We start from the raw sequence: 144,179 nt of genomic DNA, 5'->3' as shown, positions 1-144,179 counted from the left end.
AGATTCAACAGTGGGCTGTTGCTACCTCCTGGAATTGAAAGAAGTCAGAGTCAGAAACATCAACTTAGTATCTTACACCATATCTCAATACACTTGGTTTTAACCATTTTTTTGTCTCTTTTTGAGACCAAGAAAAATTACATTGCCTGGGCTGCAAAGAGATTGATAAGAGAGTCTCAATGAAAAAGTATGAAGTCAAGATAAAATTATTATGTATAAATTGAAAGAACTGGGGTAATACAGGCAAATTACTGTTTTAACACATAAAACCTGTTCTGGAAAATGTTGACCAGATTACTGCTTACTGAAAATAGTCTTATGGGTATCTAGTACTAAAAGTAGCAGCAATGTAAGGTTGAAATATTTCTGCAAATCACTTAAATATCCATACTATAACATATTCACAAACTTCAGCCTTAGAAAAGATTGCCTTAAAATGTATAATAATTGAAATAAACAAACTGTTTAACATAATGGAGCTACCTTTGGAAACACAAGCTTGAGAAGTGAATTTTCCAACCCTTTTGCCTCTCCCTTGCACCCAAATCTTTAAAAAAACTGCAGTAGCTTTATCTGTATCCAACATATTGGACAATCTTCATCTGAGATGTTAAAGTATGCTTTTTTCTTTCAGTATAATAGGCATTTGAAGAAAAAGAGAAATTTTAGTTCATCTTTTATCAATTCCACATCTGTTGCATGAAGTGTAATCGTTCTGCTGAAATCAGCAATTATTTTCAACTTTCTAGCACAGTAGAGAAAACCTATGCTGGGTTTTTTCATTGATGTACTTACATATTTTCATCCTCCTTCCTTTGATTGATAGTGAGGGTGATCTTTGGTATGGGTCACCCAAGATGATTTGATATATAGGCCATCTTTTTTCTCCTTTTGGTATGTTTAAATTTAATTTATTTGATTGCTAGTCACAATTGCTTCAATGATCTCATCGTCCCTTAGGTGAGCTCCCATTCTTTTTTCCCCTAAGTAAACATTCAGTACCTGGAATGACAGGAAACAATGGACTGGAACAAGGGAATTAGCTGGAGATTTATTCTACTGGTCACAGTTTGTCCTACTCTAGTGAGCTGATTGTGCAGCAGCATTTTCTGAAGTGTAAGCCTAAATTTATTGTCTGTAATGATTACGAAAGATAAATTTTACTTCTGCTAAATATTTTATCAAGACCAGTACCTGTGCTCTTTTTGTAGCATTCTGCCCAATCTACTGCACCTTTCACTTCGTTCAACTCCTGGATTTCCCAGCTTGTCTCCCGCCAGCTTGCTCAGTAGCTGGATTTCACAACGCTGTATGCTTCTTTGTTGTCCCCAGATTTAATGAGAACAACCCTTATGTCCCTACTTTCTGAAGTTCCATAAAAGGTTTCGCTTCCCTGTACTCATGACCATAGCACAGTTTACTCTTCCAGAGGCGAAGAGCAAAAGGAAGAAAGACAGCAGCTGGTACCAGTAAGTAGATATTGCTGAACTTCAGTTATGTGAACTCAAGAAGCAGATTAGTCTTGTCCAAAAAAAAAAAAAAACTGTTAGGCCTTAAATGTTACAGAAGTAATCGATTATTAGATTGCTGATTACCTTAGCAAGTAGATAGTGACCATCAGAGAGAAACTCCCCTAACTTCTCAGGACCGAGAAAATTAAGCTCTTGACATACTTTTATCACACTATATATCCAAGTTTACTGCCTGTCCCAGCGACTAAATGGATGGTCTACTCTAATCCATATATTAGAAAGGAATGTGGGCATTAACAGGAAAAAAATTGTTTAGAGATAACTGCAGTGCCTGTATGAGCTTCCTTGAATAGCGACATTTTGTATTATATTGTTCCTCTTCCATACCAAACCAATTTGCAGTAGTAGATAATTGTTTGTTGATATAATCAGCGATTTGAGGCAGAGTTTAGTACATCAGTACTCTTTGACCATAGACTTAATTCTTCCTTTTGCTTCTTTCAACCAGTGCATGAACATCAAATCCTTGGTAACGCATTAGGTACCGGAGATTGTTTGGTTTTAGTTCTTTGGGATCACAGTTACATTGCATGTACCGCTGGCGTTTAAATATCAGACAGATGTTGTTGTGATTTTAGTTTTAATTCCACTAGCCAGATTGTATGAGTCACCCCTTGCTGATCAGGATCATGCAACTTCCTGGAAGAACCTTTCAGGCAAAAATTACCATGCTATTACAATCTTCTTTCTACCTCTCCCCAGTGATTCTATTTAAATGCTTTCTGCTATACAAAGGAAATCAAAGTTGCTAATTCTGATTAATTGTAGAGTCACAAATTCTGCAATAAGCTTATATATACTGAAGCAAGAATTTGTTCTCCAGTCTTGTAAATACTAAAAACTTCAAATGGATTCTGTCCCCATTTATTTTGAATATTTTCACATAGCATTCAGAATCCTCATTCTGAGGATATCTTTTCATAGCGGGTGTCATCTATACCTTTTCTTGTGTCTGTGTATAACTTTACAAAAGTTTGTGTAATAGTTCTGTCTCATAAGTTCTAAAAAAATTTATTGTATTCCCAGTTATCAGGGTCAGAGCAAAGTATTTTGCAGTCACTGAAAGTGAAGTTTAAAACCAGCTACAGAGCAACTAAAGTATTTAAAAATGGGAAACTGTTCTAATAATATATATAATTTCTTTGTTTCTTTAGTTTATATATCCATTACATTTTTAGCCTTAATGACATGATCACTCTGTATTTTATTCTTTGAGATTATTCATCATTCAAGTTATAGAGGAAAGGTGGAGACTTTTAGTCCCTTTTCCAATTTAGCTCCATGATGCTGAGACCAACTGCATTTACAAATGTTAGAAAATGAGTGCAAACCCATTCCTTCAATGTAAAAGACAGAGAGGTGCCTTCTAGGGATCTCCTCCAATGCTGCTTTTAGATCCACATGCTGTTCTCCTTTTCTTACCCCTGTATCACACACAGGCTGATCCTGGTATCTTGGTTTTTTCGTGTTTGTTTTTTTTTGTTGTTGTTGTTGTTGTTTTGGGTTTTTTTGTTGTTGTTTTTTTGTTGTTGTTTTTTTTTTTTTTTTAATCTTCTCCCCTTTCCCAGCCACCAGAGAGCACAGAGTTAGATTCTTGCCTGAAGAAAGCCCCAATGTCCTTTTTGAGAACACTTGCTCTACTTGGAGCCCCCTAAAATGTGATTAATCCCACTAGCCCATGCTGAGATTTCCAGAGCTGCTGCCAGGCCTCCTCCTGTTACTGTGCTGAAGTCCAGCTGAGCCAGTGTCACCCATTTGCCTGTTAGAAAATCAGTCTTTTTCTCACCTGCCTGGGTATCCTCAGTTTCAGCACTGCAAAGAACCTGAGCAGCATGCTGACCCCAACTAGATTGATACCAGAATGTCAAAGAACTTATGCAGTGCCAAGGTTTTACCCCAGCTGTGAAATGAATAGGATTTGGAGATTAGGTAAATGAGAAAGGGAAATCTTGTAGCTTTCTTCATCACTTGTAAATGGATTCACACCACATATGTGATTAAAATGGCTCCTCATCAATTTTCAGTTTGAAATGATCAGGCTGATACAAGTGCTCAAAGACTGCTGTTTTTCAAGGTGAGGTAAATAGTCTTTTGCAAACCAGGCTGTGTCTATCTGAAAAAAAAAAAAAAAAAAAAAAAAAAAAAAAAAAAAAAAAAAAAAAAAAAAAGCAAACAACAACCCAAAATAAACCCCACCAAATTTTATTGTTATATAAAATCTTCTCATTTCACAATGTGGTATGATTTAGAGAAATTTCATTCATATATTGTACATGCAGTTTAAAAATATGCTTCAGGGTGATGAAGAGTATGTTTTTGGGCCTTCATTTATTAGTGAACTTAGTCTCTATGAAGAGCAGGTGAAATATAACTGTACAGGGTGATCAGTAACTCCTGCCTACATTGGACAGGCCAAAACTTCTTTACCTCTACCTCACAGCACTGAGTTAACTGAGGTAGTTTGTTGTATTCCTCCTCTCCTGCTGCAGATGAATGATGAATTTCTATGTATGTTTCTGAAGAATTAAAATTCCTCTATTTAATATCTGGTTTTCTTTTTTAATGAGTGGTCATCCAAAAAGAATTTAAAAGCTTCAACCTTATGGGGAACTTCTGAAGTGGGAGTGTCTAGGCAAAAAAAAAGAAAAGCAGTACCTTGGTATACCTTAATCTTCAAGACATAATAGTAATCATCTTGGACCTTTATGCTGTCTGTGAGAGAGAGGGAGGCTCTGGCCAAATGAGTCTTCTCCTGTACCTACTACCATATGGAAGTGCTTTTCAAGAAACTGTTCCTTGAGGGTTTAGAAAGCAGAGGAAATTATTTTCGTGATTGTTTTAGGCCTTCATAAGGATGGGGATAAATTCTTTGCCTCGCCCACAACTGACAGCTAGTGCAAGAAACCATGCCAACCGGAAATTCAAATTTTCTGCTGGATATCAACGTCATCCCTACTTAACTCTGGAAAGTGGGGTTAAAGGACGGGCTGTGGTTAAAGTCTATGGCAACTAAAACTGTTATTGCCTGAGATGCTATTGTGAAGAGCTGAGGGTTTCTAGGCACAAAGCCAGCATTTCTTCCCCCTTATTTAACAAACTGGACTCCAGAGATGTTAATAATTTCAAGTGGCAGATTATAGTATGCAGTAGTGGTGAGGATATTAGGTGGGTTTATTTTAAGTAGTTGTGGAGGGTGTTTTTTTCATTGTAACATTTTTCAGGCTTAGATTTAAATTCCCAGAGTTTTAACCCAAAAGGGACTATTATATCAATTTGACTGAACTCCTGTTTTCCACAGGCCATTACACTTAACACAGTTAACTGTGTGTTGAGCCTAGTAACTTGTGTTGGCATAATGCATAATTTCTAAAAAGGTAAAAACCTGTGACTTGAGGTTATTGCAGTGTGTGCCTCAGTGGTGTGTCCTAGTGGTTGACCTGATTTTGATTATGCTGATCTTGTCATTATTTATTTTAATGGAAATAATTTTAGTTGCACCTATTGTCTCTATTGTGACTTTGTTAACTGGATTGAACAGTTCTTAATGTTAAATTTCTTTAATAATGTCCTTTTAAGTTTTTTTTCAGAGATAACTAAGTAGACATCTTTAAATGTCTTGGTGTATGGCATGGCCAACAGGTCCCATATTCTAAGATTTTAACATATTTTAAGCCCTTTGTTTTTCTTCAAAGGATTTTATCAGGAATGCAGATCATCACTTGTTTTATCAGCTACAACAGTGTTATCAGCAAAGGTCACATTTAAATCAGTTCATTGATAGAAGAGTTGACTAGATAGTTGCCTAGAAGTGATCTCTAAAAATTCCCAATAAAACAAGCAATTCAGAAGTGATTCATTGCTGACCTTTCTGGGACTTGAGAAGTAGGCAGGTCTGAAGAATCCATTTAACATTTGCTTTGTTATTATGCACCATTAGGTGGGAGGTCTGCAGAGCAAGGTCAAAAATCTCACAAAAGTATATTTTTAACATATCGGTTACTTTTATTGACCAAACTTGTTACCTTATTAAAAATGACATTGTGGTTATTGGACACCACTTGTCTTTCATAGAACTATATTTCTTAAAAGCATGACTTGTTCCTCAGTTCAAATCCCTATTAAATTCTTCATTGTTTTTTCTCACATTGATTTATCTGCCTTACCATTACCTGTATTATCTTGTGAGACTTTCTTATGAGCACCTTACAAATGCTCCCTCTCCTTTCATTTGAAATATCCTTGATTTTGCGATTTTTATAAATAATATCAAGCCAGAGATCTCTTCAGAGAAAGCTTCTAAGATTTTAAGTGAAACTTATCATCACTCCTGGTGTTAAACTTCTTTTAATGCTTAATTCCTTAGTGGATATTTTCTAATGGCATCATTCTGAGTTACTAATAGACTGGAAAGTACTTCATTGCCTTCAAAGGATATGATTACGTCACCTGTCACCTTAGTTCCTTCTAAATAGAGAACTCGTATCTCTTAAATGTCTCTGCCTTAGTGCTTATTGGAACTAAACGGATGTTGTACAAGATGGAGCTGATCTGCCTGTTTTGAGCTAATTCTGCACTTTGCTAATTTTAGGTGCCTCACAGTCTAGACTTTCCATTAATGAGTGGGTTTACAAGACCCATTTGACCTGTGTTGCATTTGTTCATTTTAAGCATGTATTTCTCTCATTACCTTTGACATCTTATAAGCAAACCAACCATTTCCCCTGCCACAAAATCATGGACATGTTCTTTTTAGATGAGTTCTTTTGCCAAAGAATTTTCAATGCTGCTAAAGCATTATGTGGAAGAGGCAAATTCTTAGAAGTTTTATTTGGTCACTGGAAGAATGACATAACTTCTTTGCTGATTTCTCTGCATTCCCTCAGCACCGTGTCCCTGCTTGCGGGTTGTACAATAGCACACTACCATGTAGGTGGAGGAGCCATATGCAGATGAGCAGTTTTTCTGTCTCAGAGGAATGATTTGTTAGCTTGTGCGATGAGCCTGCACTTTACGCAAGTGCCATGAAGGGAATAATTCTAACATTGCAAAGTCAAGGAAACACATTTGCCTCTCATTTTCAGACTAAAGCAAAGAGCTGAGATTATTCAATTATCTATGCTGATTTATTACCCACCTGTTTCAAAAGGAAAATGGTGGTTGAAAATTCAGGGTGTGCAGCTCTTCTTCTATTAAAGTGTCCCCAGAGCGGAATCAGTTTTTGGGGTCTGCCACCACTGGTGCTTAATCCATGCAGACCTCCTGTGAGTGGCTGAGCATGGTGGCACCCGCACAGCCAAATGCACATCCACAGGCAGAAGTCACAGGGAGAGACTTGCAGTTACTGAGTTTCTGAAAATTAGCTGAGCGCTCTCTGTCTGTGAAACATCTGCTTTGAGTGATATTACAGCAGCTGTAATGATCTAATAGCAAACGAAGCACTTCAGAATTCAGTTGTACAAAAGGGTCTTTGAGGAGAATGATAAATGACCTAAATTAAGCCACAATTTTTAAATACCTAATTTGAGCCTTGCCCATAATGAATACTTTCCTCAAGACTTCTTGCACCTGTCACTGTTGGAAAACAACTAGCATTTGCCTGTCTGTTGTTTAAGGTTGTGTTCTCAACACTTTATTTGTCAAATGACACCTGAAGTATTGGCATAAGAAATTAGCATGTTGGCTTTTAAGTTCCCTTTTGGCATGCCACTTCTTTGTATGCACCTGGCAGTAACTCAGAGAATAACTTGTGCTTGGGGGTGGGGGGGAATTTTTACCTTGGTCCAGAGCTCCTTTGATAAAAAGTGTTTTCTATATTAACATCTCTCAAATTATTTTTGGGTTGTCCATATCTCAAGATAGCAAGGAATAGTTTACCACCTTGCCAAGATGATGAATATGGAAGATAGTAGATTTTTAAAGTAAATTATATAAATGTAGTTTCCTGAATGTTAGCACTTTTAACCACTGGATTAGTCTGACATGTTTTGTGCACAAGAAAGGAGTAAGAATCTTGAACAATACACTGCATTGTGTTATATCACATGTGATTTTAAGAGGAATGGGGCTCTGGTATATGTATGCTACTGTGTCTTGAACAAAAATACCTCTCCCCCTACCCCACCCCCCCGTCTTCCCCAAAAAATTATTTTCTAAGTTCTTTGTGCACTGTTAAAAAGCATCTATAGTGTGGTGCTTAGAGGTTTAGAAAGGTAGATAGAAGCAACAACAGAGCCTGAGAACTCTTAGATGGGTTTTGTCAGATACTTCAAAGGATTTTCTATCATCATGGTTAACTTGGTTAAAGAGATTTTTCCAAAGGTTTACTATGATTGTAATGAATCATATGGCACAGAGGAGAACTTCCTTAATTTGAAACTCTCTATTTGTTTCATGTTTTGAATGTACCTGATTTTTAGTAAATATTGTACAACACTACAAGCCTAGTATAAGAGGCACCTTGGTGTATGTGTGAAAGATCATCACCCTGTAAAACTAAGGGCAACATTTCTGCTGAAGGCTTTCCTTTGTTTCGGGCTGAAAAATAATCCCGTGCTGAAATAATTTCTAGGATATTTTGGCATTTCCTGTTTCACTGATAAGACTCAGTTTATCAATACATGTATTCGTGTGTCCAAGTCCCATGGAAGCCAACTGGGACTTACGTTCTGAAATGAGGCTATGCTTCAGTGACTGGTGAGTCGTTAGGAGTTGGCGATTCCCACTTGCAAGGGTTTCAGGGTAAAATTTTCTCATTTACAGATAAGGACAGTATGATTTAGTCTGCTCCCTTGATGATGTCAGTGCTTGCTTATTCAACATACAGTGGCAGGGTACCAAATTCTCAGATTTGAGAGCACACAGCAGCACTGATATCTGACTCACACCTTGTTTTCCATCTAAAAATCTCAAGGTGTTTTCAGTAGGGACTCCTGTGTCCTACCATCTTCCAACAAAAGACGAAGGTGAGCAGAGGGGAGGTGAAAATACTTGCCCACAGTCACCCAAAAGCCATTGGCAAATAAAATATGTGAGAAGTGGACTCAAGTTTGTTTCCAGCCACTGGGAGTAGTTACGTGCAGTTTTTATGGCTAGTTTGGCTGCTCTGTGAGGTCTTGTTCGGTGCAGTGGGACAATTCCTGTATTGTGTATGTAGGATAGTAATTTATGCATTTTTGGCAATCTGAAGAGAGAATTGCCTGTTTCCCCCCCTCCACCACAACAGAATACCTTTGGCAAGATCAGTGTGGGGGGTGGCTCCTACTGCCACCAGCCCCTGACTGGTGCATGCCAGAGGTTTTGGCATTCAGGGCTGATGATCTATCTCCTCACATAAGGATGTAGCTGCCTGGGCAGCGCTCTCTGTTGTGTTAGGCCTGGATCAAGTAGAGCTCAAGAAAGAATCTCTCTCACATCTCAGAGTAAACTTCAGTCTCATCTTTACAGCTCTAGGCTGCAACTCTCACAAGGTTTAGAGGAAAAGACCAGCCTAGACCAGGCTGGGGAACAGGACTAGGATTAAAATTGACTTGGCAAAAAATTAGACATTTTTAAGCCACCTCAGGTGATCAGTCCATGCTATCAGATCCTGCAGAAACATGTCACCAAAGATGAGATTGTGCTAGTTGTCAAAAATAAGCAGCAGAGGAAGGTGGTGGTGGTAAGACAATACTTTTTTCAGGGGCAGTGCTGGATTTAACTAAAGTGTACATGAAAGTGTCATTTGCTCCATCATCCTGTATTTCCCACTTTGCTCCTTGGTAAACATTATTGTCTAACCAATTACTTGAATCCTTTTCAGGCCTTAAATAGGTCAGGTTTGCAGCCATCAGGTTTGAAGACTGGCAGTCCTCTGGGCTCTGGAGATGTGTTATTACTTGATAAACTATTTTGGGGGGTTGTTTTTTGGTTGAGTGGAGGTTGGTAAAGTGCTAGTCCATAGGCTGTGCTTCAGCTGAGCTTGAAAATGTAGCTACTAAAGATTTAAGCCCAAGCAAAAGTGAGGAGCTAGAACTATAACTTTTGAAAATCAATTTTGTTAGAATTATTTTTAAGTAATATCTTCCATTACCTCATTAATGTCTGTATCTTCCCCTACTCTTTTTCCTGCATACCATTTCAGTGAAGTAAATGATTATGGTTATGGGCAATAAAATAAAAAAATGGAGTTATGAAATGAATTTAATTTTTCAGGCTCTTGCTTTACTGAATGACACTGTGAGGGCAGACTGGCACACTGCTCAGAGTGCACCACACTCCCCAAGCTCTGGGGTTGCTTGCAGACATCCCACCATTGGGATGACTGCAATGTTGGGTCCATAAAAATGACTAAAAGGTGAAGATTAAAATCAAGCACCAGATTACTTTTTGCTTTCTCCTGAGGTTCTAAATCTCATAGAGTTTTTCAGTGGCTCTTAAGTTCCATCCTGAAACAGGGAAATAAAATAACAATTGTAAAACAAACCACAAAATCTCCCTTCATCATTTTGATTCCAGGAGATAAAATGTTAAATGTTGTGATCTCATTACACTGACTTTGATTTTTGCCAGAGGTCCAACAAAATCATACCGTTTTGAAAAATCAAAGTGATTGGGAGCATGATGTATGTTTGTGTAAAGCAAATGCCAAATCTGTGTGCTGGAGTAGTCATGATCTGCATTTCTGGATCCATAAACAGTTATTTGAGCCAAAAGTCCTTAAGTATCAGCCTGATGGAGATCAGAAACACTGCTATTTACCTATCTAGTTAATGTGAACAAATCAATACACCTCTAAGAGTGAATATTTGAAGAAAGTAATTCATGATTTGTCTGCAAAGGTGAAGGAATTAATTGAGCAATTTTTGATAATAAAAACATTATAGGAAATTGCAGTCTAATTACAGAGAAGAAAAAGAAGCAAAATGCACTGATTACTTTTTCCTTCATGAATTAGTTCCTCTGTTGCAGTAAATTCTATTGCAAGGTGTCAGATACGTGTAGCGTATAACACAGAATTGTCATTAACTCTCATGCATGACACCTATATAATACCCTTCTGCTGTTGAGAGGTATTTAGAGGATATGAATCAGTTGCCAATAGTCAAAATTCCCTAATTAATTTGTCCAGTGCTTTCCTTTTAACATTACAAATGTATTGCTTTCCAAACTGAACTCTGAAAAGTTCCAGATTTTGGGGGATTTGATTTATATATAGAAATAGTCCCATTGCCCTTTTCCCTTCCTTCATCTCCCCCTGCCTTCACCTTCTTAATATCTGTTAACCACTGTAAGCAGACACAAGTCCATGCAAAACATCATAGGTGCTTGAAGAGCTTTCCTAAGACTTTCTAGCAAGGCAGACACAATAAAGACAAAACAATTTATTGGGAAAGACTGCCAGCATGGGACCACAAGTCTGAAGTCTCCCCTATTACCCCTTTAATGGTTCCCTCTCTATAGAAAACATCACCAGTTCTACCTTTTTTTCCATTTTCATATGGCCTCTTTTAGTTTGGTTCCCAAAAGAAGATGAAGGTATAAGTAAAGTTCTGAGTGTAGCTATTCAGTCCTACTCAAGGAATGATCTGCCAAATTTCTAACCAGTGCCTACTATGTTTTAAAAGAAATAGCTAAAGGTGTTAACATACTCATGCACTTTGATACCTCGGAAAAAATAGCTGGATAGCTCCATGTAAGAGGTTTGATTTTGCATGGGGCTTGTTTTGTTTGCTAAGATTATTGGTGTTTGTTTGTACTACAAATTGTTAAGGACAAATTGACACAATCCATTTTTGACTTAACAGAAATAATGCATATCTCACTTTTTGCATGGAAAAACCTTCCAGAAACAACTTCCTTTGGGAGACTCTCCCAAACAAGAGAGTTCCCTCTTTGCAGGGTTCATTGTAAATTATTCTCATTCACTGGCACATGGATTCTTGAAGGAATCTTTGTAGTTTTCCTGGTTCCCATCCAGGAACTTCTTATCTCTTGTTAAGGTGGAAGCAGTCCCAGGAGAAGTGACTGGAAAAGTACATATAGCTTGCATTATATATAACACTGTTAATTATAAGCCTTCAAAGCTCATAAATCAACTTTAGTGGTCAATAGTTTTTAAATGGGCATTTGATTTTACTTCCTATCTGGATTGGAGTAATTTACATTAACTTTTCTTAGTTTTCCTCAAGCACCAGCAAAGCTGGAGACCCCTAGTTAGAGCTGGTACCAGGGATGTTCCCGTGGGCTCTGGCATTGTGGGAGCCTTTTCTGTGGCCAGAGGAATTGGAGGTCTGTGACATATCCTGGGTTCTACATTTCACTTCAGAACACTGGAAACTCTAAAAATTAACCAGAACATGTCTACAGAGGCAGGTATTTTCTGTCCTCAGTCTCCAACACAGACATTTTCCATTGATTTATTTTTCCTCAGAACATATTAGAGATGATCCTAAAAAGAAAGGGGAGGTGATGTTCTGAATGTATCTACATGTTCCTGCTTAAAATACAGATGAGAACCCTTCCAAATGAAGAATATATCCAGATCCCCATAACATACATAATTAGAACTTCTCTGAAAAATTATTTCATATGGTTAATTTTAACATTAAATGACAAAAGTGATCACGTTATTGTTACAGACCTTACTGGATAGGCAGAAAACACTGCATCTTTGTCTTACTTTTATAGATGACTGCAGACAGCAGAATCCAGTAGTGCTGCTGCTATTACATTTTGTGAATTCTACACATCCTCTAAGGTTGTTAATGTTGTTCATACAGTAATAAATTAAACACAGTTTATACAGAAATAGGATTTCTCTATAATTTGTACTGTAGGAAATTTTAGTAGTTTACCGTTTAAAAATAATGCAACTTCTATTGTCTCAGTTTTGCATATTTTTATTTCATTCATCATGCAAAATGTATTATTTCTGTATAGGACTCCCATTATAACACTAGCTTTAATTATGTTAATTATCTTCAGTTATATTTTAAGTATGCTATTTGTTTCACTGATAAAAGTGACTAAAATATTTTAAAAATTTAGCTGCAGATACTACTTCTCTGGCTTTTTATTTTGCTGTAATTTTTCAAAACCTGCCAGAAACTGAAATCAGGGAGAAGCCTGATGCAAGCTCACCATTTTAGAATTTAGTGAAATTCTGCTCCTTCTGAAAAGAAGTCCTCACTCACATTTTGAAGTGAATATTATATACCCATCTTTAAAGCAAGGTAACTCTTCTGGCTCTCATTTCAACTGTAGTGCATGGGTAGAAAATATATGCAGCAATTTTATAACCAGAAACCTTTCTGTACTACCACTAACCTCCTTGTGTACCATGTAAGATCAATACTTTACACTTAGCCTAGATTTCATATCTGCCTTGCCAGTTGGAGTAATTTGCAAATTGTGGCTAAAAGTGCTGAACCGCTCATGTACTGGTAGCAGCTGCACAAGCTCCATGTATTTTGTTGCGTACAGAAAGTGTTGTTTGGTTGTTAAAATGAGCACACGATATTTGCATGATCATTTTCTACCATTTTTGGGTAAAAGACAGTAGGTTATATAGAAGTGTCCTGGAGGTCATATTCTGGTTTTGCTTGTTTGTTATAAATGTTAAAATTGATAAAATATCTTTTTATTTTAAAAAGAAAGTGGAAAAATCAGCTTAACGGTAGATCACATGTTTTGTGCCAACTGTGTGGTGCCAGAATACACAAAGAGTAACACCAGAGAGCTAAGCACAGGTAGTTTTTAAAACCAAGGAAAAGTAGTCTTATGTTTCAGAGGAATTCAAGCCACTTTTACTTCCTCTGATTTAAGAATAAAAATAAAAAAAAAAAAATAGAAAAAAACAAACCAAACCAAATCCTGTAAGCTCTAGGCAATAACAAATTAAGTCTTCTGCAGACCAATGAATATGGTGCAGCCAGCGATACCTCTCTGATGCCTCTTAACCTGTTGTTGATATATATGGTTACCAGATGAGCGATATGCAATATTATTTTTTTATAAATCTATATGAAAAGTAGTCTTGTATAAAGAAGTATTTTCCTGTAACTACTTCCCATATGAATATGCTTAACCTGGGCTAAGTTGTTCATGCCAAATATCTAAATTAAAATGGTTACCACCAATTAAACGCTTTTACTCAGAACACATCTGCGTCCTATAACTCTTCAGACTAGTGTGCTGGCCCATATTAAAAAGGATTTACTCTTGGTAGCTTTCCCAAGCAGACTTGGAGTTTGAAAAAACAATTTAAAAAAAAAGAAACCAGAAAGGCCAGAAGTGCTTTACTTCAATGTTTATTTCCAGTGAATTTATATACAGGAGATTAAGGAAGACTCTTCTACAATACACTATTTAGAAGATGTAGAAGTATCAGGATAGTGTTCTAGTGCTGAGGAAAACACTACTTCCCTCCACAGATGCTCATCCAGAAATTGACTGGTATTCAGCAAATTGGAAGTTCACCTCTGTAGTATCTGTGGTGAACCCAGATTCATTTGGCCTTTAGAGCAACTGGAGGCAAACATTTTGAATAAAATATTTTAATTTAAATCAGATTGCCATTAACTCTAGTTTTCTTATGTTCCTGTACTGCCACCTCTCTACGGGCAAAAAAATCAGTGTGAAATCTCACTTGTGTGCTCACAGGGCTCTGTAGATGAGCTGCCATATTCACCTAGCCGCAAGCAGATGACTGGCAATTTCTCTCTCATTTCTACACCACTTGTACTTGTTCAGATGTCTGGCTTGGCCTGGGATAGAGATAAAGGACCTGAGGCACCAAGCTAGCTCTAGTAGGCAGCTCTTTCACTCATGTTAGTGTGGTTGGGTAGAGGAGAAAGAGCACCTAAGTACCCTAATTAAGGGGAAATGGCACATCAAGCCCATGGTAAAGAACAAACCTTAATAACAGGAAAGACATGAGCTGAAACTTTACTTTTTTGGATATTTTAGCCAGATGACCACAAATCCCAAACACTTATAAGTGCAGCCTACATGGGGCCCTAGGGACTGTTAATATAGGAAGTTCCCAAATATTTAATGGGGAAAACCTGCATGTACAGATGAAGGTTCCTTCCAAGTGGCTTTCCTCCTTTGGGAGCTGTGTGTCATATATCAGGCTGTAAAAGAGGTTCCTAGCTGAAGCATAGAGGTTGTGATGTATTGGTGATTTGTATACACACAAAAAATGTAACATAACCACATTTGTACTGATTGGGTATACTATCTAGCCACTATCATGTCAAGCCATCAAAAGGAGAGTAAAGTGTAACATGCCCTCTGAAGCTTGTCTATCTGTCTTCCTTTGGATGACTCTTGCTTTCAGTCAGGTAAGGGAGTAGACATGTCCTAAAACAAAGTGAGGCTGCTCTTGACTCTTACTTACAGAAGATTCCAACAGAAGTTATTCAGACTATAAAATATTCATGAAAAGGGATTTAAAGTATCATCCACTTCATATTATTTTAGCAGTAAATTAAAGCTAGTGACTTCTAACAAAATTATAAAGATGGCTAGATTACCAGGGAAGAAATTCTGCTCTATTTCAGCACACTGAAGCTACAAAATAGCTCTCTCTGGCTCCATTAAGAGGTTCAAGAATTGTAACAGGGGTCTCCAGATTTCTATTAAAATAGCATATACAGTATGATTACAATACATTATATCTCTATATAATATTTATTCATTTCCCCCTAGTCTTTTGAACTTCATGATCCTTTGGTCAATTATTTTCAGAGAATGAAATTGAAACTTCTTACATGGCAACTTTGACAAATGTGCAGCATATATATTGTATAGCATTCTCATGGGAGAACTTCAGAAGTAAAATTAGTTCCGTCAACATGCCATGAGTTCATCAGCTTGGGCCTTCCTGAACCCTTTGTCATGGCAAATATGCAAAGGACTCTTTCATCTCTATCCCTGCTTAGAAGCATCATCTAAGATCACTCTTATTACTCTTCCTAGTTACCTTTCCTATCATCTAGCCTTCCTGTCTGAATATGGGTTTAATAAAAATGTATCATTTCCCTATGGAAAAATAGGAGAGGAAATATATATGTGTGTAAATGTATATAAGTGTGTGTACATACACACACATATATATACATAAATTAGAGAAAGAACTACTATCTCAGCAGGCAATATATTTCTTCCATTTAGCAGCAGGCCAAAGATGATGATAAAATCATTAATTCTGTCAATATAAATGCTAAATAGAAATGGGAAATTGGATCTCTGCCTTGTGTCACATTTTCTCCAGTAGGAAATTACAGCAGAGAAATTGAATCTGACAAACCTTCTGTGTTTATAGTCCCTCATCAAAGGTACAGCACGTGATATACAATAAATAGCATGACACCTCTTAATTAAACAGTACTATTGTTTAGCCCAGAATAAATGCATTTTTTGCTTGGACAACGAGCAAGCTACAAGCTCCCATAGGGATCATATAATAAAGAGGCCATAAAGTTAGCCAAAGTCAAATTGACAAGCCTGCACTAATTATCTCTGGTATTATAGCACTGCAAAGGTGGCTATCGGAAGATAATAGAAATGAGCTCATTAGTAAAGCACTGAATGTTTTAATGTTTACAGAGAGCGGTTTTTACCTTTAGTCTAGGTATTGTATGCATTGGGCAATTTTCTAAATTACCATCTTAGATATGTTTGTAAGTTGAATTTATAAAAGGATCATTTCTAGTAGAAAATGGCTACATCATAGCTGGGGAAACCTGTTTTAGACAAATGTAAGCTGTTTGACTTTCACACTGGATGATTGCAGGGGCTTGCAAAAAGTGTGATGAAGAGAAGGAAAAGGAAAGAGTGCACATGAAATAAATGAGTCTGATATTACAATGCGAGAATATTCAAAATCTTCCTTGTATATCTGTGATTTAAAAGTACTGCTTTTCCAAACACACAGAATTCTTCTTATTAGCTGTGAATGTGATTCAGCTTTGACAAAATATTGTACAAGTGAAACCTCTTTCAATTACTCCGGTGTTTTCTTTAGTTAGTTTAATTCATTTATCTTCCTAGTAGGAAGGAAAATATTAAAACCACCACCTAATCGGAGGCTAGAGTATTAACATGGATTTCTGAATGCAATCAATTGCTTGTTTTGAACAAATAATTTTCTGACAAGCTGAATTCTTTCATCCGTGTTCTATTTGTAAATTATTTTCCTAAAATCTCAGTCAAGAACTGCAAGAAAGATAAGTGCTGCTCTTTGACATAAGATAGTCGACCCATGAGGGACTTTATTTTCTTTAGGCCTAATCACTGTGTTTTACAATGAACAACTCAGTAATGTGAATTATTCTTTCCACTCTCACTGGTGAAATAAGTAAATAAAATCAAAACTCAGTGAAGGGGGAGGGAACTTCACAGCACCTTGTTGTTGGGTTATAGAAAGAAAAGCCAATGTCCTTCCTCACTTTCAAAAGAAAAAAAAATCTAATCTTGATTAGCAGCCTTTCAGAGAGCCCCCACCATAAGGCAGCGAGTTCCCCTTGCTTTTTTTTAAAAATAAGTTCTTCTCAGTGTGTTTTGTTTGCATCTGAGGGTCCAATCTTCCAAGTCCTGTGACCTGGCTGTGCACACATGAGGCTCTTCAGCGCTGCTTAACCTTTTCTCCAGTGCTAAATGCCTACAAGTCCCTTCCCAACATGAGCTGCTGCAGCCACTGGCTACTCCACGGAGCTGGAGGTCCTCTGGCTAATGCAGCGTTGGCCTCACCATCCAGGCCCACATGGCAAGAAGCATTCCTGGTACAGGGAAGGAAATGTCCCTGGGGACACGGGGATATATGTGACCTGCTGATGGCATCCAGGGCAGGAATCATCATTGCCAGTGGAAACGGAGTCATAAGGCAAACCTAGGGATTTAGTATTCCACTCCATTCAAGCACTGGAGAGAGTCCATACTGAAGACTCCAGACGATCTTGGTAAAATACCAATCTTGGTATTTACTTAACTTTGAACAGATATATGTGCTGTTACTTCATGTCCAAGTTGTCTTCCAAGTCTTCATATGAAAAGACACCCGGTACTCAAAAATTTGCTTTACAAGCAAGATGTTTGGATTAAAAATCATCCTTAAAGTAGTTGCCTCTTTTAACTCCTAAGTAACAGTAAAACGTATTGTTGAACTCCCAGATGCACAGAGACATTTTAAATGATGCATGTTTCTTTTACTAGCTAACCTTTACTGATCTTTCAAGTCATGTTATCTCTAAGAATCAATAATCTACCAGCAAAAAAACCTAAGAAACCATGGAAATTGCTCAAAGACCTGTCTATGACTATGAGTGCATACGATCGAAAACTCTCAACTCAAATTGCTGTTTGAAATATCATTATTCATAAGGGCAAACAACCCTTTTGCTGTGCCCATTAACCTGAATATGGACAACATTAAAAAGCACCACAGCTGAACTATGAGACCCATTGAAAATGAAGTGTTTGTTATAGTTGTGTTCATATGCAGCATTCTTGAGTGCACTGTAGCTATGTGGTTGGAATACAGAGCAAGTCTGATCACTACCAGAAAAACAGATTCAGTAACCAACCTACTGTCAAAGATGTATTTTACTGTGCTTTCAAAACTGAAGGGTTGTTCCAAAACCCAGTGTGCTGCATGGAATGTAAATGTGGTGCTGTTTTGTTTGACTAAGGTTTTGAACTGGTAATGCTTTTTACCATGTGTAGCATAATAAAACTTGTATAGAAAGACAAAATAGTATGCACATAGTAAATTTAGATGTGAAGTTAAGGACTTTGGGGAGAAAATACAAGGCAATGAGAGAGACTAATTAAAAACAAAGTAATTTTTTCAAAGGCTGTGGCAAATTCTCTCTCTCTCTCTCTCCCTTTAATTCAAGTTTGGTGGTTTTGAACGACATGTAAAATCAGAATTAGTGTGAAGAAGGATGGTTACTGAAGGATTTGGTCAACGGTGGGAAAACTTGACACGCTTCCAGTTTTACCTTTCCTTCAGAAGTTCTGGGCCAATGTGAAGATTGTCCACGCAGCCAGACCACCACAGATTTCTCAAAGCTCTTCATAAGCACTGTAGGCACAGCCCTTCCTGACAGCCTGACATTATCAGTCCACAACTTTTATTGCTTCTAGATTTTCATTTTTATTTGTATCTGTAAGTTCTATCATGTGCCTAAAAACCATTGCTTTCATTCATGTCAGTATTTTTTCCAGCTAGTTCTCTGAGATAACTCCAGAAACAATTCCCAACCAATTCCACTTTGAGTGTCATCAGCTAAAAATAAGTCTGAAAAAACCTTGATGGTACTACACCTTGCCATAGATCATAGTGATTTTTATATCAGTTTAGACCCATTGACTTCAGTATTTCTATCTGTCTCTACTAGAGCTTAGAAAATGACTCTCAATTACATAGCTGTTGTTGAGCTTTGATAGTCTCCAGCTTTCCTTTGGGGGGCTGGGACTGAACTCCAAGCATTCATGAATTCTTCAGGAAACCTTTGGTGTGCTTGACCTAAGGGTGGTATTGGGACTGGAGAGAGACTTGCATGGCTTCTTTGTGCCTTTATATGTACAAAGGATTATCAGACTTTATTACACACACTAATTCTTTGATGGCTTTTTCTAATTTCCTATACCACATCTCCGAGCTTGGAAATCTAGGGATTTCTTGAAATCTTTCAGGAAAGATGTACAGCAACACCACATGAACAAAAACTTGTAGCTTTGGGAGTGGGGGAGAAGTAAACCTTTTGAATTTCTAATCAGAGTTACCTAGGAATGTTCAGATGTGATTTTCATGTGGTTTGCCTACTAAACTCTTAGATGAGAATGTTAGACTGTACATTCTCTGTTGTGGTTTCACTGAGCTGAATATCCCTAAGCAAAGGGTCTCTGGGCTTCTAGATACCTGTTTCACAGTTTTTGACTGTGGCAAATTATTGGCTCTAAAAATTGAGAGCATGTTGGACACCAAGAACTCTAGATTATAGGTCTACTAGCTTGAGTGTCATCAGGTGACCCCAATACAGGGTATCTCTGTATTGATGACCTACCCTAGAGTAAGAAAGTTGAGCTGACTTTCTTAATATCTTAAATCATAATTTCTCTGTTTATTTTCACTGATTGATCAGTTTAAAGTAAATCTGTAGAAATCTAATGTTTTGAGAACTGACACCAAATACATAGGTTAATGTAGAATAAAAGGATTTGCCAAATAGTGTCAGATACTGGGAATTGGTATTGTGAATGAAGTATGTTTTTTTCTTCAGAGTTCTCTATTATGCTATTTATGAAAACGGAAATTTTTACATTTCAGCCGAATAGAAGTATGTGTGCACACTGATGATGTTTTCCTTTTACATTCTTATTCTTTTCTTTTTCTTTTTTTTTTTTTTTTTTTCCTCTTGGTATTTAAGTTTCTGGGATTATGCTTGTCCAGGATTTTTTCTACAAAATAGGAGATACAGAAATGAAGCTAAGGGTTTTTTTTTTTTAAAGAAATAGGAGTTAAGAAAAAACCAATTATTCCCACTAACAATATAATTGTGTTTCCACTGTTCTTTCTTTCTTCTGAAAGTCTGAAATTATTTTGCTGCTTGTAGAAATTTTAATTAAAAACTGAAATCGTCTGTATTATAGCTATAAAGCAAGTCTGGAAATTCACTAGGAGAGTACCCAGTATGAGTGTCATCTTGTGTGGGATGCATTTTGCCCAGGCACTTTCTTTTTGTGTGTTAAAAATACCTTTGAATTCTGCACACTGGTGCCAAATACAAAGTGCAAAGAAATTCAGAGCCACTAGGAGACCACCTCTAGACTGAGAGGAAACATATGCTTCAGAAGCAGTGCTCTTTTGCATTCATTCAGACTGGCATAATCCTCACATTCCCAGACTGACTCTTGTCAGGATTTAAAAAATATATGTGGGGGCAGCTGGAGTAGTTTCCGTTCCACTTTATTTAAGCTGCGCTTCTTAGCCTGCCACAGACTTGGCAGACAAATGCCAACCTTCTTCAACTCTTGGTAGAGATGACTAAACCAAAGCACTTGTATTGATTTTAGGATGATTTAGTACCCCCATGTCAGGAAGATGTCCGTGGATTCCTTTATTCATGCCACTGTAGTAATGGTTTGAATTGGCAAGGATTCACAGTTCAGGCTTCATCTCTAATCCATATCAATAGAATAGTATTGTTTTTCATTAGCTTTATAGCCGTTAATGAGTGATTTGGTGTGGGCTATGTGCTTCCTTAGTGGCCTCAGACCATCAGATCCTGTATTAATGGCATAACTTTTTTTCTCTATAGGTAAGATTTTCTTGACTTGTTTGCTCTGAAGCAAGTTTAACACACCCTTGCATTGAGTTTCTTTATGAACAGTATTGTATAGAATACAATATTATTTTATTTCAAGGGCATTCTCTCCAGAAACAAATTTCCACAGACTTCTAGAAATAGACCTGCAGATGCTTGGAGGAAAAGGAAGTGCCAAGTACCGGGCAAACAGGGAAATACTGAGATCAACATGTAAATAAGAGCCAATAGTTCAAATCAGATTTAACACAGATAATCTGTGCATAAAGTCTTGGTGTTTCTTTTTCACATTCTTTGGAAGTTTATGTGTGCAAAGCAAGCAGGACAAGATCCACTCATCAAAATCTTAACATATGTGTGAGAGCATTATAGTTTAACTAGAGTGAATGCTGCAAGACAATAACCAGTATAAATACTGGCATCATATCAGAATTCAGAAATGACATTGCTATCTATGATTGTGTTGGACATAATGAAACAGATATGCTTATGTGAGGAAATGTAGCCTTGGTTTCATGCCAGGCTTGAATGCAAGGAAGAAGACATTTATAAAACCAAATTCGTTTCCATTTGATCACATTCGTGTTTGTGAACTGTAAGTACCTTTGAGATCACATGTGTAGAGTTGCAAATCCATCAGTCAGTGAACCCAAAACTAAGTGAGATTAAGTAGAGTGAAAAATTTTGATAACAGAATTTCATGTTGAAACAGATTCTGAGGATGCTGTGATCCTCACAATGACTTCAACCTACACTGGATTCCCCAGGCTTGTGTAGCTATGAATTTGCTGATAGAGACAAATACTCCAATATCTGTGGAGTCAAAAGATTATCCTACTATGAGAACTCTTGTATGTCAGATCTTTTGATCTGACTGCAAACCTGAAGAGAGTAAACACATTTCCTCAATATTTTGTTTCTGGGGAAAAAAAAAAAAAAAAAAAAAAAAAAAAAAAAACAAAAAAAAACCAAAGAAACACCAACTTAGATTTCTTTATTCTGCGTTCCCTTAACTTTCTAGTATTCATGGCTGAGGAGAAAATGGTCCCTTTATAGGTTCAAAAATCAACTTCTTCAATATTTCATGTTTTGGGGAATGGACATGCTAATTTTGACTATTTGTATTTTATATGTCTGAAAGTCTGACTCTTTGTTTTTTGTGTTTAGCCTTTGTGTTATATTTTTACACATAGGCCATGTTTTCAGTTCAAAAGGGGTATGAGGTTCTTAATGTAGTCTCTTCCTTTTAAAATAAAATCAAGTAAGAGTAAAAAAGTGATGAAGGGGGGTGGAAGTGCAGCTAAAGGATCTGCCCATTTTAGAATTCAAGACTTTGTCCTTACATACACGTTCTAAATATGTATGGCTTCTAACATTAGCCTTTGGAACTTAGCAGGAAAAATTCAATTTGTGGTAATATAGGTCACACATAGGTATTGCGTTGGAGTTTAAGACAGAGATAATGGGAATGCCTTCCAGTTTCTAAGAGGTAGTTAGCTTCTGTGTGTTGAATTTCCTTATCATTCCTGATAATAAGCAATGCCTATCAAACTCAGTTTAAGCATATGCAATACCAGTAAAAGCAAACAAACAAAAATCCCAGAAAAAAGCTAGTCAAACCTTAATCCATTTTTATAACAGACCAAACTTTCAAGAGAGAAACCGAATTGCAGAAAAATTCTTTACATTTTTTCGTTGCCTGTTCCTTGTGTTCTTTTTTTCATATGTTGTCTGTTGAATTGCTATGTAACAAGATAATGACTGTTTCCATCTCTACAGCTATTGATTAAAATAGCCAGACAGCACCAAGAAACTATCAGTAGAAGAATATCCTTCTTCCAAAATAAAAAGACCTGTCCATCCTTTTGTCTTCCCTCAGGTAAAAGACTCAAGTCTTACACAGCCCTGGTTGAGGATTCATGATAAGAAGATCACAAGTGCCTTTTTTATCCCACATCTTTTTGTGGTGAAAAAATATACATTCAAAGCAAAATGTATTTCTATCACAGTAGGACTGTAAAGTCAATAGTTCATCCATCTCACCTTTTAGGAATCTTTAAATAGATTTGTGTGTTTGTTTCACCTCACAAGACTGACATACAGCAATGGTTACACTAGCTGACAAACCCAAAGGATTTTAGGGGCCATAACCTGAGCAGAGAGTTTTGTGTTTCTCCTGAAAAATGTGATGACACCAGCACTAACACTAAAAGCAGAGCTAGGAGAGGCTTTGCTCATTGAGTTGCAGGTGCTCACAGTGTTATTAACTGCTGCAAGAGAAACACAACACTTGAACTTTTACCAGGCACGGTAAAAAAGGAAATTACATCCACAGTGAAGCTGGAGAAGGTGTTTGCCAGTGCCGTGTGTTTGATACATACCGTGTAGAGACTGCTCAGCTCTCGGTGAGCGGTGGGCCATGCGCCCAGGAAAACGGCCCTCAGGAGAGAGGCGGTCGACTGGGACTTGCTGTGAACAGAAACGGGGCCATGGTTTGGCCTGCCAGGCCGGGTGCCATGGCCGCTGCAACGAGGGAGGGAGACCCAACCTTGCACTCGCCCTAGCTCAGCTGGATGAGTTTTCTCCCATGGGAGAAAGAGCTGAACAGGCTGTGTTTCTGTGAATTATAGCCACATTCTTGTCTTGTGCAGGGGTGGGCTTTTCATGTATTTCCTCCCTGCACGCCCCACTCCAGCTTGCCAGTATAGGCAAGATTCTTGTATTTCTTTGGATACTGAATCTTTGAAAGTATTTTAATAATGGCAAAAAATGAATATGACATATCTCCAGAAAAAATATATTAATCAGTCTAAGACTAATAAAAAGCCATTTAATTAAAGGAGAGTACTGGTTTGGAAAACTGAAGGGGTGCACATTTTCCAGCTCCACTTCCCTTCTGGATGCTGGTAGTGAGTCACAAGGATATTTGACTGATCCAGAGAAATTACTGGGCTAAGTTTTAAAAATAATTCATGGATGCAGTCCCATTGATCACACACAAAAAAATTTTGAGGCCCATTTGTGTTAAAGCAAGTACAGCTGGACAGGTTTTGGGCTTTTTTTTTTGATTGGTCTAAATGAAAAAATAAGGGAAAATTTACTAGTTCTTGTAGAACCTAAACAGAAATTATTCAAAATAATGAGGGAAAGAGAAAGTTTTATGATACAAAATGCATAAATTCATTTTGGTTTAACCTAAAATTTTTCCATTAACTCAAAAGAAATTTGCTTTTTTATTCTGTTTTTCCTATTAAGGCCAGCTTCTAAATGAGAAATGACACTTCAAAATGCTTTTAATACTGTCCCTCTCCCCGAAAAGTTGAGAGGAAATATTTTAGCATTTTCAAAATGTTTCCCACCCATTTCTTTCAACTGATACTATTTGCTGAATCTGCCTTCAGTTTCTCAACAATTTTGGTTTTGGCACAGTTCAGCTTTCCACTGGCTTCTCCAATCTGTTCAGAAAAAGTACCCAACTTTGATCAGGTGTCCCCTCATAAGGAATAGGTGTGTCTATCTGGGAACATCTAATACAAAAAATGAGAAATGTGTTACTGCAAGCGGTTAAAAAAAATTCTTAAGAAATTAGGATGTTCAGGAGGGAAGGGGGATGTTGAGCTGAGGCTTAGTCTCAAATTTTATGTCCCTGTGATTTCTGAAATTATCTGGAGATGTGATCTTGATGGAGTATATCACAGCTAGCAATACCTTCTGTGAAACATATGGTAAAGAGGCTTATATTGTTATGAATATTGAACTGTTCTTTTTTCTCTGTAAATTTGGCTACAGATAGTATATAGAGAGTTCGAAGTCTTTTTCCATGTACTAGAGCCCTGTAGGCTTTAAAAGTCTTTAAAGTAAGATTTTCCAGAGTGACTTGCAAAGCTAAATACAATCTGTGACACCTCCAGAGGTTTAGTATCTGCCTTCAGAAAATCCACACCTCCTTACTTCTTAATTCATGGATTCAACCCTCAGCAGTGTTAATCGTTAACATCTTGCAATAAGAAAAAATGTGAATGAACATTTAATATAGTAAAAATCCTCAGAATAATAGAAATCCATGGAGAAGTGAGAGGAAAACTAAATAGCTGTTATCATACTGACCATTATTAATGTTGTGTTGTTTCACAGCATCACATTATATTTCAAATGATAACATATGAGTAGTATTACTGTGGGTTTTAACTAATTATTTGTCAAGATTCTTGCTTGTAGAGCAAGAATAAGATTGGTCATATTATTGCACAAAGGAAAATGTTATTTCATTTAGGCCCACAGAGTGCTTTTCATAAGCAGACCGAGCACCGAGGAGTGTAGTTTTAACATTGAAGTGCCATGATAGGTTAATCATACCGGAAAATCCTGCTATGAGATAGTGTTTTGATGAATGGATTCTTTATGTAGGTAGATGGGGGCAATTGCCTCTCTGTACATTTGAAGGGTTATTGATCTTTCAGTTGTGTTATAGATGCAGTGTGATTAATTGGGCAATTTGGTTTTTTTGTTTTGTTATATTTTGGCTGGTTTATATTTTAGCAAGAAAGGTTGCCATTTATTGAAGCTTCTATTGCAGTAATGAGATTGTCATTTAACCTAATTCTATTTGTTTCACTGATAGAAATGTTGTAACACTGCCATATCGATTTTGCTTATAATAAAATGTTGCTTATAGCATCACTGGCAGCTGCAAGAATGGGGAATCATTTTCAGCCTAAGAAGAAATACTTACAAACTTACCGTTTTTCAGATCCAAAGAACAAAAAAAAAGAGGAAGAAAGAGAGAGCTTCTTTATTTTAAGGGTGAATGACTCTGGAGAAAAAGGAGTGGGGTTGAATGGGGGGGATAAGGGAAGTGTGTTTGATATCTGAGTGCTTCCTGCCATTTCTTTCTAAAAGTTTCCTTACTGTAGATGAAGCCCAGTGGGAGGATAGCAAACTCCAGGTCTCTAGACTGTAAAAACTCAGTCAAGGTGATAGCTGACTGACTATTCTTTGATGACAGCTGCCTCTACAGTCTCCTTGGCAGTCCCTCCTTGGAAGCTTTCCACTGGAGACTGCAAGCTCTCTCCGATGAACAGCCAGATAGCTTTCATGTTTTGTGAACTGCGAAAGTTGAACTTTCTTCTAGTATATCTAAGAACAGAGCCTGTGTCCCAGAGAATTATTTCAAATGCTTTGTCTTTGTTAGCCATTAGATACATTTGGATTAAATCAAGCCAAGTTTATTTGCCCTATGGAATAACTTGCTCTCTGGCATGTAAGATAATGTTAATGAATATGGAACTGCTATAAAAATAATATCCAGGACCAGTATCCTCTCTATGATCTAGTTAGGCTTAATATTACTTGACATTAGAGAAGAATGTGCTACAGATAAGGGGTGTCACCTGAGGTGCCTATAAAAGAGAAGGAAATGGGACTCTCAAGAAAATAAGTTACACTGACACAAGAACAGCCTAACAGAAAGTGTGCTGCGATGCAGTGTGCTGAGAGAGTTGTCTTTGGCATATTATCCAAGAAGAGTGTGTGCTTTCTACTCTGAGAGCCCCTCTTCTCCTGAAGGACCTTACTGTTTTCTCAAGTACTGACACATGTTCTTCTCCAGCAGCCAGGGTGAAAATGGTGATATAGTCCAGGCAGTACTTGAATTTCCATACAAAGGTCTTTCAGATTGAATTACTCATACAGGACATACAAGCCGGAACTCTGTTGGCTTTCTCTTCTCCATTTGCAGCTGTTTGTCCCAGGGAACAGACTACATCAGCCAAGGCTGATCTTTCTTCTGACGTGCAAGAGGAGAAATACTCTTGTCAAGGCCAAGCAGATGTCTTCTGGAGAGAGAGATAGGGAAAAGTCATTATAGATGCATATTGTGTCTGAAGTAAAACTTGGGACAGAATTTTGGCCTTGATTAATTCAAGGAAATTAAATGAGTTAATAAATAAAACCAAATTATATTAGAAATTAACTTGAATTTGACCAACTTCACAGGAGATGATACTTGAAAATATGACAGTGACAAAGTCACTCTAATGACTTTATGATTGTGAAGCAGCTACTGCTGCCCTGCTGACATGTATGGTTTGCATCTCTAATGCTTTGCCAAATCTGACCGAATCCTGTTGGATTCGGGTATTTCTTGGTTCCAGCTAGGGCCCCCAAAACACCAGGAGGTTCTCCCACCCCTTCTTCTGCTCCCCTAGGAGATGGGCTACCTGGGCTTGAGGCCAGCTCTGACAGAGTTGGTGTATGCTACATGCATCTTGCTGACTTGATATTCTTGCTTGCCCCAAACATATTGACCACTGCTGGTCAACTCTGGGTGCTGTCACCAGAGCTGCCCTGCTCACCTCACTGGGGTGCTGAGGGACAGGGCCCTGGCTGATGAGGGCACTGCTCATCTCCCTCCCCTGGCTGAGCAGCTCGCCCTCACTGTGCCCTGATGTTTTAACTGTAGGTTATGTAGCTTGCTGAAAGGTCTTGGAGCACCACTGAGGCATGTTTTTGTTTTGGGAAGTTGAAGCTTCTTTTAACCTGAATCTTTTAATAACACTGTCAAGGCAAGGGCTTTAGAAACTATTTATTTTTAGACAATCTCATTTTTTTGTAAGTGTGTGTGCAAGCACACGTATAATAGGCTATATTACCAGGAAGAGGAATATACACCGTTATATAAGCATGTGAAGTACTCCAGTCCTCATGAAAGTCCTCATGAACAGGATTAGATAGTTAAGGTGGCTAACACAGTGACAAGGAGATAGGAATTGAAGACACAAAGGAAAATAAATGGTTAGAAGGTACTCAGGAAATATGGATGGTCTCAAGTTGCCTAGGCCTGACTGAAATAATCCTTGGACAGAGGCAATCACAGAAACATTAGCAGTAATCTTTGTGGAAGGTAAAGGAAGTGCTGAAATGCTAAAGATGGACAAGCATTGGGACCACCTATGAAAAAAAAGAAAAAACTGAAGGAGTCTGGTAATCGTAAGCTGACCAGCTTTATTTCAGATCCTGGAAAAATGAAGAAAACTATAATTTGAGGTGCCTGGAAGACAACAAGGAGAAATATATAACAGCCAAGGTGGATTGTTCTCAACCAGTAATAACAAATCTATTCTCTTCTAGAACATAAGATAAAGAGGTGGCATTTAATGAAATTTTTAAAATTTTATCACAGCTTATGGGAAAGTTCAGGAAATACAGATCAGCTGGTACTCCGGTAAAAGTAAATGTGACAAAAATAGTCCTCAGCCCTCCCATTTATTCCTGCACCAGTAGGCTGAGACCAACTGAACAACCACAACATCCAGCACTGTTTTACTTCCTCCAGGGATAGAAAATATCATCTTTCTTTATCTATCAGCCATTAGGATTACTGGGCATCATTCTCCCTTTCAGTGTTTAGGGATCAATTTCTTGCACACTACAAGTTGGTCTAAACCAAAATTGTGCTTAAATTGCCAAAAAACATAGTCACAATTTTCCTTTTGCCATCTTACCCTCCTTTCTTTTCTCTTTATTCATCCTCTCAAGTAACTAACAAGGTTCAGTTTAACCTGGATCATAAGTTGTCTGATTAGGTTGACTGTATGGTTGAAAAAAGGTTTGTGCCAGCATGATGGTAGAGAGTGGTGAAAGGGTAAAGATATAGCATTTTCTTATATTACAGCTTATGTGAAACTGTTGTCATAGCATAAGAGGCTTCCTACCTGACATGTCAGCTACGCACAACTAAATGATCCAGTGCTACAAGCAACTTCCTTATTGTCACCTATTTCCCTTCTCTGCTCCCCATATCAGATATGACTAGTTTAAGCTTTCCATGCCTCATACGTTTTTCCTGTTCTACAGTTAACCACAATATCCTGTTTCTGCAGGTGCACATCCTTCTTTGCAGTCATGGTTGTGTCGATCCTGGGGAATATTTTCGAGAAGCTTGTGGACTCACTCACTGTAAGTTTTCTCCCATGTGTACAATAACGGCTTACAGCTCAGCACTGTTGCACGTATTTCTTTTACATCTCTATATAGGTTCTTTCCAGGACATTAGGACTGAAATTTTCTTCCTGTCATAATGACTGCTGCCTACTCTGTTAGCATACTCCTTCCTGAGAAACTCTTCAGCTCAGTACTTTTATCAGAACAACATACCCTGTATATGCTAAACAGAATCACAAACAGGTGAAATCAAGAGCAGTGAAGTATGAAATAATAGACCAAGTTGACACTTTGCAAAGAATTCCTTTCATATGTTAAAATTTTGATGTTTAAGAAGTTTTCAGCTCTTCCTGTTTTTCCCATCTCTAGCAGGTGATATTAAAAGTTGAAAAGCTGAGTCACAAAGAAAGTCAAGTCCTTCTGTTTCAATGTTCTAAAAATCAACGGGTTAATGAACCTTCCAGGCATGTATTCAGCCTTTTAGTATGCAGAAAGTTGTACTGTTTTTATACTGAATCTTTCATTTTAATATATGATTGATTTGGGCTGTTGGTTTTTGTTTTTTAAAACTTGTTTGAGAACCATTTGCTGTGCTGCTTGGTTTTTGCCCTAGTCCTGCCAAAATAACACTGTCAGAACCAATCATGCTTTCCAACTACTTAGAGCAATCTCTCCCTTCTGGACGGGATAAACAGGTTTTGAATCAGACTTCATATACCTAGCCTCCAGCTAAAACAAGCATGGCAGGCAGAAGGCCAGGAGAAATGTAGAAAAACTTACAGAACAGAGAGCTTTTACATAACGTAACAATACAGTTCAAGAAGACCCATAAAGTAAAAGGGAAAGAATAAGGGATTAAAGATGCCTGATGACCCGTAGCCAGGGCAAAACCCTTCAGAGAAATAAATGGTTTCTGCTGCAGGCTTTTTACAGTGTTTATGCCAATGTGGGCTTATTACTGCTTTGGGCATCCATTGCAATGACTAAGAAGTACTGTGGCAATGCAATTTTTAGTACCAGAATCCATGTCTGAGAGACACAGACAGCAACAATACAAAGCCATGGGATTTTTCTTTACTGTACATTTTGAAGTTGCAAAGATAAAACAAGTTATTTAGTTTTTACATGAGGGAAACGCTAAATTTTGAATTCATATTTTTAGAAAAAGTTTACTGGAAGTATTAGCAAAAGGAGTAATGTAGCATCTGTGTCTGTTTCAGGTAGCAATTTATTATTTTCCCCATCTAAAGTGTGATTAAATCATACCTTCATAATTTAATTCTCTGCATTCAAATGAAATATTTTCTTCCAGGCTGAGAGGTTTCTGTCTCAAAGTTGTATATACGTTTGTGAAAAAAAGACAAGGTGTATAGAAAAGACGTCTGTCTTTGAAGCCGTAAGCTCTGTCTCTTTTTGAAAAAGAGAACTAGGATTTTCATTCGTGAAAACCAGTTTCCAGGGAATGGAAGTATATTTTATTTCACATCATAATAGCTGTGCTGTGTCTCTAAATGATGTGATCAGTCTGTAAACAGAAGTTGGAGAGAAGATCAGAGGTGCAGAAAGAAAGAAGAAAACACCAGGATGCACATTTAGCATGCAATATTAGCCTGCAACCAATTTCAGTATCTAGTTAATGCAGCTTACAGATATAGTTTATGTTTAGAAACAAGTGCCTCTCTAGGTGGGGCTAGCAGGTTGGTAAAACAGAGACCAGTAAATCAGTGGTAAGACTGCCTTATTTAAGCATATAAATTGGAAAAGAAGAGGCACGACAGGGTCAACAAGGTATCTTGACCAGATTATTTTAATGATTCCTAAAGAACCATCTTCCCTGGGGTTTGTCTTGTTATTGGTCAAACCCCCAAACCTGACCTCTTTTGGAGTGTGATTATCACTTTAGAAATCCAGGGAATCTCATGATCTAGTGCCATTAGCCATTTCTCTCAAAGCAACAGACCAGGCCCTCCAGAAATTAATTCCTACAGCAGCATTACTCAACATGAAATTAAGTTGTAAAAGATTTCCCTGAGGCTCAGAATAGCTCTTATGCATCTGGAACATATTCTTTTAAAGGTATGTATTGCTTTTAAATTGTAGAGGCAGGCCATAATTTTTAACCTTATCTAAAAAAAGTTTGATACACTAAGAAAAAAAAAAAAAAGTAAACATTACATTGATATATTTGCACCTATCTGATGATGCGAAGAGCATGTATTCCAAAATGGTTCTCATAAAACATGGTAACTACAATAGACCCCATGCTGTACCCTTTGAAATCTTGGGTGCCTGGAAAGGTGTGACTGTGGCAGGAGTTTCTAGCAGTAAGTTCTGAGAGGAGGTGCTGAAGGTTTTCATCTGCAGTTTTCTGTACTGCCCTTACCCTAATACAATCCAAACGGAGTCTCACTGTCCTTTAGCAAGGCTGCTGAGAACTCCAGTGCAGTCTGAGTTTTGTTTTCTGTTTAAAAATATTATACCAGCTAGGGGCATCCTGTCAGCACAACTGATGGTTTAAAAATGCCTTCTGCCAGCTGAGTTATTTCCCTTCTTAAATCGCTATACCAGGCAAAACCGTCAAGTCCCCAAAGGCACTATCAGGCCCTGATCCCCCTCCCCAGGCTCCCCTCACCCTGCCCAGGGCCCAGGACCCCATGTCAGACCCCCAGGGTCTGAGCTGGACCCAGCCTGGCCTCCACCTGTCCCCAGGGAGGTGCCGGACACCCGGGCTTGGGGCTGCCCCGGTGCCCCCGGCTGCCCCGCTCCCTGGTGTCAGGCAGGGCCTAGCAGCCAGGGCCAGGCTGGGGAATCCCACCTTAGGCTGCGAAGGAGCAGTCGGTTTTTCTTTCATTCTGTCACAAACGTGTTTCTAGTGGCCACGCAGCTGAGCCTCTGCTCCCGAGTCACTTTGCCCAGTGGCACCGCAGTGCCACAGCACCCTTGGCCCTGCCAGCACCCCTCTTGGCCCCTCCCACACTGCTCTTGGCCCCTCCCACACTGCACCTGACCCCTCCCACACTGCTCTTGACCCCTCCCACACCCCTCTTGGCCCCCTCACACCCCTCTTGACCCCTCCCACACTGTTCTTGGCCCCTCCCACACCCCCATTGCCCCCCCCATACTGCCACTGCCCCCCCCCACAGCACCCTTGGCCCTGCCAGCACCCCTCTTGGCCCCTCCCACACTGCCCTTGGCCCCTCCCACAACTCTCTTGGCACCTCACACACCCCTCTTGGCCCCTCCCACACTGCTGTTGACCCCTCCCACATCCCTTTTGGCCCCTCCCACACTGCTCTTGGCCCCCCCACACCCCATATAGCCCCTCCCACACTGATCTTGGCCCCTCCCACACCCTTCTTGGGCCCCCCCCATACCACCACTGGACCCGCCCACAGCCCCCTTGGAACTGCCCAAAGCCCCCTTGGCCCCGCCCACTCAGCCATTGGCCCCGCCCACACCCCCTTGCCCCCCACCCCATACCGCTCTTGGCCCCTCCCTCACTGCTTTTGACCCCTCCCACACCTCTCTTGACCCCTCCCACACCCCTCTTGGCCCCCACCATACCGCTCTTGGCCCCTCCCTGGTGAAGCAGAACTATGACCTATGATCTCGAGGGCTGAAAATGTAGTTTAGCTCATCTGTAAGAAACTAAGCACAAACTTTGCCAGTATTTCAAATGTCCAGCTACTTCCAGAAGCCTGAAGAAACTGTTGTTAACCAAGGATGAAACAGATTTAAGCAGTCTTAACTTACACCCTTGTTGTAGTAGGACATGATATAAAAAACACTCTCCACCCTACAAAAAAACCCCAACCAGTGAAACTTTAGAAGTGGACATTAGTTCCTCAGGAATATGCACAATGAATACTAAACAGCCCTCTGAAGCACTTCGTGCCTTTACCCAGAACCGATTGTTTTTTCTTCATTATGTGCGCTGATTTTTCTGCTGCCAGTGTTGAGTTTAACTCCTAAATTGCAAGGAGTGTTTGTGTAGGCAGGTGGCAAAGCAATACATGAGGGAATGGTCTTCAAGGACACAAAGGGACATTAGGCATCCACCTGCTGTTGAAAGTCAACCACCCCACTACCCTTCATGCCTCTGAAAATCTGTCGTGTTACACAGCCAGAAGAACCCGATCTGCACACAGCATCCCAAAGCCAAAACATAAATTCTGTGTTATTCTTTACCAGAAAAAAAAGATCTGTCTGGGTACAAATACAGACATTTGTTTGTAGTCAGAGGAGAAATGCAATAGGTCCAAAGATTCTCTGACTCAAAAAAAACAAAAACAAAAACAAACATGCTTGTGGCAGTACCACACTGGGAGACCAATTTTAACCTGTCCCTGCTAAGTATGATGTATATAGAAAGTGAGAAAGCAACTTTTCAGACAATCCATAAATCTAATGACTTCCCACTTCTATTGTACATTGTACTATATATAAACGCAAAGTGTAATGCATTTTTAAGTGTTGAACATAAGCCATATAGGCTTTATGCAGCAATGCCAGTTTAAACTCCTGCTAGAAACTTTCTACCCAGGCTTTCAGTTCCTACTGACAAAGGAAGTTACAATGACACCAGCGCCTTTTGGGAACTGCAGCTAGGTTTATATGCCACTGCCCTGGTGAAAGCGTTGGGGACTCCAGTGTGCTAGCAAAACTCATCTCCACGTCTGTTCCACCAGAGTTCAAAAGTCCTGTCACTTGGCGTGGCTGTGTCTGAGCCTTGGAGGAGACCTAGCTGGACGTCACTCACTCCTCCAGCAGTGAGGAGGTGATGGCTGGCTGTGCAAGGCAAGCAGAGGAGCACGAGCAGGTGGTACGTGTCTGGTTGGTTGGGGCTTATGTTCGAGTGCTGTTAGGAGGGCCTGCTGTCTAGACATACCACTGGATCCCCAATGGCTGCGTAGTGTGGAGCACAGAGGATGTGTAGCCTATAGATGGTACGTGTACACTCCAGGAAGCTTACAATGACCTGTTTTGCTTTAAACAAGATTTATTTGACACCGGCGTGGAGCATGGTGCAAGCCCGTCTGTGCTGCTTTGTAAGGGGGAGAGAAGGCCCGGGTAGCTCTGCGGCTGTTCTGGCTACCTGCCCGTCATCTCCACAGACCTTGCAATGTTTATGTGTTAATTTGCAAATATACTTACAGCAATTCTACATCTCTATATCAGCTACAAGGATTTGTCTGCTCAAAGACTTTGGCTTTGTGTTGCTGGTCCCAAGGTTGACTTTTCACTAGAGTACAGTGCCAGGTTTGTTACTGTGCCTGAAAGGGCAAAAGCCAGTCCTGCACCCCAACCCTTTTATTTTGCCTTTATAGTAAGAAGAGGTTTGTTCTAACACTGTCCTGAAGGCAAATTCTCTATTCTATGTTAGTCCTATCCTTCCATATATTAGGTTTCCACAGCAGTGAAAGTAGATCCATGGATGTGCTGCTATTCACTGAATGTTCCTGCATAGCACTGCAGGAGTGAAGTGTTTTCCTGCTGCTAACCCTTTGGAGCCTGACTCTTTATGCACTGTTGGTTTAAGTTCTGGTCTTCTACAAATACCTGGAGAAAGCCAGTGGTTTGGATCCATTGGAAACAATCTGTAGATGGTTAGCTGGTCATGCAAATTGTATTGTTGCTACACTTATTAAATATCTAACTATCTGCTTTGGAACATTATCGCTAGACCTGCTCACTGCTTCTCCTATCTGTTGAGGGCAGAGGAAGAGAATTAAACAAAACAGTCTGATCCTTCCAGGAAACACACATCTGAAGTTGATGGTCTTACAGGGATGCTGACCAGCTGTTTGTTTATTATTTCTCTGGAAATCTTTGTATTGTTTCCAATAAAACACTTTGTGTCATAGGTTCACTACATTTCCCAAAAACTGGGGATACTGGTTTTCATTTGTATTCTCTGTTTCCTGGCCAAACATTGCGTTACAACCAGAGAAAGCTTGCAAGAATGTAGCAGCATATTGGGGTGGAAAATAAACATTCTAGGGATATTGCAAGTATTTCCAAAGCAAGCAGTACAACCTCAGCAGGTTCAGAATTAAAGTTCATCTGGAAAGGAACACAAACACATCACGGTTTGAGACAGCACCAATAACATTCCTTGTACAAAGCACTCTGTGTTGTGGGGCGGGGGAGCTTCTGCTTACAACATGACAGAAGGTGATGGCCCATATGAAGATACATCTGCCATGTAGCGCTTCTGTCTGCGTATATCAGCTGCAGCGACATGTCCACTCAGCCACTCTGCCTTTGCCTCATTGGTCAAATACGTTTAATTAAGATACTAAAACCAATGAGAAATGGATGTTTCTTACATGGCTAACTACTGATGTCCTGTCAGTGGAGTGTGTATGTGTGGGAAATCAGATATTCTAAGGACAAATCATGTTCCTCCTCTCCCTCCCAAGAAATTCTGCCTTAGCTGTCAAAAATCATTTCATGTCAAACTGCATTATGTTGGATAACCTATTGCCAGTTTCTCACCCAATGCTTTGATGTAATGTGATACACCAGATCTTAAAGAAATGCTCGTATCAGTTACGTACATGTAAATTGTTAAAATCAGCGTAGTTACCAGAGAAGTTACCAGAGAAGCTATGCTCATAGAAAATATTTGCTAATACAGTTATCAGCCTGACAACATCAACTTGGAATTTGGTGGTCTTCCCGCATGCTTGTCAGTGATGACTTACATTTTTTTCCCTGGAGTTCAGCTATCCATCCATTTGCTGTTCCATAAATCAGATTTCCAGAAATAAAGTCACTTTCTAAAGGCTATGCAAGATCTGCTGCAGAGAAAATGCATGTGCATGCCTTGCTATCTACGAAAAAACCCTCTGATCTCCTGTCAAAATTATTTTTTTTTGTATTGCAAATGCAATACAGAAATATGGAAGAATTACAGAAGGAAAAAGAAAAAAAAAAAAAAAAAAAAAAAGGAAATGTTGTGGGATTTAGCTTTGGAGGAAACATACTGTGCTTAAAGATGATTCTGGCAGGCGGAGAGCCGGGCACTGGGTTTCCAGGGCGGGCAGGGCTGGCTCCGGGGGCACCTGCCTGGCTACGGAGCTCTGGGGGCTCCGAGGCGTTAGCGACAGTCTGTTTCCTATGAAATCCCAAGGCGCGATATTCAGTTCCTCAGCCTGGAAATTCCCAGTCAGCTCCAGCTGAAAGAGGCAAGAGACAGGCGTGTCAGCGGGGTAAACAGAAGCAAGCGCGGCCAGAGCTGCTGAATAAGACGGTCGGGTCTTACTAAACGCAGCTCCAGCGCGCTGCAAAGGCTCACGGCGCAGCCCCGAGGCGCGCGGGACGGCTCCCGCGGATACACCGGGGCGCGAACCCGCGTCCCGGAGCGGAGCGGAGCCCCTGCCGGCAGCGCCGCAACCGCTGGGGGGCGCTGCGGCACCGGCGGAGCAGGGGCGCCTCGCGGCCGGGGCGGGGCGGGGCGGGGCCCGGCGCTCCGACCCTCCCCCTCCCTCTTCCCCCTCCCTCTTCCCCCTCCTCCTCTCTCCTCCCTCTTCCTCCTCCAGTTCTTCCTCCTCTTCCTCCTCCTCTTCTTCCCCCCTCTCTCCCGCAGCTTCAGCCTCCCGTGCAGCTAACAATCCCCGCGGTGTTTTCAGGAAGAAAAAGATTTTCAGCAAGAAAAAGACAAGGGCAGCATGGTAAATTCTTATTTTTACAGAAACACTTGTCAGGAGAAACCGACTGCGTTTCATCTTCTAGCAGAGTTACAGTGGAAATTAAATAAGTCCCGACATTTTCAGGCTAGTGAAGTCCTGTAAACACACAGTGAACTTTTTTGGTTTTGTTTTGTTGTGGGTTTTTTTTGTGTTGGTTTTTTGTTTGTTTGTTTGTTTGTTGTTTTTTTTTGTTTGTTTGTTTGTTTTTTTTTTTAATTTATGGGCAAACGGGGTTTCTCCCCACCATGGTAAAAAAAGTAGACACTTAGATTGGATGAAGATTTGAAATGACATTTGAAGATTTCATGGAGTAACTATAGCACATCTGAAGTGATCTGGGTAAACGCGTCCTCCCACTAGTCATGTTGTCTTTGCATTAAAGGGGATTAAGAAGGTTCTTAGAGTTTTAATGACTACAAATTATACATAAGATCAGAAAAAAAAAAAAAACTATAAATTGCAGATAAGGATAAAAGCAACGACTTCGTTAGTCTGGATAGCCATGATTTTCATAGATGAAAAAGAAATATTTATAATATATCTGGCAGAAAGTACCTGCTTTTCATTTTTAGCTAACCCAAAATGTTTCATTAAAAAGTATCATCCATATACTCAGATGGTGATCTCAGATAAGCAGGGGATCCTCTACAGTTATATTTGCAAGTATCCCTAAACGGTCTGGTCATTCCTGAAGGCTTTTCAGGCGATTCTAGCATCCAGAGCACCCAAACTAAAGTTTTTGTAACTGTCTGTAAAGGAGGCTGAAAGCAGTTACTCAAGGTATAAAAAAGGCAGCAGCCACCTGGAGATGTTCATTTACAGTTATGTGGATCCATATGCTATTCATGACAACAATACAAAAAAAAAAAAAAAACAAAACACGTGTGTTAAGGGATCAGAAGTCAATGCTTAAAATCCTGTTATGTACAGCTGGGTTCCCATCCACCATTTCTGTTAAAGGTCTCCTATATGTGCAGCTAGGTCTGTCAAAGCTTTCTAGCTAGAAACAACTACCCTATTTCTGAAACGTACACCAAGACCCTGGTGTGAAAAGCAAAACTAAACCCTAAACCAAAACGGAGGTAGCAAGTCCACACATTATCATCAACAACATTTTCTTCAGTCAAAATGCTCTGGGCTGAAACAAGCACATCTGCTTGATAACAACAGGCCTTTTGGGTAGCAGCTTCACATGCAAAATGTCTCTAAAGTCATAGCTCAGTACCACACAGACAGTAAGAGTTTACCGCACAGTTGACAAAGCTTTGACTCTGCTATTATTGAACACAGCCCTGCCAACATAGGTCTCACCTATTCACAGGTCATATGAATGTTTATGTATAGCCTGTTCATGCCACTGACTGTAAAGAAAAGAGGGAAAAAAAAGCCAGATGAAGTAATTTTCTATGCAGAAGCTTCTTAGGAGGGACAAGATGGGCAGAATGGGTTTTTCTCCTCAAATGTGCTTCAGTCCCCAGTGCAATGACAGGTTTTGCACCAAGGAACAGAAGAGGAAGTGTTGAAGAAAAGAGGAGATGAAGTTCACAGCTCTAGGCTTTTTCATTGCTTCCCAGAGCTCCAAAGGGACCAGGGGAAATAGGATATAAACTGGCTGTTCTGACTTATGCTGGTGATCAGGCAGGGACCAGGTGGCCCTTGTATGCTTTAACCAAAAATATCGCTTACAATAACCTTAATCCTTATTTTTCCCCTGAGTACTAGGGATGAGGAACAGAGCTGAGATCAACCTTCCAAATCAGCCACGCTAATACTACAGGGAAGTGGGAACACCAGTTTTCTCCCAGATGTATGAACGAGCAAATGTCTCAGTCCCTGTTCAATTTTTAGGTAGTATTACTTCTTCCTCTCCACTCCCTATCCCAACTGTGCAATGCATGAATCTGAGTTAGACTGAAGGACCTAGTAAGACTTCAAGCCAGAATAGAAGTTAGCCTCCTGTCGAAATTCAAGGAATGATAAAAAAACAGTATTACCTTTCAACTGAATTTGAAACAATTATCCATACAAAATAAATGAGGTTGGAAATTTGATTTGTTTTCCTCTGTAATAAGCATGGGTTTGTTGGTGTTTAGTTTTGTTTTCTGTTGTTGATTTTTTGGTTTTGTTTTGAAAAGCAGCATCAGATGCAGAATGCCATAGATCTCTAAAACAAGGCTTACTGAAGTGCTAAAATGCAAGAAGAGTTGACAGTTGCTTGAGTTTCCGTAGAGCTTTTGCACAAGTTAAACACTTACAGCATGACCCTTGTCCCTGTTGTTGTGTTGATTAATTATCATCCCCTTTACTGTCAAACCACTTCAGTATCAGCAGCTCTTCAGGACCGTCCCCAACAGGGAAACTTCCTTGAGCCCCTCCATAATGATCATCCACAAATGTAATACTTTCAGGCTTTTCTGATACAGACTTGTCCTTCTATAGTGGTCTTTTTACATTTCAGTAATATATTGGCTCCATCAACTTGCTGGCAAACTTCCTGCTTCTGATGTATTTAAAAAAAAAGTTTTTATTGTTATATTTTGCACTCTTGCTCTTCAGAATCTTTTTGGGACAGCTTTATTATGGCTTCACATTTAGTTTGCCAGAAGGTTTATTGTCTTTTCTATGTTCTTCATTTGGACTTTCACTTATTGAAGGATGTCTTTTACTTCTAATAGCCGCTTTAGTTTGTTTTTTTTTCATACTGGCTTACCTTTTTGTCCCCAGTTCTCTTAGACTTCAGAAGCATTGGACCAGACTCCAAACAGTCTCTCTAAAAATGATAAAAGAAAAACGTACCCAACTTTTTGAAAGCTGCCAGAATTTTTTTTTTTTTGTTTAGATTAAATTAAAAATTGAAAAGCGTGCCCACCCTGTAGCAGAAAACTAAGGTTCAAAGTAATTTGCTCTCTCTTAGATCCCCCCTAAAATCATCACAGATTTCCGGGATGAAAATAGAAGCATCTGAAAATCTGATGGAGAATACCTTTCATGTGGGGAACCCCAGGAGGAAGAAAGATTTAGGTATAATATTAAGTTCTTCAATATGCAAAACATCTACTCGCAGGTCTAAAAGGTTTAATCAGATCTTACAAAGTGATGCAAGTTCAAAGAATTTAACATGAGCATGTACTGCAGTGCTTGGGAAAAAAATACTGTGATGTTGAAAATGCAAGAAGCTCTGAGGTGAATAATTCTCAAAGCACGTGCATGGAGCTGGCAAAGACTGTGCCCTTAAAGCAGTGGTCGAGAGGGAATGTGTGATTTAGTAAATCAGTCAAGCAGTAAGCTTTCATCTTTGGAGCCCTGGTTTATAACTTACTTAAGGCGTTAATTATAAATGTCTTGGGTATCTGTTCTTCACTTAATTAATCTCCACACTTCCATCAAGTGTGAATCCAGATCATAACCAAATGCTCTTCCAGCACAGACAGACTCATCTGACTGGAGGAGAAGGAAAGCTGCTTCGGGATCCCAACGCAGCAGAAAGACAGCTCACACCTAAAGGCTTACAAATCATTGTGCATCAGAGATGGTACGAGTTTTCGCTTTTTTGCCCAGCAGTGATCTTCCAGGTCTGAGGATCCTGATCTAAACAGGGACCCTCAAAATTACTGCACAGGGTAACTCTCTGTCAAATAAGGTTTTGCAGGATTTGGTGCGCACCTATTCTGCAGACTTTTCTTAGTAGGTTACCTTAGCTCGCGCCAATCCATATGGTGCCTAGACCTGTACTGTTTATCAAGGGAGACAGTTTAAAGCTAGCATGGATATCTATGTTCCTGTCCTATGACCACAGAGTGGACTTGCCTATAGCCTTATGGTGTCTGGTCCTTCATTGTGCAGTGAATTTCTGATACAATTTCTGTGAATTTCTGATTCAGAGAATGTCGTCCATTGAAACTTCATTGATGAAAAGAAAAGGAAGCTGAAAACAACAAGAAAGGTAGTACAAAGATGAGAGAGAACATAGATAGAGGAAGAACTAGGTACTAAAAGGAGAAATAGATCCTTGAGAAAAAAATATGAAGAGTAGCAGACACGTTAAAGGCAATTAGATTGATTTAAATGCTTCAGAACCTGGATTTTTTTTCATAAAGTACATTAAATGGAGAAACACTAGCAAACATGATTTGTTTCACTGCAGTACACAAAGCATTTGCTAATTAAAATGAAATAAATCAAAACTTGGACTTCTGTGCTCATCCCGGTCTTGTTACCTGTGGAACTTGATTTTTAAAGATTTTTTTATGTCTTCTAGTGATTCATATAGAATAAAGCATCAGTGGATTAAAAAAAAAAAAAAAAAAAAAAGATAAAAAGCTTTTTAAGTTATCATTGTTCTTTTCAATCAGCTGCAGCATGAACATTCTTCCTATGATTAGTTTTGCACGTGAGTTAAAGATACAATTCCACAATGAACTCTTCAGGATATGGGAGCTTCTATGTCTATCATTTACATAATCTGTTTATTATTGAAAAGGTAGAGATACACATACGTTATTGCAAAGCATTATTAACCACTATAACAACATTTAAACATTAGATGGTAGTAGTTATTTTAGTTTTTAAAGAATTTTTGGGTTTAGTTTTTCTGCACACAGTCAAGCTTTAATTAAGATTGCAGTTAACTGAGGCATCACAGGCTACATCTGGGTCACTGTTTCAATTTGGGAGCTCATAGGTCTCTATCTTTTAGAGTACTACAGCGTAACAGTTTTCAGAAATCAAAATTTTGTAGATCAGGGATTATTATATAGAATATCTGACTTTCCCCCCCCAAAAGGACAGACAAACGATATTTCTCAGATAGTACAATCTGTGCAGACCCACTGAATCTGGCCCTTCAACTTCAGGTGAAGGTCACGATGAATAATCACAGGTTTAACATCTCAGTCCAGCTTCACTTCTGCTCAACATTTGCACCAGAGAAGGTGTAGTTAAATAACTGAGTTAAGTAGAAATTACTGCTATTGAATGAAACTATGAATAATTTTATCTTGAAGATTTTTTCCTGGCTGTGGCTGCCTAAGTTTTACTACTTCCAGTAAAGCTATAGTTTTACTATTATTATTCTAATAGAGGATAAAACAGCTTTTCCAGTTTTTGAGCAGAACCAAATGTGTTACAGAGGCATCTGTTTATGATTATCAAAGGTCTGGCTTCACAGCAAGTGTGAAATCACCAATAACTAACATACCTGCAAATTCTAGTCACTTTTTTTATATAGAAACAAGCTGGTCAATGATGCAAAAGTGCAACGTAGAAAAGAGGTAGGTAAGGGGTTTGCCACCAAGGACCCAGATAGAGTTCATCAGAGAACCTAGAAGAAGTTTCTTTTGTAGAAATACAATTCAATAATACAATTATTATTATTAAAACAGAATAAAATATATATTTTCCCTATCACCCTCAAGGTTGTTGAAAAAACTTGGAAAAGTAGTGCTTAATAGCTTAACACTGGAATCCAAATAGATAGCATCTCTTTTTATTTAATTTAAAACTTCTGATGTAGGTTTGATTTCCTAGCTTTTAGTGACGGACTTTTGAGTTGTGAGCATTTGAGAACGCTGTTATTTTTATCTCCTTTTTTTCCAGTTAAGGGTAATGAAAACCTAGCTTTCTGTATGTAATTTCTTCTCGTTGCTGTAAGTCCCGTGCATGGACACACATACCACAGCTTCATCTGGCTCTTATGGACCCAAAGTGCTTCACAGGAACAATTTTAAATGTCATTACCTTTAGGACGCTTTTTGATGCAAAAGCATAAAGTTCCAGCTGTGTTGTAAAATTACAAAACTAAAGTGAATTTCGATTTTATTTTGCTTGGAACCCAATGGGCAATCTTTGGTTCAGAAATCAGCTAGATGAAGGGTCATGAATTCATGGCTCTTGAGCCTCCACCAACAATTCAGGTGTGGCTCAGGCATGCTGGCAAAGCCACACAACAGCAGCGGTGTCACAGTGGTGCCCGCCCTATGGTAATCCCCATCCCCAGAGAGACGGTGGGGCGACCTAATGAGGCGCATTTACTCAGTTCATTGGTTAATCCCCACCCTTGGAGAGGGAGGTGAGGAAGCTCCTTCAGAGCGCTGCTGGTACCTTCCACGTGACATCGTTTTCCTCGAGCATTCTTCCCAGGTTTGGCTTCCTGGCTCTCAGTTCCTTCCAAATTTCCTAACCGTACTCCTGACGTCAAGAAAGTTGTTTTTTCCCACCACTCGATATGTCTTCCACTTTGTTTTTGACCCCCAAATCAAGCAAAAATCACATATCAGTAAGGATCTTGCTTAATGTGAAAAGGTGTTATAGCTGCAAAAAGCATTAGATCCTTAAGAAAAAAAAAAAAAAAAAAGAAAGATTGAGAAGATACTACGACACTTTTCTGTGTGCCCTGACTCATTGTGAAGACTCTGCCAGTCAGATTGCTACAGGGACTTAGAAGACTCTATAGAATGAGTGGGCCACAAGGAGATAAAACACTTATCGCTTAATCCGGGAAGCTAATGTGAGTTCCCATTCTACATGGGGAAAACAGAAAGGAGACAATCTTAAAAAATAAAAGCTTCAGTCAAATGAGTAGATACTCCACAAAAAAAAAAAAAAAAAAAAAAGTGAGAATAATTTTTTTCTGCTTAAATGGATTATATTGAAATGCCACCCACCAAAATACAACATTTCAAATAGTTCATACAGTCCATCCAAAACATGGACAAAAATTCCACACTCTTCATGAATAGTTTTTTTTTTTTCTTTTTTTAGTCTACACTTCTGCCCTTTCTGTTGGGGCTCCATGAGGCAGGGAGAGGGGTGTAATAGTGCAGGGAGTTCAGTAGGGGTAGCAGTTTACATAAGAGCCATCGCTGTGTAAATAGTTTGACAGTCATTTCAACTGCGTTTCTTCCTGGTGGGGATAGACATCTGATGGCTTTATTTCCATATGAGAGCAGCAGATATTTTAATAATCACGTCATTTTTCACCAGCAGGCTATGAATATTCAATAACATTTTTTTCTAAAGTATTTCATATCCTGGCCTTTTTTCCTTCCAAATGAAATTTAGAAGAAAATTATTAAAAAGTCACAGCTCCTTGCTCTGCATTCCCATTTTCTAACTTTGTTGCTGTTGTTTTGCATAACACTACAACTATTCAACAATCACAGGAAATCCTGGGTTGCAACTACCAAATTTCACATCTTCTGCTCTAAATGCTTACCCTTAAGGACTTAGAAGAGGTCCATAAAGTAGTAACCACCGCTGCTGTAAAATGTTAGCATCTTCTTTGTGGCTGTTTGACAGAATATAAAAGATGGTGTAAATTGTGCTAGTCTGATACCAAATAAAGAAGCTTCAGTACAAAATTAATCAGAAAAAATTACTTTCTTTCCTTTGTCAGACTTATAATCAGAGAAGCCGATGATTACAGGCACACAGGAACCAAAGTCTGTGTTGATGCCCAGCTGCTGTCCCTTAAGATTTGTACATGGACAATGATGACAGACTTGTTCTACTTCTACTGTGCCACCTGAATATATAAATAGCATCTATATAGCATCTTCCAGGAACTACAAATAGGATCTGGAATTATTCCTACAGAAATCAATGGAAGTCTTACTGATGATTTTAATGAACATTGGACCAACTTCAAGGACAGGGAAAGAAAAGGTTTTGTTCCTGTGAGTACCTTAGGCCTATTCTGACCTCCACTACAATGTCTTATTTTTTTCCAAGCATTTAACAGGAACAACTGTTTGTTTAGGTGTTACACAATTATGCTATGGGGAAATGTTGAATTACAAAATAAACTGCATTCCTGACAAATTGTAATTACTGCCCAAGAGAGTGAACACCAAGAAACTGCTTCCTCCCAGTTGTGGGAACCAGGGGTGTGCTGTGCACCTGATCAGAAAAAAAAAGAATTAAAGCCCCCAAATAAAAAAAATAAAAAAATTCCCACAACCAGAGGACTTGCACTGATTCACACCAACATGTTTGGGATTTCAGAGTTCTGAGCAGATGTGAGATAGGGGACTGGGTTAAGGGGGACCAGTGCCTAGTAACTGTGGTTACATGAACTGACATAAAGGAAATTTGAGATTAGAAACTCTCCCCCAAATCCAGAGGCCAAAAGTATACTTCCTGTTTACCAGATGTAATCCCTTTCACTTCCATGATACAGCTCCAGATACACATAACACATGCAAAGGGCAGGATCTTGTCTCTTCATGTCTTGTTTTTTTCACAGTGTTTTACCAAGAGTTTCAAAGATATGTCACCATCACCTCAAAATGTTTTAAACCCCCTAAACTGTACATCAATTCTCAAAATTCCTGAGATATATTAAAAAGTAGACTTAAAATTAATAAACACTTAGCTCTTTTAATTTGCCCACTCCCTTTCACAGTGTGTAAAGTTCATGTATTTCAGATTTTTGTCTAAAGGCACAAGGGCTAAAAATATATTTATTTTCCAATGAAAAATTAGATTCTCGGGTGAAAACCAGATTACAGTCCATATCGTGAAATTCATGAGGCCGAAGGACTTAGCAGTGGCAAGGTGACAGACTCCAGTCAGATGAGAGCAAGAGGTGGGTGGCCAGCCAGAGTTATCAGGGGCTTATTCTTCTTCAAAACCAGATGAAACTAAATTGGATCCAAGGGGTTCAACGTGTAGTGAGCATGACCCTAGATCACATTCATATCAGGTGCTCCTGCACCCTGCCATACAGGCAGGACTGCTGCTGCCATCGATCCCTCAGTGCATGCCAGACCCACCCCAAATCACATAATTCCCCTTATCTGGGCTCTCACCAGTCTGACGGGGATGGATGTGCTCCTCCCTTCATGTCTGTAGTCCTCCCAGGGCCTGCCCACCCACAGGGTGCCAGGTCTCTTCACAGAAATGGGAGCACAGAGTCACCATGTGGGGCCCCAAAGACCCTGTGATGGCTCACTCCCCTTCCCCACTGAGCCTGGGGCTTACGCACCCCATCTGCCAGAGGTCAAGCCTCCACACACCCGGGGGCCTGCAAACAACTCTCCAGAGAAAAATGAGAGTTGAGGGACACAGACAGGCTCTGTGAACTCATCTTCAACAGAAGACAGATACATTTGAGGTGTGAGGCTGTGGATCAATAAAACAGGAACATTTGTTTCTGTTTCCTCACAAAAGGAGAGCATCTTTGGTCTTAGGGCAAAGTCCTCATAGCTGTCCTCCATCTTTCTCTTACAGTTCATAATTTATCTCTGAATCTTGGAGACAGTTAAACAGCCTGTCTCCTCTGTCCCAGCTGATTTCCTTTGATCTTGTCTGGACAAGCAGTTAAATAAAAACAAGTTCCTCAGCTCCACCTTCTTGAGGTACCTCTTTCCTTCAAAAACAGAAGGCTTTGCTTCTCCAGCCACTCTTGATTTTTAATTTCTATTATCTGTAGGGGAAGAGGGGCACACTCTCCACCTTCTCCTGGAGAAGCCACAGGAATCAGTTCTCATACCTTCAGCTAATCTCTTGTCCTCTACCTATGTTTCCATCTAAACATGGGATGAGTAAGGCTTACTGATATACCATTATCCCCAGGTTCTCATCTGGGAAAAGATCAGAACCAAAACTAGTATGTTTAGCAATAGCAGAAGCCATGATGAAAAATTACCTGTATTGTATGGATGTTAAAAGCTTCCCAACCAGACAAAGGATGAGGCAATGCCTTTTCTTTTGTGCCACAACAGCCTCTTCCAGCCAAACAGCTCTCACCTTTATCTGTAATATCGCCATTCAGAAAGGCTCAGACACTACACATTTTTTTTACATATTTATCCTCACAGTTCTCCCAGAATCAGGGAGATGACCTTTTAAAATAAATGGGAAACTGAGGCGCAGAGAGACTGAGTAGCACACCAAAGGTCACAAAGGACACCTGTGGGGTAGCAGATCAGGCTCTCAAAGGCCACTCTTGAGTGCTTCAGCCACTCCACTGCTCCGCTGTCAGTCAGGTTTGGAGCCAGGAGGTGATATCTGAACACCCTTTTAATAAAAAAACAAAAAAAACCCCACCACCAACAACAAAAAAACCCCAAAACAAACAACAACCAAACAACCAAACAAAAAACAACCAACCAACCAAAAAAAAAAAAAAAAACCAACAAAAAACAAGTAAAGCTTTCAGATATAGATCCAAGATTCAAGTCTTAATTCTCCACAGAAGATCAGTTTGCTTCAATTTCAGTCATGGACAGCTAAAGAAATGTTCTGGGCCACATCTTCTACTCGTCCAACCCTGCACAAAATCACTCAAAACCAAGCCAGCTTCACCAAAGAGTCACTGACTGTGAAAAAGGAAGAAGGTAGAGGAGCAATTCCATTTTCCCCTCCCCATTTTTTGTAAATCCTGCCTTTTCTAGCATATTATTTAAACAAATGAAGGGAGCATGGGTTGCATTTAGGATGAGCTTCAGCCTCCACCCACCTTCCACCTGTAGTTGATAGCTGGACCAATTCTCCAGTGCAGCCAGTCTGTTGACACTCATAACTTGTCCTTCTAAGCAAAAGCACATCAAAGACAACAGACTTTGGGCTGGTTAAGAAGTATTTAAATAGCTTTCCAACTCAATGAGGCATTTCAAGATTTTCATTAACAGTAATTATGCAAGAAGTAGAGGTCACCACCAGAAATTTTACAGAGCTTAAAGAGGCAGGATTCAAAATGAATTTAAAGTTAGAAAATTAGATTGTACATTAACATAAGAGACATTGCTACTGTGAATCATTGTCTCAAAAAATTAATTGCCTTTTTTTTTTCTTACGTTGCTTTTTGCAAATTTTGACTATTAAAGCACAGAAGTTTTAGATCTGAGGTGCCATTAATAGGACTCAGTGAGGTAAATGGTAAATGAAGGGAAACATCATGTTGGATTAGCCCCCTAGATTATCATGCAAATATTCATTTATGATTTCAGACAAGGAGCAACAAAAATCCTGTCTTTTGCCAACAAGATCTTTCCCTCATTCTTCTTATCTACTACATCAGGCCAACCTAACCCAGAGAGAGCTAAAGATTTTGGTTTCTGCTGTAGAAACAAAATTCTCTACCTCAAAAGTGCTTCCATGTAGGTGGATTCTGAGCAGCGACATTTATAGGATCGTTGCCCTTGTGTAAGATGCTGGCTTTCTCTCTGGTAATATTCGAGGAGCAGCAACAGAAGAGCTGTGACAAAGCTGGAGGCCCTTGGAAACCATTTTGATTTACGGAAGTAGCTGCACATAGCACTGTGAAGCTGACCCTTGTGCTCCTTCAAGAGTGAGCCTGTACTTAGAAAATTCATCTTTCATTTTTGCACCACATGGGTCGGAATCTCCAAGGGACTGTAGACATTCAAAATGCAATGAGCCTACTCTTCGAAGGGTTGTGGTGTACAAAGCCAGCCTCAGTGCTCAGTGTGAGTGCTGATGCTGGGCTTTCCACCCAGCACGCTCCCTTGCTCCAGGGCAGCTATAGCCTCATTATGAACAAATGCTGATTGTGCCCATGCACAAACGCTGAGTAAGAGGACGAAGGCAAGCAAAGACTTCTTGAGCTTTTTCCCCATGGCTTGCAATTCTGTAGAGACTAGTTACATATTGGCTGCTCAGATGAAATTCTTAAGAGGTATTTGAACATTTAACTAAGCAAAGTTTCACAGAGAGATGTAATCAAGGGCCTCTATCAAGATCCATCTTACTGAGGGAAACAGGCTTCTTGAAACATGGGAGCGGTATTCCCAAGGAGAATGACAACCTCTTTGATCTTACAAGCATACAGATTCTTCAGAGAGCAGCCAAGCCACCTGTAATGGGCCCATTCTTTAAATGTCACTACTGCCCATACAGAGGAACTTCAAATATTATCAGTGGGATTATTCTAGGTTGGCAACATTGAACAAGTAAGTACAACCTGGCATGCTAGTTTTCTTTATCCATTTTTGATTCCGGAGTTGAGAGTATCAAATAGATTGAGCAACTCAGGGAAACATTTGAAACCATCAGCAGGACATGCTCCAAAATCACGGAGGACATCAAATGTCTTGCTCTCCAGGAATAAGGAGAGGCCAAGTCCTCAGCAAACTCTGCTGACAAGTGAAGCTCATTTGGCTTTGAGAGCAATACACTGATTTCTATCAGCTGCCAAACTGTCCATAATGGCTTTAAAATACACTGTAATGTAATAGGATTAAAGTCATAATATATTCTTACAGAGCTACAGAAGCTGTAATTTCATGTTCAAGCTGCAAGAATCTAGATTCCTTTAGAAATGGATGTGAGTTCACTTCCTGGTCATGCTAGTAAAAGACCTCTGTGATTACAGGGCACGGGAGAACCAGCACTCTATAAATACGAAGTAAGAAAGTTTCCTTACCTAAGTAGTATAGGGTCTGCATGTTGTTGTTTGAACTACAGGCTCTGAAGGTACAAGTTAAAGCAACACATGAGTTAATTCATTCAGGGGCTGCTACTGGGTAAATAATGCATAATAATGGCAAACGATACTTCACAAAAGGCATACGTTGAGTTAAATGCTGTGGACCGTCCTCGAACAGAACTGCCTGCCCTTAAGAAGTCTTTAGTTTTGATTAATCATTTGTAATCTGATCAAATTGAAGAAAGCAAGCTGCCTGGTGCAAATGACTATTTTCACTTTCTTAACAGCTGACCCAACAACTGGGCACCCTTCTGGATTGAGGAACAAATTAATATTCCTCAACTGACTTGAAAGCATTTAAAGATTGAAATAGGCTGCATATGGGGATGTAGCTAAAAGTGGGTTAAGTAGTTAGCAATTAGCTGCATATAAACCATGAATCAGTCTGTTTTGATGATAAGACTCTAATTTCAGCTTTTGCCTTTTCAGTACGTTTCTCAAACACAATAGGTAGGCTTATACTGAAATGTGAGCAAAATATAGCTCTTCTGTTGAGTGAACACATTTCTTTTTCCTTCCTTACTGCTCTCAAGGAACCGAGAGAAAGGTTCAGTGCAGCACTGCAGACACTTTATGAGGTTGTATTTGTATGAACAAGCACTTCAAAAGACACGAGGAAAAGATTCACATTACTGTTTGAGTGGGAAATGAAAGACATCACCAATACGATCAGTAGATCAGACTTCCTGTCTGATATCATGTTTTTAAGTTGTTCAACGTGACTGTCCATAAAAAGTTGATGAGTACTAAACACATGATTTCCTCTAGCCAAAATTTTCCCCCTTCTTAAATTGAAAATAAGGCTTGTATTTCATGTTTGTTTATCAAGTTTGTTTTATTACTATTATTATAATATAATAAATACTTATATCTCTACCTGAATTCACAGAGTAAAATTAATACTGATGTTTGAAAAGGAGACTAGAGGTAACACAGAAGTTTAAGAAACACCAAATGAGGAGTCCATTTATCTGAGGGATGCAAAAAAAAAAAAAAGCAACACTAAAAAACTCTTGAGATTCATCTTAGTTTCTGTCCAAAACTACTTTAATCGGAGCCATTTTATAGTTTAACTCGCTTGCACTCCTTGATTTGAAAGAGGATGTCAGAGGCCTGGTCTACACCTTGATTAGTAACAATCTGATCAAACACACTAGATTACACAGGGATGAGTTAAATGAAAAGAGGGTATAGCCATGGCTGTTTTAACCACTAACGACAACATCGGCTAATTTGAACAACAATTTTATAAGGATTGATTTTATTTTTTTTTTTGGACATGATGATTTTATTATTTGGGCTTTCCCCCAGATTTCCTTCTACTCAGAGTATTTTAGACTAAAAAGTGTCCTCTGGCTGGCTGGAGAGAAAGGATAGATGGTGGCATAAGAGTTCTGGGGGTACCCGTTCACTGAGGCCAGTTGCAGCACTGTCTATCACAATAGATCCATACATTAATTCTGTTAGCATTTTGTGCATGAAATATATCATCAAATTGTGCATATTTCTTTCCTAGTATGCACACACGGGAAAAAGCCCTTTCTGCAAGGATGGAATCAAGAATACAAAGGGAAACAATTTTTCAGAGATGCAACCTTCACCTCTGCTTTTCATTAGCCTCTCAAAATTTCATGACTTACTTTTGACCTCTAGATTTCTTATTACTCCTACTCCATTACAAAGGCATGCACCTCCAAACCACCACTAATGACAGTTATTTATATTTATATTGCAGTTGTAAGCCTGGTCTTGGCAGGATCTCACAAACAGACCACAGCATTTCAGATTATTAGCTGAGGCCAAATTGTGCAAAACGAGAGCTCAAGCTCTTACACAGTGTAGTAACAGGGGTTCTGGCCCCTGTTAGAGCTGAGTTGTGTTTTAAAAATACAGTGGAAAATCTACTTCCTTTTTATACACACAATCAATGTCACTACAATAAGAATAAAACACGGAAGAGATTATGCTTCTCAACAGTCATAGCAGTAGGGTCTAGAGGACAGGAATGCCTTTTCCTTCTCCATTGATGCACATCCTTCTGTTCATATCATGTTGGGACAGCAACACCAGACGATGAAGCATTTCAGGGGTTTATTGACAGTTTGGTAGGTAGGTGGTGAACAGCCAGTTAAGAGAACAAGTGTGTCTGGAGCAAAGAATAATTGAAGACTTCCTGGCTGCAGTTCACATCAAACTGCTATAAATTAGTAACACAACTGGGCCACTTAGTCTTCTGTTCTGAGAATGGTTTTCTCTACTTGAGTCAACTAAGTGATCAGATCAGTGGATGGATACACCAATTCCTGACCTCAGAGTTTTTATCTGCATGCTGATGCATAGGTATGGTTGTAAGGCTTGGAGCAGGCTCAAACCAAGACGTCTATCCTATCTTCTCTCTAGTCATGACCATACATAAACCTGTATTACTCAATATTTGTTATTAAAACCAGTTTTATCATGCCTAAGGCAACCATGTTAAGCCTGAGTGAGCTCTGGAACACACTCTGGTAGTCAGATAGAGCTGGGAGTGTTTTCAAGCTGGTCCTTCTCCTTACTACATTTAACCACAGAGAAGATAGCTAGCAGAAAAGTTAACTAGAACTTTAGTACCTTAGTTCTGATTTACCAATAGAGAAATGATCTTACCTTGATAGCATTTTAAGGAAACCTGTACAGGAGAAATAGAATAGATACAACTGCTCTCTGGGTGTTTCTCTTGTAGAAAAGCTTTATGAAGTTTGATAGGAAATTAATACATAAATTTATAGATGTTTATTATAGCTGAATGGAAGTGACTTATAAAGGCCTGCAGCTATTAAATCACTCCTGCCTCCAGTGGAGAAAGGCCAGCTAAGAGACTGTCGGCGTAACACAGAATGAAATAATTTCTCTTTTTAACCACCCTATACAGTCCTGTGCATGTGATGTAATTCTCTATTCAAATCCACAGAGAAGGTATAACTTCCTATTAGAGTCCATTGGGTGTTTGTATGTAGATTTCCTTTCACAGACTTCTTTGCATAGCCAGAAGATTCATTTTCTCTGAGTAAACTAAATGGTGTAGATCTTCTTCCTCTGAAGTCGTGTGTCACCACAAACACAGCCTACATGCAGCTGAACCTTGTTTTAGAGCCTATATTCTTGCATATGGTTGCAAATAGAGGCAAATATCACGGCAACAGAGCTATTTAACTAATGTATTGTCACACAATGATTAATTTCTCTTTTATTTTCAGTATGAAAGTCTGTGGCATAGACCCCCATATGGTAAAATAATAGGCTGAAAGATTAGCCACCACCACCATCTGTTACTCGTCCCTGATTTCACTCTCTCTTTCAAGGGTTGATTGCAATTTCAAAATCTTTCAGTCAACGAGTCTATTTTCTTTCAAGTTATTACCTAGATGACTTCAGTAATTCTATATAGATGGGGCCTGAAAAAGAAATGCTGAGAGCAGTGAACACACGTAATACATTTGCATAATGCAGTGGAAGAGAGGGTGCTGTGAGAGGAAATTCGCAGGTCTGGCATCTCGATTTAGCTGTCAGTGTTTACAAGAGTGTAACTCCATTGCCTGCTTTGGAGTCGCTCCAGAGAACCACACTACTGCTGCAAGAGAAATGAGGTCTTTAATGTCCCATTTCTTACCAAAGTCATCCATTGTGTACAAGTGACAGATAATAAACCATTCCTTCTTTTAGTATGCCTGCCTATTGCATGCTATTTTATTTAGATGAGTATTTATGTCTATATAGGTGAACTTGTTAAGTCCAAAACATAGGAAAGTAAGAAGGGTAAGGAAAGCCAAACAAAGAGAGACAAGCATATATCTTCAGTAAGCATGAAGAGGAAATCAATAAAAAAAGTATTCTTTGATCAAGATCCCCACTAATTTGTATGACTGACAGGTGCCAAGTCAAATTAACATGCACTGTAGTTTTGGCATGCAGCCATCCAAATGCATGGCAATCTTTGTAGAAGAAGCTTTGCCATTTGAAGTCTCGGTATTGCTGGCACAGCAGACACTGTTTTCACTGCGCAGTTATTTGTGATAAGCATGAATCATTCTTATGGATCAAGGTAAAGCAACCTAGCCTGGTAAGCAAGCACATGTTTAGCCTGTGGCAAATCCTACTGAAAGCAGAGAGAACCCACACTACCACTTTTTATTTGCTACAGGAGACACAGTATAAGCTGCATCTCCACATCTTATCAGCAGCAACACTGGAAACACTACTGCTGCTTCCGCAACAGAAGTAGAAAAAAATACCATTTCTAATAGCAACCCTATTTATGTTCCCATCTGAGCAGGAAACAAAACTCCCACCTTTGTGTTTTTGGACAACGCTGTATTTAGAGGTGTCCTCTTCCTTCCCTGTCTGTGTGCAAGTTCTAGCCAGGGACTCCCCTTCAGGCTGCAAAGTTTTCCCTTTTTAAACTTTGAAACTCTATGTACCATGTGGCATCAAGAAAGAGTGACATTTTTCTATGATATGGGTAAAAATATTCAACTTCTTTAGCAATGAAATGAAATTTCACTATTAAATTTTCAGTTTTGAATGGGCAATGGCTTTATTCCAGGCTATCATTAAAAACATGGGGACCACAGGATCCGCCTTCGTTAGTGCCCTTCTCTTGATACAAGCATAGAAAAATATTTAACTTTCAGCTTTTTACTCCATTCTGTCAGCTGAATGAATACTGAAGTGTTACGATTGGCCTGCATTTGCTCCACAAGCTGATTCAAATCACATGTGCTCTGAGCCACTGAGGTGTGGGCATATCGCAACTGCGAAATCCCACTCTCCTCCTCAGCCTGGTCTTGGGTCCCATTGCAGGTAATATGCCCTGTCAGCTTTACTTTCTAGATTAGACTTCAGGCATATGAAAATTACTTCCCTGCTTGTAGAGTGCCTAGCATATTAACAGGAAGCAAGAAACAAAAACCCTGAGGAGGTATTTCATGCCACATGGAGTGAACTTTGTTTTCTAGATCCATCGCTTCAATTGTTTGCTACGGGGTATCAGACCAGATTCTCCATGGAAGTAAATCAGCACAGCTTTGCTATGCGTGACAAAGCTGCCCCAAAACTGAGCTACTAATGTTTATGTGCAGAAACAATCTAAATGTCACTCTTATGTCTGGCTCATAATTCAGAAGACCATAATTGGTTGACATAGCCCATGTATTTGTTATTTTAGGGGGCTTGTTGGAAGGAGATGGCAAAGGTTTAGGAGTCACTGATCTCCATCAGCTCTACAAACAAGGCAAGACTGCTGGGCTTTGTTTTCTTTTGGGAACTTTCCAAGCATCAGTACTTTGCAAGTTACCCCCATAGGCAATTCAGTATCTGTTTCAAGTTAATGTGCTTTGTTTTTCAGGCCACAAATAAAATCAGAACAAAGCAAAAGTTCAGATTTGTTTGAAAACAACCCAAACTGTGTACCGTGTGAAAAGAAAGGTAAAAAGAGGGTCAGGGAAACTGGGACTAGAGAGGGCATGGGATAGGGAAAATCTCTCCAGAGGAGGGAAAGTGATTTTTAATATACAGAAAAAGAATAAACTGAAGAGAGGAGAAAAAGATAATAGTTAGAAAGTCTATGTGAAAATCCCTTTGAAATACTGGAGCTCCCTTTCTCCTAGGGAGGTTCTGGTCTCATTCATAAGAGGGTCAAAGGGACTGAAACTGCTAGCTCTCCTACTGCCGTGGTGTTAGAGAGGCACATGAAGCAGATGATAGCAATACAATCAAGATACTGGGCCAAATTCTGCCCTTGATTACAGTAATTCAACTAATTTGAGAACCCTGTTCGACATGATCTTTTAATTCTCTGATTCCAGAAAAAAACTATAGCACCAACGGAGGACTTGAATTAATCAGGTATCAAACACACACACACAGCTTTGTTAAAACAAACATAATGATAGAAGGATTTAGAGGGTATTTCTTTCCATAACACCAAAGAGCTGTTAACCTTTGCTTCCAAATTTGTCAATATGATGCTGTGTTATCTGATTTTCCCTCTACCTTATACTTGCTTTCATCCCACAGCTCTTTTCTCAAGAATGACACCAGAGTTAGGCTGCTAACTTGGTGCTGGGAGGACCCAGTTTTCCACAGTTCTTCATCCCTTTACAAAGACTGGATGAATATGGGGACAGTGGTCCCCATCTGTCAGGTGGGGATTACATTTTCCCATACGATATAAACAGGGCAAAGCAAAGCAAATGTATACTTCAGTGATGATCTCTGCTGGTACCTTTTCTGGATTAACATATTTTCTCTCCTGTGTTGGATGTATTGCTTTGTGAAGTCAGACTCAAAAATTTCCATTGACTACCACGGAAGCTGCATTGGGCCAGCAGTAGCCATAGTGATGCCAGATGGTAAGAAGCTATGCATGTGACTGTGATAGAGAATTGCCCCCTGAATACTAAATCCAGATGAGTGCATTGGATCCAAAGCAATCAGAGTTGAGCATGAATGCAGACAGAGAACCACTCCCCAACACAAAACCTAGTTAAAAATGAGGCAAGTATTTTGTGAGAAATTAAAGCAGGGTAAAAAACTATATTCGGTAATCCAACCACTTATCCATTATCAGTGGGGTAGTTTCAACCCTTGATTCAACAGGCAGGGTCACCTTTCCATGAAGATATGCAAAAGAAAGGAAGAGACCAAAAAAAAAGGTTAAAAAAGAGCTGATTTAACTTAGATGAATGCTGAGCAATGGAACTGACGGGCTCAAAGAACTGTAAGTAAGAGACGAAACCTTTGAAATCCATGTCACCACATCAAGACTGACTTCAATTCAGAGGTGACCCATAGCTGTTATAATACCTGGGTGATATTCTGGTAGCTTCCATGAATTGAGCTTGGGTTTTTAATCCAGTTAAGAGCATATTCACATCAGGCAATCCACAACCCAAACCTGCACTCTCAGGTAGTTGGAAGAAATGAAAAAACTAAATCGCATTTGTGACATTGAAAGGAATTGTGTCCTTGTCAAAAGCCAGAAATTAACAGGAGCAAGACTTCCTTGCTACACTGCTCTGTTTAATATTAAACCTCAGTGCCTGGATATTACAGTGAGGCTAGCCAAGGAGAAATTCAAGACAGATGGATGTGTTAACTGTCACCTGGGATAAGAAAGTTGGTAGAATGGAGAGAAAATTTATTGCTCCTCTAAATCGTGTGACTACATTTTGCACTATTTTTTTGTTGTTGTTGTTTGTTGATTTTTCTCTGAAAACAACTCAGAAAACTTTGCTTGTGCAAAAAACCAGCACAAGCAGTGTAGGCTTCACCAGGCAGAGGAAAACTTGCAGTGTCCAGTTATCACCTTGCCCAAGCATTTTATTTCCTTTTCAAGAGATAGAGAAACATGTCCTTACCTTTCAAAAGACCTCTTGCTAGCACCAATGAAGAAATGCAACTGAAAAGCAAAGCAACATTTGATATTGTTACTTTTCGTGATAAAGTTTCAAGGTTTTCTCATATAAGTAAGAAGCAGTGGTAGACAAGGAGAGAAGCATACAACACTCTCTTCTTGGATTAATGTACTATTAAAAAAAAATAATAAAGAGCCATTCCAGTAAAGCTGCAATAAGATAAAGAAAAAAGGAATCTTTACACACCATGGATGCAGCTAGAGGAGCAGTCAACAAGATGTGATTAACAACACTTTGAAAATATATCTCCACACACAAATTGAATGAATGAGGGCATACATTTTCACTATTGCTCTTACAATTAATCTATGAATGGTCTTCCCAGATGAGCTAGGCACCTACCCAGTGTCTAAATGTATTTATTGTCACGAGAAGAGACACTGATATAATGGCAATTTTGTGCAATGCAAATCACAGTAAACCACTAATTTCTAAATTTCAGCAGCTGATCTTGCATAGTTGCTTACAAATGCAGGCAGAGACCACACTGATTGCAGCAGTAAACTGAACTCATATCTCACATTGGCTTGAAAATGTAGCTTGACAAGTGTTGCTTAAACAAACCTGAGCACGTCAGTTATTTTCAAATGATTTACTCATTACAGTCGCTCACAACATAAAAGCCAACAATCAGTCATTAGCACGCAGCAGAGGAAATTTTCCCAGGATATTATGTACCGAGTTTGGACAGTTAGAACTCACTGCTATTATTTATTCATGCCACTATAAATTATTCTTCTCAAAATGAACCTAAGTCACGTAAAAGCTGACTTGGAAAGTACCAGAGGCCCCTCTTTTCCTGAAGCATGTATATTTCCTTGCTAATAAACTTCCTGCCTAAAAATGGAAAACCAAAGGCTTAGGTGTTTAAAATCAATGACTTGGAGGTACAGTTGAAAGTGCTTAACTTTTGCTGTGTCCCTTTTAAGGCTCTAAATTTGTCAGGGGCTTCAATTGTTCCAGCGCTGCAAAACAGCACTGCTGAAACATGTGAATAATTTCCATGCTAGTGTAAGCATCAGATTATTTTTGAAATAATTTTTTTTTTTTTAATGCTTATTTTGTCCTGTCAAAAAATACCCAACAAGGCACTCTAGATGCGCAGCAGTTTTGAGTAACTACGCATGGTGTCACTTACAGCAAGGAAACCAGAAGCAGTCAACCAGACCGAGTCAGCCCTCTGCACAGTGAAAAGGCTTTTGGGACTCAGATGCTGTTCACATTCCCAGTGTGATGGAGTCTGCTAGAAACTGTGCTGTAACACCAGTTCATCTTACGCAAGCCTCCTGATAGGTAACAATGTCGTCTCGTGGACATTGTTAACAGGGGTTGGATTTAAACCAGGGAAAATGAGGTCTGAACATCTCCCTGGGAGTCGTTATAACCAGCCAGAATCTGGCACTGAATTATCATTAAATTGAAGCCATTTCAAGATGCCTCTGTGGTGGTTCATTCCCACAGACACTTCTGAAAATAGTGGATGAAAAAAAGTTTTCCCCTGTTAAAAGTGGAAAAAAAAAAAAAAAAAAAAAAAAAAAAAGCCCCAACCAAACAAAAACCCCATCAAAACTCCCACATTTTGAAAGCACGTGATTTTGAAAGACAGCTAGTCAGAGGTATGGAGGATGAATTCACTGGAGCAAAACTGAGTTGCACTCATAGGCTCAAGGGCTCTTGGGCTAATCCTGCTCCCACTGAAATAAATGAATGATGCAATGTCCTCTGAAGCTATCAACATTGTTGCAGAGTTAAAGCCAAACTTTTTCAACACATGGTCCTTAAGCATAGACTGCGTCATGCCCCTCAGCTTCCACAACAGCTCTACTGGTACCTCAGCATGTTGTGGGAACCAAGTATCACACAGAGCCTTGTCCAAACCATGAATGAGTTGGAAATTTTCGGTAAAAAGTTATATTTCTCACTGTATTTAGTACTTTCCCTAAATTACAAGAAATGTAGACATAAGCAAAATTTTGGTAGGTCTTTGGTGAACGCAGCAGACAGTCTCAGCTCTAACATGCTCCGAGATATTTGTGCTACAACTTCTGTATCTGACTTACACAAACACACGGGTCAGAAGCATTGCGTTCTGAGGCTAACTGCCTGCTCAGATCTGTGACAGCTTTATTGTCATACCATGGGAGAAGTAGATACCTCCTTCGAAAATAAGTTGAAATTTACTCTGTCGTTACTTTAGGAATCTCTGACATTTCTTTGGGATTTTCTGTCTGCAGCTCCAACAGATGCTGCTGAGAGAAGCAATTCTATTGACAAGTTTCCCCTGGAGCATGCTGTAAATGGTATGTCATACCTCTCAAACATTCTGAAGATACATTCTTGTTTCATTTATTTGGCAAAATTTATCTCATAGATGCAGGAAACATACACATAGAAGAAAATTATTATTGTTACTTAACTCACATAAACACTGATGAAGGTATTGGTAAATAAAAGAGTTGGTTTCTACTGATTGCAGCTGCCATAAAATGTCTTTTGAGAATTGTTTCTCCAGAGACTTCAACAACATGAGACAAGCAGTTTTGATTTAATCTTAAAGATGTATATATTTACATCGTTTGATAACTCCTTCTATACTTAGACATATCCCTCTCCTTTTTGTTTCAGGACAGGACCAAAACCACCTGGCCATTGACCACCTGTCAGGTTATTCTAGCATTATCTTTATCTGTTGTTAAAGCTTGAAGAGACAGAAGGTCCTCCAGACTAAAATCAAACAAGATCAATATTTGCAAACTCAAGAAGATCAAATAATGTGAACAAGCATCAAGAGACAGATCTTTGATGGACATAAGTTGTAACCAATGGTGTATACCAATTAAGGGCATGGCCCTTGAACTTTGGAATTTCTTCTGTAGGACCTTAGCTTTGAACTTCTGAGATCCCTATTTATCTATTTCCTTGCAGAGAATGTTTCCCACTTAAATAAACATTCTCAGGGCTCTTTGCATAGGACAGGGAGTCCAGGATTCAGATTCACTCATGATCTTGCTGAAATTAGTCATTTATTCTTTCAATTATTCAGCTATATTTACGTTTGCTATCATTCTACTGGGTTTTGATATTTTTTTTTCTTTTTTTTTGTTTTTTTCCCCCTCACGGTCAGGACGTGATCCTGGCAGGAAAGGGCAGCACAACCAAGACAGCTGTTAAAGAATTATCTCACTCATTAGTTTCACACTGGAAAAGTAAATATGCTAGCAAATGTCTTACACGTCTGTGTTTATTTGTGAGCAATAACTAGTTTGGAGAATGTCTACAGCTGTGACTTAAGTGCAATAAACCAAAACAAGGCAAATGTCAACACCTTGGTTGACAAATGCAAAGCAAAGCAAATGGCTTTATCCTAAATCAAAACCCTCTTTTTGCATGCAGAAGAGTGCCTGCAGTTCCACTTGCTGCAGAGGAGACCCAGGAGCACAGTAACTGAGGAGATCTCCAGCTACATCTTGCAGTTTGTCTTCCCATCACCAACCTGGGTGGGATGCAGCTGCCTAGATGTTTGTTTATAAAACTCCCAAGCTTTTCTCATCAGGCTGTGCTGCCTGAGCTAACAGCCAAGTCCTCCCCCGTGACCCATCCAAGGGACTTGTGGAGCCTGTGGGGAGCCAGGAGAGGGAAGACTTTTTCCCCTATGCTGAGTAACAGGCCCATTTTCAGCACTTCATTAACTCTTGCAGCTGCAAGAGAATCACTTTAAGTGGGGAAAAGAAAAAACAAAACAGAAAGAAAACACGCAAACCCCAGCAGACCTATGGTGGAGCAGGGCATGCCTGGAGCCACGCAGAGTTCAGTCCCCGATGCTCCCTCCTGTCACACAGGAGACCCTTCCTGGCCACGCTGTCCACAGGGGCAGATGTACAGGCAGAGAAGAGGCCACTTGGTAATATCCCTTAAAGAGATGTCAGCAGCGCTCCTAGTTTTTCTTCTGAAGTACTTGGAGACACAGACACTTCCATTTAAGCCCAAAGCCATCTGAAATGTGTTTGTTTACAGCCAATATTTACAGCTGACAGACATGCCAGATCCAGCAAGACACCACCTTCCCTCATCTCTCCAAGTTTCAGTATCAAATCATACACTGTGGTCTGGATTTCTTGAAAAATTGAATTTGTGAATGGACCACAGCCTTCTGTACTCTGCCTGCCCCACTGGCACATGGTTCATAATCAAAACCTTGACAGACCTGCTTGCATCTCATCTGGTTTTGAATTTTCCATAATTGCCTCAATCTTAGGCCATAAAATAACACTGTTCACTATGGACAAAGGCAGTGCAATAGTGCATACTTCTCTCATACTCTTCCTCAAAGGCGGCTCACCTTCGACCTGTGAGCATAATCTTCAGAGGACACAGAAAATCAGGCCATAGCTTGGTGTATGCAGCCATTCTGGCCATGGCTCCTCCATTATTAGTGTCAGTAAAATATTAATTCTAGAGTTTTAATAAGAGGTTTTGCTATTTCCTGGCTAGTGTACAGCTGAGGTAAATTATAGCTGCAAGTACACAATAGCTTAAAAAAACCAAAACAAAACCCAACAAACAAAACTTAGATCAAGAAAGATCATTAAGTTTGGATGGTCAGAACATGAACCATAAGCAAGTAGCAACTTCTCAGGATAATGAAACTAAGGGGTTTACCTCAGAGCGGACATCAGGTTGATGTGCATAAAAGGGAAAAAAGTACAGAGCTGTGAACTTTCAATCATTTAAATATTCAGCAAAACCCCTGAGTTCTTCTGCAGTTTCTGCTGGCTTTTGGTGGTGGGTTGTTTTTTTTTTGTTGTTGTTGCTGTTGTTTTTTTTGTTTGTTTGTTTGGGTTTTTTTATTTGTTTGTGTTTTGTTGTTGTTGTTTGTCTGTTTGTTTGTTTGTTTGTTTTAAAATAAAAACAGTTGTCTGGACCATTCAATTTGCATTAGTAAATGAATTATGCACAATAGCTGAGAATCACACTGTGAAGCGATGCTTTCAATAGAATACAGGATGTACTGGATTAGGGAAAATTTAGACTACACAAAATATCAGCTGTTTCTTTCAGTAAATTTGCTGCAACAGGACTTTTTTCCTAATCCTACCAGCTGAGACTTTCTGAGTCTGCATCCTTAAAGTTGGTTTTATTATTATATAATAGGAATAAAAAACCTCATAAACCTTGATTGAATACAGAACTAGGCAATTCAGGGATTTTCCTGTGACTTATAAGATCACCTTTTTAAGCAGTTGTTGAAGCATCCAGCCACTCATGGTGCCAGGATAGAAACCTGCAGAGCCAGTATCTTACACACAGCCAGCCACCAGCAACAGCAGCAGGGACAGAAGAGAAGGAAACCGGTGAGGTTGTTCTCACAGGAAGTTTTAATTTGCTGCTCACCTCTAAGTGGTGCAAGTTTGTAATGGCAGTTGTAGATGCACACCTGACAAATTATGGTTGGATAAAAGAACTTCTCTTACAGGGAGCTGCACCACTCAGTAAATCTACCAGGATGTAAGATGGAGATGGTGATGATGATTATGGAAATAAACAAAGCCAAATAAAATATATACTTTAATTTGAAAGGGACCCAAATGGAAAGACCAAAGCTGTGGAAGTGCCCCTTTAATGGAAACTAAATACGTTAAAAAAGTCTATTTATTTTTACTCTCTCACACACACACAAAAACTCCCCCAAAATCAAGCTGTGTTTATCTCTACTAACTTCTTTTGGATGTTGATAGTCCAATTTTCTTTATTTGATTTTGATATTTGCTAAGAGCACCCAGCTGACAACTGCAAAAAGGCAAGTATCCAGATTCCCAAGCAAACGGACTGCATTGTGTTGGCAATGGCTGTCTTTTCCACACTGACCTAGAAGGGAGACCTCTTGGGAGAAGAGGGTTGAACGTAATGTCACACGAACGCCATATTTTTGCAGCTGAACTGCACATCATTCTCTGTACACTGTGTTTTTGCAGCTGGAATACCTAATTTGTCTTATTATCCACACCGTATAGGATCTCATGCAGAATGCTGTTATGGATATATCAGAGCAATACAAACGTATATAAACTATTATAGTACATTTTGCCTTTTTTGTTGTTGTTGTTGTTGCAGGGAAAAATTGTCTCATTCAAACTGATGTAGGGCAGAGAATCACCTATTACAGATAAGTGTCTGCTGTAGTGACACGGACAGCCTAGCCATCCTGCTGAGCTTGTTACCCCACTGGGTAACTTAAGTACCGGTAGGTAGCTTTACTAGTTATGCAAGGATTCAGCACGTGCACTGACTTGGCTTAATGGGGGCCAAAATCTCAGTGAGGGGCTCTAAACATGCATTCAACTCTCAGCTAAAGAGCAACAGGGAACAGGATGACTGGCAGAGAAGAATCAGCCTCAGTGTTCAGACCCTAAAGCTTCAGCTTTAACCATGTGGAAGTGTGGAGGCACCCGCTGCAGGCAATGCACACCAGTGACTGCAAATTTTGCAGACTGGAAGGCTGCAAATCTGGAATTTGTTCCTTCACCTCACTTTTAAAATGTTTTAGAAAGCATGAGGAACGCTGTTCTTAAAGGCCAGGAAATTTCTATGGCCAGTTCAGCGTTTTCCTGTGGCTTAAAAGTGTCCAATTCATCATGAGCTTGTATTCAGCCTCAAGGGCACCAGCCTAAGAAAGTGGAGAACAGTGCCAGTATTTTGGGGGGAAAATTCTCTAAAATCAGGTTTATACCTGTGGCTGGTTTTCACAAAACCAATACAGATTATGTGCTTTTTGTGCCTCTGATGCTTCATCTGCACAACCAGCCAAATGTTAATCATGATTTTTCTATTTCTAAAGGGATATCCATTCTTCTGAGCACTGCACAAACATGTTATAGACTGCAACTTAAATGTCACATTGCACAAAACCATCTTCTTACCTACAAAAATTCCTGTCCCACCCTAAATCTCTGGGCAAACTCTCCCAGCCCCTAATTAAAAAAAAAAACCTCAACAACAAACAAAACATGAAGATGGTTATATCTACTTATCATTGCCTAAACAAAATTCAGTTTAAAAGCAGAACTCAAGGAACTTTGCAAAAGAACGTGATTTTGTGCTGGATGTCTTTTCTGTAGTAAAACCAGTATCTCTTGCTTTGGTGGGCTCATGCTACTGACGGGACAGTGGCACCACTGCGGGATGGCAGGTGAGTAACTGAGTCCCTTCTGCATTGCACGGAGCCTCATTTGTAAGTAAAATTTCAGAGAAAGATACAGATCATAGATGTGAATCTTTGTGAGCTGTAGTGCCATAAGGAAAAAGATCTGGTGAAGCTACATGGATAGCTGAAAATTAAGAATAACCTTTCCTGGACATTTATTCATCTGAAGCATTAACAGAGAACACTGAAGAGCACCCGAAAGAGTTTCACACCAGGATGTAGCTGCCTAGTCATTGCCAGAGTTCTTTCGAGTCAGTAGTACAGTCTGTTCCTCAAAATACACCCTGGGATAATAAAGCCTCCAAGCCAATGAAACAAACAAACCCCAAACTCATTTAAAATATTTACATTGCTATCTGCTTATCTTCACTTACATCAGCTACTTTTCACTCAGATTCTCATCTTGTTTTGGTCACTATGGAAACTGCATAGGTTTTAATTTGAAAAGATTGTAGTACTAAATGCTAATTGAATATTGATTGCTTGGGAGCCTCCCAAATGTCTTTTTACAGACTCTTGGAAACATTTACTAGGCATGGGAAGAGACTGAAACTTGTGGAAAATGGGGGGAAAAGAAATCACCTTCCCTAATCCCCTGGTTTCTATTGGAGAAGATGAAATATATTTTACTTTACAGATAACTGGTTTGAGAAACATAATCAGGTTTGAGTTTAGGGTTTTTTTCCCTACCCATTTCCAGTGTTTCCTATTTAGAAAATATGAGTCTCATGGACATACATAAAAAAAACCCCTCAAACCTGGAAACTATAGCTCTTTTTATTCCTTTGCTCCAATTTGACAGTGAATTTCTCTCAGGGCTTCTAGATTTAGCCTCACACACTCTTTTCCCCTAGGTGCTCTGCTATGCCTTTGATGCGAATTCAGAAGCTGCATCTAATTTTAGATGCAAGAAGAGACTGTCTGAAAAAAAGATTATATAAAAAAGGTCAAACCAGATTCCTTTAGCCTCTGAAAAAGGGATGACAGCTCTTACAACATCACATGGAAGACAGAGGGTTGCAATGCGCAGCCAAACCAGGAGGTGTAACAGCAGATTTTCACTTTCTTTACTATGACTATTAATCTCTTTAATAGAGGCAAAGCTCTTTCAGGCCAGACATCGATATGAATTTTGCCCGACACTCTGCTGTTCCTGGCTTAGCATTGTTAATTAATAGGTCTGCGGCTAAGTGGCAGGCTGAGCCCCTGTGGTTATTAGCATGGCAGCTCTAGCTTGAGGAGATGATGCCAAGTCATTAGGTACTGTGATAGTACAGGCTTAGCGTCTCCAGTGCGCTGGCCCGACGTCCAGGAGCTGAAATCCGAGAGTGCTAGCGTCAGCAAGCCTGGCTTGTTAGTCTGATGCCAAAAGCCATCGTGCCATTATTGGCTCAGCACTTCCACTTGCTGAGATAAGGTCCGCATACGCATCTCACTGAGGTCCCTTGCTCAGCACAGTCATCCTGCTGAGTTAAAGTGAAGTGCTTGCGGTTTTACTGAACACGTGTAGTTTACTGTTTTCATGCCAAGAGGTTAACAAACCTTGACAACTCAGCTGGTCCTTCCTGAAACCTGACAAGTCCAGGGACAGGAGTGGCACAAGTGCTCTTCAGTGTTTGAGGGCAAGACTTACTGACAACAGATATGCCTTCAAGCCAGTAACCCTCATTGCTTCTAAGGGACTTAGCTCTTACACTGGTCTAGGGAGAAAAACAAATCCTGAGTATGAACTGCAACCTGCACTGCACTCTGTGAAGTGATAACTTCACCTGACCACAGGATTACCTGAAAGCTACAAGCCCCTCCTAAAACAGCTTCTCAAACTGCAATTTTATTTCACTTGAGTCTGAGCAGACCTCTATATACCTGTGGCAAGTCCAATGCCGTGTCTGAATGGCTCAATCCCCACCAAGTCTAGACACATAAAGCCCTCTGTACTCCTTGCCCAGGGTTACTCGAAAGTGCCCTCCCAACTCATTCTGCAGGGCAGTTAACCTTGTCAGGGGATTTTTTTTTTATTTTTTTTTTCCTGTGTGTGTATGTATGTATGCCTTTTCTGGTGCTGTAAGGTGTAATATTTCAGATGTAACTTGTATGTTCAAATCAAAATACTACATTTGCTATCTTTGCATGCTAGCTTTCAGAAAAAGAAACTAGTGTCTCTTGAACATTTTAACAAATCAACAATTCCAAGTACTTTTCCTCTAACAGCATAGAAAACAAAAACCTGATCACCTTTCTCCTTGCTTGGTTCTGATGTTTGATGCAATGACTAATTATCTGCATTCATTTATTCAACCTAAACTGGGAGAAAGGCTTCCTGATTTCAGGGGGTGGATGGCACACGTCAGGACGTGTCCTGTGGGTCTGGAGCCTCCCTGGGGCTGAACACTGAAGGTCCCGGCTCCTGCAGACCACCTCCAGCACAGTCTCTCCCTTCACCTCAGAGAGGAGCTGTTCCCACCCCAGATACAGGCAGGTTTTCATCTATTGAGAATGGCTGGATGGAAAAATGCCTCCACATTTTAAGGCCGGGATGGACTCTTACAGTTGTCAACTCTAACTCTCTGAATAGCACCTCAGGCCCTGACGACCACACCAGAAAGTCTTGTTTCGAGAGTATGGTTTCTGAATATAGAAAATCTGTTAGGAAGTTATCAAGTCTTGCTTTAAATATGTCAAGTGAAAGTGAATAAACTAAGAATCCAGGGAGGTTGTTCTTCTAGTTACTCAAATTCATCATTAAAAATTCACATCAAATTTCAAGTTTGAACTTGCATTTCATAAGCTTGCAAAAGCTGCATCTTGAAATACCTCTGCTAAATTAGACAGCTTGTTAGGATCAGAGATATCCTCTACCAAGACGGCATTATCTGCCATCTGCTGTGGAAGAGGCAGGTCAGGCATTTTGTGAGCCCTCTGCAGGCTTGGAGAATCATGTCTGAAGCTGCTTGCTCATGCACATCCAGCTATCACCAGGCTAGGGGGGTTATTCACATGCAGGAAAGAAAGATGACATTGCAATGAACTATAACATTTCATGGGGAATTTCAAGACATAAGGAGAGAGAAGAGACAAAAGGCATTCTAGCAGTCTTTTTTTTTTTTTTTTTTTTTTTTTTTTCAGGGCAGAGAGAGATGCATTAGTTTCCTTACATCTACAAACCTTTTCTGGGCAACAATGTGAGACTTCCCATCCTCACTTCTGGTTCACTCTTCATGACACCTTTCCAAATATTCTAGATCAAATATTCCCCACTGAATATCTGCAAAGACCAGGCAAGAATCTGGAACAAACCCCAAAGCTGTGCAATGGAGATGGGTCCCCAACCCCTTTCCTGTTCAGCTGGAAATGTAGTGCCTTTTGGGGGAGAGGGAGAGAGGACAAGGCGACTTGAAAGTGGAGAATAAATATAATAATGGAAAATATTTAATGAATTCCAGATGATTCACCAACCGCTCAACTAGAAATGCAGAGGGGAACTGACAGACAGAGAAGGAAATGCAAATTAGATAAGCAATAAAGCAGCAGAGCTGCACAACCACAAAATCTCTTCAGATTTCTCAGAAGTCAGAGTGTTTAGACTTGACTTTGAATTGACATAATGGGCACATTTTACTTGATGTCTTACTAGCAACCGAGCCAAATCACAGTGCCCTTTAGTGCTCCAGTGTTCTAATAAGCATTTGCTTCAAAGCAGCAGTTCAGATCTCCCTGTGAATTTTGTCAAGTACACATCATATCAAAAGATAAGCATTTGCCAAAGCCTTTCTTCAGCCACAAAGTAGGGGGAAGGTTTGTTTAAAGAATGTCAAGTTGCACCTGCTGGCTCACACTGGAAGGATGAAAGGAACGACTGGAATTTCTGTCACAGTTGAATTTTATTTTTCATTTCTTGAAGTATTTTTATCAATGTGAAAAGACTTGTATTGCAAAACCAGAACATTGCTGTAAGCCTATTCAGGGCCCTTCAAATGGGAAGATAATAGATTTGTGGCTAATAAAGTGGTACTAGTCTATGAAGCAAAAGAATGGAATAAGGTTGGCATGTTAACAAGATGTGGATGCCATGCATACTAAAGCAACCTAAAATATTGCACGGGCTTTGCTATGTCTAAGCTCAGACTTTCAGTACATTAGCCCATAAATTTACAGTAAACATGAGATCATCCTTTTGCCCGCATGGGCAGAGCAGTCAGGGCCCATAGCCCTCGTGGGGTAGTTAATTTCCCACTAGATAAGATGGGGGAGAGGAAGTTTTGTTTTCTACCCTTTAATTTCACCCAGAGTGACTTTACCAGCGCAGGAGAGGCGGCAGCAGGGATCGGCCGCAGCCGGTGTCCCCTCTCGGGGCTGGCAGGGAAGCATGGCTCTGGGGCAGGGCACGTCTGGGGCCTGCCCCTCGCACAAAGCAAGTTCACAGGCACGTAGTGTAAACAACACACCACCTCAGATGCCCGAGTTCCCTGAGCTTAGTGTCTGTCTGTGGTATAAATTGCGAGCATGTGCACAAAATAAAATACTTGTTTCTATAAAACAATAGATTCTAGGGGGAGAAAGGAGAAAAAAAAAAAAGGACCTACATTATGGTAGATTTGTGTGAGGATGAGCATGCTGCATGGGCTCAGTCCTCCTGTGCCTGTTTCTGTTTTGCTGTCCAAGGAGAGAACATCACCTCCATTCCTAGCAGGGGTGTTTGGCAGTGAAAACTCTGAAAGGAATGAGGTGCTGAGACCCTTTTGCAGCTGAGCCTAGAGCCACAGCAGATTCACGTTAAATAGGATAGTCTACAGTGAGATGCAGACACTAGACCTATTTAATAAACCTAAGCTATTATCTCAAGAACACACGGAAGATCAGGGAGTAGAAAACAGGGCTGCCTTTCCTGCAGTCCCAAAACACTTTTCCTTTCACTCTGCGACATGGGATTACAGAGTGGAGAGTAACATTAGGCAGCATAACTCCAATCAGCTAGTTTGAGAACAAGGCACTCAGAAAACCAATTAGAGGCACTTGTCTGTTTTTTGTCATCTACATTAACAATTGCTTTTAAAAACCATTTCCCAGGTTTTGTCCTTTTGCTGTTACAAAGTCCATTTACAAGTTATTACCCGTTTTCATCTATGCACTATGTTGGGAAAGATCAAGTTGCTCCTAATTTGCAAACAACTTCTTAAAAGCTACTGATTACTTCAGAGGTTACCTTGCTTTCACTTAGCAGGAGATTGTGCATAGTAAGTGTCTCCTAAATCCAGCTGGCTAATAAGGAGGTGAAAAAGAGTTACCAAAGCAAATACAACTTTTTCCTCTTTGATTGTTAAAATGGAATGCTATAACCAGCCCTCAGAGACCAGCTGTGCCCTGGAGACATAAACTGTCTTCTCTAAAACGTCAGCAGAGGAGACAGGTAACCCAGAACTACTGATGGCAACACACAGCAGCATTTCTCAGTTAAGTTACTAGCTGTAATTAGAACTTGGCTCAAACCAAGTCCCTTGGATTGGGTACAGCAAAACTCTGCTGCGGTTTGAATCCAGACACAATATTTAGACACGATCCAATTCCCAGTTCAGCCTTGCATTGTGCTCACTTGAAGGGGATGGGACTCATCTCTAATTCAAGCCAGCCTGATCGGAGGCTATCCAAAGTTGCCATCTGCTGATGGATCTGTGGCCTGATGAAAGAGTTTGCTGTTCTGTCTTGCTCTTCCAGAAGGAGACTGAAGAACCAGCAATTTCTGCAGCTGTTTTTTTTTTTTTTTTTTTTTTTTTTTTTTTTTTTAAAAGTGAACCCCCCAAACTAAATAGTTATACCCACATCCAGTTTATCCAGCTTTGTTTTTTTACTGTTTCAGATTTATAAACAGGCTAAAACATATCACACATACCTTCACATCTCAGTCTCTTGAACGCATTCCCAACATGTGTACATTTCTAACTATACATGGAAAAATTTTACAGATTTCACCCAGGAATTACTAATTTCATTAATCCACATGCCCTTCATCTTTTAAAAAGTAAACATTATTGCATACTCATAAACTGAGGACTAATGTAGTGAATTTGCCTAGCTAACAGCATTAAGGACTGTCACATGGTGGCCTTAAACTCAGCACAGTGTCCTGCACCACAGGAAGTTTTTTCAAGGCACAGTCTTCCCTAAGCTCTCTAGGGGACAAAAAAAAAACCTCTTTTCTTTCCACCTGCCAACCCATATCACCTTGCTGTTTGCTATGCACTACACTGTACAGCCTAATTTACACTTTACATATTAGTTCACTACACTTTACCCTGTGGGTCTCCCAAGAGGCACAGCCCTGTCCCAAGCAGAAAACTGCTCTTGATTTTCCAGCCTTTGGAGACCCAGAAAACCCTGTGTCCATCATCATAACCCTGAAAATCTGTGCCTAGAGGTACCAGGCTAATGGGAACAGGATGAGGGATTCTACAAACTACTTGTAACAGAAAGTAAGGGTAATAGAGGTGGAGGGGGGAAAGGAAGGAATTGGAAAACAACAAAATATATGAGAAACCGAGTGACTCTTCCTGCCCTGTTGTTCCTGGATGTACTGAAAAGCAACACATGGAGAAATAAGCTCTCCTGATGCTGATGTCTTTTTGGTTTTGGAGGTCTTTTTAGGTATAACCATGTATTTTTTGCTTGTTTGTTTCTGATGAACTCAGATGCTGTTAGTAAATCCCTTTGATGATGAATCATGTTCATTAAACTTTTCTATTTGTAACCTAAATTCCGCTGCTTATAAGGCTTACATGACTCAGTGTCCCCAGTCTGCTTTTAGCATCCACCAAACAGTTTTTTCAAGCTGTGCCAAGGATGCAGGGACAATAACATCAATTCCAAAGGTGCATATTGTAGTAATGACCTTCATTAAATAGATAGCAAAATAGAAGGAAAGCTTTATTAGCATCCTCATTAGGAGAAAGAATGTAATGTCAGCCCACAGATTAAAACATACCATACAGCAGAGGAACCTTAACATGACTCAGTCATGGGATAAACTTTGGCTGAAGCTCACAATGTGTTTGATGACCAATTCAATCAGCCAGGGGGGTTCCAGACAAATTTGTAATTATTTTAATTAGTCTACGTTGAGGGGGAGGGGTGGAAGAGACCAAAAAATTAATGGGAAAATACAAGCCAGTTCTAGTTTGCTCACATGTCTTTGTTACCTTCAAGTATGTCATGCACTCCCCCCTCCCTCCTTTTTTTTTTTTCCCCCTCCAGTGGCAACACTTTAAGCACCTGTGTTTCCTATTCCAGCTCTACTTTTTAAATCACATGTACGATTTTGGAGGGACTTTCTAAGAAAATTATTTCCAGCATTCTACCTTGTAGCATCACAGAACAGCACATCTCGAGTCCTGACACAGTTTAAAAGTGGCAAACTGTACCATGGGATCTGAAATCCATGAGCCAACTTCTTTAATAAAGAGAATTCCCATGGAGGCACGTCCTGTTACAAGTCCACCTTCCTAAAGCGTTCCCAGATTGTATGAATTACTCCACCTTTAATTCCTTTTAAAACTACTATATCTTCTCTCTCATACATTTCTGGGCTTAGGACCTTCAAGGCACAACTATTTTTTGTTGATAAATTATGGAAGTAGATAAAATATCATGATGTTCTAAGCATTTTCTTTTAACAGTTCCCAAACATTTATGGATTTTTTTTTTCTCATTATACCCTTTAAATCCTGTTTGTTTTGCCTTACAATTCTCTAACTAAATAAAAAATATTTAGCTCAGTCACACACTCATCCAACAGCATTTTTCTAAATTATGACAGAGTAATTCTATTTCAATTGTAACTCTTTCAAGGACCTTATTTTCAACTATTTTACACTGGGCTCCTAGTAAGGTATTTGCACATTTTTGAGTCTTGCTCATGACAAAGTCAACCTACATATTCAGAGGGACCACTCATCCACTATTTCTGAGTGTCTAGCAAATGGACTATGGTAAACAACAAAATACTTCAGCCTAGACAAAGTTTATATCTGGGAACTTAAGTAAGGAAGCCCTAAAAGAAAGATTGCTATATCTACACAATTTTGGTGGCTTATATTGGAATGTGCCTACAAGAATGCCTGATTGCACACATAAATCAGCCATTTATACATCTACACAACAAGCAAGATTCATGTATGTCCCATAGTAGATACACATAGAGTATGTGCTTGTGTAAGTTAAGGGCATGCAAGGTGAAAATGAAAATTAAAGGGCCTGTGCCAGAAAACGTGACTTGTACTGATTATCACATACAATTTCATTAGAGCAAGGCATTTTCCATTTTACCTTTAAGAACATCACTCCTGATAGGAATCATTTGTTTTCTTTTGGTCTGAGATAATGGACCCATGTTGGGATTAAAACTGAAAAATCAAGGGATGCACCTTTTTTTTTCTTTTTAAAACATTTTAATTAGAAGAGTTGCCAAGCTCACAGTGCAATATAAAAAAGTAATTTGTGGCAAAACATAGGAGGCATTGCTAAATTAATTTTTATGATGTAAAAAACCTGCAGTCACCAGGGGGACCAATCAAGGGACACCACACTGTTTGTTTGTCACTGTTACACAGATTTTAACACAAAATCATGTTCCTCAGAGTTACTTAGAAGCTGATTATTTTGTGAAGTTGCCATTGCATCAAATAAAGAACACTTCTCTGTTTCAGCAGTACCCACAGCCTGATTTCAGTTATTTCTAACACGCGTGAAGACTCCCTTCAGAGATTTGTTTGTTTTGTTGGCTTTTCAACAAGAAGTTTACATAAATTCAAACATTTTAACTGAATTCCTTCTGTTTTCAATTACAAAAGATCTTCGGGAAACAACTATCAGAGGAGATTATGAGTAACCTTTAAAGTCCAAGTGAAAGTAGGTTGGTTAAGTGTCAACTTGGAAATCCAATATGAGAACTGGTGGCTATAATCTCCAAATACTTTCAGTGTTCATAGGAATTTTTATGAAAGCAGAACTGAAAAAAAAACCACACCACTCCCATAGTAAATATTACCATATGTGTGAGAAAACATTACTGATAGATTCATTGTGTTTATGATTTCCAAAACTCATATTTCCTCTACTTTATTTTTGGTGACTTAACAGGGGACAAGTACTTTCTGATTATTTATCCTATTTGAGATTTACTGAAGATGGTTGTGCTGCAGCATAGTTTCTGTCAGCAACCGACTCCATAATCATCAAAATTTATACTAGCCTAAATCACATAAATGAATGTTAATCCTTCCTTTGCAGGGCATTTCTTGCCTAGTTGTTTGTCAACATCTATACCATGAAGGCATTCATTTTTTTCTTCATATAGAATTAGGTATTTTCTACATCCTTCTTAAGGATTTAAAAACTTTTGATTCAGTTTGGCCTTTAAAGGGATCAATAACTTACAATGATGGCATGTTTGCTGTGGACAGTTTATGGACCAAGATCCTTCTGTGCAATTCAAAGAGGTTTCAACATTTTCAAAGTGCTACTAAAAGCTGCAATAGCCTTTCTGTTTCTTGGAACTTGATGAGGGTGGACAGATTAGGACATGCTTGGAAACTTGCTTGATGAGTTGTAATTCAGAAAGCTAGTATTTGCCAGGTTGGGAAAATAAGGGGAAAAAAAAAAAAAAAAAAAGTGGAATGGTGAGTTATATCACTTTTACTGCTTTGGCTGGATAAACCTAGAATTAATACTTTCAACCTGTAGTAATTATTTAGTGTTTGATCAAAATACATGCTTGGTGTTCTGTCTTAGTGTAAATAGGAATTATACACGCATATGTAAAAAAACCCACCCAAACCTACTACTACAACACTAAAACTAAAAGCGAATTACATGAATTACAGTTGCCCTTTGCAGTGTTGACTCAGCCCCACTGATAATATTTGTGTTATGGTACAGTCTGTAATTACATACTCTATTTTCTCCCCTAATAGGAGATCACCCATAATCATTACACAGGACAGAGGACAGAGGTGTTGCTGAGGATTGACTATTTGACATTTTTCTGTATCCTTGCTATTTGGAACGTGGCCCTGTGTTGCTTTCATTGCATGCAGTTTAAATTCTCCTTTCAGTCTACTTACATTTAAAAAAAAAAAAATGTTTGTACTTCATTAAAGCACATTAATAGATAGAGATTAAAAGATCACCAAGGCTAGTTCACTACGATGCAGGCACTTAGTTATTTTAGCAGTAATATGTCCCTGTTTTGGTCTCTTTACTTTTACTGGAGGGTGCTATGTAATTTTGCTACTCTTTCAGTTTTCAGTCAAAATATAATTATGGACAGTTTATGTCCATTCCTTATTGTGCATTGATCTTTCACCCTAGAGAGGTTTTTTCCCCTCCTGGATTTAAAGCAAATAAAGTTATAGATAGCAAAAATAACTTCTGTCAAAACAGCAAACAAGATTAATCCGCAAATTAATCCAGAGAGCTTCACCTGTAATCTGCACTGTAATCCACCTATCCACCTTTCAACAATGCCTGTCATCATATCATCTGTTTATGATTCATTTACATCACAATTTATCTTACAATTCTCCTATTAAACATGCCTTTTCCAATCTTTTTCTAGTTTTCATGACTGAAATTTATGAATGTCAGGCTGATGCACTATGCTAGACAAAGAATATATAGTATCTATATGAATCTATCAGTTATTAATCTGGTTTGATCTACACTGTAAAACCTGTGCTATAATGAAAGACTTTTTCCATCTATTCAATGTGTTTAATTGTTCTTTCAATATTCTACACTTTTTTTTAATCCCTCAGTAGTACAAATATATGTAGATACATGAATTATTTTTGTCTCCCCATTTTAAATGTGGGTATTACATTTGCTATTTTCCAGATGTATCTGGCTGTCTCAACATAATCCTTGTTACCAGGCCTACATCTTCCTTTTCTAATTGTTTCACACTCCTGGGACAACGTCTGTTCAGTTTACCTAAACTGATTATCTCCTTCAGTTCTGGGGAGCGTGGGAAGTTAAGGCAAACTTTTTACTTTTTTTTTTTTTTTTTTTTTTTTAAATACCACATCCAAATCAACACCTGTGCTGTCACTGCAGCATGAAAGTAGCTTCATTTATTTATTTATATAGCTGAAAAGCCTTTTCTTACCTGTTTTAATATACAAATTGTAGCTGAGTTAGACTTCAGCAACTCCTACTTTATCTTTACATGTATCACCAACAAAGATTTTGAGGTAAGAATAACTATCTCCAAACCCCAGTATATGGGGTAATTACAGACATTCTGGGTCCACCCAATATTAGAATGCCAAATATTAATTTAAACTTTGAGTCATTTAGCCTACTAAAGTCTGCCTTTCTTAAAAGACTGCTTTGCTATTTATGGACTACGAAGTTTACAGACAGAAGAGCTTTCTCTAGACACTAATGACATAGAGATTATTCCCATTTCTAAGATCAAGATACTATTAATTCCTAAGAGTACTTCATATCCTGTGTTTGATACAAGAGAAACAATGCTCTTACAGTTTAATTTCACCTACAGACAAGGAACAGAGTGTGAGTAGATGAGCAAATTTTCTTTGAGAGGAAGATTTTGGGGAGTTACAGATAGGTTCCTCAAAGTAGTATCACACATCTTTACACATAAGTGAGAGCAGAGACTTAGTCTATGACAAGCATCTAAGGAATACAAGAGAACTGCAAAAGACCAATATAAATTGTGTACAACATATACTCTTCCCTTGAAGTACAAAGAAAAAAATATTAATATAATCTCCGTGTACAACCCAGGGGTTGTAATTTAAATAAGCATTTTGTTGTGATGAACTTCATGTAAACATACAGTGAGACATAATTTCCCCCTCTGTGAAATTTCACCTCAAACAAGGCGGAAGACAAAGAATTAGAGGTTGAACACAGATTTGTAAAGGCCACAGGCAGATGGCTAGCATGAAGGTGGCAAAACCCAGCTCAACCCACCACTTTGGTGCCCTACTCTGCAGGCATCCACAAAACATACAAGGCTCTATTGGTACTACAGCAAGCAGTACATGAGTACACGTGCATTCTCACTGAAAAAATCTATAGATTCTGCTGTCAGGTAATTTAAGTTTATTACATGTCAATATCATCGCTCAAAAATGTTTGTAAAAGCAGTTGACATGCAGTAACTATGCTATGTGTTTCTCCCCTCCTCACTAAAGCTTATTTACATGAGGGAAAGTTAAGTCAACTAAAAGAACCCATTTTCTTTTCCAGTGTAACTGATGGTGTCCCTAATACATTCCAGAAGAAAACATCACTGCTCAAACTGTCTGTGAGAAAGCTCCATTTCTGCTGCCTGTTAGTTTCCATTTTACAGCTGGTCTTCCTATTATTCCATATCTGTCATGGTCAGACATGGTCCTGTAGAGGGAAGCAGCTCCTCAGGTATTTAGAAACAGCCTCCAGAAGGGTTTGGAACAGGACCCCATTCTTAAATGTAATTTTTCACTCAGATTTTATCTGGTGCTGAATAAGATGTCTGTTGTGATTTTTACATTTTAATCTCATATTATTTGATATACTGCAGTGACTTGACTGTCTCCCTTTACAGGATATAGACACAGGCAGAACAACCTTTTATAAAAAGACCATAGTTTGTCTCTGGCAGGATATTTTTCCTACCTTAAAAATCTGGGTATCGTTCAGATTCAGTGACTAATGTTAAAATAAATGTGTGGAGTTTTAACTTGCTCACCAGACGATAACTTGATGGGACAAGTAGAATACTGTTTTCCCTCTCCAGGAGGGAATATTACTTCATCTACTCTGAAAGCTGGTATAAGAAAACAAGTACATCTTTATGTGTATGCATGGGGAGACAGGGTAGATTTGCTGTCAGAAGACTGTATAATGCCAGAGTACGTGGAAAATAATACTATTCACATGCTAGAACATAACTTGGGCCAACAATCATTAGTAATGTAAAGATAAATAAGAAGTCATATATGAAAATGTAGGAGAAACTCCAGTGGGTCAGTTGTCTTCTGGCCCAGAAACTAGCAAATTAGTTCGGCTTCATCTATATGATCCTTGCTATCTTTGGTAGTCTGTGTCAACAGAGGATCTAGAATCACCTTCAGGACTAACATACACAATTTCCATGTATGCTTCAGTTCACAATGAGCATTTTATGCAAGGAAGTAAATAGACCACTAAGCACATGATAAACATTTGCAAAGTGACTACTGTGTGCACTAACCTGCCACATATTATCATTATTACAAACCATATTCAGTGGATGGTTAGAGTTAACGATTGCTCCCATTTCAGACTTCTAACTCAAATTTAATTGTAACTGACAAAATTGAGTGTTTGCACCTGTGAACTTCAGACCACTGCATATCTTGAAACAGAACAAGAACAAGTCACAGTTACTGCATCTTGTTCATATACCAGTGTTTCTGACAGCAGGGTTAAGAATAACTGAAACTAATAATAATAAATAAAAACAATAAGAAAAGATACCTCAAATCAAACAAACCCTAAAACATCCCAATAAACGTGTACCACAAAGAGAAGAAGAATATTTGATCAGAGCTCACCTTTAGAACAAAAACTGAAGAGTTGGTTAATAAAGACTGAGTACAAAAAGATTCTCTTCAGTTAATTTCATTTACCCTTCTATTAAAGTCCCAAGCTAATTTTTTCCCAGTGAGGTCTAGGAAGCAAAACAGCTCAACAACGCCGACTCTAAGAGCAAAAGAAACTACTTCGCTTTCCACGCACACACATACATATACATATTTTCATATGTACATATTTTATGTCATTCTTTTTCTCCAACACCTTTGCTTTTTCTGACATTTAATTAACAGTATGTCTCTGATGTCAAAACAAACATAAAATATAGCTGCATGTAAGGAATGCAAACCCCAGTTAAGATGAAATTTTGGATATAACATAAGACAAGCTTTACATTTTCATTGTGAAAATACTCCAGTTTATAAAATATTCCCAGTGTGCTTTTGACTCTCTAGATCTCTGTCTTGAAAAACTACAACTTAAATTAAAAACTGCAATATTCATCTGTGGAGGAAGTTTCCTTCTTGGAATTTTAGACAATATTTACCACTGACCTGATTGCGCTGACTTTGGTGAAACTCAGGGTGAGATGGAGCACACCATCTTGAAAGCATTAAAACTGTGGGAAAAATTCAGACAAAATTAATTTTCTTTTAATTTACACTAAGGAGCAATGATCTTAATTTTGGACATCTTGAATCTACCCCAGGAAGCTTCAAAGATAAGAATTTTGAAACAATAAAAAAGTCAACATTTATTTATGGTCAGATTCCAAACCCCAATATTGAGTCTACTTCCTCCCTCCCAGTTCAGTAGGACTATTTGTCAAATAAAATGTTACTTAGCATGAGTACATCCGAAGATAGTCTGTGTCATTTTACCATTAAGAAAGCATATAAAAAGACCTGTGCAAATATTGGTAGCTACTTGTATATAACTGGTTGCAAGTACTATGTAAAAAGCAAACCTGACTTCTCTACCCTCAATGAAACCATGGAAATAGACTTCCAAACTTTCCTCAAGACTCCAGAATGAATCCTGGATTGTTTTTTTTTGTTTGTTGCTTTCTTTGTTTTTATTTTTTTTGTTTGTTTGTTTTTCAGAAATGTGACAAAAGCTTTTATTTTGATTCCTCATATTTGTTATCATAATGCTGTAGCAAATCTGAAGGTCTGCAGGGTTCTGTGCAAAGATCCCTTATATATTATTAAAAACACCTGTGTGGGTACTCCTGGTGAAATGCCTTCTAATGGAAAACACTTGTGGTAAGCATACTGTGCATCCCAAAGGAGGAATAATTAAAAGCAGCTACTCATCAGAAGTAAATGGAAAATTTTAAGGCGGAGCATCCTGAAGACAGTGTGCAGCCTTTGTTTTCATTTATTCACATGGGTACGAAACAGTGATCTTGTGCCTCCTTTAATATGCCAAGACAACCATCCTAACCCTAAGGTACAAAAAGGACACCACACTAATCGCTTTTGCTTCCTCTATCTGAATTAAGTGAAGTTCAAAAATTTTGCTAAGACAAAGGTTGTAATATCTCTGCATTTCTGTTTAAACTTTATGCTGAAATGTCCAATAGCAAATATACTGAGATTTATTAACGTGTTCTCCCCTTCACTTGCCCTTCGGATGGAAAAGTCAAAAACTCCATGGGGACAAGATAGTGCCATCAGAAAACAGAGTCTGAGCTCTCCACATACGCTCAGGACACCCAGTCAATCCAGCAATGCAATTGTCTGAGCATCCCCAAGGGAGCCTAATAATTTGATATGTGCCCTATACACTTCTTGTGAAAGTAACTCATGCAAAGCACTGTTTTTCATCAAACCTAACAGGAAATTTCCCAAGTCTTCAAAGAGATCTTGATTCTGATGGGAACCCTGGTTGAGAGCAATGGTTTAAGAACAGTAAATGTGATATTAAGATGTGTGTCCTAGACAGGATTTGTATATGCTTGCTCCTTTACCTACTATTTTACAATTGGAAATGGAAATCTGTTTTTCCCCATTGTTGTACATCATGGTATGGCAACTGCATAACACTAAGAACGGTTGAACCAAAGGGACCTTTTGGTCCCAGCTTATACATAGAGACTTCATCTAAGATGGAAAATCAGAGACAAATGCACTTGTCATATTATCCTGAGTTGTTGCTTCTCTTCTTGGTCAGAGTAAAGCATATATTTGTTTCAACCTTGTCTTTGCAAATTGTCCACCTTGCCTTTCATGCAAATTTTGGAAGAGTGATTCCCAGTATGCTGATAATTTCACTATTTCATGGGATTTTTAAGCAACTGTAAATCACATATACTATCTCTGAAGAATGATAAAAAGCTTAGAGAAATTAAAATAGAAATCTACTGGGCATTTTCAATATTGAACATTTGGCTTTGTGTAATTGATAACTTAGGGAATTCTAGAAATTAATGAAGGAAATATCATTTGCAGTTAGAAAAGATTTAATGTTCACGATCCAAGATTGCCTAAGGATATAGTTTAGTTTTGGGTCAGATTCATAGGCACTAGATCCGAATGCTATTGTCACAAACAGTGACCTAAAATAGAATAATTTGATGCGATCAGACCACACAGACAGAATTTGATCATCTCAGACTGAATAAACTAGTTGCAAACCCAGCTTCTCTCATCAGGCTTTGAGCACACACAGATGGGATTTCAGATTCTCTGGCTTTTAAATTCAAAAGATGTTATAAACAAACTCAACTCTTAGCTTCACTGTATTAAAAATAAAACAAATAAAAACAAAACAAAAAACAAACCCAAAGTTTTGATTTCATTCTGATCCATCAACCAACTGATGTTAATCAAACTTTGTAGAATAGTTCTTTTTCCAAGATTAGCTTTTCAGCCCATTCTGTCCCTTTTAAAAACATACAGGAAGACTACAGAGGAAAAAATATTTACCAATCCATATTGACTCTTGACAGCAATATTTTATGCCAGCTATACAGAACAGAAATACTAACTCTGTGCTGAATAACCTACTGTTCAAAACTATTGTGAATCGAACTGGGAAAAGAAACCAGTAGGGAATTTTCTAACAATTGCTCTTCCACAAATTCAAAGATTAATGTCAGGCTTCAAATTATTTTTTCACTCATTCCTCTTTGAATTAATACCAAAGGCATTTGAGAACATCTCCTACAGCTACTTCTGTAATTCCACATAATTGAACTTTTCAAAGGAACAATGAAAACTCTGCCCACAAACTAGAGATTATTATAAACGTTGATTTAGAGAGACCTACCTTCTCCATCTCTCTGTCCCTCAAAGCACTGCAGATAACTTTTGCAATAGACAGACAGTCCTTAATAGGGGGACAACAGTAGCCCAATCAAATTTAAGTTGTTTATAAAGCTATTTTTTCCAATCAGGTCCCTAAGTACCTAAACTCCCAATGTAGAGCACCTAACCCCTCTAATCACTGTTACTCTTCATGTCCATCACCTGCTTGATGGATTTTTTTTTTTCTGAAAATGCTGAAGAAGCACAAAGAACAAATGTACCTTGAAGTGTAGATCTGGTTACTTAGCCTCATTCCAAGGCAAGATATCATCATGTGCTGATATATGATAGCCACCATTTCTATCAGAAACAACTCAGTAGCTGAATGACAAAATACATTAGCAAAAATTCAGTGTGTCACTAGTGTGCCTAGCTGCCTATTGTTTGGAGTCATGGCTTATGGCCCAAATGAAGGTAATTATTATGAATATTCCTGTCTTGTATTTTTAGTATATTTTTAAATTTGGTCGTGTCAAGTTCTAAATCATTTCTATGACAGCTATACCAGCTGTATTTATTAATTAAATTTCAAGAAGACATCTTGCAATACTGAAGGACAGTTTTAGTTAGGTGTTGATCTGAGATTAAAATTCGTTATAAAGCCAATTGTTATACATTCAGCCATTGATTTATTGAAATTTGCCTCTTATAGATGTGTCTATTTCTTAGAAACATCAGTATCTTGCTACTGATCTCTGTTGTGTTCTGTCCTGCCACAACCCAAGCTCAGAAAAATAATAAAATCTATATGGATTATCAATGAACTTAAGGTGTAGAGATCCATTTTACATACATTGAAGGATGAGGGCAGTGACATGAAAAATTTTAGTCAAACTACTTGATTAGTTTATTGTTTGGAGAAGAGAGATGAAATTTTGATGACATCACTCATTCAGCTACTTCCTTCCCCTTTACTTCTGGGAAAAAGAAAGATCTACATCTTAAGAACAAAACAGATGCCCAGAACAACATTTTTAATTACTCCTAGGACACAGAGATTACATTTTTAAAAGTTATATTTGTTATTGAACCTTAGTAGCTTTTAAAAATTCTGATCTTTCAACTATGGATTAATTTTAACTTCAAGGAAAAACATCCCATGTCTAATTACAAAGAAAGGATTTAAACTAAGCATTAAAATGACAAAATGGTCAATGAGACAAAATTTGTGGGAACACATAGTATCTTTTACTGTATCAACTAATAGGTCAAAAAACCCATAGAGGCTACCAAGTCATTCTTCAGATCTTCTAATTGGATCAGTAGGTCTGGTAAAAGCATAACCTTCACTTGAAATTTTGTGGATCTATCTATTTCAGATATGCCAATTCAGATAACACAGCATGGGAAATAATTGCCAGAGAAATTACAAACTAGCAATTGTAATTACTGTCTGTGTAAATCTCAGTCAACACGTACAACTTGAATCAATCTACAGCCTCCCACGATCCATATTGCAAATGAAAAATTTTAAGTTTTCAAACCTAATTTAGCTACTATGAAATAGATTGAGGGAAAAAGTCACTTTTTCAATGGTTAAAAAAAGACATTAATGCATCATGTGAATATCTATCATTTGGCTGATGGTAGAGACAAAATCTTCCCAGGTGGACCAAATGATTTCATTGTCTGGCTATGTCTCTAGAAGGACCACATGCATTTTCCTTTAGGTTAGAAGGCAAAGTAGTAAAAGTTATTTTCCATCTTGAAATTAATGGTCATTAATAATGATTCTTAGAATTTGTCTGTGGTCTTATTTGCCCCAAGATCATATATTGATTTGACCTTTGGCTACACAGAAGAAATATCAAAAACAGACTTTCTTACTTATTCCTGGATCTTTATCTTGTTTAATTATTTGGGAAATCATCAATTAAAACAAGGATTATATTTGCTTATAAGCAAGTACAGGGCAGTTTCCTTTAGAGGTAAAAATTATTTGGTACACACATTACGCCTTTCAGGTATCCTATGTGGAGGTACAACTCAGAGTTTGGGTAACTGACACTGCTGAGAAAGTCAAAAGTCTAAGATACAAATGCTTCAGTAAAATGCTCTGGATAAGAAGAACCCGAACAAATCAGCATGTCCAAAATCATGGCTCTTTGCAGTATGTCTTCTCTGGCTTTTTCTAGAAGACCGTCTAAAATCATTTTACCCTTAGCAAATTATTCTCAACAATCACATGTGGGATGACAATAAATTGCTTTCTATTGGTGAGGTCTACCAGGTTTGACTATGACTACATCACAACGTATCAGCTATGGGGTCAGGTCAATGGATCCAACACAGAGCCCAATATCGTATCTCTCGTGATGACCAACAGTGGATACTTAAGGGAAACACTGAAGAATCAAAGCAAATGTACAGTGTTCCTTATCTTATAATTGAATGTCAAATTAGGGACTCCACTCAACTAACTGGCAAACGACTGAGTTTAATAGTTCATGACTCTTTGTAAATTTACCTAATCCGTTATTTGATCCAATTTATACTTTTGGTCTCTAAAACATCATGATGTGATGCAGTTATTTTACATTCAGCAAACTTATTTTTGTTTAGTGACAGTCGAATTTGGAGACACCCAATGCCATTAAAAGGCCTTTATTCCAGTCATTTAGTGGATATCCCTATATGCAACCAAATCTCCTCATCAGAAAAATGGAAAATATATCAGAAATATTCACACCTGAAGAAGTGTAAGAATCAGGAAATTGGAAACTCTAAAAGAACAATATGCTTTCCTTTTGTCCCGTGGCTTGATCATTCTCCACACAGGTACATGGCAGTATTAAGAAGAGAACTACAAAGTGCACAGTTAGTTTCACGTCACACTGAACAGGGAGTTTTGTCCAGTTTAGCCATTACCTGAACTCCTGTTCATTTCATGAGTTCAAACTTTACCCGAGATTAAAACATCATTGCTTCTGCTGCTATTCCCCATTCAATTGTGATCCTTTGTCATCATTTAACTTGATAATTTAAAGCTTAGGTTGCAATTAATACAAAAGTAAATCTATCCCCTGATGCCAAGGCAAGAGTAAATTTATGCATAAGAGTGGACTGGGACAAATGAGACTAATCTTATTGAGTAAAAATCCATAACAGATTAAGCAACAGAGTTCAGGTGACATGTGGAGTGTACCATATTACTTTGCACATGCTTGAGTGTTTTACTGGATCAAACAAGATTTCTCAACAGCTTGTTGAATTAATTTTTAAGTAGTACTTTTGGGAGAACTCAAGTAGATGCCTCAATCCTTTGCTAACCAGATTATAAAATGTAGCATGTGTCTAAGTGTTTTTTTTGCATCAAAAATAAAAATAGAATTTTTGGTTTGTTTTCCATATTGTACCTTCTCTCTGTAAGACTAGTTATTAGAAGTTTCCTGCTTTCCAAATACATCAAGGACTTGGTTAGTTTGTGAAAGTATATCCGGAAATAAGAAGTTTGACACTGACTGATCCTTCTTATTTTCATTAAGCATCTACATATTTATATAACGAAAATCTGATCTTCTTTTGCTCGCTTTCTTTGGACAGCTTTATTGGCAGCTTTGGGTTATAACCACCTCATCTCATTGGGAGCAAAATGATCTGGAAGATGACAACAGAACTGGTTGCCATCTTTTGTTATGTACTGCGTTTGGCTATTCTGCTAAATTGTTAAATTACGTGTTCAATTATATTTGTGTCCTATAAAAAGGTACAGTTCATTATTTATTACACAGATTTGATTTGGCTCTGGTTCTAGGAGCGTCATACACTTATAGAAAGATCTTCTATTTTGAGACTGAATATTAGTTTAGTTAGAACTTTTAGGGCTCTCAGATTGCAAAAATAAATTTGGAGAAATTTGAGGTTGCTGTTTACATTTAAATAAGCTCTGATGCATGCAGATTAGAAGCAGAGAATTGCAACTCCATCATCCAGTTGTCAATTCCTGTAGAAAATATAGGATATGGGATAGACAGCATCAAAATTTCAGCAAATAACACTTATAAACAGTAACAGCCAAGTTAGCTTGCTTGTTTTACTCATCATTCTCCTGGAAAATCCTATATTTTGAAATCTAACTAGCAAGTACGAGAGTAATCAAGTTTGAGCATGCTGCCACTGTATGGCTGGCAGTTAATAGCACTATCAAGAGAAAATCGGGAATTGAGCAGAAGACAAAAAGACTGTTCTTATCTGGATGCCCTTTCCCTCTTCCTTTTCAGTATAATGAAGCTGTTTTGATCTTGATGGTATTTTCCTTTAAAAATTTTAGCGTGTTTTCAAGAAACGGAGGGGTTAGCTTTCTTTAGATCTGATCTCAATCACCTGATCCCGTTTTATTGGCTGTAGAATAATAATTGTCCAATAAAAAAATATTCTCTTTTCCTTTTATATGTTTGAATTGAGGTTTCTCAGCACAGCACGCCATGGTCTTTTTGGTCCCCTATCTAGGTTCTCCCATCTCCATAAAATCCTTAGCATTTGAACTTGTTATTCAAGACTGTTTTCTTCATTATCTTCCCTTTCTTGCCTAGTTTACCTACCAGGATGCAAGAGTGGATGTGTCGTATGATCCTTGTCAAGCAAAAGCCAGGGATACTGTTCCTTTTGCTTTCCATTTCACAGTCTTTCATGTTTATTGTTTAATGAGAAAATGCACCAGTCAGCTCCCATCTTTAAACACCACAAACAGATCTATTCCCCAGAAAAAGACTGTAGTTGCTGAAATCCAGTATCTTTGACTACTTTAGATCAAAGGCAATCAGTTTCTATTGTATATGTTGGATCCGAAACAAAGACTTTCAAAAACTGTAAAATAACAAACAAATCTCCCAACAAATGAACAGAAAACCCCCAAGCAAACAAACATAATAACGTTCACTTTTTAGGAGAAGCAGTTTCTGAATTCAGTACTCTGATGTTACAGGGAATTTGAATAACCATGTTGATATGTATGCTCTTTGGCAGTACTGCTACCCATGAATATGACAACTGTCAGAGCCTGGAAAGTCACTCACTCACTACTGTCACAAATCTGCCTGAAACAAAGCCACCATATGTTTAGGCAAAGAGATGAGTTAGTCTCTTGGCTCAAGTGCATAAAGATGAAATATAGAGCATTCATCAAAAAACTATAACATAATGCTTGGCTCTCCCCCTTCTTCCTCCATTAAATTAACTTTTTTTTTTTTTTTTTTTTAAGATTAATATTTTCATCCCTTCTTGCAGTATGTCATAACATACGGAGTAGTGTGTACTTCTAGGGAAACAAAGATCATGGGTCATGGCATGCAACAATTATTCAAAAGCAACAGGAGAACCCAGATAACGCACGATTTGGAGTGCTCTGTAGCATCTGGAGTTCACTTCTGTAAACACAGTGCCTGAGCTCACTTTTACATGGAATTTAGGTGCCCTATTGACATTTATTTAAACAAACACTTAAGCCACTCCAATTCAGCAACTCCAAGCTTAATGAAAGGAACAACAGAAATAATGCAGTTAGGGAAAAACTTTGTCTGATTTTTTTAATAATATTTATGAAAATTTTTCTATTACTTTCTTTGCTTTAATGATCATAAACATGTATATATGTTCAGAACAGGCTTGCATTACTTTGTTGCAGCTACTTGTTTCCATCAATCCACAGGAACTAACGCAATAATAATATGCTGTCCAAAATGATTTATGATCTCACTCTATTTATGCAAATGCCTAACTTTCAAATTTGAATTGAACTACTGTGGTAATGTGTCAAACAACTTGCAAAGTATTTAAACAGCTGACTACACCTGTTTCCACTTTATGAATGCTTTCAAGTTTCGGCTGCTTTGATTCAAAGAAATATGTTTAGTTTGGAGCATTACTATTCGATATGAAAATTAAAATTGCCTTCTCCTGGGTATAACAATGTGATGAGGTCTAACAGCACATAGAACAATTAAAATGCTGTGGCTCAACTATCTCAGACTAACTGGGTGGTTCTTGTCAGAGTAAGTGAAAGCTGCACAATTTGCACAAAGCACACAGATTGCAGAAGCACCGTCCTGCATACGTGCAAAATAAGCACCAAACTAAGGTGTATTTACGGGCCCAATTTGTCAGGAAGCTGGTAGTTACCTTGAAATCTTACAGCATTAAAATGAGAGTGAAGATTACTTCCCAATTCACATTCTATCTCTAGGTGAAATACATTACTTTGATAATTGAGGCTAATGCCCAACCTAGGTAGCAATAATTTATTATTACTATATGCAAGAGAGGGAAAGAGGCAGAAGCTATACAAGTCACTACCACGTCTTTGGCCGCTGCCACATCCCTCTTCTCAGTAAATTGTCATGGGCCTCAAAGCACCTCATCACAACCGTCTGGGTAATGACTTGCACAACAGCCTCTGGAGCACTTCGCTCTTGTGCAGAAAAGGGGCAGAGCCCACACGGAAAGCACCATTCAAGTAAGTGTCTGCTGCTTAGCTAACACTAAAAGCCATCCATGTAAAGGCCAGAGCTTGAAAAGTGAGCATGCAAATGTCCACAACTGTATACACTCAGAAGAGGAAACTTGAGGCAATTTGCACTGCACACATAACCTTAGGCTCAGATTTAATAGTAAGAAATACATAGGGGTTGGTTTAGCACTGACTGTGACATACTCCTTATGCATGCTGCTGCTGTGTTCAGCTCTGTGAAGTCCTGTGTACCCCCCCATTTCACATGCGTGTAGGGACAGATTTTCAAAGCTGACTATTCAGTCCTGCTAAATCCTGAAGATGTAAGCAGAGCCAAATGGACACAAAAGATACAATGAGGGAAAATGCCTGCTAATCAGACAAGTCGTGGCAGCTGCTATGTCACCCATCACCTTGGTTAATGATGCTGCTATGCTCAACATTGGTTATTTGAAAGCTACCCTTTCTGGATTGCAAAAATAAAAATAAGATGAAACTCTGTTGGGGCACTCTACTTCCATCGAAGTTTAAAATTATTAATTTATTATTTTTTCCCTGTTGGACTCGGTCTACAAAGTTATTGAGTATTTAGTAAACTGCTGTTTCTTCTCCCTTGTGGGAAGCCACTAGTCAGTTCAAGCCTCCTGTACTTACCCCAGGCAGTTTACAACATTGGACACAACAGCTACAACACAGGCCAAAGCATCAGAACCCTCGCAGAACAGACAAGGCAGGAAACGTAGCTCAGAACAAGTAGTCTCCTCAGTCTGGCTAGCAAACCCTACTGAGCAGCTGAACACAGACTTTATATAAGAAAGGGGAGTGACAAATCCAAACATCTGACTCAACTAGCTTTAGCAGGCCAAACGCATATATTTCTTCCAAACTTATTTCTTGAAGACTGCCTCTGGGGGTCAAGTGGTTCCAAGAGAAACATTCAAACTAAGGCAAAGGATTTCCACATAAACACAGTCATTGCAAACATGCACTTATTTTCCATAATAATTTGGAATTTAGTCTCGTGGCCTATTTGTAAACCCCATGACTCTGAATGACCTCACTGCTCTCTCACTTGCTCCTGGGTAAAATGCTCCCTTGTTACAGAGGGTCTCCAACTTCCACTGATTTTTAAGAGCCTAAAGGACTGAAAATGACCCCTCTGTAATCCCACCCCTTCTGAATACAAGGCATACCATTTCATACAGCAGTTTCTGCTTGCAGTCCATAAACTTATGATTGAATTAGAAGTTGTTCTCCTTCCCCTATTCTCCCATGGGACACCCAGACTTGGTCTAGGTACTCCAAACAGTATACATTTCACCACTGCTTATTCATTACAAGGGTGAATTTTTTACTGCTGTAAGGGGACTCCTTTCAAAGTGTGTCCTTTGTTTCCAGCCCTGCTTCAGACACTGAGGTCAGCACTGGTGAGGACACAGCACTGACTGTACGAGTGTAATCCAGAAGTGGGCTGTCTAGGTGTTAAGGTCATATAAGTAGATAGGGCTTCTACCGGTCCTGTATGTAAAGAGAAACTTCATCTCTCTGCTACCATAATGAAGCAATTATAGCAGAACTAGTCCTTATTTAATTGATGTAAAAGAGAAAATTATGATCTATAGCCTACCTTTTTCCATCTCTAATTTAACAACTATTATAACCACATGTATAATGTACAGAAAACTTGGTGAAATAAATAATAGGAATTCTTATTTTATCATCATTTAATCATTAAGCTTAAAGAGTTGAAAAAGGAAAAAAAAAAAAGGTCATGGGTTTGATGTAGCATTAGGCTGACAAATACATCCAGAGCCAGTCCCCAGGTTCCCTATTAACATACATTTTCTAAGGAGGAAAGTTCATGTTCCCCTAGAGCTGGAATTTAAGTGACTTTAGATTTTAACACAAGACCATCTAAATTGTAAACTAGGTGGAGTTTTTTCACTGCATTACAAATATCTGTCTATCATCCTTTCTTCTTCACAGTGAGACCTGAGCAGCTGTGATTAGTGGAAGGAAGAGTGTACTTCAATATAAAATTAATTGCTTCTACCTACATTGTTCTCCCCAAGTTTATAGCTCATCTGCTGCTGGGTCCTGCACCACCTGCTCCCTCTTGTACCTAATTTTCCCTCCCACATGGCCCACAAGGCAGAACACAGAAGGAAATCAGAGCCTGGGACTTTGCTTGAGAGCCATTAAGCAGGTTCTAACAGATCTGGGAGGGTATGGAAACATGTTATCGCAGAGATCTCAAATATAACAGGAAATATTTGTCATAAAAACTTTGTTCTAAATCAAACTCCAACAATCCTTTCTCACAAATCACCACACTGCAGACAGCTGGAAGTAGTACAGAGTGGTAAATTAATTTCTTGTTAAATAAAAGTGCTCTGAAAATTCGCTCCATCTTACCAATTCCTATACGTGTGGGTTCATATTTTAGGTATAAATCATACATTCACACACAAACACACCCACTTGATATTTCCTTTCAGAATTCAAAAGACTGGTTTTCTGTTCTTTAAAATTCTGCTTTCATACTTCTGTGGATAAGAACAGGCTTACAAACCCCAGTCAAAAATTATTACAACCAAGTGTGACCATTTTAATACTATGAGTAAGATAGGAACCTCCCTTTATATGTAGGAGTCAATGTTGCATTCAGAGAAGTATATCCACCCACCTGCAGTCAATGCTTCATTTGTTCTGTTGCATCCTAATTTTAATATGGAGAACTGACTGAACACAGGAGCAATTTATTCACCAATCACTCACTATTCATTGAATTAATCTCATTATTTGTGAAGTTATTAAACATCCCACATAACCAGCAATTTAATACCACATTGAAACCCACTGAAGTTAAGCTTCAAAAAGTAAAACATACCCTGGTATTTTCAAATAATATCATCTTATTTACTTAGCATTTTATGAAGACTTCCCCATTTGCATTATGTAGCTCTTGTTTAACACTAAGAACATAAAATGTAGTGACACCTAATTTATTTTCAATATATGCAGTATAAAAATACTATATTTGACTCAAGTAGCTGTCAAACTATGCCACCTGGCAGCATGCAGCATCGCTCTTATTTGACACATCCAGACAAATAAACTATTTAAAAGACAAAAAAAATTAACATTTAAAGTGAAAAAATAGAAAGAGCGTAGTAAAAATATTTTTAAAAATAATTTTTAGTTTTAAAATAACTAAAATATGAGCTTGCATACAAGTTCACTGCATTTCCTCTTCTATTTGATTTTTTTGGTGTTTTGTCTGATTTTTCCTCTTTCCTTTTTTTTGCTTTGTTTAAGAGCACATAGTTGAAACATCAATACAAAAGATGCCTGGAGCATAGGACTCCACACCCATCTAACACCTGATCAAATGTCATTAAATACTTGGCAATGGTCAAGTCCATTTCCACTTGTTTCTAACAAAGACACAACTACAGTCTTGGCAATTCAATATTTTTAGATATTACTGGGAAGTATTCCAACATCCGACTTCATGAAACAATACCTGCAATGCCCTAAGAAAGAGAGGAAAACCATCCTCCAATCAGGGCTAAGCAGGTGTGTTGCCTTTGCAGAGGAACATTTCTTGTCATAACACCAAGAAATTGGTCGGTTCTATGACATTAACTCCCTTTGGAGGGTGGGGTGATACTTAATAGGAACAACACCAGGGCTGACAACAGCAGCATTACTTTCAGTTTCAGACCCAAAATGTCAATTACTGGGGAGGATTGCCAAGCATATCAGAAAGTGAAAGTGAAATGGACTTACAGGAGTGAGTCCAGGAAAGAGCTATGATGATAATTAAGGGACTGGAGCATCTGATATACAAGGAGAGGTTGAGACAGCTGGGGCCATTAAGCTTTGAAAAGACTCAAGGGGATCTTATCAGTGTGCTTAAACATCTAACAGGAGGGTGCAAATAAAATGGAGTTAGGCCCTTTTCAGTGGTGCCCCATGAAACTTCAAGAGGCAATGGACGGAAGTTGAAATAAAAGAAATAATTTAAGTATAGGAAAAACCTCTGGAGTTTTGGTTGGTTGGTTGGGTTTTTGGTTGGTTGGTTTGTTTTTTTTTTTTTTTTGTTGTTGTTGTTGGTTTGGTTGGTTTTTTTTGTTTTTTTTTTTTTTTTTTGAGTGACTAGACACTATCAAAAGTTCCCTAGAAAGGCTGTGAAATCTCCATCCTTAGAAATACCTAGAATCTGACTAAGCATGGCCCTGAGCAACCTACTCCAACTGTCCACGCTTTGAGTATGGAGCTCAAGCATCTCTAGAGGTCCTTTCTTGCCTCCACAGTTTTGTGATTCTGTCAACTATAACAGAAATGTGTTTGAAATTTTCTCCCATTACTAATGCTGCTGTACCAGTTCCACATACAAATGAAAGCTTCATGCATTGAATCAATCAACCTGGCATCTTTTCTCAGTGCTGCACTCTAAAACAGCCCTAACAAATATATATCCATACACGGGTGTTTTGTTACTGAGGTATTTATGAGGGATGTGTGGGAGGGTAAAGCTGAGAAGCTGCCTCTTCTAGAAAGTAATACCATGAAGCATTAAGAAAACCTAACAAAAAGGGAAAGCGTGCAAAGGAGTGATTGTTGTAGAAAAGGTCTGTCTAAAAGCTCAAAAGAACATTTAATATAGATAGAAATGAAGGCACCATTGCTACAGGTAGCTATTTTTTGACCTGCTACAACAGGAAAATGCTCTTGCACTGGCTTCTATTATAGAGGACTTTGTCCTTTTTAAATCACTCCCACTCCACTGTAGTTATCCCATCTATTTAAACTGGCCTCGGTCAGCTCCAACTATACATTAATGACAAAAATCAGGTTAGATGCCCTGTCTTCTTATATGGTCCAGAGGAAAAAAACCAAACCAAACCAAAAAAAAACAACCTTTCTGAAAAATGTACAACAGTACTTCCAGAAATGGTTTCACTTATGGTTTGAGAAGCAGGGGCTTCGCATATCTCCCTGCTTTTTCTTCTCATTTTCTTTCTTCCTCTAAACTCTTTCTCCTTTTCCCCATCCTCTCTCCCAGTCAATTTTTATTTATGTTCTTGTATTAAAAAAAAAAAAAAAAAAAGGGGAAAAGTAAATATTATCTGGGAAGAAAAAATTAAAGACAAGAATTAACTTTATTAAAAGCAGTAAAAATCTCTCTCAATAATCTAAACAATTTTAAAATTGAAATTTTTAGATTTCAAAAATTACTGCTTCCACTCTGGAAGTAAACGCATTGCATTGTGCAATTCTTCCTGCTCAAGGCACATCCATGCCAAATTAGCAGCTGGCAGATTTCTTCATTAGGAATCACAATCCTGCTTACACTTATTGAAACTCAGTGAAAGCTGCACTTCAGCTGGAGAACAGGGGCAGGAGAAAGGCAAAGATATCAAACCAATATAAAAAAAAATCCTCGTAGTTACACAAGCTGACATGTTTTTTTTCCATTGATTTAATCTTAAAACCCATCCTGTAAAAATTTAGGGTCAGACAAAGAATTCTGAAGTAAAGCTTAACCACAAAAACACTTGCAGCTCTTACCTCATATTATTTTTTCCCGAGACAGAATACAAATAAAAATTATACCTTCACATAGCTCAGCAGCTCTAAGAATTCTAGATTAGGTTTTTCCTTTTTTCATAACAGTCTACTCACCCTCCCAAACACACGCTTCCTCTTCCAACCTTCATCAGGTTTCCTCAGATGTCCGTTTCCTGAAAGTAGTATTAGGACCATCTCCTCATTATCCCCAGTCACTTAAATTCTCTCCTGCACGAAGGGCACTTCTCAGCAGCCTGGCCCCATGCTCCAACTCCCAGCAAAGGAGAAAAAGACTCCAAAATAAAACTGATGCACCAGTGACAAAATATCATTTGGTTTGGGGCAGCTCATCATTTATACAAGATGGGAAGGAGGCCTTGCCTGGTTAGGTACCTGTCATACATAGCACACTATGCCGTGTCACATTCCCTGGTGGCCCTAAAAAGATCCTAAAAATCTTTATGTGGCCTCTGCAAAGAGAGCACTTCTGGTCGGGGTTGCAAAGGCTAGACTGAATTTTCCTACGATTTCTTGTGAACCCTCCCCTCCCAGAAGACAGTGTCACACTCTCCCTTTTAAAAAAATATCTTGCAGGGTCTCAAAACTTTATTCATAGCAAGTATCAAGTGAGGGTGGTGAAGCACCGGCAGAGGTTTCCCCGAGAAGCTGTGGCTGCCCCCTCCCTGGAAGGGTTCCAGGCCAGGTTGGACGGGGCTGGGAGCAACCTGGTCTGGGGGAAGGTGTCCCTGCTCATGGCAGGGGGGGTGGGACTAGGTGGTCTTTGAGGTCCTTTCCAACTCAAATCCTTCTATGATGATCATAAAGGAAGGCTTCCCATTAATTAAGAACTGAGCTGAACTTCTTCATCAGTAAAAGGTACCTTCTGCATGGGTGGCTTGGGTAAGAAAGGTGTCTTTGCGGCAAAGCAGTGCTGCTGAGCGGCAGCAGCCAGCTGATTGCAACAATTTGGGAGAGACAGGGGTGGCTGAGGCGCTGCCTGCCCACTTCAGGCAACAAGCAGAGCCAGGGCAAGGCACAGGGAGGTCAGAACTCGGCTCTTTGGAAGTGCAATGCTGCAGCTACACTGTGTCTTTGGCCAGGGGCATTCTGCCTCCACCCACTCCTTGAGGTTTTTCTCTTGCCTTTGGCAGAAGGTTTGAACACTTTGCTGCCAGGTGCATGTGGCTGTGCCACTTTGCTTGGTGTTACTATAATGTCAAAGGTGACATTTTGGGTTCCCTTCTAAGTCATATGTGCTCGGCTTTACAGTACTCAAGATGCAGTAAATCACACTGAGTCTTCCTTACGGGGGTTATGCTCAAATACCCAAGCACATCTCCTGTTGCTTCTTTCTGCTGTTCCTTTCCAATTCTGTATTTATTGAAATAAAAGATAAATAAACAGAGCTCTGTACAACCTTTTAAGACAACACAAGTCATATACAGACAGGTTTTCTTCATGGTAAAACAAACCAAGATTTTCTTAGTATTGTCAAAATTATAAAAAGTATTTTTAGAGATGTTGCAAATAATTCATTATAGCAGAGCGCGAAATTGCTTCCTCTAGCATTTATTTGAGCAAAAATCTGTTTTCAATGGAGCCACAGCTTCACATGTCTAATTCACGTAACCTGAGCAGTATCATAGAAGACTGACATTTTCTATCCATTGTGGGTTTTTTAAAAATAATAATAATAATTAAAAAAAAGCTTTGTTTTAAGACTTGGCCATGAACCAAACCGTATCATGTCCAAAGTTTGTGGAAAAAATCATGAATACACAAAATCCAGACACAGAATTGATTTAAGCTTTAAATTTTGTCTCGTACATTTATGAAACATGGAAAGGAGCTCAGATAATAAGCATAAGAAAGAACAGCAATTTTCTAAGCTTTTAGCCAACAGGTTGAGCCTTTCTTAAATAAGATCATCCCTTTGCACATCATTTAGGGTCTCCATAAGGGGTACAATTAAATTGAATGTGCTGTGTGATTTTTGCATGAGTTCAGCCTTTCTCATGGCTCAGTAAAGCATTCTCTTTAGCTAGAGCTGTATATGTAGTACTAAAGCTCTTCCACAAATTGTTCTTCATTTCTAGAGGTGTCAATCACCCTGAGTCCCTGACTTTCCTCTCTGCTTCACATAGCTGAACTATGAACATGTTTTTATTCTCCTGTTGTCGAAACTGTCAGGAGTAAAGTTTTAAACCCTGAACTATCAGCTGTACATAAGCAAATGCTTAACTTTAAACACTTGGAGTCACAGTGAATCAGTGGGACTTGTCACATACTTAGGTACCAGTTGCACTTTTGTATAACCATAGGTCTTTTTGCTTTGGATTTCCTATCTGGTGTACATATGTATTCAGAGGTGCTCAAATACTAAACAGCATTAGTCCCATGGACTTCAATAGGCTTTAGTTTATATAGTTGTGAGCCTTAAGAGCCATGTACCAATTCCTGATGTTTGAAATATTCCATCGCATTAAAAGATACATATCCTTACCTCCAAAGTTGTTCTTTGCTGGGATGGAGATGCAGCTGTAAACAAACAAATCATTCCTGATATAGGATCTTGGACAAGAACTAACTGTGGCCAAACAATGTTCATTTATCTATTTTACTATGTTAGAAATAAAGACAATTTTCACTTAGAAATAACATATGTAAAAAACCCATAATCTAAACTATCACCAAAGAAACACATGCCCATCAGTCTGAACATATGTATATCACCGAAGCCATTGACACGCAATAATCAAAAGCAGCTGCAGTAATGTAGAAGAGATTTTTGACTCAAGGGTCAAATGATCTCATTTTCAGGGACTGTCAGAGGCATACTTCTGTCCTTCCTGAAAGGAAATATTGTACTTGCATGGTGCATGCCATTCATCCAGTTCTGGCTAAAAACTTCAGCAATATTCCAGAGAGACATCACTTGCTTCTTGCCTAAAGGGATACCCCTGCTAAAAACTGACATACTAAAAGAGTGTCCTTTGACAGACATGTCTTCACTCTTTGACCTAGTCCTTCGTACTTGCTCACACCCACTCCCCTACTATTATTTGTTGCTGTTAAGGCTCAGCACACTTGTTCTTGACACACTGGGAAGTAATCTCCTCCCTGGCGCAAGGCAGGCCACCAGAAGAAGCAGGTGGCAGTTGTGAGCAGAGGATGAGAGAAACCCAGAAGAGAAAGCTGTTTGGGAAGTAACGAGTACAAGAGCTAATTTATATTTTAATGATTAAAGAGAGATTAAAGCCAACAGCATCATGATTTTAACTCTGCAGCTGGTGGGTTTCTTTGTCTTCTGGTCAATGAAGCTGAATTATGAGACTAAGGGAACTTCAAAAGTGTTAAAAGATGTTATAATAATAAAATGGAGGTCTATAATTATAGAGAGATTATTGCATATAATATGTAAGTGGATTGCACTTAAACAGCCTCATCAAACCAATTTCCACTGCAACTCATTGAGGCCACAGATGAGGACTTCAGGTGGGAGGATAAGCTAGAGGAATGGATGAACACTTAAGAAACAAAGTCCTCGTTTTCATGCTAATGTTCTTGTACAGTTCAGAAGAAGGGGAGAGAAACAGTCTTTGTAGAACACTGTGATAGCAATGCAGCATTGCAGGGGAGGAGGAACCTCCTCTGGTGTGGTGATGAACTGCTTCAAATGAACACTCAACAAAGTTGTTCATGAGACAGCAGCAGCTGTAAGCCTTCTGCAATCCCAGCACATTTTATTATGATTGCAAAATAAAAAAGTCGGTATCTGTCTGGTACAACCAGAATGACAGAGATTCACTGGGGACTAAGATATTTTGATGTTACTGTCTTTTCATCCTTCTCTTGTTAGACAGCAAGAACAAGCTATATTCTTACAGGACTGTTCAAAAATACTTGGCTTTTCTCCTGGGGAATGGCTAGTTAAACTCCCTATAATATTAAAAACTTTTATTTATGCTTATATTTTAGGTAAGAATATGAAATAAACCCTCTCCCAAATAGGCCTCTAGTTCTGCTTTGGACATTTTTCACTGTTGTGACGTCTCTTGGCTTATCTTCCTCTACATCCTGCCTCAGAAAAACTGCTCTGCCCATCAAAGGCAGAAAGGCAGGCATAGTCTTTGCTTCTGGTCCACAGGGCTGGACAGACTTAATAGCCATTGCAGCACAGACTAAATCCCTGCAACAAAGTGCTATCCCTTCTATCCTCTTTTGTACCATGTACAGAAGGGGAAGGAGAACAGTGGGCTTAAATATCTTGACCTCCCCCCTCCCTGCTTTTTCAGGGCATGCTAGCCTTTTTTCCTGTTCCTTGATCACAGTAATACACCTGGGAAAAACGTTTCAGCTTTCCTGTAGGTAGAAGATAATGCTGTAGCTCATGACACTCTTGTTTTGCTGCAGTGTGGTAGACTGTTCTGAGGACAGATGTTCACAAGTCCCAGGGGTAATCCCAAAACAAGAGTGGTGCTCATTCACCCTATCAGATAAGACTCATTCATTTTGCGGCCACATCCAAAGAACAACACTTCTGTTTAAGGCCTGGGTTCGATCCAAGTAAACAAACTTCTGCTGACTTCAGATAATTTCCAGTAAAAGAAACTGGTAGCTAACTTCCAAGCTCCTATGAAATGCATGCAGGGAAACAGGTACCACAAGCTACAGTTTAAAACAACCATATTGAGTTGTCTCCTACTGTACTGTACCAGTTCTTAATGCTGCAATTTGCTCTCTCCATGACTTCAGATATTAGGAGTCCAGAAAAAAAAAAAAAAAAAAATCCCTTTTGTTCTTCAGAATGAAAAAATAGCTTTTATGATCCTATTGAAACTAAATTCCTGTTGTTGTACCCAATATTTAATTATAGTAGGGATGATTTGAGTCTCTAATTATGATTAATCTATGACTAATCAGGCTCCATAACATGTCTTGGGCTGTGCAAGCTTTTTATATGTTCATAAAGTACTTCTTTATGAACTTAAAGCCCCAACTCCATTCAGCAATGAAGCTAGACAATGTCCATAACCACCATTTAGGGTTCCCCTGACTCAAGTGGTATTTGACCTGGAGTTATGCTCACTCCTGCAAAAATTTTAAACCACTGGGGTAAATTCTTCTACTAGCCTTTGTCAAAAAGTTTGTTAAATATATACTCTGTCACATTTAAACTAAACAGTGGGAATGTGACTACTCCTTTGTAGATGAAGCAGCACATGTTCCTTCCCATCATGACACGTTAGTTTACCTTTAAGTTCTCTACACAGGAGATGTAGTTCACCTTCCTGTCAAGATTTTAGATTTTTCTTCAGTCTCTTACACGCACTAATGTTGGCTGGTCTCTTGAGAAAGATTATATAGCTTCAACAAGGGGCCAGATTCTCAACTGCCATAAACTGATGTTACACCAATGTCAGTAGAAGAGCACAGATTTACAGCATCATAATCATTCAGACATAGGACTCAATCCCATCCATCTGTGTTTCACATCTTGCATCATCCTTTGACACTCACTTCTAAAGACAAAATACAGAGATTGAGTCCTCTGGGTTTTTTAGCTACTAGAATTTGCACTGTTTAACAATGTAACGAATCTTTTCTATAGGCTGTTTTTTCAGACTAAAAGAGGAGTTGTCATAGCATCAATTTCTGCTGATTTTTATTTGCTAGTTTACACTTAATGTTAATTCCCCTCATTAATTTCTTTCATGCTTTTATTAGTTTGCTGCCTAAAGTCAAGCTTCTAATAGATTGCTGTATTAAGACAGCCAGTTTAGTGGGGTGAAAGATGCATTTAATAATTTTTTTAGTGAGGAATTGACAATCACACAGTAAAGTGACCATATGGTGTCTAACACAACGAATCTGACTCTTGGTAATTTGTTCTTAAAGATCACAAAGATAGTCTGAACACTGAAAAATCCAAATATAATCATATTGATTCAAGTACCTATAGATCTTTCTTTTCATCAGATCATAAAAAATTGCTAGTCATAAAAAGTACTTTAGCCATTTCACTTGGGGGAGGAGGGGGATGGGGAGCAGATAGCAGGGGGCAATACATGTGACTGCTGCAGCCCCAAACAATTCTTTCAACCATGTCATCCAATGGTAACTCATCATGCAGCAGCACAGGTAAAATATGAAATGAACACAACGGACATCAGTTTAGACTTATTTTTGGCACCTTTTGCTCTTTAGACTGTTTTTGCAGCCTTACTTCTTCCTCTCTTTTCCCATTTCTCCTATTCAAAGACTGATTCCAGATTCCACTCGAAAGGAGAAAGCAATCCAAACCCAGCTTCATCATCTAACAATGCTGAGGGTCACATTCCATTGTATATTACCAGGTTTATCCGAGTTACAAAGTTCACACATAAACCTCTCATTAAGCAAAATTTACTCATGCTTTCATTTCTACATATGCTAGCACATCTATTAAACTCACAGTAATGCTGATCACACATACAGAATTAAGCCCATGCTTAAGTATTTGCAGTAGCTGGGACTTAGAGCCAAATTTTTCCACCAAGGTATTTACGCATCTCCGTTCCTTAATCATTGCTGGCAGTATACAAATAGATGCAGATTTGCATATATTTACCAAAAGCATATTGCAGCTACTGTAACTTTACTTTTATAAAAGGTATCCAATTTCTTCCGAATTGTAAAGCATCTCAGCTACCAGGTGCTTTTGTGTATTTAACAAAAGCTAAGTGTGACTTAGAGAAAAGATCTGCAGTGTTTCACTTGACACATGTAATGATGTATCTCCAATCAAAGCTATCTGTAACACCAGCTTAATCAGTCTCCAGCCTTGGAGAATAACTCATTAAAGAGAAGCACAAAAGAGAAGGCAGCTCAATAGCATTTTCAATGATACATAGATAAAGCTGCCTTGTCATGGTAAATTTTGTGTAACTGGGAAAACGGTATAAAACCTGACATTGATCTAGAAGCTTGGTACCTCAGGGCTTAGAAAGGGGGAAAGCCATTTAATCACTGACACTGACGGTCTCCATGACCTGGCAAGAAGCTCATGCCCGTAGCTGTGGCCCATTGGGTGACCCTAAGTCAAAGTGAATGAGCTCTGTACTCTGGAAGAGCATGGCTGAGCGATAATGAATCTGGTTTGATGGCAAATGGGACAGAAAGCCCATCAAGATTTAATCTGCATTCAAATGCAAAAATATTCATTCTGTACCTATGCTATCCTATCCTGTAGTTACAAACAGTTCTTAAAAAAAAAAAAAAAAAATGTAATTCAGTTTCTGTCTGGAATAACAGAATTCCAAGGAAAGTTCTTTGCAGACCATCTATGTTGGAAGATGAGTTTATGCTAACAGTAAATTCATTATCACATTTATTGGACATTTGCATGCAGAATATCTTAATTGTTCAAATACTATTGGTTTCCCAGGCACATACAAAACTTGGACAGAACACAGGCTTTTGAAATATTACCCATCCTGATTGATTTCTCTCCTAACCTACCTAGAAACTTCCTGACTAGTTGATAAGGACTCAGTTTCTATTGTTGAAAACAGTAGATAATTGAAAATTACTTTTTGCTATGAAATTTCAAAATCAGTCCAGGTTAGTCATATGCAGTTGGTTTTACATTTTTCATTTATTTAATTTTATATTTTAAAACTTTGACTATTACTATATTTTTTGGTTAATATTTTGCTTCCCTTACCTCAAGAGTTTTGTAAAGCACAAAGCTATAATGTCATTAAATTGTGGTGACTAGCCACAGAAAGGATAATAAATGGGCAACTCAGAGGTAACTAGAAGCAGGGGGACATTTTATTCGAAGACAAAGAATCAATGAAGCAATCCTCTATTCAATGTGAAGACCTATCAATCCTAAAATGACTGTATTGAGTGCGAGTTGGGTGTGGGGGGTGGTGTTGAGGGTTTTTTTTTTTTGGGGGGGGGGGGGGGGGGGAGGGAGGGAGGTGGTAGAAAAACATCTCCAAATTAACCCAGTTCACCAAAAAACATGTTGCTCACCCAGAGCAGTTGTAAACCTACTCTAAAGGATGGGTCAAACAAAGACTGGATAAGAAGGGCTAATGCAACCCTTATATGTCTAGAAAATCACAGAGAAGCAAGGACACCATCTTGCCTCTTGCACATAGTACTGGGTCTTTACAAAAGCACTGCATACAGTGTTGACAGCTGCAAGTTAAGAACAATATGGATATATAAAAACATCAAAATGAGATCCTAGAAAATAAGCCTTATAAAGTAAGGCTCAAGGAACTCAGTCCCTGCAGTTTATTGAAGAAAAGACTAAAAAGGTGACTCAATCGGTGTATGTTGCTACCAATACACAGAGGAGGAACAATAACTAGGCTCAGGGGTTCAATCTCACAAAGAGGTATATAGCAAGACCAGTGACAGAAATTGCAAGTAGACAAATCTAATCTCAACATGAAACACTAAGGTTACATTTTGCAGGGAAGACAAGTAAACTGCCCTCCTTTTATCAGAAGATTTTTTAAACTTTCACCCTTGCTTAAAGAGGAGAAAGATATACTTGAGTTTAACTTCCTAGGAAAGCCTACATGATGGGATAAGCAAAGAGAAGCACAGCTATCTGCTACAACCTCAGAGCATAAGCTGTGCCAGTAGGCAGCTGTGGTATCTCAAACCAAGGCCTTAAGCCATCAAGTAGTTCAGTCGCCCTCAAATTCCAAATCATAAATTCAAGTGAACAGATGTCACAGAGGTTTGCACACAAGAAGCAAAATCTTTTACTCATTGCTGTGAACAAGGAAAGCCTCAATTATGGGAGAGACATTGCACTCCTGTTTGAGTGAAGATTTGGCCAGAAACCACACAAAAAAATTAACGAAGTCCAGGTACTCAATCCAGCAGCGGGATCTTTTAGCCCTGTACAGTCATTATTGCTTCAGAAGTTTATCATATTGCAGAATATTCATGCCCATAGGAAAAACTGGAGGCTTTAGAAATACCAGTAGCTTCCTCAGCCAAAGAAGAAGAGGAGCCTTCCTTTTCCCCACATCCCAGTGAAAAAAATTCTCCAATTCAAACATGTCACCAAGGGTAGGATTTACCCTCAGATTGCTAGCATAGAATGAAAAAAGTTGTGGGGTGCCATACACTGGGATAAGGCCTGTAGGACAGATACCACCTTAGTGCTTAAAACAAAACTCCAAGTGCTTTCTGTTGTTATCCCATGTTTTGTTATGCTGATTGGACATCATGCCATATATAAGACTATATAAGGTATCCTTTATGGGGAATCCAGGTATTGTAGAACAAATAATCACAGAAAATATTCTCATTTGTTTTGTTTGCAACAGAGTTGATTAATTAAATTTAGTCTTGTAAACGGCTAGCTTTATAGGCTGCATGTATCTGCCACTGTATTTTAGTTGACTTGGGAGTACACTTTTAAATCAAATCTCTCTGCCTTCTGCACTTACTGAATTTGGATTCACATTTTGCAGCTGACTCCAAGCACGCAAACAGGATCCATTTTGGATCATGTTAGCCAGAAGGTCTATTTCAGTACCACATCTAACACAATCCAACTGCAAATGGACAATTAGGCCACAGGACTAGACCCTACCTAGCCTGAAATAGCCCCGTGAAATAGGTAAAGACTGAACTCAGCACCAAGTGGTTTCCTCTCCAGTGCTGCTCTTACTGAGCTGCACTGCTTACTAAAGTACTTACAGGCATGGAGATCTGTGCATTTTTAGGGAGGAAGCACAATACAAGTCAAAGTTTAAGCAGTGCAAAGTGCCTCATCGATGTGTTTTGCCAAGGCAAAAGCTTCATCTAAGGACTACAGTCTGCCAAAGTCTTGCTATCTCCTTTCGTACATGCAGCCAGACCACTGAATTGCTTTGGGGTGAACACACATCCCGAAGATTACAGGATCCTGTGCTTAAGGTTTATTTTAAATTGTGAGATAGCATGGCTAAGGAAAAGTTCTACCATGAACTATTTTTAAAAAAGGTTTGTAACAAAGTTATCTTACAATAAAAGACAAATTATGGAACTTCTAAACAGTGTAATTGATTGAGGGCTTTAACTGTGAGACTTGAAGTGTTTTGTTTCAAATTCCATCTTGACTTAAAGGGGGAGCGGGGGGGGAGGAGAGGGAGGACAGAAGCTATTTTTTTCCATATTAGTCTTTTGATTGGGCCGTGAACATTGAACAGAAGTCCCAGATAGCTGCCTTGTCAGAGGATGCATAAAAACAAATAAATTACCTAATCACCGTCATCTAAATTTCTCCTTGCCTATTTTGAAATTTATAGCAGCTCAGCTTTCCTTTCAAATATATCTTCAGGTTGGCTCTTTCACATCAAGAGGAGCACAATAGAATGCCAGATCTTTTTGAAAAGTCATTTCAGCGGATTATTTTCACTATATATCATGCTGGATTGCTTAAACGTCTAGTCAGATATCAATCTCGCCTGAGCTCCGCACAATACTGATTTGCTCTCTGACATTACCTAGATCCCCAAGGTTTCTAGCAACAGAACACAGGATGCTGTTTATACAGGAGAAAGCGACATTTTAAGGATTAACCTGTTTGTTGATATTCATGTTCCAGCACATCCCCTGACAAATAGAATACTCCAGGGGTCAGGCTTCATCCTAATCAGAAAAAGAGAGAATACAGATTGTTTTGATCAGAACTACATGTGTCTGGAAGGCTAATCCAAAATTAATTAGATCTGGGCTGCATAATATTCATTTGGATTTGTAAACATGGTGACAGGGTTTGAGGATTATGCAGATGGAAAACAGATAAGATAACTAATTTGTAGGTTGATGATGCTTTAATAACGTCACAAATGTACTCCTTTGTCTTAATAATTGCTAAAAATAAAGAATATTTTTCTGTTAATTAGCGTGTATAGACAGCATTTCATTCAAAAATGAAGATGTTTTACAGGGAGAATGAGATAAAGATAGAAATGATTTTAACAACCATTATTAATATTCAAATGAATGTTTCCATTCTCTGTCATGATAGTCAGTTCAGAGCAGTACAACCTTTTAAAAAAAGACAACTACTTCTGTTAAATGACAACAGATATTGAATTATTTTGAAATAATTATTACTCACTACCTCTTTTAAAACCATAAGGCAGACTTTTACCTGCTGTGAGCTGACATAGTACTATTGATTTCATCAGTGATACAATACTTGTTTAATTTTTAAGCAGCTTCCTCCCCGCAATCTACTAAGAGCCAACCTTCATGTGTCAGTGAGAGGAAGACCAGTAGTGTTTAATACTGAAAAACCACCCCAATAAAACCAACAACAAAAAACCCCAACCAAACAATTACAAGAACACCAGGACAGCTGATAATACAGTCCAGAGAAACAGACAGATTATCTGCCTAATTTCATGTGGCCTGGGAGGGGGGGTGTTGGCAGAAAAAAAAAATCCACTGCATGATTCACCTGAGGCGATGCAGCTCATACTGCAGGCAGATTCACAGTCTGCCTGACACAAAGCGTTGATCAATTTGGAAGGATGAAATAGGAAAGAGAAAGCATGAAAATGGAAACTGTGAGCACTTACAAATTTGTTAACAAAAGTGCCTTTTCGCAGACCAAGGTCATCCTTACTCAGCTGCTAGATCACACGCTCCCCTCCTCCCCTCCCCATCAGCACGAGCCAAGCAGGATAACAATCTTCACTTGTGTTATGAGAATGTCACAAACAGATCATTTCTCATTTTCGATTTACAAATGGATTAGTGCCGTGCCAATTCATGACCCCATTTCAATCTGTATTCTGAATGAAGACTTATCTTATTAAAACTACACTGAGATGTTATCCCGTTACATATATATTAAGGCTCGATTGTTCTACGTATAGAGTTTTCAGATGAAACTATAATGTAAATATTTCAAAGAGAACTGACTAGAAACAATTTCAGCGAACTGTATGTTTGACAACATGTCAGACAATGGCTCCAAAAGCTAAGAGAGCAGATGAGAAAGATAAAAATGCTTGCTTAATGAATAAACCCTTTGGGACAAATTTTATGCTGTCTCTGTACCTCTGCAATCTGATTCATGACTGGTTTTCATCGGTACTATTGCAATAAATGAGTGTGACACATTAGGGAAACCATCAGAAGAATAAGCAAGAGAGAAAGTTAAGATGTGGACAGGCTCCTTCCTTACCCCCTACAAGAGAGTAAAACTAATTTGGTAAAAACTTTTGACACCTGACCACAGCACCCTCACAGAACTTGCTTTGGGGAAAATGCATTCCTCAGCACTGTTACACACAATGTCAGGAGGCCATTCCCTTCCTCACCTGTTTATTGGCACTTACTTCAGACCTCACTACCTTTGTAACCAATCAGTTGTCAGCTGATCTTTGAAATACCTATTTCGGTTCTTGGCAGGCTCCAGGCAGAAACTGTGAGGTATGCTCGAAGCAGAATACTCACAGAGATAAATAGAAAAAAAAGGCTAGAACAAACATTTTCTTTTTCAACATCGGCGAAGTCAAGAGTATGCTGCTGCGATATTTAATATTGCTGAACACGATCCAAAGGGGATTGTACACCATCTGAGCAGACTGCTAACAATAAAGAGGATATTTGCAAAGGAGAAGAAACAGCAGTGATGTAGTAAGGCTTACTGTACTATACACGAGCTAAAAAGAACTAAAAAATGTGCTAGTCATAAGTTCTTTCAGAAAGAACAACTTTAGAATATTTGTACACTAACATATCTTACTCTCAAGAAGCCAGCAGGTACCAACTCCTCATTTGCTTGCAGCTCACCATCCATCTATATAAAGTGTTTTCCAACAAAAGATGCTTCCCTCGGTGTGAAACTGAAAACAGATACTGGTATAAAGCAGGTCTGACCATAACATGTGCTGTTAAGCACAGAAGCCTAGATTTGTGCAGTTATTCCCTATAGCTATGCTAGAGTAAAATTAATGTAACAAATATCCCCAAATATCCACACAGTTAAGAATAAAACAAGGATTCAGACAAGAACCTCAAAGCTCATCAGAAAAATCAAAACCATGGGGAGCAAAATATGCTCAAAGTAATTAAAAATATTTTGCCTCCTTGGCCTAGAAAAATGCCAAATCTGTGTCAAGCAAGGCAAAAGCAGGAACTAATGTGATGGGGATTCAGTATCATATATCTTCACTTAAAAGAATAGCCCCAAATGGAGAGATAGGGCTCCGCTCCAAAAGCGCGAATTTGTTCTGAGATACATATTTCTCATTGCAAAGACTTTTACGCTAGTCTAATTTGAAAACTATGACCCCTCTGTGAAAATGACAAGCAGTAGGGAATAAGTTCTTTAAACGGGCAAACCCCTGATAGTAGGTAACACAAGCAGCTTAGAAGGGGAGGGAATCAGGATTCACTTGATACCTGGTGTTAGGGGAGGTGCACCTTACTGGGTCCCTTATCCTGCCTTTGGAGCAGTAAGATTAAGAAACAAATCCAAAAATTGCACCACTGCAGGCCTTGGTCTCTGCTTTGGATCTTGGCAAATACTCACAAAAAGGAGAAGCTGGGGTAGTATAAACTTCTAACCCTCTTCGAGAAAGTTACCTTTGGTTGAGTGGCCGTCACAGCCACCTACACCAAATCAGCAAGTGACAGACAGTGTCACTGATGCAGACCAAGCGCTGCTTAAACTTAGCTGAAGTAATCATTTGAAACATCTTCACTTCCAAAATACGGTGTGCTTCAGGCTTGGCAGCATCCAAACGTTTACAAAGGATCTACTTTAGGGTATGGAAAACACATAATAAAAACTGGAAACACAGAGCATTTGCTCAACCACCCATGAAGTTACTACCTTCTTGGCTGCACGCGCTTCCCCAGCCAGGTTGTCCAACTCCACACGCATTCTGTGAATCCAGTCCCCCTCACACTGAAGCAATATTTCTGGGACTGCACTATGAAATATATAAACAAAAATAGTCTGGACAAAGGAGATAAAAAAACCTAAAATAAATCTTGAAATCTGAATTCAGTTCAGACCAATACCATCACACTCTAATGCAAGAGAAGCACAAGACACTAAAGCTGAACATGTAAATGGCATTATTCTGATTTGAGGAACATACACGTTTTCCTTCAGGCTCTCTGGACAGCAGTGGGGTTATTCATCTGTGTCTGCTCCTCTCCACATGAGCACACACACAGAGCCAACTAGTTCACTGTTAAAATACAAACATTTCTGAGCTAGTTTTAATCTAGTCAGTTGGGAAAAAACACCATAGAATCTTAGTGCAGTTATACAACCTGCCTGACTAAGCTGAATAAATTCCTTACTTTCCAGTTCTGTGAAAAATTTGTATTTCCTGAGCATCACTGTCTCAAACATGCTACACTTGTACCAGCCAATAGGACCACAGACATACTTTAGAGAGACAAATCACTTCCCGTCAACAAAACATGATTTTCAGTAAGCAACATCAATAATATGCCAACACCAGTTGTTAGCAGAACTTATACAAATGATGCCAAACATCGTCGGTTGACACAGTATCATAGTGTTCAACCACTTAGGTAGTACATATAAACAACCTGACTGAGAAAAGTTCAAGATTTTAGTTTGGAAAGACATGTAAACACGATGAGGGACATAAGTGATCTATAACAGCATTTTGCCTTGTGGCAAAACACTAGGATTACACAGAAAAAACCCCATGTGAATTAGTAAGTGATCAAGTAACAGAAACTATTCAGTTGAAAACAACCAAATTTAAATAGGATACAGAATATCTAGCCCATAGGGGTGACATGTCAGTGGGTAGAGGTGAAGATTTAACACTGGATATCACTTCACAAGCAACTGTGTTAATAGAAAGCTTGCATTAAACGTAGAGTAAAAGTCCTAAAGTGAATACAGAGACATTTAGCATGATTGTTCTTTTAGAAGCATAGCCTTTTGTGGTGAACATATGGGAGAAGATTGTACATATAAGTCTCTTGATAGCACATAACCAGATCTACTGAGTAAGAACACAATACTTTTGCTTTATCGTTTTCTAATCGCACATAATTATAACAGCTAAAAATACTAATGAAGTATTTTGTATATGTGAATAAGCCCAGAAAGTTGTTTATACAGTACCACCCTTTCACCTCAGCCACAGATTTTGATATAGTAATTTTAGTCATTTTTTCTGTCTGTGTAGGGAAACTGAATTATATGAAAATAAATTCATTAATTTTTTTGAAAGCACTCGAACCTAAGTTATCAAAACTCACTCAACATACAATAGATATAGAACATTCATCTTCTGAGATGAATAGCATGAATATCAGAGAGAAAAAAAAAAAAAAAAAAAAAAGAGAGATAAACTGCTCAAATACCAAAGATATTTAAATACTAAAAAGCTTCTGACTGAGCACTATTTACTGCAAGGAAGGCATTAGCATGAAAAAAATGCAATAGAACACCCTCATTCTGTATACGCACATTATGCACAACAGAGCACATTATGAACCTTTACCTTTTTTTGAGGAAACCCAAAGTTTTGCATGCAAGAAACAGTGGCAGTGTAACAGCTGCAAGCGCATATTGCTTTTGCTTTAGCAGGCTTAGAGCAATAAGGACATACTCCAAAAGAATCATGAAAAGTTGTGTGGTGTCACATCTTGTAAATACACAATGTATTTTTTTCCTCTCATGGAAAATAGAAAAGTCAGATCATCATAACAAATAAGTTGAAGAGGGGATTATTCAAAACAGAACATCAAATCTTAGCAGGTTAAAACATTTTACTGTTGAAATACATTACAGGGTCCCTTGTCATCCATTCATGGAAAACAAAAACAAAAAAGAAACAACCAAAAACTGAAGAACAAAACCCAATCAATAAACTACCAACAGAAAAAAAAAAAAACACACCAAGAAATAAAACCAAAGAGACACATCCAACTACATCCAAGAAACAAAACTGTTTTCAGGGCAGATCTACTTGGTATTAATTTTAAAATCATCTTAACCACCTTAGAAGTTTGCTCCATTTTCCTATGATATTTGTATAATTTCAGTTAATAACTACTCCAAGAGAAAAAGATAAAATATGTTTTTATAAGTAAGCCTCAGTCCATCATCCTCCTTTTATAAAAGTTTGCATGTACATATATATGCATATATAGTTAGATGGAATGAAAAATACAAATGTGCCTGAACAGATGAAGTTATTTCACAGAGATAGTTTTTCTTGTCCTAAGAATATTTTTGCCATTTCAGAATTCACTTACTTTACACTATTGCACTGAGACAAGTTAGGTACCTTTTGTAGATTATGAACTGGAGACATCCAGTTACGTTGTTGCTACAAAAAAATCTCAGAAAGGGAAAGGTAAGGACATTTCCTAGCTTCAAGTCATCTTTCCACTACATGGCTGAAAATCCACACTCTGAAACATTTCCCCTACACTAGGATAAATACATCAAACAAGTCTCAGTGAGAGAGAGAAACTAATAAGAGATCACTTACAGTCCTTGCTGGAGCAACAACCTCCCCAACGCAGAAAAAGCCAGGATCTTGGAGAAGCTACTATTTGCCCAACATTGAATTTAGCAGCTTTTGGTGAATTTGCCCATATTAAAAAACCCTCGGAGCATTTGTGGTGGTGCCTCAGGAACCCAGGTAACTCCCGCTGAGTCCACCAAGGGGCCCAGGTTAAGGCACTCAGGTGAGATGCAGAAAACCTGAGTTCAGTTGCCCTCCCGCAGCTGCGGCAGGACAGGTGTAACTCAGTCCCTGCTGTCTCCCACTGAAGTAGGTATTCATAGTCAGACGTGTCATCATTGAAAAGCATACTGGCTTCTCTTATTTTGACCAAAAATACCTCTGGAGGATATGTTCTTGAGAAAGGATCTCACATTTCTGTAGACACTTCCAGTTTTCAAAAGTCATCTCACCGGTCCCAGCAAAAAAACCCAAATATTTGCTGAAACTGCTTCAGCCACTGAGGAATTTGTCCAGAGATTCCTCTCAAACTAAGCAACCCTGCAGCAATACCATGTAAAAGGCACAAGATAGTCATAGCTCTGAAGGACTTCTGACAGGCAGTCTGGGACTGCAAGAAGGAGGCACTTGAGGTCTGGGAAGGTGGTCCTAGGGCAGTGCATGTTGCTTAGCTTGAAGGACGCCACCATGCGAAATCTGCCCAGAAGTCACTGTCACACTGCAGCAGTAAATAAAGCATCTCCAGCTGTAGTGATTAATATGAAAAGGCTAGGTGAGTCTCAGCAAAGGTTAGACCACAGTTTTCTAATTTCAACAGAGATGAACACTGTATTAGCAAATCAGACTGTTTGCTTCCTGTCAGCTAATTAACAGATGCTAAAGAGCTTGCTTCTCTTTGACAATTAATAAATTATATTTTTCTGGATGGCATCTGATATTAATAGGCCAGACAAGTAATGCCTATTTGTTTTTTATTTTATAATATACTAACATAAAAATCCCAATGCTGCATAAAGAAACTTATTTCACTTCCACTGGTTATTTTTCACTTCTACAGATCTAGAACAGAGCCTGTGAGGAAAGCTCTCTCTGAATTTCTAACCTTACCATTATAAATAAACTCGATAACTACTCTCAATACATACTGGCAAATTAAATGTAGTTCTTCATCATTGAAAACAAAGGTTTGTCTTAGCTGTATTTTCTATCCCTCTGCCCCCACCCTGGTCTATTCCCTGTCATCAGCTGGTGTACATCAGTGCTGCTGCTCCTTTGACATCACCTTAGCAGCAAATTTGCCGACGACACCAAGGTGTGCGGTGCAGTCCACACACAGGAGGGCAGGGATGCCGTCCAGAGGGACCTGAACAGGCTGGAGAGGTGGGTCCGTGAAAACCTCATGAAGTGCAACAAGGCCAAGTGCAAGGTCCTGCACATGGGTCGGGGCAATCCCAAACACAAATACAGGCTGGCCGACGAGTGGGTTGAGAGCAGCCCCGAGGAGAAGGACTTGGGGGTATTAGTGGGTGGAAAACAGTATGAGCCGGCAACATGTGCTCTCAGTCCAGAAATCCAACTGTGTCCTGGGCTGCATCAAGAGAAGTGTGTCCAGCAGGTGGAGGAAAGAGATTCTCCCCCTTGTACTCCACTCTGGTGAGACCCCACCTGGAGTGCTGTGTCCAGCTCTGGAGTCCTCAGTACAGGAAAAACATGGACCTGCTGAAGAAGATCCGAGGAGGCCATGAAGATGATCAGGGGGTTAAAACACCTCCATTATGAGAACAGGCTGAGAGAGTTAGTGTTGTTTGACCTGGGAAAGAGAAGGCTTTGTGGAGACCTTATAGCAGACTTCCAGTACTTAAAGGGGACCTACGGGAAAGATGGGGAGGGACTCTATCAGGGAGTGATAGGATGAGGGATAATGGATTAAACTGAAAGAAAGTAAATTTAGATTAGATATAAGGAAGAAATTATTCGCTGTGAGGGTGGTGAGATCTTGGGACAGGTTGCCCAGAGCAGCTGTGGCTGCCCCCTCCCTGGAAGGGTTCCAGGCCAGGTTGGACGGGGCTGGGAGCAACCTGGGCTGGGGGAAGGTGTCCCTGCCCGTGGCAGGGGGGGTGGGACTAGATGATCTTTAAGGTCCCTTCCAGCCCAAACTACTCTATGACATGCTATTCTATGATACATTCCATGATTTCTACCAGCTGAAGATCTCTGGATCCTCATGGTATTTTGGTAGTCTTACCTTTCCAGAAACAGAGTAGTGATTCCTTGCACTGGCTTTCCCCATCTGAGGCCATAACCCCCAAACCATATGGGGTAATCCACCACTGCTCTTAAAAGAAAGAAGGTCCTCCGCTTCGTCCAACCTCACTCCTCTCCCCCAGTAATGATATTGGGAGCCACTTAATTTCTGTGAGGGAGGTTCAGCACAGTGGCATCCACATGGGGGGACTGCCTGAAGTTTTGGGCTGGAGAGAAGGTGTTTTTCACCTAGGCTTACAACCAAGCAAATTCTTCAGCTGGGTTGCACCACAAGTCTCAAGGAGGTCAAGGTCTGTGGCTGCTTCTACCTGCTGAGTGGTGCCCCAGTCCGGTACAATCCCCACATGCCTAGGACATAGGAGTTGTCTCTTCAGGAGTTTCTCTCAGTGAGGGTGCTCCAGTGTGCTGGCGGGTGGAGGAGCTGCGTGTCAAGCTGGAAGGCAGCAGGGACCTGTTTCCAGAAGAGGCAATTGTTGTTTCTGCTGTATGCACTTCTAAAATCATACAGCAATTGATCACAGAAAGAACAGTACATAAAACTGTTTTTTAAATGAACTGGGAACAACAGCTCCAGGCTTAATTCCTTTTATCAATTATACTAATGATTAATTTAACTACTGCTTATGAATCAAGGGATAGTTAACAGGATATATTTTTTTTCTAATTAATATTTTATGTATTTCACAGTATCTGTATGCTACAAATAAGTGTTTCATAGTTTCATCACATGATTTCAAATAAAATAGAGTTAAGAGAAGAAGAAAAGCAAAACAAAAGGTAAAAAACATAATGAACTGTTTCACTTTATACAGACTGCAGTTTGATCATCACAGAAGCCCAGGTTTCATAATCACTGCTTTGCTACATGATACCTGAGTCACCACAGGGAAATCAAAACCTTTCTCTGTTCATGTTCAACCATTCATTGAAATGATTTTATTTTACCTAATAACAACTGAAACAGTCAAATATAGTCTAGCAGGATACATTTCTGAGAAGATGTTAATCTGGTTAAAATCACAACTTCCTGTGGTAGCTGTTAATTTCAAATAAAATAGTTTTCACTTCTAGATAAGCAGTTTTTCTTTCAACTCTGTTGAAAATGTTTTATATATATTACATGATAATTAAAAATGAAAAAAATAAAACCAAAATATTTGCTTGGTTTGAGTATAGTAATTCAAGTTATTCAAAAATATTTTGTTCCAAACATTTTATTTTATGAAAAATAGGAATTTTAAACTCAGAATAAAATCTCATGCTGAAATCGTTTATTTCATGCAAATCGAAAATTTTTAATTTTGATCTGTCTTCAATAACCAGACTGTGGGATCCAATAGCAAGATGAAAAAGCAATGAAATAATATTTAAAAAGATTAAATTTTCTTTGTTAAAAGAACACTGATGCTCTAAACACATACTGAGTGTCTGGTCCTTAATCTGCAGAGCAGTTAATTATTTGTGTGCTGGACTGTTTGCCTCATCTTTGTACTCAAGGTAAGTACATCACAAAATCCAGAATAACATGTCTTTACTCAATCGCTTAACTTTATCCATTGACATTCCTCCCACTGGCCACACAATGTGATTTCCAGAGTGCTTCAAGCACTCTGTTTTTTTCCAAGATTCTTCTAATTACAGCACAATAATAAGAAATGAACAGTTTCAAAAAATGGCAGAACAATCTCTCTTTCCTTTGTTTCAAGTAGGAAACAAAGAACTTCATCTGATTGATCAGAAGTTCATAGCCAAGGTCAGAGGAGTGGCTGAGGATTGTACGTCAAATCCAAGATGTTCAAATCTTCCCTACTTAGAGGAGGTTGAGAAAACCATCTCGACTTTGCTAATTACATCCAGCATTCAGTGATGGATGATTCACTGCCAGGTTAAGGATCTTCCACAGTCAGTAGATACCTTCTACACATATCTCAGCAAAGTTAGCAAGGTCATTCAGTTTACAAAGTAGGGCTATTTTTTTTCTGCGTAGCTGAAAAAATCCATTCATCTCCATTATGGCGCTGCCTTTTAAATATTAGCTATAGGGGCACAGAGCTGGAAATGGTCTCCTGCGTCACTGCAACTAGATCCTGATTATGCAGAGCTGTGTTATTAAATCCCTTTCACAAACTACCACAATCTTAAAAACAAAAACAGGTTTTGCTCTCACTAACACTATGCAGAATTTTAATTTAGCACTCAGTCTGCTATGAATAAAATCAAGACACGTGATTTAAGCTGCTTCTCTTTTCCCAGTACTTTGACTCTTATACCTTCTTAATCCTCTGTTAGCAATTTAAAACTTATGCTCTTCTCTCACTTTTACATATTCATGCTCTTATATTAATCAGTTTAAAATACTTCTAAAATCTTAAATTCGTTAATGCTTATTAACAAATTCCATTAACTAAGCTAAAACGGGTTTTCTCTCTGTTTATTATCATGGAAAGAGAATGAAAAAATACAGACCCACATTGTTGGCAGGTTTCTGTCAAATACTCATTTATGGACAATAGTCAATTGTAGCCCTCAAAATGAATTTAACCTTTTTTTCAGGCTACTTGTAATCCTTCTACCTGGCAGTGGCTTTACAACAAAGATTACTCTACATGGATTAACTGTAGATTTTCTTTGGCTCCACAGTGGGAACTCAGGCAGGTGGATTACATTTACAGACCCTGTAATCCTTCACCCTGAATTCACTGCAGGGCTGGAAGGCTTATTCTAGCGGGCAGCTGATCTCTTCTCTACCTCCTCTTGCAACAATGAGTCATCAAGGAGCTTCACAAGCACAGCTATGCAAGTGTGCATGCTTGGGTAACGTATGGCTTGGATAATCTTCCCATTTTCTCAGGGTGTGTGGAAGTGTTCCTGCCAGGGAATGTTCAGTCAGCTTCCTGAACAACACCCAAGTGAGGTGAAGGAAAACTTGAAAAGTATGCCTGCAATGCAAAATTTAAAAAAAGCCCAAAACACTACCTGTCACATGATGGACACCCAACACAGAGCTTCTCAACGCAGGCACAGAAAACCTGAGTTATTAAAAATGAGCAGCCACTTTGGGAAGTATAGCAGTAAACAAACACCATCTGCCAGTTTATTTTCATTCTTCTCTATTGGAGAATGTGGAAAAAGAAACAAACCCAAAACTGGTCAGGGATCACATTCTTTTCTGTTAAGAGAATAAAAAGGCAAAACAAAGTCCTGGATGGCTTACTATCTGAAAAGCCAGAAAATGAGAAAGCCCACCATATTTCAGTGGGTTTGGACATGGCACTTTCTCATTCCTTGAAATTAAAGACAGGTATCAAGAATTTTAAAGCTAGCTCCCAGGTAGCACTCAGAAGAATAATGTGTCTGGTTATTTGAGTCAGAACCTCCAAGAGAACCTTCCAGGTAATTTTGGGGAAATTTCCTTTCTGCTCCCAGACAATCCAACACATGAACTTGAGAATGAAGTGAGAGGCAATATTTATGGTGTGAGACCACACACTCTTCAGGCAGTCGTGTACAGATGTACTGCATTCCACAGGGTCAGAGCAGACAACACAGGACACGTATGGAGGGTGCACGTTTACATAAAACAGAAGAGCTGAGCAAATAATTCACACCATTTTAAGTGTTCAATTAATTACATCCTTTTTCAAATGTAACTTCCATTGTTGTGATCTCGACAATTTTTTCCTCTTTTCATAACTGAAGAGTTCCAGCAGCTATTCCCATATTATTCCCTTCAGCTCCCCCAAACCTCTAGGGTTTTCTTCTCCCACACTGGACAAAAATACTCTCTATATATGCAGGCAGACCCTCCAGTACTTCTTGTTGCAACTGGAGTTGCAAGCATAGTTTTTATGTAAGAAATGATTCCTTAACTTCCCAAGTTCTCTTTGGCCTGAGTCACAGCTGACCTGGTAGCTCTTTCTAGAAGAAAGAGCTTTTTTAAGCATTTTAACACATGAAGCACCATGTCTTCAGCTAGACAAGACTTTTTCTAGATCTGATGATTTACACAAGTAATGATTTACACAGAGACCGTTGTGGTTGGTTGTGTAAGTTAGTTCATGAAAACGGAAATTTAAATTAAAAAAAAAATGGTCCATAATCTAAATTAGATTATTTGATTAATACACTTAGATTATGAGGTTCTAAATTTGTTTTTGTTCTATACAAATCCAACATGTTCTAAAAAATTCCTTGAGGTAGAATTTTGTCAAAATAACCTTTATCACATTAAAAGGCTTGTGATTTTTACCAGTACCTTTCTGGTACTGTGTCTGTTTATTGCGCTTAAGTCTTTCCTGTAAAAATCAGATAGAATCCTTCACCTCAAAAATTACAAAGCTGACAATAGCTTTGATCAAACAACCTGAGAAAGCTTTTAGTATGATTAAAGAGCATAATATGAGTACAGTTTATCTATTTGTTAGAATTCCAAGTCTGCCTAAAATTTCCCAACATCAGTAGCTTCAAAATGACTGAAGATTCTTCTGCTTGAGAAATCTTCTCATGTTAATGGTGGCTGCATACTTTCCCAGTTATTTCAGACCTCCACCCCGAGATATTTAGGCTGCCTTACTTCAGATTTAAAAACACATTAATGTATCACATGAAGCTAAAGGAAACAATCTACAGTGTTATTCTGAATAAGAAAAGAAGATGGCTTCTCTGTTTTAATACACAGTTACACCATTATTTGGTAAACAAGGTGCAAGTAATACTCCAAAGACCGATTAAACATCAACTCTTCAACATGAGATGTCCTTGGGAAAGGAGTATGTGCACTGTATGCATACACAAAACGGACCAGGCCTTTTACTACTTCAGGAGCACCTACCAGAAAGTAGGTATAACATGGGAAGCTGAAACATGACATTTCTCCTTACTTCCCAATTCCATTCCCTTTTTTATTTTAACCATTATTATTTACATATTCAGTATTAAAGTAGTTTCACTAGTAAAGACAAAATTGGTCCTCTATTCATAAACTAAGATTTAGTGGAGTTTCTCCAGAATCCTCTAGTCACAACTTTAATCAAGGGTGGTTTCACTGCCTGCATCTGCTGTGTCTCTGGGTCTTCGATTAAATTCCTCTGCAGGGATGAGGCTTCTACTCCTCACCTTCACAGTTCCCCAGGACTTGGTTTGATAAAGGAGGCCATTAGAGGTGTCAGCATTTAATGCTCAACGAGTTTCCTGTCTCTTTTTTGAAGTGTCATCTTTTTGAAAATAGTCACATTTTCTCCTTACACTTCTTACTGCTTTATGTGGTTAAATACGTGCCCTGTTAGAAATGAAACTAATGCTCCAGGCAAAGCAGAATGGACCAGTCCTATTCAGTGTTAATACAGAAAAGGTTTTTTACTTCCTGCACCTCAATTTAGGGAGAGATAAAAAGATTTATTCTCTTGGTATTCAAATGGTAAAAGAATTTGTCTTATCTTGTTCTTGTTTAGCCTTAAAGCTTGGTTTCTAACATCACTAAAGAAGAGGAAAGAAAAAATGAAACCAGGATTACATCCAGCTCATGGGACTACGGCAATGGTGTGTTAGGGTGAAAAAAGTACATTTCCATTCTCCCTTTTGTCCTGGTGAATCAAAGGCCCTCTGATTGCTGGTGTCATGTAATACTGATCAGAAAGGAATTAAGTGGCCAGTGAGAATGCACTTTCTATCAAAGAACTGGCAAATTGCAAGATGTAAAAGCCCAGAGGTCAGCGTAAATCTCCATATCAGAGGCAGCAGTATGGAAAGGGGGGAAACAAGGGGGGGGGGGGGGGGGTGTGTGGAATCTATTACAAGCAACTTAATTCCTCGCATCCAGATTTCTGTGAAAACAGACATTCGTGATCCCCTCTCACTTTTCAATCATGCTGTGTTCTCCATTTACTTTTTTTTTTTTTTTTTTTTTTTTTTAATAAAGACTTCGCTTGGCTTTTTTTTGTTGTTGTTGTTTTGACTAGTTCAGTGTTTTGTTTTTATCCACAATACATTGTCCAGCCTGAAGATGAACTGAATCCAGTAGAATAGCTACCTCACCTGCTGCCATCTCTGTTAAAAAGATGATTCACAAAACCCTCCTAAAGCAAGGTGTCTGTCATCCCCAGCTTTCACCATCAATCCACTCTGCTTCAGATCAAAGACTTGCTGGGTGGGGTAGGGAAAGAGTGGGTGAGGGTACAACTATGAGAGGGCTAGATCTAGGAGACTGTCAGTCCCGTATTGCTCTTCCAGAGCTGTGAAGACAGTGGGAGTCATAAGAGTTGCAGCGCAGGTCACTTGTCACAACCAAAGGCACATACGTATCTGACTACCTCCATCCTTTTTCCACATGCAAGCATATAGAAAATTTTATTTTGGTTCCTGGAATTTTGCCTATTTCAACCAAAACGTTCTACACACCATCTAGAAATACAAAGTATTTCAAGTATTCACAATTCAGGGGAAGAACGGGCTAAGTGTATCTTGGGTCATAGAGTTTTCTCCAGTGGAAATAACTGCTAATACCAGATGAAAAATAAGCACTCACTTGCTAAATCCCTTCTCAGTTACTGTGTTTAATGCTCTTTGAAGAAACAGCAAAACCATTCCCCTTATTGCAAAGCATAGAAACCCATTATGAGTCAAACATTTGGATGATAGTTTGTGTCCTTGGTAACCAAGGCCGTTTGGCTCAATGAACCTTCCTTTTTCAGGAGAAGGATTAATTTTCTTATTCTTTATTAAACTGAAGTCCACAGATCCCTTATGCTGAAATTTACATAGCAGTACGCTGTCAATGGCAAAAGGATTGGGCTTTGAATATGGACATCTAAAATTACATGTTGTCCGCTCAGATTGTCTAGGGGAAGAAGATGTGGTTTTCTGCCAAAAAAAAAAAAAAAAAAAAAAAAAAAAAAGAAAAGAAGGCATCATCTAAGACTGGATGACTAATATGATGGATTTGGAAAATGTCTGTACCAATGCCCCTCACAATAGTAGGCTAAAATTCTTCCTGGGATGATCATTGTCCCTAGTTTTCTCTTTGGTCAGTGAAGGTGGAAAGGACACTGCAAACATTTCCTGTTCCTCCCAAAAAGCTTGCCAAAGTATATTTAGATTCTGCATGTTGGTAGCTATTTTGCACGTGTTACTAACAAATACAGGCAGCCAAGCTAGATCATACCAGTACATATGGAGCTTTGTTAAATGCAGATGGTGTAGTTTAAGTTGTTCATAATTAGGACCCATGTCACTGTAACTTGCATGCCTTTCATAATGGGATATAAAGCTCTCCATCTGCTTTGAAGCACACTAATGTAAATAACTTATTGGAGCATCCATTTTGTTTGTTCTAATTTTGGTAATAGTAAGACATTATCATGGCTGCTTTGAAAGAGTCTCTTCATACATTCACTACACTGCACTCCCCTAATGACATGGTCATCATTACCGAGCTACAGCTTTGCACTTGTCTCTTGCCTAGTCCTGGCTCCAGCCTCTGTTCCACTTTGGTTGCTCAGTGAGGACAGAGCTCATTCTCAGGAGGGAAACCTCATTTATAATAGGGGGCACACAGTAATAGCAGCCCACTGGGAGCAGCGCTGAACCAATGTACGCTATAGGCATTTTTTAGAACTGCAGCGAGCACTAAAAGAGCAAGGTTCCCACTGTAAATTAGAGAAGCATCTGATATCCTCTTTGGAGATGACATCATTCCATCTACGAGGGTGACTGTTTGACCGGGTTGTGTTCCTGCATTGTGCTTATACTCACATCATTCCATTAACTTCAGTGGAGGCAATTATTACACTCATTTAATTGCATATAACATCCTGTTGTAGAACCAGCCACTTGTGAAATGACTAAAATGTTCAGATTTGTTTTACACTGTTTAGGTGTTTCACTTCGTTGCACTGTGACACCCCAAGAGTTTCACACTTCTGCCAAACAGCTGGCATTACTGCTATGGTCACAGTGTGAAAATTGAGAGTTTAGGTGCTTTACTCTGTTAAGTCTTGTGAACACTGCAATGGGGGATAGGGGGTAGAGAAGAATGGAGAGTTAGTGGGAAGCACCTTACCAATCAATATAATCTGTGGCTTTACATTTCCAGGATCAGATGTTCGTGAAGACAGTGACATTCTTTCTAGTCTTCAGAGTTTCAACCAGTGAATCAAGAAGGATGAAGAAAGCTCTGCAGAGCTCACAGCTCAGGCCTTTTACCCTGTTTTTTTTTTTTGGTTTGTTTTTGTTTTTGTTTTTTTTTTTTTTTGTTTTATTTTGTTTTGTTTTATTTTGTTTTAAATAAAGATGACCTTTCCAATATTAAAAGGTCCTAGGAGAAATTCACATTCTTTTTTTTTTTTTTTTTTTTTGGTTAGTAAAAGTATCCTTGTGGACTAGTCCATACATATTGCATGACCCTGAAATTAGCTTCTACCTCAGTGAAACAATCACCTTGCCAGTGTTCTTCACAAACTCATGCCTTCAGAGCCAAGGAACTATTTTAAACACTGCATGTCAAAAACACCCTGATTTTTGCTTACACAAAGCAAAGCTATTTGGATGGTTTCCTCATCTCCCAGTATCATTAGCTGAATGATCAATAGTCCCAGATGTCTCACCAGATACCCTGATCAGACCTGAACCTGCCAGGAGAATCTGATATGGGACCAAGGCAACAGAGCATCTCTGTAAATAAGGTGGTCTCTGTGGATGCCTAAGCATCCTCTATCACAAATCTGAAAAATGTCTTGATTTTAGACATTTGTAACCATACAAACTCTTTTCCAGCTATCACATCACCACAGAGGTGCTTAGGTGTGATGCTGTATTAGATGATCCTACAGCTTTGTTTTTCTGGTGGTTTTTCAAGTCATATCTTCACATTCACCAGCTATCATTTATTTCCTTCACTTTCAGATCTGTGTATGAGAATGTATTTCTGCATCTGAAAGAAAAATGGAGTTCACAGAGCCCTGTGAAGGACTTCTGCATGGAGCAATAACTGAAAGTGGGTAAGTACATTCCTGTAGGAACCCCTAAGAGAAAACATTTCCAAACTCTAGTTGTAATATTAACTCCACACTCTATGAATATGCAAATTTACAGTAGATGTCCATAAAGAAGAGTCTGTTACTGGAAAGACTGCTATTTCTGAGTGGCTGCAGATAAAAACAGAAAATAGACTACTGCATATCTTTTTCCAAACCAGGTATCTGAAAATTTAATAGAATGCCAACCTATTGTCCCTGGTTTTGTTAGTCATTTCACAAATGTTTGTATTCACCAGATGAGAAAAACTTTGTACACTATCACAGAGGAAAATTTGGCCTTAAAGGTAAAGTTCTCACCTTGTATGAGAATATATTCTGCAATTTTTCTTCAGAATTTCCTCCTTTTCAGTTGATCCAAAGCAAGAACATTCATTATGTAAATAGATATTTACAGAGTTAAGATCTGCTTCTTAAACTGCTTCTGCTGCTCATTACAAGAAAATATTGCTTTTCAGTTAAAAAAAAAAAAAATGTTCCTTATGCTAACTGCTGTTGACCCCTCCCACACCTCTCTTAACTCTTCCCACAACCGTCTTGGCCCCCACCATACTGCTCTTGGCCCCTCCCACACTACTCTTGGCCCATCCCACACTGCCCTTGGCCCCTTCCACACGCCTCTTGGGCCCCCCCATACCGCATTTGGCGCCTCCCACACTGCTATTGGCCCCTCCTAAACAGCTCCTGGCCCCTCCCAAACCCCACTTAGCCCCTCCCACACCCCTCTTGGCCCCTCTCATGCCCCTCTCACACGCCTCTTAACCCCTCCCACACTGTTCTAGGCCCCTCCCACACTGCTATTGGCCCCTCCAACAACCCCATTGCCCCCCTCATACTGCCACTGGTCCCTCGCACAGCACCCTTGGCCCTGCCAGAACCCCTCTTGGCCCCACCCACATTGCCCTTTGCCCCTCCCACACCCCTCTTGGACCCTCCCACACCCCTCTTGGCCCCTCCCACAACCCTTTTGGCCCATTCCACACTGCTCTTGGCCAATTCCACACTGCTCTTCACCCCTCCCACACCCCCATTAGCCCATTCCACACTGCTCTTGGCCCCTCCCATACTGCTCTTGACCCCGCCCACACCCCTCTTGGCCCCTCCCACACTGATCTTGGCCCCTCCCACACTGCTCTTGGCCCCTCCCACACCCCTATTGGCCCCCCCATACTGCTCTTGACCCCTCCCACACTGCTCTTGCCCCTCCCACACTGCCCTTAGCCACTCCCACACCCCTCTTGGGCCCCCCCCATACTGCATTTGGCCTCTCCCACACTGCTCTGGGCCCCTCGCACAGAGCCCTTGACCCCTCCCAAACCCCTCTTGGCCCCTCCCACACCCCTCTTTGCCCCTCTCACACCCCACTTGACCCCTCCCACTTTGCTCTTGGCCCCTCCCACAACCCCATTGCCCCCCCCAGCAACATTGTCCCTGCCAGCACCCCTCTTGGCCCCTCCCACATTGCCCTTGGCCCCTCCCACAACACTCAGCCCCTCCCACACTGCTCTTGACCCTTCCCATACTGCTCTTGGACCCTCCCACAACCCTTTTGGCCCCTCCCACACTGCTCTTGACCAATTCCATACTGCTCTTGGCACCTCCCACACCCCCATTGGCCCCTCCCACACCCCTCTTGGACACTCCCACACACCTCTTGCCCCCCCCTACCGATCTTGACCCCTCCCACACTGATCTTGACCCCACCCACACTATTCTTGGCCTCTCCCACACTGCTCTTGACCCCTCCCATACTGCTCTTGGACCCTCACACACTGCTCTTGGCCCCACCCACACTGCTCTTGGCCCCTCCCACACTGCTCTTGGCCCATCCCACACTGCTTTTGACCCATCCCACACTGCTCTTGACCCCTGCCACACCACCTTTGGCCCCTCCCACAATACTCTTCGCCTCTCCCACAAAGCTCTTGATCGCTCCCAAACCTCTCTTGGCCCCTCCCATACCCCTCTTGACCCCTCCCACACTGCTCTTGGCCCCTCCCATACAGCTCTTGGCCACTCAAATACCGCTCTTGGCCCTTCCCACACTCCCATTGGCCCCCCCCACAGCACCATTGACCGTTAGCCGACACCACCTGGCCGTTAGCCCAGACACTCTGGCCGTTAATCCAGACCCCATGGCGGTTAGCCCCGCCCCCCTCGACAGTTAGCCCCGCCCCATCAGCCGTTAGCCTAGACACCCTGGCCGTTAGCCCCGCCCCCCGATCTTTAGCCCCGCCCCCTCGGCCGTATAGACCACAGCACCTGGTCGTTAGCCCACACCTCCTGGCCGTTAGCCCAGACCACCTGACCGTTGGCCCCGCCCCTTCGACAGTTAGCCCCGCCCCCCTCGACCGTTAGCAACTCCCCCTGACCGTTGGCCCCGCCCCCTCGACCGTTAACCCCTCCCCCCTCGAACATTAGCCCTGCCCCCTGACCGTTTGACCCGCCCCCTCTGCCGTTAGCCCACACCACCAGGTCTTTAGCCCACACCACCTGGTCGTTACGCAACAAAACTTCGCTGTTAGCCCAGACCACCTGACCGTTAGCCCCACCCCTCGACCGTTAGCCCACACCACCTGGTCGTTAGCCCATACCACCTGGCCGTTAGCCAACACCACCTGGCCGTTAGCCGAGACCACGTGGCCGTTAGCCCAGACCACCTGACAGTTGACCCCGCCCCCTCGACCGTTAGCCCTGCCACCCTGACCGTTAGCCCCACACCCTTGACTGTTAGCCCACACCACCTGGTCGTTAGCCATCACCACCTGGACGTTAGCCCAGACCACCTGACCGTTGGACCCGCCCCCTCGACCATTAGCCCCGCCACCCTCGACCGATAGCCCCACCCCCTGACCGTTAGCCCCGCCCCCTCGGCCGTTAGCCCACACCACCTGGTGGTTAGCCCAAAACACCTGGCCGTTAGCCCAGACCACCTGGCCATTAGCCCACACCACCTGGCCGTTAGACGAGACCACCTGACCGTTGGCCCCGCCCCTCGACCGTTAGCCCCGCCCCCCTCGAAAGTTAGCAACTCCCTCTGACCGTTAGCCCTGCCCCCTCGACCGTTAGCCCCGCCCCCCTCGAACGTTAGCAACTCCCTCTGACCGTTAGCCCTGCCCCCTCGGCCGTTAGCTCCGCCCCCTGACCGTTAGCCCCCCCCCCTCGGCCGTTAGCCCACATCACCTGGTCGTTACCCCTCACCACCTGGCTGTTAGCCCAGACCACCTGACCGTTGGCCCTTCCCCCTCGACCGTAAGCCCCGCCCCCCTTGACCGTTAGCCCCGCCCCCCTCGACCGTTAGCTCCGCCCCCTGACCGTTAGCCCCCCCACCCCCCCGGCCGTTAGCCCACACCACCTGGTCGTTAGCCCTCACCACCTGCTCGTTAGCCCACACCACCTGACCGTTAGCCAAGACCACGTGGCCGTTAGCCCAGACCACCTGACCGTTGGCCCCGTCCCCTCGACTGTTAGCCCTGCCCCCTCTAACGTTAGCCGCGCCCCCTGACCGTTAGCCCCGCCCCCTCAGCCGTTAGCCCACACCACCTGGTCGTTAGCCCACACCACCTGGCCGTTAGCCCAGACCACGTGCCCGTTAGCCCCGCCCCCCTCGACCGTTAGCCCCGCCCCCTCAGCCGTTAGCCCACACCACCTGGCCGTTAGACGAGACCACCTGACCGTTGGCCCCGCCCCCTCGGCCGTTAGCCCACACTACCTGGCCGTTAGCCCACACCACCTGGCCGTTAGCCCAGACCACCTGAGTGTTGGCCCCGCCCCCTCGACCGTTAGCTCCGCCCCCTGACCGTTAGCCCCCCCCCCACTCGGCCGTTAGCCATCACCACCTGGTCGTTAGCCCTCACCACCTGGCCGTTAGTCCAGACCACCTGACCGTTGGCCCCGCCCCCTCGACCGTTAGCAACTCCCCCTGTCCTTTAGCCCCGCCCCCTCGGCCGTTAGCCCACACCACCTGATCGTTAGCCCACACCACCTGTCCGTTAGCCAAGACCACGTGGCCGTTAGCCCAGACCACCTGACCGTTGGCCCCCCTCCCTCGACCTTTGCTCCCCCTCGACCGTTAGCCCCGCCCCCCTCGACCGTTAGCAACTCCCCCTGACCGTTAGCCCTGGCCCCTCGGCAGTTAGCCCACACCACCTGGTCGTTAGCCCACACCACCTGGTCATTAGCCCTCACCACCTGGCCGTTAGCCCAGACCACCTGACCGTTAGCCCCGGCCCCTCGAACGTTAGCCCCGCCCCCCTCGACCGTTAGCAACTCCCCCTGACCGTTAGCCCCGCCCCCTCGGCCGTTAGGCCACACCACCTGGTCGTTAGCCCAGCGTTAGCCAGGACCACGTGTCCATTAGCCCAGACCACCTGACCGTTGGCCCCGCCCCCTCGAACGTTAGCCCCGACCCCTCGGCCGTTAGCAACTCCCCCTGACCGTTAGCCCCTCCCCCTCGGCCGTTAGCCCACACCACCTGGTCGTTAGCCCAGACCACCTGACCGTTAGCCTACACCACCTGGCCGTTAGAACAGACCACCTGACCTTTGGCCACTCGCCCCCTCGACCGTTAGCCCCGCCCCCCTCGACCGTTAGCCCCGCCCCCTGACCGTTAGCCCCTCCCCCTCGTCCGTTAGCCCACACCACCTGGTCGTTACCTCACACCACCTGGCCGTTAGCCCAGACCACGTGCCCGTTAGCCCCGCCCCCCTCGACCGTTAGCCCCGCCCCCTCGGCCGTTAGCCCATACCACATGGCCGTTAGCCCACACCACCTGGCCCTTAGCCCAGACCACCTGACCATTGGCCCCGCCCCCTCGGCCGTTAGCCCCGCCTCCCTCAACCGTTAGCAACTCCCCCTGAATGTTAGCCCCGCCCCCTCGGCCGTTAGCCCACACCAGCTGGTCGTTAGCCCAGACCACCTGACCGTTAGCCAGGACCACGTGGCCGCTAGCCCAGACCACCTGACCGTTGGCCCCGCCCCCTCGACCGTTAGCCCCGCCCCCTCGACCATTAGCCCCGCCCCCTCGACCGTTAGCCCCGCCCCCTGACCATTAGCTCCGCCCCCTCGGCCGTTAGCCCAGACCACCTCGTCGTTAGCCCACACCACCTGGCCGTTAGCCCAGACCACGTGCCCGTTAGCCCCACCCCCCTCGACCGTTAGCCCCGCCCCCTCGGGTGTTAGCCCACACCACCTAGCCGTTACCCCACAGCACCTGACCGTTGGCTCCGCCCCCTCGACCGTTAGCCCCTCCCCCTCGGCCGTTAGCCCACACCACCTAGTCGTTAGCCCACACCACCTGGTCGTTAGCCCTCACCACCTGGTCGTTAGCCCAGACCATCTGACCGTTACCCCGCCCCCTCGAACGTTAGCCCCGCACCCCTCGACCGTTAGCAACTCCCCCTGACCGTTAGCCCCGCCCCCCTCGACCGTTAGCAAGTGCCCCTGACCGTTAGCCCCGCCCCCTCGGCCTTTAGCCCACACCACCTGGTCATTAGCCCACACCACCTGGTCGTTAGTTTACACCACCTGGCCGTTAGACCAGACCGCCTGACCGTTGGCCACGCCCCCTCGACCGTTAGCCCCGCCCCCCTCGACCGTTAGCTCCGCCCCCTGACCGTTAGCCCCCCCCCCCCCTCAGCCGTTAGCCCACACCACTTGGTCGTTAGCCCACACCACCTGGCCGTTAGCCAAGACCACGTGGCCGTTAGCCCAGACCACCTGACCGTTGGCCCCACCCCCTCGACCTTTGCCCCCCCCTCGACCATTAGCCCCGCCCCCCTCGGCCGTTAGCCCACACCACCTGGTCGTTAGCCCACAACACCTGGTCGTTCGACCACACCACCTGGTCGTTAGCCCACAACACCTGGTCGTTCGCCCTCACCACCTGGCCGTTAGCCCAGACCACCTGACCGTTAGCCCCGCCCCCTCGAATGTTAGCAGCGCCCCCCTCGACCGTTAGCAACTCCCCCTGACCGTTAGCCCCACCCCCTCATCCGTTAGCCCACACCACCTGGTCGTTAGCCCATACCACCTGACCGTTAGCCAGGACCACGTGGCCGTTAGCCCAGACCACCTGACCGTTGGCCCCGCCCCCCAGCCGTTAGCCCACACCACCTGGTCTTTAGCCCATACTACCTGGCCGTTAGCCTACACCACCAAGCCGTTAGACCAGACCACCTGACCGTTGGCCACGCCCCCTCGACCTTTAGCCACGCCCCCCTCGACCGTTAGCTCCGCCCCCTGAACGTTAGCCCCCCCCCCCCTCGGCCGTTAGCCCACACCAGCTGGTCGTTAGCCCTCACCACCTGGCCGTTAGCCCAGACCACCTTACCGTTGGCCCCGCCCCCTCGACCGTTAGCAACTCCCCCTGACCGTTAGCCCTGGCCCCTCGGCAGTTAGCCCACACCACCTGGTCGTTAGCCCACACCACCTGGTCGTTAGCCCTCACCACCTGGCCGTTAGCCCAGACCACCTGACCGTTAGCCCCGGCCCCTCGAACGTTAGCCCCGCCCCCCTCGACCGTTAGCAACTCCCCCTGACCGTTAGCCCCGCCCCCTCAGCCGTTAGGCCACACCACCTGGTCGTTAGCCCAGCGTTAGCCAGGACCACGTGTCCGTTAGCCCAGACCACCTGACCGTTGGCCCCGCCCCCTCGACCGTTAGCCCCGACCCCTCGGCCGTTAGCAACTCCCCCTGACCGTTAGCCCCTCCCCCTCGGCCGTTAGCCCACACCACCTGGTCGTTAGCCCAGACCACCTGACCGTTGGCCCCGCCCCGTCGACCGTTAGCCCCGCCCCCTCAACCGTTAGCCCCGCCCCGTGACCGTTAGCCCCGCCCCCTGACCGTTAGCCCACACCACCTGGTCTTTAGCCCATACTACCTGGCCGTTAGCCTACACCACCAAGCCGTTAGACCAGACCACCTGACCGTTGGCCACGCCCCCTCGACCTTTAGCCACGCCCCCCTCGACCGTTAGCTCCGCCCCCTGAACGTTAGCCCCCCCCCTCGGCCGTTAGCCCCACACCAGCTGGTCGTTAGCCATCACCACCTGGCCGTTAGCCCAGACCACCTTACCGTTGGCCCCGCCCCCTCGACCGTAAGCCCCGCCCCCTCGACCGTTAGCAACTCCCCCTGACCGTTAGCCCCGCCCCCTCGGCCGTTAGCCCACACCACCTGGTCGTTAGCCCACACCACCTGGCCATTAGCTTAGACCACGTGCCCGTTAGCCCCGCCCCCCTCGACCGTTAGCCCCGCTCCCTCGGCCGTTAGCCCACACCACCTGGCCGTTAGCCCACACCACCTGGCCGTTAGCCCAGACCACCTGACCGTTGGCTCCGCCCCCTCGACCGTTAGCCCAGCCCCCTCGACCGTTAGCCCCGCAACCTGACCGTTAGCCCCGCCCCCTCGTCCGTTAGCCCACACCACCTGGTCGTTATCCCACACCACCTGGCCGTTAGAGCAGACCACCTGACCTTTGGCCACGCCCCCTCGACCTTTAGCCCCGCCCCACTCGACCGTTAGCCCCGCCCCCTGACCGTTAGCCCCGCCCCCTCGGCCGTTAGCCCACACTACCTGGCCGTTAGCCCACACCACCTGGTCGTTAGCCCTCACCACCTGGCCGTTAGCCCAGACCACCTTACCGTTGGCCCCGCCCCCTCGACCGTAAGCCCCGCCCCCTCGACCGTTAGCCCCGCCCCCTCGGCCGTTAGCCCCGCCCCCCTCGACCGTTAGCAACTCCCCCTGACCGTTAGCCCTGCCCCCTCGTCCGTTAGCCCACACCACCTGGTCGTTAGCCCATACCACCTGACCGTTAGCCAGGACCACGTGGCCGTTAGCCCAGACCACCTGACCGTTGGCCCCGCCCCGTCGACCGTTAGCCCCGCCCCCTCAACCGTTAGCCCCGCCCCCTGACCGTTAGCCCCGCCCCCTCGGCCGTTAGCCCAGCCCCCTCGATTGATAGCTCCGCCCCCTGACCGCTAGCCCCGCCCCCTCGGCCGTTAGCCCCGACCACCTGGTCGTTAGCCCTCACCACCTGGTCGTTAGCCCTCACCACCTGGTCGTTAGCCCAGACTACCTGTCCGGTAGCCGAGACCACATGGCCGTTAGCCCAGACCACCTGACCATTGGCCCCGCCCCCTGACCGTTAGCCCCGCCTCCCTCGACCGTTAGCCCTCACCACCTGGTCATTAGCCCATACCACCTGGCCGTTAGCCCAGACCACGTGCCCGTTAGCCCCGCCCCCTCAACTGTTAGCCCCGCCAAGAGGAGTGGGAGGGGCCAAGAGCACTGTGGGAGGGTCCAAGAGCAGTGTTGCAGGGGCCAACAGCAACGTTGGGTGGTGAAGAGCGGTAAGGGAGGTAGCAAGAGCAGTGTGGGAGGGGCAAGAGCAATTTGGGAGGCGCCAAGAGCAGTGTGAGTGTGGCAAAGAGCAGTGTAGGAGGTGTCAAGAGCTATGTGGCAGTGGTCAAGAGCAGTTGGGTGGGTCCAAGAGCGGTGTGGGAGGGGCCAAGAGGTGTGTGGGAGGGGCCAATTGCAGTGTGGGAGGGGCCAAGAGCAGTTTCGGAGGGGCCAAGAGCTGTAGGGGGGGGCCAAGAGGGATGTGGGAGGGGTCAAGAGAGGTGTGGGAGTGGTCAACAGCGGTGTGGTAAGGGTCAAGATGGGTATGGGAGGGTCTAAAAGCAGTGTGGGAGGGGCCAAGAACAGTGTGGGAGGGGACAAGAGCAGTATGGGGGAGCCAGGAGGGGTCTGGGAGGGGGCAAGTGAGGTGTGGGAGGGGTCAACAGAGGTGTGGGAGGGGTCAAGAGCGGTATGGGGGGGTCAAGAGGTGTGTGAGAGGGGCGTGAGAGGGGCCAAGAGGGGTGTCGGAGGGGCCAAGAGTTGCTTGGGAGGGGTCAAGAGCTGTGTGGGAGGGGCCAAGATCTGTGTGGGAGGGGCCAAAAGCAGTGTGGGAGGGGCCAAGAGCAGTATGGGGAGGACAACAGGGGTGTGGGAGAGGTCAAGAGACGTGTGGGAGTGGACAACAGCGGTGTGGGAGGGGTCAAGAGCGGTATGAGAGGGGCCAAGAGCAGTGTGGGAGGGTTTAAGAGCAGTGTGGGAGTGGACAAGACCAGTATGTGGGGGCCAAGAGTGGTCTGGGAGGGGCCAAGAGAGGTGTGGGAGGGATCAACAGAGGTGTGGGAGGGGTCAAGAGAGGTATGAGGGGGGTCAAGAGCAGTGTGGTAGAGGCCAAGAGCAGTATGGGGGGGCCAAGAGGGTTGTGGGAGGGGTCAAGAGCAGTGTGAGAGGTGTCAGGAGCAGCAGGAGGGGGGCCAAGAGGTGTGTGGGAGGGGCCAAGTGCGGTATGGGCGGGGGGGCCAAGAGCAGTGTGGAATGGGCCAAGAGCAGTGTGGGAGGGGCCAAGAGTGGTGTTGGCTGGGCCAAGGGGGTATGTGGATGGGGTCAGTGGCAATATGAGGGGCCAAAAGGGGTGTGGGAGGGGCCAAGAGCAGTGGGGGCGTGGCCAAGGGCAGTGTGGGAGGGATCAAGAGCAGTATGGGGGGGCCAGGGGGGGTGTGGGAGCGGTCAAGAGAGTTGTGGGAGGGGCCAAGGGCAGTGTGGGAGGGGCCAAGAGCAGTGTGGGAGGGATCAAGAGCAGTGTGGGAGGTGTCATGAGCAGTATGGGGGGGGCTAATAGGGGTGTGGGAGGGGGCAAGAGCAGTATGAGAGGGGCCAAGAGCAGTGTGGGAGGGGTCAAGAGCAATGTGGGAGGGGTCAAGAGCTGTAGGGGGGGGCCAAGAGCAGTGTGGGAGGTGCCAAGAGCAGTGTGGGAGGGGTCAAGAGCAGTAGGGGGGGGGCCAAGAGGGGTGTGGGAGGGGCCAAGAGCAGTGTGGGAGGGGCCAAGAGCAGTGTGGGAGGGGTCAATAGCAGTGTGGGAGGGGCCAAAAGCAGTGTGGGAGGGGCCAGGAGCAGTATGGCGGGGGCAAGGGGGTTGTGAGAGGGGTCAAGAGAGGTGTGGGAGGGTTCAACAGCGGTGTGGGCAGGGTCAAGAGCAGTTTGGGGGGGGGTCAAGAGCAGTGTGGTAGGGGCCAATGGGGGTGTGGGAGGTGCCAAGAGCAGTGTGGAATTGGCCAAGAGCAGTGTGGGAGGGGCCAGAAGGGTTGTGGGTGGGGCCAAGAGCAGTATGGGACGGGCCAAGAGCAGTGTGGAATGTGCCAATGGCGATGTGGAATGGGCCAATGCGAGTGTGGGAGGGTCCAAGAGCAGTGTGGAATTGGCCAAGAGCAGTGTGGGAGGGACCAAAAGGGTTGTAGGAGGGGCCAAGAGCAGTATGGGAAGGGTCAAGAGCAGTGTGGGATGGGCCAAGAGCAGTGTGGGAGTGGTCAAGAGCAGTGTGGGAGGGGCCAAGAGGGGTGTGGGAGGGGCCAAGGGCAATGTGGGTGGGGACAAGAGGGGTGTTGGCAGGGCTAAGGGTGCTGTGGGAGGGGCCAGTGGCAGTACGGGGGGGGCAATGGGGTTGTGGGAGGGGTCAAGAGCAGTGTGGGAGGGGTCAAGAGGCATGTGAGAGGGGCGTGAGAGGGGCCAAGAGGGGTGTGGGAGGTGCCAAGAGGGGTTTGGGAGGGGTCAGGAGCAGTGTGGGAGGTGCCAAGAGCAGTGTGGGAGGGGCCAAATGCGGTATGGGGGGGCCCAAGAGGGGTGTGGGAGGGGCCAAGGGCAGTGTGGGATGGGCCAAGAGCAGTGTGGGAGGGGCCAAGAGCAGTGTGGGAGGGGCCAAGAGCAGTATGGTGGGGGCCAAGACGGTTGTGGGAAGAGTTAAGAGAGGTGTGGGAGGGGTCAACATCAGTTAGCATAAGGAACATTTTTTTTTTTTTTAACTGAAAAGCAATATTTTCTTGTAATGAGCAGCAGAAGCAGTTTAAGAAGCAGATCTTAACTCTGTAAATATCTATTTACATAATGAATGTTCTTGCTTTGGATCAATTGAAAAGGAGGAAATTCTGAAGAAAAATTGCAGAATATATTCTCATACAAGGTGAGAACTTTACCTTTAAGGCCAAATTTTCCTCTGTGATAGTGTACAAAGTTTTTCTCATCTGGTGAATACAAACATTTGTGAAATGACTAACAAAACCAGGGACAATAGGTTGGCATTCTATTAAATTTTCAGATACCTGGTTTGGAAAAAGATATGCAGTAGTCTATTTTCTGTTTTTATCTGCAGCCACTCAGAAATAGCGGTCTTTCCAGTAACAGACTCTTCTTTATGGACATCTACTGTAAATTTGCATATTCATAGAGTGTGGAGTTAATATTACAACTAGAGTTTGGAAATGTTTTCTCTTAGGGGTTCCTACAGGAATGTACTTACCCACTTTCAGTTATTGCTCCATGCAGAAGTCCTTCACAGGGCTCTGTGAACTCCATTTTTCTTTCAGATGCAGAAATACATTCTCATACACAGATCTGAAAGTGAAGGAAATAAATGATAGCTGGTGAATGTGAAGATATGACTTGAAAAACCACCAGAAAAACAAAGCTGTAGGATCATCTAATACAGCATCACACCTAAGCACCTCTGTGGTGATGTGATAGCTGGAAAAGAGTTTGTATGGTTACAAATGTCTAAAATCAAGACATTTTTCAGATTTGTGATAGAGGATGCTTAGGCATCCACAGAGACCACCTTATTTACAGAGATGCTCTGTTGCCTTGGTCCCATATCAGATTCTCCTGGCAGGTTCAGGTCTGATCAGGGTATCTGGTGAGACATCTGGGACTATTGATCATTCAGCTAATGATACTGGGAGATGAGGAAACCATCCAAATAGCTTTGCTTTGTGTAAGCAAAAATCAGGGTGTTTTTGACATGCAGTGTTTAAAATAGTTCCTTGGCTCTGAAGGCATGAGTTTGTGAAGAACACTGGCAAGGTGATTGTTTCACTGAGGTAGAAGCTAATTTCAGGGTCATGCAATATGTATGGACTAGTCCACAAGGATACTTTTACTAACAAAAAAAAAAAAAAAAAAAAAAGAATGTGAATTTCTCCTAGGACCTTTTAATATTGGAAAGGTCATCTTTATTTAAAACAAAATAAAACAAAACAAAATAAAACAAAAAAAAAAAAAACAAAAACAAAAACAAACCAAAAAAAAAAAACAGGGTAAAAGGCCTGAGCTGTGAGCTCTGCAGAGCTTTCTTCATCCTTCTTGATTCACTGGTTGAAACTCTGAAGACTAGAAAGAATGTCACTGTCTTCACGAACATCTGATCCTGGAAATGTAAAGCCACAGATTATATTGATTGGTAAGGTGCTTCCCACTAACTCTCCATTCTTCTCTACCCCCTATCCCCCATTGCAGTGTTCACAAGACTTAACAGAGTAAAGCACCTAAACTCTCAATTTTCACACTGTGACCATAGCAGTAATGCCAGCTGTTTGGCAGAAGTGTGAAACTCTTGGGGTGTCACAGTGCAACGAAGTGAAACACCTAAACAGTGTAAAACAAATCTGAACATTTTAGTCATTTCACAAGTGGCTGGTTCTACAACAGGATGTTATATGCAATTAAATGAGTGTAATAATTGCCTCCACTGAAGTTAATGGAATGATGTGAGTATAAGCACAATGCAGGAACACAACCCGGTCAAACAGTCACCCTCGTAGATGGAATGATGTCATCTCCAAAGAGGATATCAGATGCTTCTCTAATTTACAGTGGGAACCTTGCTCTTTTAGTGCTCGCTGCAGTTCTAAAAAATGCCTATAGCGTACATTGGTTCAGCGCTGCTCCCAGTGGGCTGCTATTACTGTGTGCCCCCTATTATAAATGAGGTTTCCCTCCTGAGAATGAGCTCTGTCCTCACTGAGCAACCAAAGTGGAACAGAGGCTGGAGCCAGGACTAGGCAAGAGACAAGTGCAAAGCTGTAGCTCGGTAATGATGACCATGTCATTAGGGGAGTGCAGTGTAGTGAATGTATGAAGAGACTCTTTCAAAGCAGCCATGATAATGTCTTACTATTACCAAAATTAGAACAAACAAAATGGATGCTCCAATAAGTTATTTACATTAGTGTGCTTCAAAGCAGATGGAGAGCTTTATATCCCATTATGAAAGGCATGCAAGTTACAGTGACATGGGTCCTAATTATGAACAACTTAAACTACACCATCTGCATTTAACAAAGCTCCATATGTACTGGTATGATCTAGCTTGGCTGCCTGTATTTGTTAGTAACACGTGCAAAATAGCTACCAACATGCAGAATCTAAATATACTTTGGCAAGCTTTTTGGGAGGAACAGGAAATGTTTGCAGTGTCCTTTCCACCTTCACTGACCAAAGAGAAAACTAGGGACAATGATCATCCCAGGAAGAATTTTAGCCTACTATTGTGAGGGGCATTGGTACAGACATTTTCCAAATCCATCATATTAGTCATCCAGTCTTAGATGATGCCTTCTTTTCTTTTTTTTTTTTTTTTTTTTTTTTTTTTTTTGGCAGAAAACCACATCTTCTTCCCCTAGACAATCTGAGCGGACAACATGTAATTTTAGATGTCCATATTCAAAGCCCAATCCTTTTGCCATTGACAGCGTACTGCTATGTAAATTTCAGCATAAGGGATCTGTGGACTTCAGTTTAATAAAGAATAAGAAAATTAATCCTTCTCCTGAAAAAGGAAGGTTCATTGAGCCAAACGGCCTTGGTTACCAAGGACACAAACTATCATCCAAATGTTTGACTCATAATGGGTTTCTATGCTTTGCAATAAGGGGAATGGTTTTGCTGTTTCTTCAAAGAGCATTAAACACAGTAACTGAGAAGGGATTTAGCAAGTGAGTGCTTATTTTTCATCTGGTATTAGCAGTTATTTCCACTGGAGAAAACTCTATGACCCAAGATACACTTAGCCCGTTCTTCCCCTGAATTGTGAATACTTGAAATACTTTGTATTTCTAGATGGTGTGTAGAACGTTTTGGTTGAAATAGGCAAAATTCCAGGAACCAAAATAAAATTTTCTATATGCTTGCATGTGGAAAAAGGATGGAGGTAGTCAGATACGTATGTGCCTTTGGTTGTGACAAGTGACCTGCGCTGCAACTCTTATGACTCCCACTGTCTTCACAGCTCTGGAAGAGCAATACGGGACTGACAGTCTCCTAGATCTAGCCCTCTCATAGTTGTACCCTCACCCACTCTTTCCCTACCCCACCCAGCAAGTCTTTGATCTGAAGCAGAGTGGATTGATGGTGAAAGCTGGGGATGACAGACACCTTGCTTTAGGAGGGTTTTGTGAATCATCTTTTTAACAGAGATGGCAGCAGGTGAGGTAGCTATTCTACTGGATTCAGTTCATCTTCAGGCTGGACAATGTATTGTGGATAAAAACAAAACACTGAACTAGTCAAAACAACAACAACAAAAAAAAGCCAAGCGAAGTCTTTATTAAAAAAAAAAAAAAAAAAAAAAAAAAGTAAATGGAGAACACAGCATGATTGAAAAGTGAGAGGGGATCACGAATGTCTGTTTTCACAGAAATCTGGATGCGAGGAATTAAGTTGCTTGTAATAGATTCCACACACCCCCCCCCCCCCCCCCCCCCTTGTTTCCCCCCTTTCCATACTGCTGCCTCTGATATGGAGATTTACGCTGACCTCTGGGCTTTTACATCTTGCAATTTGCCAGTTCTTTGATAGAAAGTGCATTCTCACTGGCCACTTAATTCCTTTCTGATCAGTATTACATGACACCAGCAATCAGAGGGCCTTTGATTCACCAGGACAAAAGGGAGAATGGAAATGTACTTTTTTCACCCTAACACACCATTGCCGTAGTCCCATGAGCTGGATGTAATCCTGGTTTCATTTTTTCTTTCCTCTTCTTTAGTGATGTTAGAAACCAAGCTTTAAGGCTAAACAAGAACAAGATAAGACAAATTCTTTTACCATTTGAATACCAAGAGAATAAATCTTTTTATCTCTCCCTAAATTGAGGTGCAGGAAGTAAAAAACCTTTTCTGTATTAACACTGAATAGGACTGGTCCATTCTGCTTTGCCTGGAGCATTAGTTTCATTTCTAACAGGGCACGTATTTAACCACATAAAGCAGTAAGAAGTGTAAGGAGAAAATGTGACTATTTTCAAAAAGATGACACTTCAAAAAAGAGACAGGAAACTCGTTGAGCATTAAATGCTGACACCTCTAATGGCCTCCTTTATCAAACCAAGTCCTGGGGAACTGTGAAGGTGAGGAGTAGAAGCCTCATCCCTGCAGAGGAATTTAATCGAAGACCCAGAGACACAGCAGATGCAGGCAGTGAAACCACCCTTGATTAAAGTTGTGACTAGAGGATTCTGGAGAAACTCCACTAAATCTTAGTTTATGAATAGAGGACCAATTTTGTCTTTACTAGTGAAACTACTTTAATACTGAATATGTAAATAATAATGGTTAAAATAAAAAAGGGAATGGAATTGGGAAGTAAGGAGAAATGTCATGTTTCAGCTTCCCATGTTATACCTACTTTCTGGTAGGTGCTCCTGAAGTAGTAAAAGGCCTGGTCCGTTTTGTGTATGCATACAGTGCACATACTCCTTTCCCAAGGACATCTCATGTTGAAGAGTTGATGTTTAATCGGTCTTTGGAGTATTACTTGCACCTTGTTTACCAAATAATGGTGTAACTGTGTATTAAAACAGAGAAGCCATCTTCTTTTCTTATTCAGAATAACACTGTAGATTGTTTCCTTTAGCTTCATGTGATACATTAATGTGTTTTTAAATCTGAAGTAAGGCAGCCTAAATATCTCGGGGTGGAGGTCTGAAATAACTGGGAAAGTATGCAGCCACCATTAACATGAGAAGATTTCTCAAGCAGAAGAATCTTCAGTCATTTTGAAGCTACTGATGTTGGGAAATTTTAGGCAGACTTGGAATTCTAACAAATAGATAAACTGTACTCATATTATGCTCTTTAATCATACTAAAAGCTTTCTCAGGTTGTTTGATCAAAGCTATTGTCAGCTTTGTAATTTTTGAGGTGAAGGATTCTATCTGATTTTTACAGGAAAGACTTAAGCGCAATAAACAGACACAGTACCAGAAAGGTACTGGTAAAAATCACAAGCCTTTTAATGTGACAAAGGTTATTTTGACAAAATTCTACCTCAAGGAATTTTTTAGAACATGTTGGATTTGTATAGAACAAAAACAAATTTAGAACCTCATAATCTAAGTGTATTAATCAAATAATCTAATTTAGATTATGGACCATTTTTTTTTTAATTTAAATTTCCGTTTTCATGAACTAACTTACACAACCAACCACAACGGTCTCTGTGTAAATCATTACTTGTGTAAATCATCAGATCTAGAAAAAGTCTTGTCTAGCTGAAGACATGGTGCTTCATGTGTTAAAATGCTTAAAAAGCTCTTTCTTCTAGAAAGAGCTACCAGGTCAGCTGTGACTCAGGCCAAAGAGAACTTGGGAAGTTAAGGAATCATTTCTTACATAAAAACTATGCTTGCAACTCCAGTTGCAACAAGAAGTACTGGAGGGTCTGCCTGCATATATAGAGAGTATTTTTGTCCAGTGTGGGAGAAGAAAACCCTAGAGGTTTGGGGGAGCTGAAGGGAATAATATGGGAATAGCTGCTGGAACTCTTCAGTTATGAAAAGAGGAAAAAATTGTCGAGATCACAACAATGGAAGTTACATTTGAAAAAGGATGTAATTAATTGAACACTTAAAATGGTGTGAATTATTTGCTCAGCTCTTCTGTTTTATGTAAACGTGCACCCTCCATACGTGTCCTGTGTTGTCTGCTCTGACCCTGTGGAATGCAGTACATCTGTACACGACTGCCTGAAGAGTGTGTGGTCTCACACCATAAATATTGCCTCTCACTTCATTCTCAAGTTCATGTGTTGGATTGTCTGGGAGCAGAAAGGAAATTTCCCCAAAATTACCTGGAAGGTTCTCTTGGAGGTTCTGACTCAAATAACCAGACACATTATTCTTCTGAGTGCTACCTGGGAGCTAGCTTTAAAATTCTTGATACCTGTCTTTAATTTCAAGGAATGAGAAAGTGCCATGTCCAAACCCACTGAAATATGGTGGGCTTTCTCATTTTCTGGCTTTTCAGATAGTAAGCCATCCAGGACTTTGTTTTGCCTTTTTATTCTCTTAACAGAAAAGAATGTGATCCCTGACCAGTTTTGGGTTTGTTTCTTTTTCCACATTCTCCAATAGAGAAGAATGAAAATAAACTGGCAGATGGTGTTTGTTTACTGCTATACTTCCCAAAGTGGCTGCTCATTTTTAATAACTCAGGTTTTCTGTGCCTGCGTTGAGAAGCTCTGTGTTGGGTGTCCATCATGTGACAGGTAGTGTTTTGGGCTTTTTTTAAATTTTGCATTGCAGGCATACTTTTCAAGTTTTCCTTCACCTCACTTGGGTGTTGTTCAGGAAGCTGACTGAACATTCCCTGGCAGGAACACTTCCACACACCCTGAGAAAATGGGAAGATTATCCAAGCCATACGTTACCCAAGCATGCACACTTGCATAGCTGTGCTTGTGAAGCTCCTTGATGACTCATTGTTGCAAGAGGAGGTAGAGAAGAGATCAGCTGCCCGCTAGAATAAGCCTTCCAGCCCTGCAGTGAATTCAGGGTGAAGGATTACAGGGTCTGTAAATGTAATCCACCTGCCTGAGTTCCCACTGTGGAGCCAAAGAAAATCTACAGTTAATCCATGTAGAGTAATCTTTGTTGTAAAGCCACTGCCAGGTAGAAGGATTACAAGTAGCCTGAAAAAAAGGTTAAATTCATTTTGAGGGCTACAATTGACTATTGTCCATAAATGAGTATTTGACAGAAACCTGCCAACAATGTGGGTCTGTATTTTTTCATTCTCTTTCCATGATAATAAACAGAGAGAAAACCTGTTTTAGCTTAGTTAATGGAATTTGTTAATAAGCATTAACGAATTTAAGATTTTAGAAGTATTTTAAACTGATTAATATAAGAGCATGAATATGTAAAAGTGAGAGAAGAGCATAAGTTTTAAATTGCTAACAGAGGATTAAGAAGGTATAAGAGTCAAAGTACTGGGAAAAGAGAAGCAGCTTAAATCACGTGTCTTGATTTTATTCATAGCAGACTGAGTGCTAAATTAAAATTCTGCATAGTGTTAGTGAGAGCAAAACCTGTTTTTGTTTTTAAGATTGTGGTAGTTTGTGAAAGGGATTTAATAACACAGCTCTGCATAATCAGGATCTAGTTGCAGTGACGCAGGAGACCATTTCCAGCTCTGTGCCCCTATAGCTAATATTTAAAAGGCAGCGCCATAATGGAGATGAATGGATTTTTTCAGCTACGCAGAAAAAAAATAGCCCTACTTTGTAAACTGAATGACCTTGCTAACTTTGCTGAGATATGTGTAGAAGGTATCTACTGACTGTGGAAGATCCTTAACCTGGCAGTGAATCATCCATCACTGAATGCTGGATGTAATTAGCAAAGTCGAGATGGTTTTCTCAACCTCCTCTAAGTAGGGAAGATTTGAACATCTTGGATTTGACGTACAATCCTCAGCCACTCCTCTGACCTTGGCTATGAACTTCTGATCAATCAGATGAAGTTCTTTGTTTCCTACTTGAAACAAAGGAAAGAGAGATTGTTCTGCCATTTTTTGAAACTGTTCATTTCTTATTATTGTGCTGTAATTAGAAGAATCTTGGAAAAAAACAGAGTGCTTGAAGCACTCTGGAAATCACATTGTGTGGCCAGTGGGAGGAATGTCAATGGATAAAGTTAAGCGATTGAGTAAAGACATGTTATTCTGGATTTTGTGATGTACTTACCTTGAGTACAAAGATGAGGCAAACAGTCCAGCACACAAATAATTAACTGCTCTGCAGATTAAGGACCAGACACTCAGTATGTGTTTAGAGCATCAGTGTTCTTTTAACAAAGAAAATTTAATCTTTTTAAATATTATTTCATTGCTTTTTCATCTTGCTATTGGATCCCACAGTCTGGTTATTGAAGACAGATCAAAATTAAAAATTTTCGATTTGCATGAAATAAACGATTTCAGCATGAGATTTTATTCTGAGTTTAAAATTCCTATTTTTCATAAAATAAAATGTTTGGAACAAAATATTTTTGAATAACTTGAATTACTATACTCAAACCAAGCAAATATTTTGGTTTTATTTTTTTCATTTTTAATTATCATGTAATATATATAAAACATTTTCAACAGAGTTGAAAGAAAAACTGCTTATCTAGAAGTGAAAACTATTTTATTTGAAATTAACAGCTACCACAGGAAGTTGTGATTTTAACCAGATTAACATCTTCTCAGAAATGTATCCTGCTAGACTATATTTGACTGTTTCAGTTGTTATTAGGTAAAATAAAATCATTTCAATGAATGGTTGAACATGAACAGAGAAAGGTTTTGATTTCCCTGTGGTGACTCAGGTATCATGTAGCAAAGCAGTGATTATGAAACCTGGGCTTCTGTGATGATCAAACTGCAGTCTGTATAAAGTGAAACAGTTCATTATGTTTTTTACCTTTTGTTTTGCTTTTCTTCTTCTCTTAACTCTATTTTATTTGAAATCATGTGATGAAACTATGAAACACTTATTTGTAGCATACAGATACTGTGAAATACATAAAATATTAATTAGAAAAAAAATATATCCTGTTAACTATCCCTTGATTCATAAGCAGTAGTTAAATTAATCATTAGTATAATTGATAAAAGGAATTAAGCCTGGAGCTGTTGTTCCCAGTTCATTTAAAAAACAGTTTTATGTACTGTTCTTTCTGTGATCAATTGCTGTATGATTTTAGAAGTGCATACAGCAGAAACAACAATTGCCTCTTCTGGAAACAGGTCCCTGCTGCCTTCCAGCTTGACACGCAGCTCCTCCACCCGCCAGCACACTGGAGCACCCTCACTGAGAGAAACTCCTGAAGAGACAACTCCTATGTCCTAGGCATGTGGGGATTGTACCGGACTGGGGCACCACTCAGCAGGTAGAAGCAGCCACAGACCTTGACCTCCTTGAGACTTGTGGTGCAACCCAGCTGAAGAATTTGCTTGGTTGTAAGCCTAGGTGAAAAACACCTTCTCTCCAGCCCAAAACTTCAGGCAGTCCCCCCATGTGGATGCCACTGTGCTGAACCTCCCTCACAGAAATTAAGTGGCTCCCAATATCATTACTGGGGGAGAGGAGTGAGGTTGGACGAAGCGGAGGACCTTCTTTCTTTTAAGAGCAGTGGTGGATTACCCCATATGGTTTGGGGGTTATGGCCTCAGATGGGGAAAGCCAGTGCAAGGAATCACTACTCTGTTTCTGGAAAGGTAAGACTACCAAAATACCATGAGGATCCAGAGATCTTCAGCTGGTAGAAATCATGGAATGTATCATAGAATAGCATGTCATAGAGTAGTTTGGGCTGGAAGGGACCTTAAAGATCATCTAGTCCCACCCCCCCTGCCACGGGCAGGGACACCTTCCCCCAGCCCAGGTTGCTCCCAGCCCCGTCCAACCTGGCCTGGAACCCTTCCAGGGAGGGGGCAGCCACAGCTGCTCTGGGCAACCTGTCCCAAGATCTCACCACCCTCACAGCGAATAATTTCTTCCTTATATCTAATCTAAATTTACTTTCTTTCAGTTTAATCCATTATCCCTCATCCTATCACTCCCTGATAGAGTCCCTCCCCATCTTTCCCGTAGGTCCCCTTTAAGTACTGGAAGTCTGCTATAAGGTCTCCACAAAGCCTTCTCTTTCCCAGGTCAAACAACACTAACTCTCTCAGCCTGTTCTCATAATGGAGGTGTTTTAACCCCCTGATCATCTTCATGGCCTCCTCGGATCTTCTTCAGCAGGTCCATGTTTTTCCTGTACTGAGGACTCCAGAGCTGGACACAGCACTCCAGGTGGGGTCTCACCAGAGTGGAGTACAAGGGGGAGAATCTCTTTCCTCCACCTGCTGGACACACTTCTCTTGATGCAGCCCAGGACACAGTTGGATTTCTGGACTGAGAGCACATGTTGCCGGCTCATACTGTTTTCCACCCACTAATACCCCCAAGTCCTTCTCCTCGGGGCTGCTCTCAACCCACTCGTCGGCCAGCCTGTATTTGTGTTTGGGATTGCCCCGACCCATGTGCAGGACCTTGCACTTGGCCTTGTTGCACTTCATGAGGTTTTCACGGACCCACCTCTCCAGCCTGTTCAGGTCCCTCTGGACGGCATCCCTGCCCTCCTGTGTGTGGACTGCACCGCACACCTTGGTGTCGTCGGCAAATTTGCTGCTAAGGTGATGTCAAAGGAGCAGCAGCACTGATGTACACCAGCTGATGACAGGGGATAGACCAGGGTGGGGGCAGAGGGATAGAAAATACAGCTAAGACAAACCTTTGTTTTCAATGATGAAGAACTACATTTAATTTGCCAGTATGTATTGAGAGTAGTTATCGAGTTTATTTATAATGGTAAGGTTAGAAATTCAGAGAGAGCTTTCCTCACAGGCTCTGTTCTAGATCTGTAGAAGTGAAAAATAACCAGTGGAAGTGAAATAAGTTTCTTTATGCAGCATTGGGATTTTTATGTTAGTATATTATAAAATAAAAAACAAATAGGCATTACTTGTCTGGCCTATTAATATCAGATGCCATCCAGAAAAATATAATTTATTAATTGTCAAAGAGAAGCAAGCTCTTTAGCATCTGTTAATTAGCTGACAGGAAGCAAACAGTCTGATTTGCTAATACAGTGTTCATCTCTGTTGAAATTAGAAAACTGTGGTCTAACCTTTGCTGAGACTCACCTAGCCTTTTCATATTAATCACTACAGCTGGAGATGCTTTATTTACTGCTGCAGTGTGACAGTGACTTCTGGGCAGATTTCGCATGGTGGCGTCCTTCAAGCTAAGCAACATGCACTGCCCTAGGACCACCTTCCCAGACCTCAAGTGCCTCCTTCTTGCAGTCCCAGACTGCCTGTCAGAAGTCCTTCAGAGCTATGACTATCTTGTGCCTTTTACATGGTATTGCTGCAGGGTTGCTTAGTTTGAGAGGAATCTCTGGACAAATTCCTCAGTGGCTGAAGCAGTTTCAGCAAATATTTGGGTTTTTTTGCTGGGACCGGTGAGATGACTTTTGAAAACTGGAAGTGTCTACAGAAATGTGAGATCCTTTCTCAAGAACATATCCTCCAGAGGTATTTTTGGTCAAAATAAGAGAAGCCAGTATGCTTTTCAATGATGACACGTCTGACTATGAATACCTACTTCAGTGGGAGACAGCAGGGACTGAGTTACACCTGTCCTGCCGCAGCTGCGGGAGGGCAACTGAACTCAGGTTTTCTGCATCTCACCTGAGTGCCTTAACCTGGGCCCCTTGGTGGACTCAGCGGGAGTTACCTGGGTTCCTGAGGCACCACCACAAATGCTCCGAGGGTTTTTTAATATGGGCAAATTCACCAAAAGCTGCTAAATTCAATGTTGGGCAAATAGTAGCTTCTCCAAGATCCTGGCTTTTTCTGCGTTGGGGAGGTTGTTGCTCCTGCAAGGACTGTAAGTGATCTCTTATTAGTTTCTCTCTCTCACTGAGACTTGCTTGATGTATTTATCCTAGTGTAGGGGAAATGTTTCAGAGTGTGGATTTTCAGCCATGTAGTGGAAAGATGACTTGAAGCTAGGAAATGTCCTTACCTTTCCCTTTCTGAGAATTTTTTTGTAGCAACAACGTAACTGGATGTCTCCAGTTAATAATCTACAAAAGGTACCTAACTTGTCTCAGTGCAATAGTGTAAAGTAAGTAAATTCTGAAATGGCAAAAATATTCTTAGGACAAGAAAAACTATCTCTGTGAAATATCTTCATCTGTTCAGGCACATTTGTATTTTTCATTCCATCTAACTATATATGCATATATATGTACATGCAAACTTTTATAAAAGGAGGATGATGGACTGAGGCTTACTTATAAAAACATATTTTATCTTTTTCTCTTGGAGTAGTAATTAACTGAAATTATACAAATATCATAGGAAAATGGAGCAAACTTCTAAGGTGGTTAAGATGATTTTAAAATTAATACCAAGTAGATCTGCCCTGAAAACAGTTTTGTTTCTTGGATGTAGTTGGATGTGTCTCTTTGGTTTTATTTCTTGGTGTGTTTTTTTTTTTCTGTTGGTAGTTTATTGATTGGGTTTTGTTCTTCAGTTTTTGGTTGTTTCTTTTTTGTTTTTGTTTTCCATGAATGGATGACAAGGGACCCTGTAATGTATTTCAACAGTAAAATGTTTTAACCTGCTAAGATTTGATGTTCTGTTTTGAATAATCCCCTCTTCAACTTATTTGTTATGATGATCTGACTTTTCTATTTTCCGTGAGAGGAAAAAAATACATTGTGTATTTACAAGATGTGACACCACACAACTTTTCATGATTCTTTTGGAGTATGTCCTTATTGCTCTAAGCCTGCTAAAGCAAAAGCAATATGCGCTTGCAGCTGTTACACTGCCACTGTTTCTTGCATGCAAAACTTTGGGTTTCCTCAAAAAAAGGTAAAGGTTCATAATGTGCTCTGTTGTGCATAATGTGCGTATACAGAATGAGGGTGTTCTATTGCATTTTTTTCATGCTAATGCCTTCCTTGCAGTAAATAGTGCTCAGTCAGAAGCTTTTTAGTATTTAAATATCTTTGGTATTTGAGCAGTTTATCTCTTTTTTTTTTTTTTTTTTTTTTTTTTTTCTCTCTGATATTCATGCTATTCATCTCAGAAGATGAATGTTCTATATCTATTGTATGTTGAGTGAGTTTTGATAACTTAGGTTCGAGTGCTTTCAAAAAAATTAATGAATTCATTTTCATATAATTCAGTTTCCCTACACA

At 40.7% G+C, this 144,179-nt stretch overlaps 2 long non-coding RNA genes across 3 annotated transcripts; both read right to left on the bottom strand.

Moving 5' to 3' along the window:
* Positions 1–26,045: 26,045 nt before the first annotated feature.
* Positions 26,046–39,247, bottom strand: LOC122152946. Its single transcript, XR_006164946.1, has 3 exons — positions 39,188–39,247; positions 35,773–35,964; positions 26,046–26,676 (listed from the first exon to the last, which is right to left on the bottom strand). It is a non-coding gene; the product is annotated as an uncharacterized LOC122152946 (long non-coding RNA).
* A 677-nt stretch (positions 39,248–39,924) lies between these two features.
* On the bottom strand, positions 39,925–87,677 carry LOC116959598. Of its 2 annotated transcripts, none has more exons than XR_006164948.1 (5): positions 87,566–87,677; positions 77,710–77,774; positions 56,323–56,363; positions 43,691–43,762; positions 39,925–39,982 (listed from the first exon to the last, which is right to left on the bottom strand). It is a non-coding gene; the product is annotated as an uncharacterized LOC116959598 (long non-coding RNA). The 2 variants fall into 2 exon arrangements; XR_006164947.1 differs by having other exon boundaries at positions 39,963–40,402.
* Between the last annotated feature and the right edge of the window lie 56,502 nt (positions 87,678–144,179).

This window comes from Tyto alba, unplaced genomic scaffold (genome assembly GCF_018691265.1).
Source record: "Tyto alba isolate M040663 unplaced genomic scaffold, T.alba_DEE_v4.0 Super-Scaffold_14, whole genome shotgun sequence".
Classification (NCBI taxonomy): domain Eukaryota; kingdom Metazoa; phylum Chordata; class Aves; order Strigiformes; family Tytonidae; genus Tyto; species Tyto alba.
Note: the sequence above shows the minus strand (reverse complement) of the source record. Positions and strands in the feature narration are given on the sequence as shown.